General features: G+C 44.0%; 6 protein-coding genes and 1 long non-coding RNA gene across 14 annotated transcripts; 3 read left to right on the forward strand and 4 right to left on the reverse strand.

The window, feature by feature from the left end:
• Positions 1-7,839: 7,839 nt before the first annotated feature.
• On the reverse strand, positions 7,840-18,654 carry gpr63 (G protein-coupled receptor 63). 7 transcript variants are annotated; one of them, XM_048986387.1, is made up of 3 exons: positions 18,244-18,654; positions 10,112-10,266; positions 7,840-9,549 (listed from the first exon to the last, which is right to left on the reverse strand). In XM_048986387.1, the coding sequence occupies exon 3, from the start codon at positions 9,420-9,422 to the stop codon at positions 8,181-8,183; it is 1,242 nt and encodes a 413-aa protein (XP_048842344.1). In that variant the 5' UTR covers positions 9,423-9,549; positions 10,112-10,266; positions 18,244-18,654; the 3' UTR covers positions 7,840-8,180. The 7 variants fall into 7 exon arrangements, with proteins under 7 accessions (XP_048842344.1, XP_048842343.1, XP_048842347.1 ...); XM_048986386.1 differs by having other exon boundaries at positions 18,107-18,654; XM_048986390.1 differs by lacking the exon at positions 10,112-10,266 and having other exon boundaries at positions 7,840-9,385; positions 9,449-9,549; positions 18,244-18,653.
• A 901-nt stretch (positions 18,655-19,555) lies between these two features.
• ndufaf4 (NADH:ubiquinone oxidoreductase complex assembly factor 4) lies at positions 19,556-21,502 on the reverse strand. Its single transcript, XM_048986395.1, has 3 exons — positions 21,293-21,502; positions 20,768-20,862; positions 19,556-20,110 (listed from the first exon to the last, which is right to left on the reverse strand). Exons 1-3 carry the CDS (start codon positions 21,462-21,464, stop codon positions 19,805-19,807), a joined length of 573 nt encoding a protein of 190 aa, XP_048842352.1. The 5' UTR covers positions 21,465-21,502; the 3' UTR covers positions 19,556-19,804.
• Positions 21,503-23,650: 2,148 nt separating this feature from the next.
• dse (dermatan sulfate epimerase) lies at positions 23,651-38,647 on the reverse strand. 2 transcript variants are annotated; one of them, XM_048986377.1, is made up of 6 exons: positions 38,345-38,647; positions 36,050-36,507; positions 32,944-33,197; positions 28,007-28,246; positions 26,399-26,606; positions 23,651-25,740 (listed from the first exon to the last, which is right to left on the reverse strand). In XM_048986377.1, exons 2-6 carry the CDS (start codon positions 36,466-36,468, stop codon positions 24,000-24,002), a joined length of 2,862 nt encoding a protein of 953 aa, XP_048842334.1. In that variant the 5' UTR covers positions 36,469-36,507; positions 38,345-38,647; the 3' UTR covers positions 23,651-23,999. The 2 variants fall into 2 exon arrangements, with proteins under 2 accessions (XP_048842334.1, XP_048842335.1); XM_048986378.1 differs by lacking the exon at positions 38,345-38,647 and having other exon boundaries at positions 36,054-36,188.
• Positions 38,648-40,561: 1,914 nt separating this feature from the next.
• Positions 40,562-81,664, reverse strand: nt5dc1 (5'-nucleotidase domain containing 1). The gene is made up of 12 exons (XM_048986382.1): positions 81,194-81,664; positions 80,306-80,397; positions 79,550-79,621; positions 77,164-77,273; positions 76,353-76,432; positions 76,076-76,157; positions 52,052-52,226; positions 50,129-50,226; positions 47,482-47,603; positions 44,334-44,510; positions 42,258-42,426; positions 40,562-40,698 (listed from the first exon to the last, which is right to left on the reverse strand). Exons 1-12 carry the CDS (start codon positions 81,284-81,286, stop codon positions 40,586-40,588), a joined length of 1,383 nt encoding a protein of 460 aa, XP_048842339.1. The 5' UTR covers positions 81,287-81,664; the 3' UTR covers positions 40,562-40,585.
• Positions 40,612-48,365, forward strand: LOC125715129 (uncharacterized). Its single transcript, XR_007383935.1, has 3 exons — positions 40,612-40,710; positions 40,803-41,620; positions 46,569-48,365. It is a non-coding gene; the product is annotated as an uncharacterized LOC125715129 (long non-coding RNA).
• Positions 68,747-75,739, forward strand: col10a1b (collagen, type X, alpha 1b). The gene is made up of 3 exons (XM_048986380.1): positions 68,747-68,932; positions 69,341-69,470; positions 73,257-75,739. Exons 2-3 carry the CDS (start codon positions 69,356-69,358, stop codon positions 75,104-75,106), a joined length of 1,965 nt encoding a protein of 654 aa, XP_048842337.1. The 5' UTR covers positions 68,747-68,932; positions 69,341-69,355; the 3' UTR covers positions 75,107-75,739.
• Positions 81,665-85,532: 3,868 nt separating the features above from the next.
• frk (fyn-related Src family tyrosine kinase) lies at positions 85,533-97,072 on the forward strand. Its single transcript, XM_048986381.1, has 8 exons — positions 85,533-86,154; positions 87,477-87,598; positions 89,277-89,440; positions 90,714-90,882; positions 91,278-91,436; positions 93,141-93,322; positions 94,582-94,741; positions 95,448-97,072. Exons 1-8 carry the CDS (start codon positions 85,805-85,807, stop codon positions 95,639-95,641), a joined length of 1,500 nt encoding a protein of 499 aa, XP_048842338.1. The 5' UTR covers positions 85,533-85,804; the 3' UTR covers positions 95,642-97,072.
• Positions 97,073-121,959: the final 24,887 nt, after the last annotated feature.

A 121,959-nucleotide genomic window follows, 5' to 3' on the forward strand; every position in this document is an offset into this window, starting at 1 on the left:
ATCATCAAACAGAAGAGAACAAAGTGGCCCTGTCTGGCCGAAGCACGTCTGCACGCCTCCATTTCCAGGGATCCCTTATCCAGTCGGGATCATACTCACAGTTTCACATCCTTTATTTGCACTATTTTCCATTATGCTTGCAGAGTTAGATTTAAGATACTATGATAAATGCAGTATTTTGCATCCTGGCGATTTTCTGTCTGGGCGGAGTTTTGTTATCCGTTATCAATACAAATCCAAAGACCTGCATGGTGTCTTAATGGGATTAAGGGATTAAATGAGCTCTTTACCCTGGTAAAACACAGGGGATAAACATCTTAACCAAGAGCATTCGATGCTCCTCTCCTTGTCATACTACAACTTAATCCACTTTCCCATCCCAAATGCCCCCCCGCACCCTCGAATGTACGTAGTCCCCCCCCCCCCCCCCCCCCCCCCCCGCTGTTATCCTTCATTACAAAACAGCCCCAACGATTCGGCCACGTGGTAATTTCTCCCACCGTCCTCAAGCACCTACATCACTGGCGCTAAAAAGTGCATTTATTACACGGAATAATGTGGGCCTCGCAAAATGACACGGGAATATATTTAGAATTCTCCAGCGTTGGGTTGCCATGCCAACAGAGATAAGCGGCTCAGTTTTCGAGCTGCTCGGAGAAAGTTACATTATGAAATATGTATGCCAGGTGGTATGAGATTTGGCGGTGAATCGCTGAGAGGCTGACGATGATTACAAACAATGCAGCACTTTGCAATCATTTTTTATGCATCAATTGTTGCCCTACCGGCATTTCTTTTGTGAAAAATCTATAACATCATGACTAAACACAGAGAAACGTGCATTTCATCTATTATACATAGGCACTCATGAGTGTGGAGGCTAGATCAGAACCTTGACAGAACGAGGCAGACAACCCCCTGTAAGGCAGGAGCAAAGTGTGGCCTGTGTAGACGCAGGTCGATATTTAATGTTACACAGTTAAAGAATACAAGACCGTCAAAATATGCCGGAACATGTGACCTACTGGGTGGGTTTTCGAATATTTTATTTGGGAAAACAAAAGAATAAATGTCAACCTGTTTGCAGAAGCATGAGATAAGCAGACCTTTGGGTAAAAAGGGTAAAATAGTCCTTTTTGGATATAGAATTAGGGTGATTTGCAATAATGACATCAAGCAAAATAAACTGTTTTTGAAGAATTTGCCACAAAAAAAAACATAAAAACCATTATCTACAGTTTTGAAGTAATCATGTGGTCATTTAAAACGACCAAAACTTCATGTCTGCATGTGAGTCACATTGTGTACTGATTCCATTCGAAGTTGTACCAATGAAAGGTACCAGTCTGTTATTCTGTGAAGCCTAGTAAGTTACATTTTACAATGCAGAGGACTGTCGTATGAACATTACCTTAAGCATATGTGATATAAACAAACGAAAAGGGCTTCTGTGATTCCGGGCAACAGTCTCTGGGAGGGATGTCATGACTTGTAGAAAGTAAGCATGAATGATGTAATTCGGGACTATTATTAGAATCAGCATAATTATTTTGTTGAGACGACGCTTATTGTCCGTTGCTCTTTCATGTGTAAATAGGACAGGGTTAGATAATTACTTTAGATTTTTTTTTACTAATTTATGCATTGAAATAGTGGGGTGTGTGAGAAATTAGGGATGTGAGAAGCCTGGAAGCATCATCAAAGATTAAGTCGAATTCTTATTAATTTCATAGGCAAAAAGGCCTTCCAACCATGATGCTAGATTCCATTAAGACAAGCTATAAAGGGCTGTACCAGCTTTTAAATGTGTATTTTGCATATAGGGTCACATTCTTGGTTCTAAGTCTTAATTTACACAGAATAAACCTGAAATTTTTTATATACATATATATATATATATGCGTGTGTGTGTGTGCGTGTAGGAGGTAATCAGTAAGTGCACTGTTTCCAGTGTCACATCACTGCATGTGGGATTAGCTGCACGCCTATGTTCATAGGGCCCTCAGTGCCATCACACTCCTATTACATCACACACATCAAATGCTCTTAAGTGAAATGAATCTATTTAGCCAATAGCTTGTAAACATTTACGTTATTGTACTTGTTACTCGTTTCTTGACAAAGCAGATTCAGTCAGTCCCTAGAGCAGCTGCTGATTGGGACCCTTGCTCAAGAGCCCAACGGCGAGGTTGCTCTGCCAACTGTAGGACCTGAACCAGCAAACCCCCCTATCGTGTGGACAGCCCCCTACCCCACCGAGCCATGCATGCTCATCTGTACACAACAATCTTAGAATCTTACAGAGCCAGACATCTTTACAACAGACAAGCTTGCTGGAGCTTTCGCTCATATTTATATATATATAAAATTAATTCAAAGTATTCACCGGAAATCCAGATACACTAAATTCAAGACATATTATTATTATTATTATTATTTATTAATAATGTATTACACTGCTTCACCAACCATGCAAATGCAGCACAGTCTTAGCAAGCAGCAGGGACGACAGGCGCTCAGTACATCGACGTCCCTGGATTGAGTTCATGTGCCTCGTGACGGAGCTGTATTTCACCCTGGTTCGTTTCTCTGCCTCGAGACCTGAGCTGACTTTATTGTGCTTTAACTCAGTACTCCATAAGCAGCAGGGAGGTAAAAATGCTTTGCTGTTAACAACAAGGAGTGTCAGCGCTTTTGAAACTATCAGAGTATAAAAGGCAACAGGAGAGCTGTGTGCAGCGCGAAGCCGTGTGAAATATCTCATTATCACCGCGGTTTAAAACGCCCGCAGTCTGGCCTTGGACTGCGAGAATGATGCTTCAGAGCCTTAATGCCGCTGCATAGCCAGTGCCGGCGGACACTCGACACGTTACGGATGTCAGATGTTCCATAAACAATGAATTAGTCACAATCGCATTGAGAGGAAACTGCGTCTCGGATGGGAAACCGAGGGCCGGGCCACAGGTACGATAAAAGGTACGATCTCTCAGCGGAAGATGCATTTCACCTGTTGCCACACTAAACACCCATTACATCACCTTTTTAAAGGAAATCTGTTGCACATTTTTACGGGCGTGAATATAGAACCTTTGAAAATGCATGAATAAAATACAAGTGATGAGCATAATGGCTGTAAGGTTTGATGTACGGGAAAGATGCCACGCAAACGTACTGCCTTTCTCATCTCCGCACCCTGCGCCTGGCTCTGGCTACAGCCCTGTGACTAATCCTTCCAATGCACACGTAACTCAGGGAGCCACCTACAGTCTCTGGGCTGGGGGGGGGGGATCTCGTGCTCCAGTCACAGCAAGGAGAGCTTTCTGTGGCACATGTTGGCATTCACCATGGCAACCGGAAGCCCTGCTCAACGGAATCTCTTTCTGTCCCTATTAGACCCATTCGGATGGTGACCTTTGACCTGGAATGAGTTTTAAGGAGCGAAGCCTAACATTAAGGTCGACCTCAAATTTTCTGCCTCACACAGACTGGAGGAATCTACTGTTTACAATAATAATAATACATTCAAGGGCCCACGGACAGTACTGTTCTGCCAAAGCGAGGCTAAAACCACTGACCACAGGCAGAGGGGTTTAGCCCACTAGCCTCACACTGCCACCACATTTCAGTTTGATTTATTTACATTGCAAGGCAACACTGCTAACCACTGCAATACCATGTCACCCCAATGACAGATATGCTAACTGAATATTAAATGGTAAAGGCTTGAATCGAGTCAAGGGACACATTACAGAAAAGATGTCGCAGGAAATAAATTAGGCAGCCAAACTCTGGCAGGAATCCTGAGAAACACTGAGGAAAAAATATATACACATAGTGTGTCCATCCATCCATCCATCCATCCATCCAACTGCTTATTTCATAGGGTTGGGAGTTTGTAATACTAGGGTTACATAATATCATACGGAAATGGTTGCGTGATTGTCATGGCAGGTGTACGTCATAAAGAATAGACTGAAAACGCATCTGACTAGTTGATTCACAGATAAATCTAAAATATTAATCTAAACAGTTCTGTCTCCACTTTTTTGTTAGTTTATCTTTAGACTCCTCATCTACATCTGTTACATAGATTAACAAAGTCATGCTTAATCCTTGTCTTAAATACTGGCTTTATGGCCATTCATGTAAAGCAGTCTGTTAATAATCACATGGTTTCAGGCACTTTTATTTTCGAATGTGTTTTGTGGTAATATGTTGCTGTTAATATTGGTTATGGACATCTGTTCCTCAGCACGTTCCATAAGCAGACCAACTAAAGAAAGTCGACCTGTATTTGTGGTAGAGAAAGTGCATATTTTACTTTCAGAGGAAGATGTTTTCTTTGTTTATTAGTTTCAAATTCATAAGCTTGTCAAATAAGTATAAAAAAGCGACCTAAAACAGTCGGGAATGCATGAATAAAATACAAGTGATGCTGTACATCCATCAATGCTGAAAGTTTACAGAATGGTACTCCTAAAATTGCCAATTGTGTTTGCACTGCAATGTACTGTGATATCCCCTAGGGGTGTTTACTGGGATAAGCTCATTTTGACCGTGTCCTGGATAGAGATAAGGAAGACTGATGGAAGGATGGATGGATGGATGTGCTGGAACAAATGCAGAAGGGCATGTTTTACCCGTGCAATAGATTAATTTCTGTTTGTGTTTTTTTTTATTCTTAAATGAGTAGGGTGTTGTTGAAATGGATGCTAAGATATATGTAGCTATTTTGTAAAACTAAAAAATTTATTCAGATTAATGACATCAGTTAGGACAGCTGTGCCACATGGGATGCGAGTGCGTGATGCTCATCTAGGACAGGAATGTGTGGGGGAGCTGCCAGGCAGCTCTAATGTTGTAGAAGGTTCATTTGTGCTTAACAGCCCTAAATTGTTTGCCCCGTGATTCATGGATTACACAGATGTCAGGGATCATGATCACGAAGGGACGGCAGGTAAACCGACTGGGGTTTGAGACCACGACATATTTGTCCAGACTCCGGTGCAGATATGTGATTTATTGTGGACCGAAGGTGCCCTGCATCAATGAGAAGGGTTAGCATGGCATAATATGCACCATAAACACGCGCAAACCCCAGAAATCAAGTCTGTATTTGTATTCGTATAAGCAAAGGATGTTTAACTATATTTCTACACATTTGGCAGTAATCAAGGAAACATTAAGTGTGCCTTTTACTCTGCCTATTTTCAGTAGAAATGGTAAACAAAGAACCGCTACAATCTATAACGTGTGTAGTGGCACTCCGTTTAGTTTCTTCTGTACCACCTTTCGAAGCCAGCCCGACAACCAGCATTCGAAACGCGAGTGAGACCAGATAATCTTTTAAACGATGTTTACTCGAAAACACGAAGATTCGGTGAAAAAACTATGTTCCTTCCTACGTTTCTGGCTTCAAAACTAAACTACGTCCAGTCAGCTACCAGTGACATATTATTATTTGCCGGAAGCTCAAATACAAACATAATTTTAGAATTTATACCTCAGTAAAGTATGCAGTTTAACAAAAGTAATATATATATATATATACATTCTGATTAAATTAAATAATTAGTATTTTTAACCCTTTTAATATTTAAATTATTACTCAAAAGAATTGCATTCTGTTTGGGTCACGTACAACTCGGATAATTATCCTCTCTAAGAGCATAGTGCAGAGCTTTTTTTAATTCATTTTTTCCCACGCAGCATGTAAATGATGCTGATTTCAGTACCCATATCACAGAAGCCTTCGGGCTGGGATCTTTGTTTCGTGGAGCGTTTGTGTGTCTATGCCAGTGGCTTCCTACCTTCTGCACATTTAGCTGACTTCCTGGTGCTGAGAGTCCTGTTGGTCCACATTCTCCCTCAGCATAGTGTCTATCCTGGCCAGAGCCTGCTGTATAATGTCCAGCCTATATTAACTGTATTTCTGGGAATCTGTGTGGAAGTGCCCAGAACATACTAGGTAATAAGTCAGATTCCATTTACTCTCAATCACCAACCGTTTAAGCACACCGGTGATTTCACACATTGAATTGAACGTGCAATGACAATGCAAATTCACTCCTTCGCTAGAATTTGAATCTGCAGTCTTTTAATCATAATCACGTTCTTTAACCTATAACTAACTCTAATTAAGCTAGCCCCCGCCTTGTACCTCCCATTACCATTCTGTTATTTTTACATATAATGCGTTTCCATATAAATGCCGGGTTTTTCAGCTAGCTAACGCGCAGTGTTCTCATACTCATACTCCCACAAGTTTCTGTTGCTTGGTGATGGTGCCTTCTCACTTCAAAGCTCGCCGGGCACTCGTTAGTCACGGTGTACAATGGATTCCCGGGAGGCGGCTGATTAGGGAACGCCATCCTGTGTATTTACAAACCTTGGAAGGTTCATCTCTGCTTCACTTGCGCTAATTTTCATCTAAATGGATGGAGGTCAGCTACAAAGGAGTTCTGAAGATGGCTTTGCTTTGAGGCCAAGCGTCAGCATTAGAATGGGGGGGGGGGGGGGGGGGGGGACAGACCACGCTGACCTTTAAAAGTCGTCTCTCGGAGCTGGAGTATACGAGTGCCTCAGTACAGACTGGCTGTGATTCAGGGAACAGCCGCATTATGACGCCTGGAATGTTAACTCCTGTCTCACTAGTTCCAGGAAAAGCGGAAAACTGGTGACAAGTACAGCTGATAGTATTCAAAAGCAAAAAAAAAATATATGGAAAAATAGTTTAATAAAAGGTATCGATTTCATCAGTTTAACGAAAACTTTGACATCCACTGCAGCTGTAATTGGCACAGCACTAAGCAGATTCAGCAGAGTGTGACATGTTAGCTAGTTTAAACTGGAGACTAAATTAAGCTGCTCTCTTGAAACAGGATTATAGCCCTTCCTGCTGAATTCTGCTGGTCATCCCTCATCTCCTGAGCCTCGCGGTCTTCAATGCAAGGGCAAAGCAAAGTGCCATCGACCAGCAGGACCTCAGCACGAGGCCATGATGCGCGAGGTCTGGCCATCCGCCGCCTCTTCGCAGTTTTGGGCATTCTGTGTCACTCATTTTGCATGATTATTTGTGCGGGATTACTGCACACCAGAAATAAGAATGTACATCATGACACATAACTGTGTGTGTCGAGCAGGGGGGAGCTGATGAGTCAGACCACAAAAATGCAACACGTCACACTGAGGATAAATAAAAATACGACGACGCTCATTAACGATCACCTCGACATAGGTGTCAGGTGGACACACAGGCAGTGACAGACACCCAGGCAGCCTGTTGGGTATAGGAGTGATTTATCCTCAAATTCATAGGCAAACTGAATAGTGTACGTGGGGGGGTAAGGGGGGGGCTTGAAATGACAGCTCCTGAAAGGAAACTGCCACAAATGTGAAAAGAAGCAAGCAAACAATGCTCTCTGAAAAGCAGTATTGTTCGTTCCCGAAAGCCTTCAGCTTCTTTGACAACATGGACCAGATCAGTTTTTCCTGCACAATAATAGCAACTTAACTTCACATGTATTAAGCGAACGGCACAAACGGAACAGTCTGTAACGAATGGCCTTCAGCATGTAATGGCCTTCAGCGTCCTTTAACAAACCGAAGAGGGGAGTGGGGGGCGGCAGGAGAGAGCCAGAGGCTGTGTAGGTGGCCCACATCCAGGCAGGTTTTAATGACACCCACCTCTGCCTTCTTTATTGTTATTTAGTGATAATCTAATCTTCAGCATCTCCCCCGCTTCAGAATCCCCATTTGATTTCAACTATATCAAAGAACGTAATCGACAGGAGTTCATGAATTTCTGGATTTCCAACAGGCGAACAAGCGAGGCAGTGATAATGTAACAAACGTGTTTTTATTACATTCAAGTTAAAATACAGTACACTGAAATTGCACATGGTCACTACAGGTAGCAGCATTCAGATTGGCATAGACTAAAGTCGTAGGCACGGACGCTCAAGAGAGAAATAAGCATTGAAACCAGTGACAACTCTGCGAACATCTGAAACGTCCATACAAGTAGTTAATTTACATGTTCTGTAAACCAGACTTATACGATCCAAGGCATCCTTACGCTTGCAAAACAGCAGTTCATCCGATGGCCCCTCAAACGTTTACCAATGGTGGGTGTAACACCTAGATGTACCAGTGCCAGGGACAGCTCTCCCGTTCAGGCATCACACGACAGAGCGATGTTCCCCACACACGTAGATTGCGCTGGGACGAATGCGGCGCTTCCTGTGCCCTGGCAGCTGGGGCAGGAACTTAAAGTACTTGGGCATCAGGTCCAAGCAGGCGTCCCGGAACTTCTTGATGCGCCAGTAGTAAATGAGAGGGTTCAACGCGGACTTGAGGTAACATAACCAGAGGAGCCAGGTGCTGATTTCAAAAAAGTTGGGCCTGTAGTAGAAGGTCTGGCTGAAGGTGGAGACCAGGCTGTACGTGGCGAAGGGCGCCAAGCACACGGTGAAGACGGAGAAGAGGATGAGGATAGTGGCGAAGGCACGCGTCTTGAAGCTCATATCTATGTTCATCTGGAAAGGCCTCTGCAGACTCATGAGGCCGAGTTTGCTGGCCTGGCTGAGACAGATGCTGTCCGGGTGGCTGTGGATACGGATGGCGTTGTGGCGGATGGTATTCAGAATGCCCAAGAAGGAGCACAGCATAACCAAGAAAGGGACGATGAAGAACACCAGCACGATGATGACCACGTAGGCTTGGTAGCCTGGCTCAGTAGTATAGCCAAAAACGCACTGCGGCGCTCGGGATGGGATCTGCAGGAATGGCTCCCCCACGGCTAACGGGAAGGAGAAGCAGAAGGAGACACTCCATGAGATCCCTATCAGTGCTTTAGCCCTGTAAGGACTCAGCTTGTCTTGTTTTTGGACAATGATGAGGAACCGGTCAATGCTTATTATAAGCAGGATAGCCACCCCCTCAATGACGAAGAGCCAGAAGAACATGGCCGACACCCGACAGAAGATGTCCCCGAAGATCCAGCTGGCGGTTACCACGGTGACGAGGGCAAACGGCATGTTGAGGACGGCCAGCATCATGTCCGCAAAAGCCAGGCTGGCTAGCAGGATGTTGATGGCCGAGCGCATGGCCGAGCGCTGGTAGACCATCAGGCAGACCACCGCATTTCCAAGGAAGGCGACCAGCAGTATGGAGATGATGACGATCAAAAAGAACACCTGAAGGGGCAAGCTGAAGCCGCCCACACCGTCTAGGGGACTGAGGGCTGCCTTGCCCGTGGTCGTTATGAAAACAGAGGAAGCGTTCTCCGTCGACATGTCCGCCACGTTTCGTTGCACGCTCAGGAAGAGCCGGGACAGGTTCAGAGGTCCGACTCCCCCAGGGATGGAGGTACCGTTGGCTTCCCCTGCATCCACAGCGGGCTCGTTAGCTGAGTAAACCATCCTTCCCCGAGGCGCCCAGGCACTACCTGCAGCATCCTCACTGAAGTGCTCTCCTCCAGCACGACACCTTCTGCCGGGATCCTCTTCTGTACCCAGGTCTGCTCATCTCCGCAGATCTATGGGGGCCCTTGGAGGGAGAGAGTGAGAACAACAAGTGAAGTAACACAGAGGGGACGACCTCCTGCCGCTGCACAGGGACAGCCCCTCCACGCTGGCTTTCTGCCGACCGGCTCGCATATCCGTACACATCTAACTTCCACCTAAATTCTCCTGCCACTCTGAGCGAGCCGCTTATCGGAGGGCACAGCTAAAGATTCACGAATAAGGAAATGCTGTTATAAATTGCAGCAAACGTTAATTAAGAACATTCTGGTCAGAGGCTACTACTGCATAATTCTGTTATAGTCAGTTTAAGGACGTGATTACTCCAAATCACAAACAGTTGTCCAACATAAATGTTATGTATACTGTACACACCCAGGCATAATACACAATATTAAATAAATGCAATATTTAAAGTACGTGTATGAGATACTGGCTTATCTAATTACGCACCTCGAGTGCCTTAAAATTTCTATTTTAGCCAATAGTAAACCAAATAGCCATCTGCTAGAAGGTATTATCTGAATCTGTGATCTAATTACTCTGGAACTATTGAATTCCACTGAACACGTAGATAATTAGATTACCATCCATTTGCAGAATTCTGTGCCTAGAAAGACGTTAGTGGTTGTTTATTGCATTCACAGACGATGCAGATCGTTCAGGTCTGTGAGCGCCGGACAGCTTCATTTTGGGCACCATTTCAGGCAGAGGCCATGTATCTCACAGGTGACAGTAAAGCCTGGAGTGTAGAAAGGTGGAGCGTGAGGAGAGAGTAGAGTGTGTGTGCGTATGTGTGTGTGCATGCATGTGCGTGGATTAGGTTTATATTGCTTTGTGGGGACCAATGGTCATTCGCAATGTTATAAAAACCTGATTCTTTGACATTGTGGGGACCATTTTTAGGGTCCCCACAAAGATCTGTAAATGCAATCAAAAAATTTTTAATGCTAAAATTCTGAGCTGAACACCAAAGACAAAGTTGACATACCCAACTGATGCAATTATCACAGGAGAGAGTCCAAAAATATATTCCTAAGTTGAAGGACACCGGGCACAATTCATGGAATATGTGGGCACGCTCTTAAAGTGTGTCACAGTTAAGTGCAAGAAACACAAGTCTACAAAGTTATGGTGTGTGATGAGGGGGTGTAGAACAGAAGAGAGGAAAAAAAACATAGATCTACAAAAGGTTGACCAAGATGTCACCTGAAAGTAAAACATGTACAGGTCCCACCTCCCATCGACCATGCAAGTGCGACACAGAAAGTTGGCCTGTCATGGGTGAACCATCTTCAACATCCACCATGAGATGGACAGCAGCAACACCATCACCCCCATGGCATTTAATACGGGACCTTATATCACTTCAGAACTCCACAGACGTCGGCCATTTCAGTCACAGTGCTTCGCCATGTCGTTAAAATATCTGGCAAAGCTAAGCTGACCGTTCCCATCAATAAGGATGATAAGTACTTTTTGTATTTTAAATTCTGTTTTATCGTCTTCCTCCAACACGCACACACAATGGTGCTAAAGATTAAAATATAAGACACTCTGTGCACTAACACTCTCTACAGTGCGGGAGGCCTGGGCCGCAGTGTTAGCCTGCCCTCTCTGCCGTGACAAGCGGACAGGCTGTTTTTGGCGGGGAGCTCTGGACGGATGTACGCCTCACGCTGCGCTGAGGGAGCTTTGGGCAGACGCCAGGCGAATGCTCCTCTGGGGGCGACTTCGAGCTGCAGCAAAAAGCTTATCGCTTCTGTAAACATTAGACACTGTTGTTTTAAACCCCGCTTTCATTTGCAAAGACTGCACGGCAAATGTATACATTTTCACCTCTCACGTGTTAGGAAATAAGAGGAAAGCCACGTTGCTACCTATTTGTGGGGACCATTAATCTCTACTTATTCTAGATACATAAATTAATTACACTCTTGGAGCTCTAACTGTGCTGTTTGTTACCAGGCTGGCCTGGAAAGGAAAAATTCTTCTCTCCCCCACATGAATATCACATAAATTATGCTTTGACTGTAAGGTAGATTTTCCCCCTAATGGTTCTCTCACCATAAGGCCTACAGGCTATTAAAGTTTTATCCTGAGAACTTAGCAGCTGCAGGAGCCCCTTACGCACATGTATGCGGTTCATTCCGGGCCTCGGTGACTCAGGCAGGCGAGTCAAAACAGCGTATTGATTCAATGCATTAATTTCACAGGTGCCTTTATGCAAAGCGAGAGACAGTTGAGGAAGCAGGTCAGCCAATCCCTGGGGTTAAGGGCTTTGCTCAAGGGCCCGATGGTGACATCATCGTACTGCTAAAAGGATACGAACCATCTAGCTTTCTGGTCACAGAGCCCTGGCCCGTGGAGCCACACACTACCGATTGATAAGTAGATGATTTTCAGAGGTTTGAAAACACTAACACTACTAAAAGCCAGTACATGATAGATATAAATGTATCAAGAAAGAATATTTCTTTAGCTAATAAGACCCTTGATATCTCCAAATTAAAAGGAGTAAAGTTCTAAGAAATTCAAACATTAAAATTCGGGGATCAATAAAATATAAACTACTATTAACATACATTTCCAGTTTGAAGAATCCAAGCAGTATTATATTAGTGATTAAAACCCAGAACGGCTAAACTCTGAATAGGAGCAGGATGAGGGGCGACGGCTAAGCTGTGAAGCGTCCTGCTCTGGCACCGTTAGGACACTTGTTTACGCCGCAGGAAGGCTCTGTTTTGGAACAGTACTGAATCTGAACCTACGAAAACGATTAGCTGTCTCACCTGGTAAAATAAGACACTCCAGGTTTTTAGTCATCAATCAAGCAGCTAAATAAACCATCAGCATCCCAGACGCAAACGGTTACCCAGTAAAGCAGGATGGCAAATCTTATGTGCAAAGGGCCAGTGTGTATCTGATCACCGAAGAACTGCAACAGGGTCTTGTGATTCTATTAATCAGTCAAACTATGTATCCATTAATCGTCACACCGTCAGTCCTGTACGACGCCATCAGCGATCGCAGACACAAACAGGCCATGAACGAGACGCTTCGGTGACCGAACGAAAACAAAATGAAGGATATGGTGGAATGTAGGAGAGCACAGCAGACGTTTCAGCCCAGGCATCTTCCTCCGCATCCCACTTTTATTTTCGCAAGTCGTTAAATGCCTACATTCTCTCTCCCACAGCAGTACGGGCGACGCAGACCTTCCCCATCTGACCCTGAGTCCTTCACGAAGATGCTCATACGCTATTCCTGAATGCCGGCTAACTGAACGCCACCAGTTAATTCACCAGTAAAACACACTGGGAAATGACCGATCCTGATCCTAATGTAGCTAATCAGATTCATTCGACATTCTCACAGACAGCCAGATGCTTATTAATGAGCGTGCGTCAAAGGAATGCTGTAAATAAGTGAGCGGCATCGGCAGACACAAAGACCAGCATCGGCCTGAGGGACAACACCTCCCCCAGTGGGAACCTCAATCTGCCAGTTTGCTTCAGTGTCTGTCAAGGCTGGAAATGCAAATAGCTGAAGTATCCAAACAGTTTGAAAATTAAGTCAATATCACTCCTGAAAGTCGGGTTTCATAACGAACCAGGCACTTTGGAAGCAGGCAGTAACATTACCAATGGCGAGCAGGTTTAGAACCCAGTAAGAGGATCAACCCAAACCCAAACCCAAATATCCGGTTGGGCCCTTGAACTGCTCTTCTTGGCCAACACAACCACACGTGACAGAATGTGCTAGAAAATAACTGCATAATAAATCAGGATCCACAGACTAGCTAATCAAGCACGATACATTTCAAATCTCTGAAGTAATTCATAGTTACGAGCTAAATAAGAAAAGCCTGTTAATACTTCCTATTCTGAGACAATGTTTCAAGCTATCCGAAGGATTGTGAGGTTCCGTCAGCAGAGCTGAAACTGACATTCTCATAAAGGCGATAATGAAGACGGCCAGACCAGATAACTGACTGGAAGATGGATGGGCTGAATTAATAAAGCGATAAAACTCGAAAAAAAAAACCTGAAATAGGCTTAAAGTGCAGCACGACCCATTTCTTTGAACCGAAACCTGAAATTAAGAACACACGTGCCTTAAAATAGAACACCTCCGTTCCATTTTTCAAGTGTCAAAATTAGTTAATACCGTGTCCCAGTCTTCAGTTAATAACTAGCGCCTAGTTTATAAAGTAATTACAACTTTTCATTGCCTTATGTTACTCTTGAATACTTAATATTTTGTATTTTAAGTAAGATTCCAGTCTATAATAAGTACAATAATAAGGTTTTGGCAAATTAAAACAAATACGTCCATCCATTTTCTAACCTCTTACCCTGGTCTGGTCACAGACAGGGTACAGGGCAGAGGTACGCGCTGGACTGGGTAACAGTCCATCACAGGGCACCCACACAGTAATACACCACAGGCAGTTTAGGGATCCCAATCAGCCCGTCTCTGGACTGCAGGAGAACCCAGAGGGAACCCGTGAGAGCCCCAGGAGAACATGCCAACTGCACAGACGCAGAACGTAGGTGGTGTTTAGAGACCCAAACCTGGAGACGCTCTGGGCTTTAGAGCCACCATGTTACCTACATCAGGTACCTGCATGCAGGTATTCCGCTGGTCACAATTAGGCCGTACAGAAAAAGGAATGTTCACATTCAGAATGCTTACAACTGAATGATAAACTGCAGTAACCCAGTTCGGTAATTTTACCATCAATTTTAAAAAATAAAAAATACGCCACAGACTGCAAAAGTTCCCCCCCCCACATCTGGGGGAGACTTTGTTCACCTCACGGTTGATTAACTTCCTGATTACTTGATATGAACTATATCCTTCCTGCCTCCAGTCTTCCTGGAACAGAGAGGAAATGACACACACGTCTACAAAGGTTACCCAGGCTTATGAAATACACAACCACAGCACACGCCCTGACAGCAGCCTGTTAGGATGAGAAACGGAGATCTCCGGACAGGCACTTATGAAAACAAATGTTTAAGTTAGTAGTTAGCAGAAATGCAGACTAATACTTCAACGTGCAATATTACTGCCATCCTTTTTAAAATTTCCATGGAAAATGGCACCCTAACCGGTTAGACTTCCCAGTCACTTTTATTTACCAATTTAACACTCTCATTACACACCTGAGAGCTAACTCTTGGTGATACTTCTGTCCTAAAAATTTCTATCGATGGCTTCATTATGTGTCACTTGTAACCTTAATGCCTACATGTATGACACTACGTACAAATTCCACCCAGATAACCCCTGAGTCGAGCAGTTACACACTGCTTTGATTCAGCACGAAGCCACAATGTTGACATTTTTGATATGATCAGATGTGTTCTTACAGTTGCAGCACCAGTCAAAACCTCGTTTTCATCAGGACAACAACAAAAAACACACCATCGGGCTGTATAAATTGTTTACAAATGACACTGTTCCACTGGCATACAGGAACCGAATCGTACCCAAGCCGTACCGCAGAGAGAGACTAGTTACAGCGCAGTTCCAACTCACTTTGATTTTCCACTGCACAAGGGTCACTCCGGTAAAGGCGGCACCGGGATTGAATTGAATTTAGTGATGCTCATTGTTGACACACCACAGCACACAGTGCACAACAACAAAATGTGTTCTCTGCATTTAACTCATATGCGACATAGCAAGGGGCAGCTAATTCAGCGCCCGGGGAGCAGTGCCTTACTCAGTCAGTGCTGGTCGGGGATTTGAACCTGCAATCTTTCAATTACGAGTGCACATCCCTAACCATTAAGCCACCACTGCCTGCTTTGCCATCACTTGCGGAGTGACAGTAACGTAAAACCCGTTAACACGGGGCACACTGTGATTCACCGTGCGCTAATTTCCTAATTTTCTAGCACATCTGTGAGGATCACCATCGTTATGTTAGCCTCAGACGCTAGCGGAATTAGCATTCTCTTGTGTAAATTCACTTTACCAATCTATTTCGTTCAGCTGTTTTATAGTACTTTTTCAGCAGGTGGGTGGACATTTTCAAGTTCCGAGTTATCAGGAATGTATGTGCGATACTACCAGTAGTGAATAATATATAGAATTTGCCCTTTTTCCCTTCAGATAATCCACGTGCAGAAGTGTCCAGTCTCCAGTGTAAGTCTCAACCTTACGTCCAGTGTCTCCCTGCATCATCATCAATCACATGGTGGTGATGCAACCCGCTCGGTTTGGTCCTGCTAGCAAGTAGGGCCATGGGTACAGCTGGGGGATGGCTCACATATTTACAGTCAAATACAACCAGTCTGTGGTACGGCTTCGATCTCGGTGCCGGTGGAAAGGCGGCAAAAGAAGGGGAATGACTGAGCAGACGACACGCCCTCCGCTGCTACTCCGCCTACATCAAACAGAGACGGGCTGGGAGGAGCCGGACCAGAAAGTGAAGGCAAGTCCTCACGTGCTGGAAAAGCATCTCCGGGGTTCACCTGACGACACTGGATGAGGGAATGTCAAGAGTTTGTAAGGCTGTCAGTAAGACCCAGTGCAGAACGGTCCCTTTATGAGCTTACAAGGATGACTGTAAAGGCAGTCTTGTCATCCGGAAATGCACGAGGCATTCACTATCATTCAGGCACTATTACGATCGACTTTGCTACGTATGCAAACCAGTACAGGTGGCTAAGCCATTCTAACAGGGGTCAACGGTTAAGTTAATATGACATTTCTTTAAAACATTAAACCCATGCTGATGTATACAAACAAAAAAAACTCTAAAGTCTAGACCTTTGTCGACACTTCCACCATTTTTAAATCAGTCTGTCTTTTACACTTTGAAGAAAACTGCCATTTAGCTGTCAATTCAGGCCTGCAACCTGTGCACGTATCCTGGGCAATGAGCATGCAGATGCCACAATTACCAGTCATGCCACTGATTCTTAATCACTACATATTTATTTACTTACTGATCTATATTTGCCTTGAGTCTCCAGATCGCCATGGCAACAAGGCAACGGGCAAACATGTGATGAATCAAACAAGGTCTGCTTTAAACATCTTGGCAGACACTGAATCTGCACAGCTACCGAAGTGCGAGTCTTTGGCACGGGGTCCCACACCTGGGGGCCTATCGCCGACTCATCTACACCTCAGTCATCCTTTCTAAATTAGAGCATTTGTATTTTAAACCTGAGATTCAGAGCTGTGATATCTTATCAAGTACTTTAGCAAAGGCAGACTATAATTAGAAATATTTTTTGTAATTGACTTGCAGTTCGTATGAATATTGTTTTTTTCGTGGCTGATTTAGCTCCCTTACACAGAGGGTCTAGCCTGATTGATGTGCGTGGAAGCTGTCCGCATCGCAGCGATTGTCAAACCAGACAACCATATGCAATTTTATGCCATCGAGATACAAAGCAGTGGAATTGTGAGCACAGGAGACACATGAGTCATATGTTTAGACAGCTAAGATCAAATCGCCTCGCGATCAGATCATCTTTAGTCCAGATTTCCCAGGCCTGCTCTTACAGGAAGGGGCTTACAAAAAATATTACCGTTTCTATGTTTAGAGCCTTTTCAGGCAACTAATAATTGAAAACGGCCACCTCATTATTCTCCTCTGATCAAAGGAAATATCTAACATCAGACTCAATGCTGCCACCCATTAGATTACACTTTAAAGTACAGACTGACCGTTTATTAATTGCTATTTCTGTAAGCCCATCCTGTTCTTTGGGACTGGAGAGGGAGGGGGACGCCGTTATTAACCGTCTCTGCAGTGATTTATCTCGTTACAATCTGTGTTACAATTCAGAATGGATGTTGTCACGGTATCCAGCACAGTCTAAATTAATTAAGTCAACAAAAAAAAATTGACAATAACAGGGACATTTCCTTCTTTCTTTTTCCTCACATAATATACGACATGAAAATTAAGCAAATCCTAAATTATCAATGCAAATGCGCCTCAAACCGACGGATGGCCACTGCCTACCTGACCCAACACACCCTGAGAATTGGACTTATGTTTATAAAGTTCCTAAGCGATAAAACACACTTTCTATGTTTTAAATAAAAACTGTTGCTGTCGAAAATATATTTGATATCATTTAAACGAATCCGGGGAAGAATCGAGGTTTGCACATTATATAATTTTGGTGTAAAATATTACATAGGGATGAAAGAAAAATATGGAAGTATTTTAAATGAAAATGTCAGGTCTCAAAAAAATGTACATATAACATTAACGATGAAAGTACGTTGTGCTATCCATTGATTAAAATATTTCTAAATACAACTGTACATAGTGTTCGCTGAGCGCGTAGAGTAACCTCTGATCTACCCCGTCGATGCCTGTATTAATAATCTATACAACACCCCATGCAAATAAATATCCTCCAGTGATTAATAAACTATGTTTCCATTGCATTGCTTTCCGTAAATGACAAAGACAAGCGTGTCACGGTACACTGCTATCAGAGCCGGCGTGCAAAAACTACCTAAAATAATTATAACCTGCAAGAATATTCCAAGTACCATGTGATATCCGGACAACACTGATAAATGTGAAATGGGATTACCTTTATTTTCTTCTGCCTGACCTGGAGGCCGTGGTTAGTAGACAACTGGTCTATTAGCTAAAACACTGGGAACCGGAATCCACACAAGGCATTTCATTTTCCAGTACCGCAGCTCCTGGATACATTATCTAACGTACCTGATGTGCTTTTCCTGGTTTGTGAAGCTTCTGCGGCATCGATTCTCATGTTATTAATGCAGAATGCATTGTGACTGCATTGCATGCATCTACAGAGCTACCGTCCTAAAATATTTAGAGAGTCAATTTCCACACGTTTAAGATCAAACGTGACTGTAATCTCTGGTGCCTCCTTTCCTACTTTTCTCACTAGCATCTTTTTTGATTTGCAATTTAAAAAAGAAAAAAGTTTAATCAAATGCCATGTTTGGGTGAAGAGTAGATATACAGACTGCGATGCATTTGCCTGTATTTTGACTGAAAAGCTCCGCTTCTAAATAGAATATATCTCACAATACTTCGGAAGCGAAAGATGAGATTCGTAGGAAGCAGCGCGATCTCTCCGTGGTGGGGGGTGGGAGGGACAATACAACAATCACGGCCAGGCTCTTCGTTGACAGACAGGCGCGTCATCCAATCATATTCGCCATCGGTCCCGTCGAAACGCTGGATTCGATTGGCACGCCGATTAAAAGCAAACAGATTCGTCCCCCTTTCCATGTTTGGTTGTGGAAGTTGCCGACACACGTGTAATGCTGCTAATCGCAAGGTTTACTGGTTAAAGTGGTATCAAGATGTGCGTCTCTTCAGATAATCCGGGAGATAAAAATAGGCCGATTAAAATCTGAACGTTTCGTTCCCAAACGGAAATTAATTTGCTGGCATTACTGGAGAGGCACGAGAGACGGCTGTATCGTAAGAATTTAGTGCCAGTTTGTCCTGACCCACCTGGGAAGGTTCAGATTTTAATAAAATAATAATAAAAAACGATGAATTTTTTTTTTCCGGGGACTGAATGACCCCGCTTTCATAGTATATACCGTATATGAACATATCTACATACGCAAAGACATCCAGGTCATCAACCTGTCCACACATGGACAAATGTGTCCCTGGCTAAATACTTTGAGGAAAATCTACGAAGGCTGTGTTTGTAAAGACCACGTCCATGGAAGGAACTGCATTTTGATCAAAACGTCCACCAGAATACGTCTTAGTGACTCCTAAACCACACTGGGCGATTTATCGATATGACGGCCCGAACCGCATATTGCTGGATTATAGCAGAAAACCGGAGGACCTGAAGGAAACCCACTCAACATAACGAGAACAAGCACTGGAGGCTACAGAGCAATCCAATGTGCTACCTCAGTTAAAATAACCTTATTTAATTGTTTAGTATTGAACTAAATATATTGCTGCTTGATCTGTATTTTTTATATCAAAATAAGTGACATTACACACAACATTGTGATCATTGAAGTAACCGTGATAAATGTAATTTATAATTTATTCAAATCAAGTCAGACATCACCCAAACACATATCCAAGAGGACAGCATACCTTCAAAGATAGTATTTCAGTCATACTGTAATTTCCACCCAGACACAAATTTCAATATTTTTCCTCACAAATACTATAAAGGAACCAAAGGTGGCAATATACAGCAAAAGTAACAAATTTAAATACAGAAAAAGGTGCAGGATAGTGTGAAGATCGGGAATCTTACAAGGTAATGTCGCTAGCCTTCTTTTATCCGTGTCATGCCCTCTGACTTGGGTGGAATAATTTTAACATCAAATGGAACAAAAAATTCTAGAAGTCCCTTGGTATCCTTTAAGTCTAAAGAGTACTCTTGTGCTAATTTCTCTGGTGTCCAGGTTTTGGGAGAGTTTTTGTGCTGGTTGAGTACATTCAGGGCTTCCACGATGGACAGCTTGCCTTTTGGGACATCTTTGACATCTGTCATGAAGCCATAGGGGTCTCCAGGCAGGCTGAACTTCAGCGGCCTGCGTACCTCTGCGTCCATTCTATTGGGCCGTAAGTCCTGGAGAAATTCATAGCAGAGGCTGGGCAGACATTTTTGCTTCGTTTCACCATATAAGCAACCAGTGCATCATGCTAAATACTTAAATAACTAAATACCAAGTTCATGAATAACTGACTCAACATCTGGGTGAGTTTTTAACATGGCGTACCACCTTCAGGTCTACAAGAAGGAGTAATGGTCTGGAATCCTCAACCTTACGTGGTGGCTAGTTTAATATTTAGCTTACAGCTAAATGACAATGACACCCTGTCTGTATTATCAATAGATGCATGTGTTTTAGTTAAATTATAAAGTATGAATAAGACTATATAAATCTGACAAATACCATTCAAGGCATGATGGAGCAGTGGTGGCCTACTGGTTAGGGAAGTACCTTTGTAATCAAAATATTGCCAGTTCAAATCCCCAATAAGCCAATGTATGTTCTGAGGTACCCTGAGCAAGACACCACCCCCAAGCACTGCTCCCCGGGCGCTGAATTAGCTGCCCCTACAATTTAATATAGATTAAATGCAGAGGACACATTTCATTGTTGTGAGCTGTGGTGTCAACAACAATAACTTTTCACTTCACTTAAATTGCACCAAATACCCCGCACCACTCCACACATACGTATGACTTTGACGTTCTGACTCTTTTTGCGTATCTGATTACCTGTACTGGTGGCTCCCTGGACTCCACATACACAGACTTCAGCAGGTTGAGTAAGGGGTCGTTTTTCTTGTGGATAGAGTCGCTGAACTCTGATGCTGAAATGTGAACGACAATTATGTCAACGGCGAAGGAGGGGAAGTTTACCTATTTCCACTGTGGCCAATTTTGGTATAAACATATAAACAAAAACATATAAACAATGTTGTTGCTAAAATGGTTAAAAGATTAATTCGACTTAATGCCTGTCGCGGTTTACTGCTCAAGGATGGCAGTTGCTTTACGTCTTACCACGAATGTCAAAGCGAACGACACAGAAATACCGCTGCAGCAACCGAGCGCCCTCCAAAAGCTACCAGACGATAGTTATTTTACTAACACTTCTTCGATTAATAATCACCAAGTCTGCCTATTTAAAAAAAAAACTCATTCGAAATCACATGACATTTTTAAAGGCAAAGCCATAAGCTAAATTACAAGGATGTGATATGTATATGAACTTTGAATATGTAAGTAATATGAACTTACTTTCATTGTTTTTGAAGGAAGAATGTCGTGGGGCAGCTAAGGGTTTGACTTTACCAATTTCTCTGTGAACTCGGTTTTCCAAGTTAAAATTTCTAAACACCCGTGTTATTCGTGACCCCATGATTTCCTTCGTTAGATTCAAACCTCCTCCGTGAATCTTTATGGTCACCATTCATACTTGTGTACGGGGTTCCGTAAGGCTCAAACTTCCTAACAGTGATAACGCCTGTTTTAGAGCGGCCCCTAGTGTACAGGAGGACTTTCGAATTCTTACAGAAGTGCGAGCATAAATAGATATTATGTTTAACTACCAAAAATGATACATCTATATATGTATAGAGATATATAATAAATATATAAAGTCTTGAGACAAATTATCGAAAGTGAACGGGTATAGTCTGATGCGATATGAAATAACATTAGCTTTTAATGAGGCATATTCTCACCAGCAGATGGTAGCAAAGTCCCAAAAAATAACGATCCCCGCTAAACACGACTTGCGCGTGATTGAATTTAGGGAAAATCTGCCGGTCGATATGTTATGTTAACGGAATTTAAGACATTAACTTTAGGCACCGTGGTTGAAATCCTTTTCAAATTTCTATTCCCTCAAAAGACCATTGTTTACCATACTGTGTAAATATTGTTATTCATTAATTTACATTTGTTTAAGGGGTTCTTTTGGGTGAGTTTGTACAGAAATGTTCACATGGTCACAGACCTCTCTAGTGGCCTGGCTTGTCTTTGTAAATACTGCTTGATTGGCTGTGATGCAGCGGCAGACATCTGGTAATAATCACCATTTTAGGGAAAACACTATACAGAGTCTGTTAAACTAGATAGAGGACAGGAAAGTCAAACATTCTTCACCTCTTACGTCAGCAGCCTTACAAAGAATCCCTCCTTTTCTGGAAGAAATGTAAGGTTTTGTAATTGTGAATTGTGCAGAGGGGTCAGCCACATCCAGTCTTTCTGTTATAAAGTATACCACCCCTGCAAACCCATTTTACAACACTCTTTCATCTGTGTCAGTGACTTGCTTCTATTTTGCCAACCGTGTTGTTTGCTTTGTTTGACTTCAAAAGGGGTTCAAACGATTGGCGGATCTATAAGCCAAACTCTTTGTAGACATAATGTCTGGTCAGACACATTTATGATGCAGTAATAAGTCGTTCACAACATGAACTTGTATAAAGACCCGATTCAGGCACTGAAGATATAAAGAGAAATAAAAGAGGAATATAATTACTTATTTAATTAATTAAACATAAGTTTTTTTATCCAACACAATTTGCTACTGGTTACACTGTGGACCTGGGGAATGTCATCTTGTGCTGCTTGACCTCCGTCTGGATGGCAAAACGATAAAGACCTTTACCTAACCCAGGAAAAATCTCTGGAAGCACATAGCATTATATGCTGAGGCGTACGCGTTATAAAACCCAAAACGCAGCGCACCTACTCAGTCTTTGGGCCATATTTGAACCTACATTACTGCTTATAGAGCATGATATTAAGCACTAAACACAGGTTTAAGCTGCGACACTGAGTCGAGTACTTGACCTGAATTATTTCCGCAAAATTACCGAGGCGTAAAAAATCACAAACTTGCCGCCGTGCTTCTATGCAAGTTCAGTAACAAGCCTGAAGATCCACTGTTGAGGTCAGTGAACAGAGACGCTTTCAAGGAGACTGAGAGCTCAGAGCAACAGCGAAAAGAATTGCAATGGCATCCGTCAGGATCTGACATTTTGTTATTCATTAGTATGTGACTTAGTAATGATTTCTTCTAGATAAATTCATACTGACAATATTTATTTTATTGACATACTATGAACGGTGTGTATTCATGCAATGCTTTGGAAACAGCTGCTTGGAAAAAAGAATTATTGGGGGAATTTTTCCTCTACGCTGCCCTTCTCTTGCTTTATTCACATGTAAATTTTAAAGAAATGTAACCGACTATATAATGAATGCAAAGACCTCAGGCAGGTGGCTTCAGTTATCACATCTAAATCACAGTGTCAGTGTCAGTGGTTTAAGAGGCTGGGAACTCAACTTTACATGCTGCGTGGAATTTGAAGCCTGAAAACATAACATTCGGTATTATAATGACAGGACATAAATATATCAATATAGGAAGGCACTTTGTCTATAAATTTGTCTATAAATACATGAACACAATTGCATTTCAGTTTAAGGTGGCAGTCGTGATGATTGCTGTAGAACAAAGGCAGTTTGAAGGAGCCAGCTTCTCTGCCTAGATTAACAGAAAGTATTTTAATGTATTCACAAATTTAAAAACAAGATCCATGACTCCGTGAATATTTGCATTCTTCTGCTTGCATTTTCAGTTTTAACAATAAAAAATTCATAAATTTACATTTTATATTTTCTAAACAGACATTGTGCACGATTTCCATGGAAGCTGAATTTTCGTGGCCGGCCGTGAAGAGCGTCACCAGGAGGCAGAATGTCCAGCCATATGGGAAAATTTACACCCACTGCATTCAAGAGCTCCACAGAAGCTTATCATCTCAGAGGTGATCTGGCTGATCATGGTATTCTATCAATTCCTATTTGGAATTAACCACGTTTCCTGGGTCAGGGAGGCTTGGCTCAGGCTGAGGCGTGCAGAATGTTCCACCAAATGTGACCATCTCAGTAGGTCTGCAAACAGACACTGGAAGACCACTCACGAATGACATCAGCACTGTTCCCGTGAACAGGAGGAGTACAAGCAGAGCAGGATGAAGCTGTCGATGAGGAGAATGCCGTAGAAACATTTCTGGGTATGCAGATTTTGGGCCTTCTGAAAACGCGTCAAGAGCACGGCCAAGAATATGAAGAAAGTGCCGATGTTTAAAATAAGGAACAGCCTTATGTATGAGGAGGAGCTTGACAAACCTTCACTCTTTGGTGTAGCTAGCATGTGGACTTCAGAATATCTCCGCCCTTTAATTACGCCCCCTTTCCTGTTTTTGTGGGTGTCTACATAATCCACGAAGGCCCTAATGTCACCATCCAGTTCCTCCGAGTTATCTTCATACACATGTTTTATAGCTTTTTGCCGTTCCTTCTTCTCATTTGCCTCGACCTGTGCAAAGATGTCCGGCAGGCCACCCGGAAGCTTCTCGCTGACACTTCCCTTCTTAGAGTTCTTGGCCTTCCCCCGTTTCTTGTTGGCGAAGATTTTTCTGATCGATTCTGTCTTCTTTCTGCCCGAGGACTGCAAAAGGCGTTCAGCCGTCTTGCGAAAGCTCTCAGTGTTGAGAACTCGGGCAAGTATCTGACTCTCGAGCTGCTGGAACACCGGCTTGGCATGTTGCAGGTGGTCCTCCACCAGACTGGCGTACTCGTCCACCTCGGCGGGGGAGCTCTCCTTTACCGCCGCAGACTTTGCAAAGATGATCTTCTTGTGGTCCTCAAGGACCATGGCAAAGAGAGGCTTGCTGGTCACCTCCCCTGTGAGCAGGTAGATGGTGTATGTGTGTTCATCAGTGGCCAGAAAGATGTCCACACGCTGATCATCACCACGCAGGCTGAAGCTCTGGACATCCACGCCAGGCCCAAAGAAAATAAATGCCCGTCTAGTGTTCGGCTGCCTCAGTGGCATAGTCACATTGACATAGTTAGAACCGTTATATGGGTATCCTCGAGGATAGCTCCGGTAGCCCAGTTCCGCCTTTTCGCTGTAGCCCGTGTCATCCATCCAGAACATTTTGTACAAGTCATCCCCGTTCCGGATGAAAGCCCCATGCACAGTATCTTTTAGTGTGTCTTCAAAAGGCATATCAGTATTGTGAAAGAAGGTGCTCATGGACTTCAGCGGGCTATCACTCTCCAGATAGATCTGATCCACTAAGACCAGCAGCTGAGGCCCGAGAAGAAGCAGGTTCCTCTGGAAGCTCCTTATCTTCAAGTCAGGGTTGTAGGCAGCTTTGCCTTCCCCTCGGATGAACACCATGCCCTGTCTCACCAGGGCTGCCTCCACCCTGCCATGGGAGTCAGCAGCCAATCCATGCTTGTATTTCAGCCATTTCGAGTTGCAGGCTTCAGTCACCTGCCCCCCCCATGGTGGAAAGCAGCTCTCTGAGACAGCTGGGGAAAACATCACCACATTGTTGAGGAAAGTGTATTTCGGTCCATAGAGGGCCTCTGTGATGAAGGGAACGCCATTAGGAGCGAAGGTGAACGAGTTCTGGTCAGGGTGCTCGTGTCCAGCATTGAAGTTCCTCCAGCCTTTGACCCAGTCCTTGTACTTGTTCATGTGAACGATGTCATATATCGCACGGCCTCCCAGTTTCCCTGACTTGAAAGAGAGAAACGTCCGGTTAACCCCGGATGGCAGTGCACTTCCGTAGGTTACAACTCCCCAGTCTTCAAAATAATGCAGCTGTGATGTGCCGAAATCAGGAGGAGGTGTGGAGGTCAGGTTTGGGTTAAACCTGGAAAAAATAAAGAAAAACATTACTGATGTTGCCCAAAGGTAACAGCATAACAGCAGCCACAGAGGATTTGCAGTAAGGCATAGAAGGACCTTGTTTGAATGTTCGAGGTTTAAAGCAAATCTAACCATCTGAGAATTTCTTGTTTAGACGCTTCCGAAACAGCAACAATTATTGCCTGACAAGTGCAGCTGCACCTAGAATGACTGCAAAAAGGGCTGGAGGTAGAGTGACCATCGTTATTTGTGTTGGTCCCTTTCAACCGTTGCTTATTTCCAGTGTCCTGACATATTAGTCTGTATTCTGCAATTCATTTGGATAGACTAGAGTCCCACCCACCAACTTAATTCTGGATCAGAACATCTGAGCCGTGATGTTCTTACTTGTGGAATGTTTCTCTTTACTCTGAAGGCGTTCTGTTGTCCCTGTGATCTCCCTACTCCCACCCATAAGCAAAAAAAGATCCACAAGGACGGTTCTGGTCCGTTCAAAGCTGCCAACATGACGTAGCTTTGCTTGAGCCGACGAAAGCCTTCCATCAATTATTTAGTGTTTGCTCAGTTTCACATTGTTTTTTTGGAGAAACATCACAGATGGCTTCTATTTAGATGTTCTGGTGTGAGCTTTGCAGAGCCTTAACTGTGGCATGAGCTCTTACCAAAGGAACTCCGTGTGCAGTGTGCACCACCTCTGCCCCTTCCCAGGCTGTCCCGGACCCCCCACCACCCGGCTCTGACGGATGATGTCCGCCAGCCAGTTCCCGCTTCCATTGCGCATAACGTAGCGGTCAAGAAACACCAGCTGGCTCTCTGGACCGTAGAACCAGTTGTAGTTGGAGTCGGCAATAGCCACACTTCTCTGGAAGCCTGAAGATAAAAAAACGAGAGGGATTCTAGACCACTTACTATTTCATTCTTAGAGACATTTTGCATACTCCCACGACAAGAATGAACATTTATCATCATCGTTAACAAGAATTTGTTTGCTTAATATGAAGCAATATGCTGAAAAGTGTCCAAAAATTTGAGGTGATTCATTTTTACACTACAAATTAAAATGAGATAAAGTATACAATCTGTGCACTCCAGGTGATGTCTACCCCTTAAATCAAAGAAAATGCTATAACTGATTTCATATCAGTGGCATAATGATTATGTTAGTTAACAACCCTGCCTTTCATGCTCAAAATATTTTAAGACACTTTTTTGTTAATTTCTTTAAACTGAGGGATTGAGAGTTTGGCCTGAAAGCATTGTTTAACCCAGCAACTGCAGTAAATATTTAAGCACACAAATCACCCACAAACCAGATCAAGATGAAGTCTGCACTGCCAGAGACGCTGTTCTCACTACTTTGGTTTCATTCCTACAGCCACACCATTTATCGGTTACTAGTTGCTGTTACGAGTCATGTTATCCCGCACTGCAGTGTCTAAAGGCTTCTTAGAACATAGTCACCAAGTTACCACGACAGGGCTATAGTGGAACAGAGGGAAAATCAGCCAGTTTGATCTGCAACATCTAGCAGACTAGTGTCTTCATCTATACAGACTAGCCAAACAGAGCCATGTGTAAACAGACAGAGAGCACCCAGACTTCTACACATCTATGCACACAAGCTATGATAATGCAGCGACATCGTGGGCGGAGCCTTCACTCCCTGCACAGGCCGGCGTGGAGAACTGACACATTGAAGGACTATGGCTTGACCTTGACCATAGCTTACAGCAAGCAAGCCCTCTCTTCTTTTCAATAACGTTAGCATGCCCAGGGAGGGTTGAGCAGTTGAACTTCGACCCCCAGGAGCTGTTTTTTTTTCCCTACTTGGGAGTTTTTGGTTCCTCTCCTCTGATGTCATCTGGCTCGGTGGGTTTGGAGGCCCTGCCTTTGACCAGAAAGTCACCGGTTTGAATCCCACACTCAGCAGAGTGACGTCACCATCTGTATGACCCTGGTTTTTCAACTGTATGTCACTTTGGATTAAAGCATCTGTGAAATAAATAATTCTTCTACCCCAGGATGACTTCCCCCTCCCCAATGCAAACGGGAAGCAAGACCCAGCTTTCAAAAACTTCCAAGGAAACACAGCGACGGCAACCCAGCACATGGAGAAAGGGGTCATTACTTCTCAGTCTGGGAGCTTAGAGGTTGAAGGGTTTTCATGGATTAAGTGCTTACAGCTGAGAATGAGACACAGGTATACGGCACTATATGACTCGGTGGTGTGAAAGCAGATCAAAGCAGCACACATGGGGCAGAGCACCCACCTGGAAGGACAGTCCGGTACAGGAAGGAGAAATGCCTCTGGAGCCAGGGGTGGCTGAAGTGGCCAATGGCAAAGTGCCTCTGCACCAGGAACATGTACTGGAAGAGGGAGCGCGTGGTGTAGGTCCCGTAGGCGACGCCTTCGTAGAGCGAGCCGTCTGTCACGTCCCGCAGGAGCACCAGCGACTTCTCCATGATGACCAGGGCCTGCTTGGTCCAGAGGTAGGCATCCTGGAGGTAGCCTTGAAGAGATGGGAAACATTTTATGGAAGAATGTACAGCAGGCATACTATACAGCTGTACCTGTACAGGGTCTGGGGGGGGGGGGGGGGGGAGGGGGGCTTCAAGTTGGCATCAGTTTGGCAAAGATTAAGTCAATGTGATTCCTTTCCAGATGAGATATAATTATGAAAATGACAGAACAGTGCTACCCATATATATTCTGTACTGGCCTATGCGATGTAGCAGACTGTGGCATTCCGGGTGTAACACAGTGTTTTAGAATCTTGCCAGCAAAATTAGCTACATTTTATCATGCCCCCCCCCCCCCCCCCGCCATGATTTTATCGTCATGATTTCAAAATACCCAGAACAGGTCCGTTTCAGAAAACAGTCAAAATACTGTAAAGCATATCATCCCTGGACGGTATGGCTGTACGAAAAATCTGATACCGCACAAGTTTATACGTATTCAGTCGACTACGTTCAGCAGTTCACGGTTGCGTGGGATATATGAGTTTATATGTATATGAATCCAGTTTGAGTTTCTCAGTTTAATTAAGCTTCTCAGTGGTAGCCCACATTCTAAACATTCTACAGGCCGTACCGGATGAATGTCCTTCAGTTCCTCAGGTCCCTCCCAGGGTGGGGGCACGTCGCACTCACCCACAACCCAACAAGTGTTTCGTTTGAGGCAGCAAACCTCAGAAGGCGTGCACCAGCCATATCTGATCATCAAAACAGGACCACAGAGAATTGCTCAAACACCATCACACCACACAGGCTCGCCAACTCCACTCCGACAGGCCTAGACGTTTCCAAAAAGGTTTTCGTAAAATATTTCATTTTCCACGAGCTCCCTGTAGCTTTCTGTACTGTCTACTAAGTGGCAGTTGCCATAGCAAGTAGTAGAGCTTCCGTTTCACAGTAGAACCTTCGTTAGATGGTTGGTCTACAGCCATTTGCAAGGCCCCGCCATGCCAGTGCATGGGTAAGCAGAGCGAAACACCCAATCGCCCCTCCCTGGGGAGCCAGCAGGCGATGGGATGGCGGACACATGCAAGCAGAGGCACTCTCGCCCGACTCATATCCCAGTCATAAGGCATTTTATCCTGATCTATCCCAACTAATGAGGCACAAGTGAGCTGTCCTGCTTCACATCGTGGAGGGACCAAGGACGTGATTACTTTAAGGGACCGTGGACCTAACTACCCTCAGGGAGGATTATCCGCTGCTGCCTCACTAAGGGCTTGTGGGGGCCGTTAGGAACTAGAATCAGCAGCACAGCAGTAGTCTGGGGGCCCTGTGTTTCAACAGTCCATATTCATTCCAAGATCAAAATCAGTACCAGACACCGACTGTGGCTGAGAAACCGGCCTCGTTACCAAAATATGAACACGGAATTCTTCTGGAGAAAAAAAAAAGATTCCAGCTGTACTGAACTGTAAGATATTTCAGTTCCTTCAATCCAAGTCTCTCTCCGGCACGAAAAGAAATAATGGAGCTTTCCAGCGTGGGCAGGAGGGTGACAGTTCCTCAGCATCCCTAAGCAATGAATGACCAGTCACACTAGATTAAGTAAAAAGGTACAAACACATGCACATCAAGCCATCTGCGTGGAGCCTCAGTGCCCGTAAGGGGCTGGCGAACTGGCCGCCCCGTCCTACAGCGCAGTGCCTCCAGCTGAAGTCAGCAGTGCGTGTGATGCAGCCAGTAACTCTCTGGGGTTCCCCTTGGCCATCTGGCTCTCGTGTGCTGCCCTATTCTCTCTGACTGGGCAGCCATCTTTGCTACCTTAACGGAAGAGCTACCTGTCACTACAGGATCCGAGTTAACTGTGGATCTGAGTCACACATGCACTACCGATTTGAGTCAACCATGTTAAACTATTAAAGTATTCAAGTAATAAAAGACTTTAGACCGTCTGCCAATCCTGTACTCTTACCAATCATAGAAAGTTAAGATCCATCTCATGAATTTGCTTGGATTTTCAGAAAACAGCTCATTACCTATAATTGTCTTTATTGACGCCGGCAAAACCCCTCACAGGAACTGAACATACATGTTTTTGGTATCTGGCTTGCTTTTACTTAGTTTTTAGTTTTAGTGATTTTCTAGTTAGTTTTAGTTACTTTTGTATCTGGCTTTCAATGCGCGCGCATGCGTGACTCAAATCCAGCAGTAACAGGACCCTGTGGGACACCCCGGTGCAGCAGACAGGCTTACACACGCATGCAGAAAGACATGCGAGGCGAGCAGATGTGCATGGAACTGCTATGAGGGAAAAACGGCATATGATAGTTAATGAAAATACATGAATACGTTTTTCTTTTTTAAAATTAACTTATCTGAATGAGCAAAATGCATAGGCTCTGCAAAACTAGATAAAATATATAAATGTATTATGAATGTAAAAAATATGTACATGCAAATGAAACACAAATGTGTCAAAATCACTCAGACTGTTCTAACCACTCACAGGCTTTCAGTCTCAAAATAACATTTTAAGGCCATGCAAGAAGAATTTAGTTTTTGCATTTTTTTGGGAACAGCATCTTGGGAGTAAGAGGCCAGGCTGCAGCTGGAAGGCAAGTGTGGATTTTTCTTGGCTTACGGAAAACTCACCGAATCGCAAGCGAGAGGGCAGGGATTCCTCTGACTCAGCATTTTACCGCCATTGTTTAATACACCCCCCCCCCCCCATGAAAAGGTACCCTGAGTGTTTTCAGTGATCTGCATTCAACTCGCTGTCACTTCTGCATCTTTTCGGCAGCTGCGCTCTTCGGTCTGAATCTCATATCGCTGCGATGCGAACTAATCAGCACTGAGATGAAAGAAAAAGATTGTGGTTCTTCTGCTTCGCACTGGGCTTGATGCTTCGTCAAAAACGGGTCAGAGAAAGGCATCGCTGTACCTAAGATCCTCACGAACCCACTCAGTCTCTCCAAAATTTCATGACAGCAGGCGCGTGGGTGGGGGAGGAGACTACAATGAGAAACTGTTCCACTAGGAGCATCAAAGCAGGACAACTTTAGACAAACTGAATTGAAATTCCTGTTATATTTCAGTCCTGAAGCAGCTTTATGCACCGGATTTATTCAGATAAATGCATTTGAAATATGAAAATATGTAAAAATGACATTAAGCAACTGAAAGCTTTATTACTTCTGGTTGCGCTGGCAGAAGGCTACACTGAGCAGCAGGTTGCTTCCAGGCTCAAAGTTTCTAAGACAACAAAAGTACACAGCTGCTGGATTTAGGACTGAAGACCCATAAAGCAAGGAAGAAGCCCTTCATTAATGAAGCAGGGAAGAGCCAGGCTGCAGTTTGGAAAAAAAAAAAGAAAAAATTATTTTACTGGCAATTTAATAACTCTAACTAGGCTCAGCATGTGTTTGGACTGTGGGGGGAAACCGGAGTACCTGGAGAAAACTCCATGAGGACATGAGGAGAACATACAAACTCCACACCCATGTAACCCTGCAGAGACTCGAACCCGGGTCCCAGAGGTGTGAGGCAACAGTGCTAACCACTGCACCACCATGCCACCCACACACATATACACATTATATGTACGTTATGTGTAAAAACTAAAAAACGAAAATGAGGAAAGACATGGCCGAAGACCGTAACACCGAAAGAAATTATTTTGCAAATTTTTCGTACCACTGCCGTTATGGCTGGGACTGTGTGTACGTACCTCACTAAAAGTCAAGCCATTGCAATTGCGTAAATCAATATTCATGCTTCAAAGAATAGATCAATTACAAAACTATGAAAATATTTATCTAGCACTGAATGCTGACATTCCAACAATGAACAATATAAAATAAAACAAAATTCTAAATAAAATGTTTTACTTGGCCCTACTCTTGAATAGCATACAGCCCTATAACCGACTGCTGAAAGATTGTAAAATTAATCTTCTCTCGTAAAACACAAAGTTCATTGAAGTCAAGTGCATTTTAACATGCTCTCTAGGACTGCATTCAGAACACGGGCTTTAAAAACTGCAGAAAGATATAACGACTCCTAAGCAAAGAGCTTGAAACAGACCACCGAATGAAATCAATGAAAAGTGCACTGTTAGAGTCTGTCAACACACATTTTACTGAGAACTACTCGGACCCCCTGCACTTCTTCGCGACTATACTTGATCCGCATTATAAAGCTCTTTACTTGGATGGGGGGGTAATGTAGCGTGCACGAGGAATGATCCAGGCTGCGTTCGACGAGATCCTCCAAGAGACCACCCCAAATAACAGGTAGGCTAACTGTGTTCTTACTCACTTCCTTGTCTTTTCAAAAACGTCCACCACTGACGGCGTGGGTCTGCTGGGAGGGACTTTCCTCTTCGGGATGTTTTGATTTCACATAATAAATTAATCCCTTCATTGAGGAAGTCTTTGCAGATACACCCCTTCTGACATTTCAACATTACATGCTTTACAAACTGCTATCTGTGGGTCTCTCTCGACCCACGAGAGACCACACTGCATGTTGGTTCTAATCAAGTCAAGTGCGTGCTGCTTGCGGTTTTATATGTATATATTATCCACAGACCCATATATTGAGAAGAGAAACTGAAAATTTTGCTGTGATCCCTTATACACACACAGACACACACACGTACATATATATGATGTTTTTGTTATATAGTATTTGCACAGTGACAATAAAGGTATATTCTTCTTCTTCTAAAGTTCAGCGTCAGACTCACCCTGGTTCATCATCACCAGGCTGCCCGTCAGCAGAGCTACGCAGTTGGTCGGCTGGTGGTTGTGCAGATACTGGAAGCCCCAGCCGCGGCTGTAGGACTTCTCGTACATGTACCGCGTGGCGTTGCCTATCGCCTGCAGGAAGTGCTCCTGCTGCGACTTGCTCAGGTACTCGTACAGGAAGTCATAGGCTGTGGCGAAGCCGACTAGCGAGTGGGCTAGTGGGACCTCGTCCCAGGGTGCATCCTTCACCAACCTACGGGGAAGAGGAAGCAAGAAAGTCAATATCAATAAACGTCATTTCAAGAAGCCTGATATTTACCAGACATATACAGCTCTGGAAAAAATTAACAGACCACTCTGCTGGCAGAAGGCTACACTGCGAGGCAGACCGCTTCCAGGCTCAAAGTTTCTAAGACAGCAGTAGACAAGAGCAGGGTGAAGCAGGAGACACTGGCAATAACCAAAGACCAGCCAAGCAGAGGGCAGAAGCAACTCTCTACTTCCAGAGATGACCGTCAGCTTAAGCGACAGTGCCTCATAAATCAGAGGATGACCTCAAGTGACCTTCAAAAAGGATGGGAAACCAAAAAAGCGAAGTGCACTGACAGGACGATTCATGACAGGGTCCAAGAAGCAGGACTGAAGACCCATAAAGAAGGAAGAGGCCAGGCTGGAGTCCACGAAATATGTTTACTTTACACAGGTACACAGCCATAAACTGAGAAACGAGTGAAACTAAAAATTTAGCTGCAATCCTGTATATTTTTCCAGAGCTGTATGTTAGGCAATGACTATGACTAACTGATATCTGTGAGTAAAATCCCGTTTCATATTCGTCATACAGCATAAGACATTTCCCGTGCTTGTTGAAACTCTCTATTCCTGGCAACACGCCTACATTTAGACACACCCACTAACCACAAGGGGGGGAGGGCAGTGGTGGTCTAATGGTTAGGGAAGTACGCTTGTAATTGAAAGACTGCTGGTTCGAATCCCCACCCAGCAAGGTACCACAGAGATACCCTGAGCAAGGCACCACCCCCAAGCACTGCTCTGCTCCCTGGGCGCTGAATTAGCTGCCCCCCTGCAACGTTACGATGTCACATATGGGGTAAATGCAGAGGACACATTTCATTGTTTCATTGACCTTTCAACACGCCCCATGATACGCCCACTACTCTCATCTGCAGGAGTAACTCCCACTAAAATCAATTTAGTCTGCATTATTTTGCAGATTGGCGGGTACAGATGAATTAGTTTTGATTTAGTGGAATTAACAAATGTATAGATATTTAAACTAAAAATTCTACTCAGCAGAAGATGCGATAAAAAGAATACTATTGAAAATGGATTCTGTTCATAATAAATATCTTAAGAAGTTACATAAGTTCTTCAGCAGAGCGTCTCTTCCGTCTCAATGCGCACCTCTCTGAAGGGCATTAAGAAAACCTTTTTTTTGCAACACACTTTATAAACGGTTACTTCCTGAAGCAGTCAGAATTCAAACAGTGGTCTTGTTCTTTTTTATAAGCAAACATCAAGTAAACTATATTTTCTAAGATATTAAATCATGTTCAAATAAACAATGATTATACCCATATTTTTATTTATGGGTGTGACATAAATTTACAGCCAAATTTTGACGACATTTTGGCCAAACTGAAAGTCTAGTGTGAATGTAGCTCAATTACATAGTTACCCACCAAGAGTATCGATCCAACTCTGTCTGTCTGTTTCACTAACATTTTACATTCAAGCCATTCTCTCTGTCAAAAGCTCAAGATATGCAAAGGAACATATTTCTCATCACCAGGCGCTGTTTTAATACTTTTGCTCTAAAATAAATACACATGGACGATACTTAAAGCTGCACATAACTCCGTGTTTATGGATCAGTACATGAAACTCAACAGCAAACCACAAGCCTGTGTTCCAGTCTGGGAAGATGGTTACTGTGCACAAACCAATGGCTGTATAATTTAAGGTCAAAGACAACTTAAATGCGGTACTCGAGTCACCTCGTTAAGTGTTACTTGTGAGATTCTTACACCATAATAAACTGTTAGTGAAAAGAAGCCTTACAGTGTCTGTTGTTCAAATTTGATAACATTTGTTTCGGGGAGGGTTAGATTTTCGGGGTAGAAATGTCTCCAAAGTGAAAAACTGATGATTTTGTTCAGAAATTTAGTTAAAAATGATTCTTTTTCTTTTCATATGTGACTTTCTGCTGATATCATACAACTTAAAAGGGCAACTATTTTCAAAATCTTTACTTTCATCTGTTCTTCCGAAGAAGTTAAGGAAGGACTCATGTTATGAATAACTCACCCTTATTTCAAATTGTTTTATAAAATCCTTCTAAGCAGAGGGAAGGAACCCTTTTGTTGAAAGTTAAAAGTGCAACAACCAGCAAAACTCAGCGACGAGGAAACGTAACATAATGAAACTGACCTGAAACAAGTATGACCATTGTTTGCTTTTTTGGAGAAACATAATAAGATAGCTCTGCTGTACGCAAGTGGGCCGACATGAGCAACAGAATCAGTTAAATACGGAGATTGTTTCCTATCATGCGGAGGGTGAACATATTACACTCACTGCCGACGCCTGGCAGCCCGAAATCACACAATGTCCATCCCCACCATCCAGGACATTCAGTTCACATCGCTTCATTTCCCATTCAACGTCAAACTCTGCCTTCAAACTTACGCTATATAGCATATTTCCTGCATCAAACAGTCTGCCTTTCCCTGCCACGGGCACTCAGAAGCAATTCTGCCCTGATTTCCTATCAAAGTGATAAAAATAGCTTCCTTACCAGAAATGCAGTGAATGTCGACAAAGAAACATGCAGAAATGTACATTTTTATTAAATAATAAACCCTCAAATTTAATGTTAATATTAAATATACATCTGATTTAACTGCATATTATTCCAAAATGTTCAAATAGCAAATTTCGATGAATAACACCTTCCAGAAAATATTGTTCACTGGCGAACATTTTTTACGAGCGTTTTCCGTCAGGTGAAACAATTGCCCCTTGGGGTAAAAGGACACAGGGAAAAGCCACAAAGCGGGGAAAGTAGAAGGACAGAAAGTATACCAACTAGGCTGAGCAGCCATCCTCTCCATGTAGTCGCGGGCCAGGTCCAAGGCGCCGACGCGGTGGGGATACAGAAGACAGAACATGGCCAGCAGGCCCAGGTTGTTGCCGTAGACCTCGTTCCAGCGTGCGCTGAACTCCTCGGGACTCCAGGGCGGCAGGTAGTTTTCGGGATGCTCCAGCATGGCTTCAGCCGCCTCGCGGATCCGCCCGGCTAGCAGGCGGTGTGTCCCCGCCGCGTCCTGCTGCAGGCTCTCCACCTCCGCCTGCCCGAAGTACAGCATGGGGTGCCCGTCATAGCTACCCCCCAGGAAAGGGATTCCTCCAGTGGGATCGACGGCCTCCAGGGGGCCGGTGGCTGCGGCCCACAGCAGACTTATGAAGAACTCCGTGGGAGCGCCGCGCATGTACGTCCTCATCCTGTCATCAGAGAGGGCGGCTCTCCATCTCCCAGCAGGCTGGCAGCAAGACAGCGGAGGAACGGCGTTTAAATGTGTTATTCCGGCTTTTCAAGTCAAGTTTTGTCATTTCAGCCATGAACAAATGGAGAGCGAAATTAAATAAGGTTATAGTGCAACATTCATGACGGGACAGACATTATAGTGCTAAAGATGGAATTATACACTCAGAGAACCATGACATGCACCTGAGAGTGAGCAGGCCGCCCCTCTTACAGGGGCTTGGTGGGCTAAGCCTCTGCCTTAGATCAGAAGGTTGTCAGTTCAAACCCTGCCCTTGACAGAACAGTCATATGTCTGTGGGCCCCTGAAAAAGGTCCCCTAACCTATAACTGCTCCAGGGACACCAGACCACGGCTGCCCCAGTGCTGTCACCCCAAATCTGGCATCACTTGTACGTGTCTCATGGGGATGAATTCTAGGCCACTGGATGTTGCCTTTTGGAGATGATATTTTTGCCATGATCTTTGAAGTCGTTTTTGTTATGGATCCAGCGAGTTCACCCTGCATTTAAGAAGCAGGTAACAACGAAAATCCTCCGACTCTGACCTGTAATGTAGAACCTGGATCTTCCAAACCATCCAACACCGCCGAACACATCAGGGCCCATCAGTCTCCAACACTCCGATTCATGCTCATATAAAAGTTGGCCTGGATATCGCTCAGACGTCTCAGCTACCGAATACCTTTGCTTCTGCCGCACCGCTATGGCACCCGGCCCCACCGAGCTGTAGCGCGTCCCAGGACGTGGATCCGAAGCGCACATATGAGAAGTATTGATTCGTTTAAGTTTTAAAGAAAACAGATGGCAAGACCCCGTCGTGCTTCTGCCACGGTCTGGCCTCTCACTCTTTGATATTTATGTATGCGGGGGGAAAAAAATTCCGTTCTTCCTGGAGTTTCAGATATGAAACAGAAGCAACGGTTTTTGTGCTTCTACTGCCTTACAAATAATTAATTGTTATATTATTATACTCCAACAGGGAAAATCTTAGATTATTATTTCCTAAAGACAGACAATTTTTTTTTTGGAGGGGGGGGGGGTCTTTTTTTCAGGATCCAGTTGCCTTTCACATTTTTCAGGCATGTGTGTTCTTGACTGCTGGACACACAGTAAACCTCAATTAAACCAAAACCTTGCTTGGTTTCAGAGTCTCCCAGTAACCGCTATCGAAGACAGCTGGTCATATATTCTTCCATAACTAAGCATCTTACCGACCGCCCAAAGCACCAATCACCCTGGCTCCATGAACGCCCTTAAAGCCAAATAAAGGTGAAATAACTTTATAGGCCTTAGGATTGTACGACCATGATATACGTAACAGTCAAAAATTTACATTAGCTACCTTAATGTTCATTCGTGTGGCATTTGGCAAACTCAGTATCATATTCTCCAACTATAACACCAAATCCATACGCACACAAAGGCTTGTGTCGGAATACGAAAGAATGCAATTTAATTTCAACAAGTGTAATAGGCAGAAAAGTTCCTTCTGAAGTTTTGTCTTTGGAAACTTTGCCGTTTTTAATAGTTTTTCAGTCCTCACAACTCCATATCTTTCAAGCCGAATAGTGTTTCATTCTTAAACAGAGTCGTTTTGTACCACTAAAGTGCTGCAGATATGCGCTGTTTATACAACTGAACCACCGCAACACTAAAGTGGTCCCTTGTTTATTTACTTTCGCCCAAGAAATTAATAACGGCTTTTTAGATAAACCAGCTTCCATCGGCTACATATCTAACAACAATTAACAGTTGAAACATAATCTCCATCCTAAACCTTCAAAGAAGCGCTTGTATCATAATCCTAACTAAAACAAATAGACTTTTCATTACCTTAACCAAGTTGTGCAGTTGAATTAGCCACCGCGATGCAGACGTTCCCTATGCCATTTGTTTTAGGCGTGATCGGCGCTTTTCTTCCCCATTTTTGCCCCACGAATCGATAGATGTTGCGGAGACTGAGGCTGCGGAGGAAGGTCTGCGCTTCGGGCAGCTCACGTCAGCAGCGCTGGGCTTTTAAGGGGGGACATGCGGTAAGTCAGCGCTTCGCAGCATTTACGGCTGATACGGCAGAAAACTTCTCCCCACGCATATCACGTGTAGCAGCCGTTTATCTCACTTCCGAAGTTTTTTCATCACCCTAAAACAGCCTGATTTTCCCCCCTTTGCATGTCACGATGAAACTTGTAATGGCGTAAGCAAATCAGTGAGTATCTACAGAAATGTAAGTCACTAAAAAGACAATGATGGCAATGCACACACAGCCCCTATACCTGTGCAGTCACTCAGCGGACAAAGTGCCATCTCGCTCTTGGCCGCAATTCGCACCCTTAAAATTACACTTTTAAAAATGAGGTTCCACTCCTTGAATGTGAGCTGATTTATACTGTTAATTCCTGCTTTACAGTGTAAGGGAAAAATGCGCTACGAATAACAGCATAAACAAAAACGGATCCAGGGCGGTTTGATTCCTCTCAAATGAGACGGAAAACGAGGCATCGCTGCTCGGCTAAACAGGCCGTCTTGTGTGTTAGTGCATCATTAACGGCACACTGGACGGCCACATAAGTAATTATTCCTAAGTAATTATTCCTTAAGATAATACTTAATATACTTACATACTTAAAACAATTTAAAAGAACACAAGGAACACCAATGACGGCTGTGTATAACAAATTTGGAGAATCAGTTCTTGTTTTATTTCACATAACGGTGCACTTAACAATTTCCCTGCATTTTCTAGGACATATTCAACCAATTAATACAACATAAGGCAAAATGGGTGTAGAAAATGTTTTATAAAAAAAAAAAGTAATAAATAACCAAAGAAAACATTTGTGATACACTCAAGGGACAATGAAAAGAATAACCATTCTGTCTGACAGGGCACATAATGAGTAATAACACGGTATTTCATACTAAGAGATTTCATACAGATTTGATGCAGTACAGGGTCCTTGCTAATAGAACAAATAGTTTTATGCGAACCAACAATGAAAATGCCTCCTTTCAGTAGTCGGTCAAAGCATTGTCCTCGAAATACCGCAGAATGAAGCACAAATATTCGACATTTTTACGCAAGCACTCAACAGCACAACATTTACTGCTGCACCAGAACGGAACACGAAGCAGACTGGACAATGTTACCGGTGATTTTTGGCATACGATGAGAAAATGAACGAGCTCGGGACTTTCAAGCATGGCTCTGACGAAACAACACACTGCTTCCTAAGTCCCTTTTGAGATTTCACACACAACACAGTTAGTTTAAACCGATTACTTAAATTTCGTATTTCTTCACCTTCATACCAAAATAAGGAACACAGTGACTAAAAACTGTGCTTGATTTTATGGAAAATACTGATAGATTTTTTATTTTTTTGCATCTACAACAGGACAGTAACACTGCTATGAGTCTGGATTCAAGTTTTTATCTTGTACAAATATCATTTTAAAAGACAGGGAAATGGAATGCTGATTGCTGCATGATGTAATCACAAGGAATGAAAGAAAAACAGCAATTTACCTTCAAAAACAGAGCAAGCAAAAACGCTTAAACCATGACGTTCAAGCAAATAATTCAAAAATATAAAAGCAAAGAGAACAGCACTTTTACCAGTTATGTACTGGGAGGATTTTTTTTTTTTTCCGACACCCATTAAGAACCTCATGCAAATTCAGATTCCGATGTCAGTAACCAAGCATATGGATTAAGAGCTTAAGCACAATTTCCGGAGCACAACATGTTTGTATTGATGCACACAGTCTTCTATGGCTTCCCTCCCTTCACCCTGGGAAAGCAACTGTAATATTTTTATTTAATGTCGACAAGTACAACTGCAAGTCACATCATGTAACAATTCGTGTAACAATGTTTCGGTTTCAAAAAAAAGACTCCAACTCCACTGAGTGTGGTTATGATGGGTAATACATTCACATGGTTTATATGCCAGTGTCGAGGTTCTCTGTGCTCTACAAGGACGGATGATTCACACGAAAGACGACTGGCTCAGCAGAGCCTCTCCCCCCCCCCCCCCCCCCCCCACGACCCCCAGCCCAGAAGAGGACGGCCCCTCAGGGAACGCTTTCAAACTTCTTCAGCAGTGAATCCGGAGGCCTTGGGTAGTAGCCCGTGGTGCTGGGTTTATCCGGGGAAAATCTCAGGAACTTGTAATCCAGCGGAAGATCTAAGGAAATGGGTAACAGTGACACATTTCCTGTGAAATCTGGAATTCATAATTTAAGATTCTCAGAAAAATAATGTCTATATACTTCCTGTTCTGCTTTAAAGTTCTCCATTGACTAGATTCCAAATGCTTGTGGAATACTACAAAACTACGAGCTTCGTTTCTGAATGGAAGACGACGGGGTCCCAGGTGCTGTGTCTGTGTGCCTGACCAACAAGGCCGATGACCTATACTACAGCGTGGACAGTCTGTGAGAAGATAAATGGTATAAACTAGGACTGGTACTGGTCTGAGACCAGTATTACACTGCGAGACAGGACACTAGGGTAGATTTGCCGCCCATCCCAAATATTATGGCATCATCCTGTATCAGAAAACAAAATTCTGTGATCCAAGAATACATGGGATTTGTCCCATTTTCCCATACACAATTCATACCTCCTGCTCAGCTAATTGTACCATGTCTATTTTTGTGTAATTTTTGTGTGACGTAAACCAATCTAAACATCTGAACCCCAGATTTAAAGGAGACCATGCTGATCAAGTACATTCGTCTTGGTGATACTTCAGCACACAAGTTTCCATAAGAATGAGAGAACATTTTAGTGGAATCTGGTGTTAGTGGCTTAGCCTCACCGCCGTCACAACTATTGGGTACACAGGTCATTTGGCGGCTCATTCCTCTTAGACCTCTCAGGCTGGGGGTTTAAACCCTGTCATCACTCTGGGTATGTATGCGCCTTTCCTGTGGGACTCGTGCTTCTCATGCAATTCCGTGAATTAGTGTCTGCAAACTGCACAAACTGCGTGACTGTGTGCGTCTCTGCCCTGTAGTGCACCGGTTCCCAAACTGTGGTCCGCACACTCATCTGTAACCGATTTTCCAGCAGGCTACAGAGCGCTGAAGGGTTTTGCAGAGAAGGTTGGTATCATTTTCAGAAATTAACTGCATTTAAAAAAAAAAAATTTTCATGACCCCTCACATCTGTATGCTCTGTTCGTATCTAAAATGAAATTGTAACAGTTCAGCTTACAAAATCAGCCGCTGGGATGTGGACAGAATCGGGTGCATTCTGGGATGTGGGCATCGGGGTGTATGTTGGGATGTGGGCATCGGGGTGTACGCTGGGATGTGGGCATCGGGGTGTACGCTGGGATGTGGGCATTGGGGTGTATGCTGGGATGTGGGCATTGGGGTGTATGCTGGGATGTGGGCATCGGGGTATATGCTGGGATGTGGGCATTGGGGTGTATGCTGGGATGTGGGCATCGGGGTGTACGCTGGGATGTGGGCATCGGGGTGTATGCTGGGATGTGGGCATCGGGGTGTACGCTGGGATGTGGGCATCGGGGTGTACGCTGGGATGAGGGCATCGGTGTGTACGCTGGGATGAGGGCATCGGTGTGTACGCTGGGATGTGGGCATCGGGGTGTACGCTTGGATGTGGGCATCGGGGTGTATGCTGGGATGTGGGCATCGGGGTGTATGCTGGGATGTGGGCATTGGGGTGTATGCGGGCATTCGGGTTAAGCCCGGGGCTGGCCGTCACACAGCGTACCTACGATGGCCTCCACGCTGGGGATGGCCAGGCTGCTGTACGTGTGGATGCTGTGGCAGCACCAAGTCAGCCTGGATGGTTCCTCTTCGCCCTCAGTCCCCCTGTGCACATCCACGAAGTAGGAACCCCACTGCTCAGAACTGGCCGACGGCGTCTTCATGCCTTGGTTCTGGAAGCAAGCCAGACGTGTCAGCAAAGAGGGATGCGCTCTCTGAGGCGACCCAAGGCGGGCTTTGGACGACTGGCTAAATCTTATTCACGATTTCACTCTCTAGCCTGTGAGCTGACATGGTAAAAACAGACGGGGCCCAGGAACTGCTCAGCGCCGCCAGCCATCAAACCCCGCCTCCCTGCTCTGATTTTCCTTGCGGGCTGGACGTCTTCATTTTCCCACTCATTACCCAGCAGTGTTTAACCTTGATTTGTACCTCAAGCTGACCTACACAGAAAAATGCTGCGTTAATAGAAATCTCCCGAAAACATAAATGCATTCTTTGTTAATAGTTTTCGTGGAAGAACAGCTCTGTGTCTCTGAGGCTAATCCCTCAACAGTGATTTATAATAGATACTTCAGGCCACCAAGAAAGGACTCAGAGAAACAGATGACTCTTCTGGATCCGGGATTTGGGGAGTTATGAGCATAAATCAGTTGATCAGCTACCTGCATTCCCTGGGACAGTCCAGCGTTTGAACAGAGGTAATTCTACAATTCGTCAGCCAAAGAAATAATAATAAAAAAAAACCCCAGAAATATTCATAAATGTGTATATCACAATATATTTGGATAATATATAGACAAATTATATAACATATATAATATACTTTTTATTTATATAAATGCTTAAAAACTTTACCAAAACAATACACTTCCTGTCAGTAATTACCATTGAAGGTCATGGAAATTTTCATGTATATAAAGGAGAACATTGTGCTTCTAACCAATGCATTTCTCTTTCTGGTTATATAAGAAGCTGTATGTATTTGCAGGCCAACCATAGCCTTCAAAGTATTAAATCCGGTCGAGGTGCTTGTGTCATATCCCACAAAATCAAGCCTTTGTCAGAATCCCTGAGAAATAAGTGAGACAAAAGCGAGGTGTGGGTCACTCAGCATCCCATCTCTGCAAAATAATCAGAGATGAATCTGTGTGTTTCATATTCTGGCAAAAATCTAGTGACATCAAAGCCAGAACTTCCACCAAAACATTGTATAAACGTATGGAAACAGCCACGGGACGGTCAGGCCAGAATGCATGGGGGTTAGATGGAGGTCCTGGGTAGCGCAGCCACAGCCATCCAGATACAAGGACCATTGTCAAGAGCTACAAAAAAGAATGACTCTGAGCAGCGACCGGCGTGTCTAATGGGGGTCTGAGTGAGCCCTCACTCACAGGGACGGAAGCTGTGCTGGGCTCACAGTCGGTGCGGCAGTTTCTGCACAGTGACAGGTTCCACGAAGTGATTCCTCTGCAGTCTTACCACTCCGGGTCCCGCGAGACAGGAAGCCGTATCACAAGAGATATGATGCATTCTGTTCTTTCTTTCTGTCTGTCTGTCTGTCTGTCTGTGTGTGTGTGTGTGTGTGTGTGTGTGTGTGTGTGTGTGTCTGTGTCTGTGTGTATGTGTCTGTGTGTGTGTGTGTGTGTGTGTGTGTGTGTGTGTGTGTGTGTCCTTCTCTCATTCTCCCTCCCTCCTCCACCCATCTTATGAAGCTCCATCCATGACAAACCCCATCATGTTCTCCTTTCCTACACCCCTGCTTCGAGAAAGATGTTCACAGCAGCTGTAATATCATGGTCATCGTCAGATGTCGGGTCTGACGACACACACAAAGTCTCCGGTAGATCAGGGTTCCCCAGTCCAGCCTGCAGGGCCAATCTGCACCACAGTTTGCAGAATTCCCTGCTCAAACAAACCTCATTCAGCTTACCAGCTTATTACCAGGTTTAGAAGGTGTGTTTGAGCAGGGAAATCTGCAAACTGTGGTGCAGACTGGCTCTCCAGGAGAAGCTCTGTGGATAGCAGCTGGGGGGTAGGTGACCCCGTGCAGGGCAGGCGGCCACTGGGGCTCCCTTACATCATACTTCCCCTTCTTTTCCAGCGGTTCCAGCTGCACGTCGCCCGGCTTGATGCCCCCACTGCTGCGTGGGACCCCCTCCCCCTCCATCTCCTCCACGATCATCACCGTCTCCCACTTCCCGTAGCTGCTGGCCGGGAACATGTCTGAGCGCATGCTGTCGCCGAAATACACCACCTGCAGGGACATGAGATGTCGACATTTATCTACGTGACAGACACTTTTCCAAAGCAGGGTCACCCAAGCCCTGGAGCTAAATCACTCTGCCAACGCTAGGATTCGAACCCATGATCTTCAGATCACAGTGTTCTAACCCACTGAGTCACACTCCACCCCCAAAGGAAGGAAATGTCACAGTGTATACACAATTAATCTTTACTTTAGAGTTTAATGGGGACGTTCACAGTCAGTGATGTGAAGAGCAATTAAGAGCAATATCCATGTACCAGGTCCACATTTTTTCTCCTCGCCACGTCTTGCGTTCCTGACCAGACTAATGTGGATAGAAACACTGACAGTGAGAAGAGAGTCATCGACCATGCGTTTATGTTCCTGCGTTCGTAGATGGCAAGAATGAACATGTTCAGACGGGTCATACAAAGAGCGCAAGAGGGGCCGACTAACAGCACAGTTTCTCAATTATAAAAAAGAAAAAAGACAAACATTCAACATGGAAAGTTGATGGGAGTTATTCCTGGCAGGCAGAGAGCAACGGAACATTTTACTTCAAGGAGATTGCATGAGGGGAATTAAAGCTACAGCTCCATGACGGATACCGGGATTTGGGAAAAACCGATGGAGTGTCGCTTGGGCCAGCCAGTCGAGGGTCCGCAAACAGGCAACATGTTAACTCCTCCGGAACAGCACTGGCTGTTAAACCTCTCACCAAGAGTAACTCTTCTCAAGGGGTCGTTTTGAGGTGCCTTTCATGAAAAAGTAAAAGTCTTTACAGGGGCTTGGCCAGACCAGATAATGAGAACATTTCAGGTCTAAAAGCGCTGTTTTAAAGAGTCATTGACTGCACTTTCCTGAGGAATGTAAGGTGGGGCTTGGCAAAGGCAGTAAATTAGCTGCATGGGTTCCTGTGCTCCCATTGGCTGCAGAGCTGCCCTGGAATGTCTCAGGCCTTATCGTGGGGGTGACCAGGCAGTTCCATGTGCAGGGTTAAGGGGAGTGCGAAAATAAACACCAGGAGTGAGTCTCTGCGGAGGGCCTGCTTGAGTCTTCCTTCTGGCAAACTTGGGTGGGGGGTTGTATTTTTTTCCCCCGCTCACAGATATTTTCTGAATACCGCACACATGGGCGGTAAACAGGAGATATAAGCCCAGAGTAATGTGACACCTGTCTGTGTAATATCTGACAGGATGACCCACTAATCCCTCATTCAGACTAGATGAACTTTATTGATCCCAAAGGGAAATACCTGTGTCTACGGCAGCAAGGTAAGCGAAAGTGACAAGGTGCGAGGACACGTACGGTGCTTTCACACCAGAGATCCGGAACCTGGTCCCGGTTTACAAGTTCCTGGGCCGTCTCGACCGGGAACTTTTGTAGCTCCTGGACACTTTCATGTACGCCGCCTCCACAGCACGTGACAGAAACGATGACCTTTTAATTTCATACGAAACTACACTGTCACACCAAAACACCGGAGGATTCTAGAACTGCCTCTGAGGAACCACAATCAGGTCGAGTTCCTGCAGTGTGAACACAACAAAAGTCCCTGGTTCCAAAAAAAAAAGTTCCGGTTCCAGAGAAAAATTCCAGTGAAAGCTCTCATATTGCAAACAAATGTAAAAATACACAGCACTCAAACTGAGCCCTATTCTCACTTCCTTTTTCATTGGAGTACAATAAGGTGTGAAACATATGATGTAATATTATTTCACTGATTAAATCTTAATACAGTAACATATAGCAACAAATTTTATGTAATTTTTCAATTAAACTGACAGGGAAAGAGTAAAGATATGATAAAGGTCACAAAAACAGGTAATAGGCTTCATAAATTATTTTTATTTGGTGCTATTTATAAAACATTATTCATTCAGACGCATTAGATGAATGTTAAAAATGCCACTTTTTCAGCCAAGCAGAGTAAGCTCTGAGAACTACTCCACAGCTCTTTACCAGAGGCCTGCATTCGGGAATGTCAGCCTCATATTTTATGAATAACATCAACGCTTCCAGGTGTAGTTCTGACCCAAAAAAAATGTGGTTTTTTTTCCCCTCCAGAGAGCCGTGTCTAGGGCAGAGCTATAGGCCGAGGTCCAGCACAGGGCCGCCATTCTGCATGCCTGCAGGTTACTGATGGCTATATTGTAAGTGGACAGGGTTGAAAAGGCCACAGCATGAAGAGTCGCCCCTCCCAAGCACCCTTGAACACTGGGGGCATTCAGCAGCCGGCCCTGAGGGACACAGAGGGCAGGGGCGTGTGGTTGTGGACCGACATGGACGGGGGACACGGACGTCCTTCCCTGAGACTCTTGTGGCCCCCACCCCATTTTACGTCCTCCAATTCAGCAGCTGGCCTTCTTCACTCGTGCTGGGTTTAAATATGCTCGTCCTCATTTTAGTGCAAGGGTCTATGTATCTCTATTAATCTGCCAGCACAAACTGAGGTTAAGGGACAATTAGGGGCCATGTTATACTGTCAGTGCTATACTACCTATGCTATACTATCCAAGTTTACTGTCAGTGCTATACTACCTATGCTATACTATCCAAGTTTACTGTCAGTACTATACTACCTACGCTATACTATCCAAGCTTACTGTAAGTGCTACACTACCCATGCTATACTGTACATGTTATACTACCCATGCTATAATCATGGTTTACTGTCCATGCTATACTGTCAGTGCTATACTGTCCATGTTATACTACCCATGATATGCTGTCCATGCTATACTACATATGCTATACTGCCCATGCCCATATACGCGTTTGTCCAGTGGTTACGGTACTGTTTCGTAAAATACCCATTAGATTTTCCAGTCACACTGATCTTTAGAATGATTTTTCCACAAATGTACTTTGTTAAGAGTTTGTTAATGAGTAGCATGATCAGTAATGAGGCCGCTTTCATCACCATTAGTCAGTAAGGGGAGACGACACACTGCCCTTTGGTGACTCGGTCCTGTCCTACCTTCGGGTTGGCTTTCCCAGTCATCGTCTTCAGTAGCTCGTGGAGATGGGGCCAGTTGCCCTGGGAGTACCAGCCCGGCTTGTCCAGTGATGGCAGCCCCTCGCTTTCTTCCACGTCATTCACTGCGAGGAAGAGCGACGTGTCGTGAGGCAAGGCCTGCAGGGAGGAACTCGCTGCAGACCCGCCTGACAGAGGGCGCCTCTGTAGAAGGCCTTGGAGGAGACTGCAGCTGAAATAACATCTCGCGACCTGAGCAGCCGTCCAGCGAAGCAGCACAGACCTGCTCTGCTTCCTGCACCAGATGCCACCATGTAGCTCGAGAGATGAAGCTGCCGACTTTCTCTACTACAGTGGCAAACGCAACTACGCAAGACGGCAAATGGGATTCTACGATTCCGGGATTGGAAAAAGCTAATGAAGTACTGAACAATGAAATAAAAAAAGTCAAAACAGCTTAATGGAGTATTTGGCTACAATGAAAGAGAGAGGACAATGCAACAAACATGAATAAAAACTCAACATACAACATACAACTCAAATGCAACATACGATTTAAAACTATGGCAAGTCTCTTGAACAAATTTACTTTGGATTTACCGAGAAGCGGCTGTCATTAGATTGGGTAGCTGGAAGATGACAATGAGGCCCACTGGCCTCGGAAAAAAGATGCGTATAACGTTGGGAATTCTCCTCGCCCTGCGGATACAGATCCTGTTACGCATGTGGGATACGTCCTACTAACCCTGTCAGTGCATTTGCCGATGCTTCCCCAGTCTCCATTCCCTGTAGCTACTATGGACCCACATCTGCATTCCAGCTCATTCATGAATGCTCCTATCTGTCCCTCACACTGTGTGGTACAAAAATAAAAATAATCTCAAGTGCTTTCATAGTCTCAGGTGACTCAAATGAATCAAATGAAATGAGCACGACAGGATATAAGCGCACTGCAGAGCAAACAAAGAAGTTCAGACACGGAGTCAAGCATCAAATAAAGACGCGTAATAAATTACATATCAGCTTCCTTTCTGGGAAGTTTCCTCTCTTAAAAAACGTCCTTCCTGTGAGCAGCTGACAGCAGTTCCTGCTGACTGTAGGGAGTTTCGTTTCTTTGGAACCAGACCATAATCGAGGGTGAACATCAGCCAGCGTATCAGAACACCGAGGTCTTGGTTCCTGGAGGAAGCGAGGTCAAAATAAGACACGGAGACACTGAAACATCTCCCAGCAGTCATCGTACGCTGAAACGTCTCCCAGCAGTCATCGTACGCTGAAACGTCTCCCAGCAGTCATCGTACACAGTGCTATCAGGGAGGACCCTGACGATTTCATTCCATACACATAATTCCAGGAAATGCCAGAAATCTTTCGTTACAGAGTCTTTATATAAAACAGCCTGTGCTTAATACAGTTTACGTCAGATGAATCAAAGTTTAAGACATCTGGCTCAATTTCCTCATTTTATAACTGGCTATATTGCTTTGGACGTTGCCAGCGCCAGTGGCTATGGAGCATTATCGAAGCAGAGGGAATCAGATAAGTAAACCAAATAAATGCACTGTATACTGAGTACTCAATAATCAATACCAGTTGCCACAACCGCCTTTCAGAGTCATCTATAAATGTGCCTGAAATAGCTCCCAGAATGCACTGCTCTGTCTAGACGTAATCGTCTTGGTCTGGACCTGACATATAGGGGGGGGTAAATACAAACAAAATGGTAACAAGCAAAGGTAAAGAAAACACCATCAGTTTCAGTCTCACTTTAACGGTTCCTTAACGGGATGGACAGACAGGAGTTCATTCCGAGGGCGCTACACTGCCTGGACTGAAACGACACACGTGGCCCAGTCTGCAGGGGCTGCAGGACCTCTGCGGAAAGAGGAATGCTTGGAATGCGGCGCTGAAAGGCCAGACGGACATAAAGTCGAAAGCAGCCCCAGGGATGGGGGGGGGGGGGGGGGTTCACTGGAGGAGTCTGAACTGTGCTCCAGCTGAATTCACAGGGATCGTGTACAAAGGGACAAGGACATTGAACCACTGAGATCACAGCTAAGCTACTGAAATGACAGTAACTGCACATACACTTTGCGAAAAGATTTAACAGCACTGCTCTCTACTGCAAACAATACATCAGTTGAAATGGCCTTTCTCCATGCATCCATACCATAACTGTAAAAATGAATCACACTACCCTAACACTCCCAAATCTGGGTCACTTTTTAATGCCTCTTAATGGATGGATGTTTTTCTTTCTGCTTACCATTTATTTTCTTTTCCAGAATGTATCTGCAGCACAGTATTTCAGTGCTAATCCAACATTGTGGAAGCTGACATTCTATCTGCAATTTTACTATTATAAAATGCATCAAACTAGAGTGCAATTTGCAACCTTTACTTTAGGGTCATCCAATTCCAGTCCTGAAAAGCCAGAATCCAAGAAAGCTTGCAGATTTCCCTGCTCAATGACATCAGCTAAGCAGCTAATTACCAAGTTTAGTACATGTGTCTGAGCAGAGAAATCTACAGACTGTGTTGCAAACTGAACCTCCAGGACCGGAAAAGACGTCTTGATTCACCGTATCATCCTGAGAATGGCTAGAGTCTCCTACACAAGACGCGCTACCCATGCGTGAAAGACACTCACCTAGTGTCCGGAAGGGTCTCTGCTGAGGGACCAGCGAGAAGAAGCCGGGCTTCAGGGCGTTGGTGATGACGACGTCAAAAAGCTCCTCAAAGTCCTTCCTGAAACAGCCACTTCGAATGAGCATGCCAGCACAAACCGAGTGAGAGGTCACAGACTCAAGAGGAACCCAAACGGCCCGGTGATCTGGATGATGCAGGGAGACTAATATTTTAAGTTGGCAAGCTTTGCTCACAGCAGAAATGCAGAAACACTAAACAGTTTAGTTACTCCCAGTTTAGTTTTGGTTAGGGAAGTGCACTTGTAATCGAAAGATTGCAGGTTCGAATCCCTGACCAGCAAGGTACCACTGAACACTGTGTCTGAGCAAGGCACTGGAAGGCACTGCTCCCCGGGCACTGAATTAGCTGCACCCTGCTATGTCACATATGGGTTAAATGCAGAGGACGCATTTCATTGTTGCGTGCTGTGCCTTGTGTCGTCCAGCCCACGACCGAGTCGCAAGAAGCTCGGGCTTTTGTGGGTCTTCGGCAAAACAAGAACTATCCTCCTTCCCAGATGGTCTAGAGCGAAAACCACAGAAGCGTGGTGGACTCTTGGCCCGATGAGTCCCTGGTATTAGGCCGCCACCACACAGGCAACTCGCCTGCCCACACCACTCCAGATGTTTCCTCCAGGGACCGACCTGAGGAGCAGCACTGGGGAGGAAGCATCAGTCTAAGCACTGCAGAGCCTGAGCTCAACTCACAAAACCCTGGCCGCCTACCCAGACCTATGGGACTAGAGGTTCCCGATAACCTTACGCACATCAGAAAGATGCTAATCAAAGGCAGTGGTTCTGAGATGCTAAAGTTTGCAGTGTTTTGGTAGGAGGCAGAAATACAACGGGGGGGGGGGGGGGGGGGGCACAGGAAATGGCCACAGGAAGAGGCTCCACCACAGGACTCCCACAGGACACAGAAGGAATGGCTCTGTGCTGGGGACTGCGCTGGGAGACTGATTAAGAAAGATGGCTGCAATTAATCTTTAAATTCAAAGATTGTCACAATTTTCCTCAATATTTACTGCAGTACCGTTAAACACTGGTAGCAGAGTTATTTTTTTTTTTGCGTCTGCTGATTAAAAATATGCAGTTTTTTTTTTAGCTTTGCTCTCTGCACTGCAATGCGAAAATGCAGAGAAACGTCTCTGAAATTTTAACATACATGTTAACAAATGTTTTCATTCTATTTCCCCCCGTTTTAAAAATAGAAATGTGCACTTTATGCAGGCACAAAGAACGGCAAAGTTTATGCAACAACATTCTTCAAAATACTGACTCATCCTTGGCTGAAAATGGCTGTTAGTGCCCAAATTTTACATTTTAGTACTTCCGTTGTTTCGAAACTGCTGTGTTAATCATCAAAATGCAATGGCAATGTGCTGTTGCATCCAATTGGGACACCGGTGTCATGTTTGCATTGAGTATGTTATCATGTTGGCAATTTCCAGTCCTAATGAACCCATTACTGCAGCTATACATGATGCAGCTAAGACAGGAAGACACCCAGTCAGTGTCCACCTACTCGTGGTTGTTCAAAGACGCAGCAATGCAATGTGTCCCATCTCTGTCACTTCTGGGGTATCAGCTGTGTGGCCCGAAGGACCAGCAATGAGATCAGGCAGAAAAGATCTCCTGCAACCACATCTGCTCACACCGCGGACAGGGAAACCCAGTGAACAGCAGATGTCCAAGGCGTACGCTGGAACCCACACGACTGACGTGACAATCCGGAAGCTGGGTGGGTGATTCAGAGGGTGTAGGTGTGGGTGTGATGCCCAGACCAGAAATGATGCGACGGATCTGGAATGTGACGACATGAATCTCTTGCCCAGAAGTGTGTGGCTAGGCCCCCAGCCCCCTAAGCCCTCGGGCCCCACACTCACCCCAGGATGTGATCACACACCAGCCGGCAGTAGTCGCTGTGGGAGCTGGTGATGAGCAGCAGCACCTTGCCGGAGGTCTTCATGGCATGCAGCCAGGCTTTCAGGGAGTCGGAGCAGGGCTCCAGGTACCGGCCTGGGTCTCTCTTCACGCTGGGGAAATACCAGCCGGAATCCTCTGGGAGGATACCACCACACAAAAGGATCAGCGTCAGCGCTAAATCTCTCCTTCTGTATTTACACTTCACCTGGAAAATATATGTGAACTGAACTGAACTGAAACTGAACTGAAACTGAATTGAAATTTTATTTGCCATTTGCACAGAGGTACATCAGAATTCTTCCACGGTGCCTCGGTCGAGATTTAAAAACTACAAAGATGACTTTGACATACAAAAAGGTGCATTCAGGTTTTTACAATAAAACTAAATAATTAAATAGACAATTAGATGAACCATGTGCTTGAGTGATAGATAAATAAGATTTTCAGTTTGCTGTGGTCAGACACATATATACACCGCTGTAGGAAGCACAGGCCGTCAGTGATGGGTTCAGCCTCCGTTTCTTTGTAAGGACAGCGCTTTGTGTAGTACCAGCTGTGCTGCGTAACCAGCTGTTTGCTGCTGTGGCTAATGGAACGTATGATTTGCAGGAATAAATGCCAAAATTAACCAAATGGATTTTTGTATGCAAATGAATTGCTGAGTACTTCTGTTGCACTCCTAGAGCTGGAGACAGAAGAAGGTCTCTCAGGCTGGTGAGACTTCAGTTTGCATCTGCAAACGAAGAGTTCAGTCTTTAGTACGAAGGTGCATGAACATATACTTTTCAATCTCTAAAGGAGCTCAGAACGTCCTTTCACACACACATAATTCATGACATTTATGGAAAGGCTATTTTGTACAAGAACTATCTGTGTAGTGCATACTTTTTTCATTTAATATGAAATTTGTTCATTACGGATTATATTATCAGCATAATGACCTGAGAGAATGTTTAAAAAAAAAAAAAAATCACACGCAATCCAGAATTTCATAGCATTCGTAACGTCAGAGCCGGAGTGTCCTCAAATTGGCATCGACTCCGCAAGTTTGTCCAAACCCCGATGACCCATGGTGTTCTAGTCCGATGTGAGGATGTTCCAATTGTGACATAACTGAATGCTTGGCTTTCTCAGGCTTCAAGTGCTCCCATAAATGTTCGGCGGGGTTGAGGTCAGGTGACTGCGGAGGAAGGTCGATGACGGTCAGTACTTCTTGGTCTTCTGAGGTCTTGCAGAGCTTTGAGGCATGTTTGGGGTCATTATCCTGCCACAAAACACCCCCAGACTTGAATATTCCCACTGCCATGTTTCACTGGTGTTTTGATACTCTGCGGTACGACGTTTCCTTCCTTTCATCTCCTTACATAAACCCTTCTGTTACTGACATAAATCTGACTTGGATTCTTCAGTAAATAGGCCTTTTTCCCCAGTGATCCACTCTGAAATGCTGGTACGTCTTCCTCCATGCCAAAACTTTGTCTATCTCTAGGATTACATTTTCTAAATTCTCAGATTTTCAAAGTGATTTCAGACGTTTGGACCCCAATATTTATAGCAGTATTGCGATACTATTTCTTCGCGTTTCAAATTACTTTCAAATAATTGGGCAACTGTCCAGATAAGACTGGCATTCAGCCAGGATACAGCGAGTAGGCTTTAGGGGCTTAGCTTCAGACTAGGGGTCAACACAATGGCTATTTATGACACACATTTTGATCAAAAAGTGGTTTGTATGCCATGGGCAGAGTAAAAAAATCCCTGTTTTTTAAACAAGCAATGATTTTAATAGAAATAAACAGCAGAAGCTGGAATACGCGACAAGGGGAAGTAAGTTTCCAACAAGCAGGTATCTTGCTGACCATCAAAAGGGACAAGGACATTGAAGCTCTGAGAGGTGATGCCACCTCAAAGGCCCGTGGGAGAGATGCCACCTCAAAGGAGAGATGCTGCACTGGGGCTCTCCATCATGGTGCACAGGAGGGCAGTTTCTCCCCTGACAGCATCACTATGCAGAAAGCCCCTTGTGTCATTTAGTTTGCTCTCTCCAGGGGCATCTTTGAGATATTTAGATAAACTTTGCGGTATATTTATTTAAAGACAACTAAGAGATGTTTCCCATTTATCTACGTGGAAAATTGATAAAATCAGGCAAAAAAAAACCCCAAAAACAAATGAGTCACACATTAGCAGTAACACTCTGCCAGCGGTTAGCATTACATCTCGAATGCTGGGGCTGCAAACCCCCCCTCTTCTGTGCGTGTGGAGTTTGCATGTTCTCCATGTGGTGTGTGGGTTTTGGCAGTAAACAGCATATAAGTCAGCTAACTGGTGCCTCTAAATTTTCCATAGTGTGCATGCGCCCGTAATGGTCGAGCACCGTCTCCAGTCTTCCCCCTAGTGGTCGCTTACTGAGAACTACAAACGATATGAAGCCATGAACCTTTGAAGATCTTTTAGATTTTACTGCCCCCTCGTGGTTAAAGTTTAGTATCACACTAAATACCTCCATTTAGAAGTCAGGATTTCCTGTATGTGTTTCCATGAAATCTCAAGCTCTTCAAAATTGACTGCAGCATCAAAACATTCATCTTTTTTACTACCAGAGAGCTACCCCATCTTGCAAAACATATTTATTTCCCTAAATATCTATCTGTCCATCTATGTTATATCCATTTTTCCTGGTCAGGGTTGTGGTATTTTCTGAACAATATTTTTTAAAACCCAAATGTCATCATTGGCTGCTGTTTCAAGAGGTGGTCTAGTGACCTTACACTTTCAGGGCTGAGGGTTCGAATCCCACTGGCATTCCATCGAAGGGATTCTCTGCCTTGTGTTCTGTGTTTGAATCAAATAAGGCCTGAGACTCACCACAACCCTATACTGGATCAGTCATAGAAGATGAGTTATATGATGTAATTGCCTGACCCTGATTTTTGATTTAAAAAACAGTAGGTGGCAGTGTTGCGTGCCACGAGTTCACCAAAAAACCCTTGGACAAACACTCAGACCTGCCAAAACACCCTCAGTGACAATCTCCCAGTCCAAACCGATCAGGCGTTTCGCTCACCACAGCTCGGCTTAAAACCTTTCATTTTAAAGTGTGTTGTGTCTCATCTGCCACGTCACAAGTCCTGCAGATAAAAATAGCCAGAGTATGTCCTGCTATCACACACGTTTAGAATGATAAATCTACAAACTAACATATACTATCAATTCCTAACGCCACTTTCAGAGTAGAAGGAATCCCTAGTGAAAAAACCTTGAGATTAAGAGGCAACTCGCTATACATATACATAATCTGCGCTAACCATCCTTCGAAGAGGTTTCCCTTAATAATAACTCATCAATTATCTCTGAATACTGTAACCAGTTTCATCACTCTGACACTTTGTTCTCGGTTGTATATCCGTCATCCATGTTCCCGGGCTCATTGTGGTTCCAGGCAAACGTCACAGGCTTCTGGGGAGAGTCGGACTCCCCAAGTGTGGCTTCTGCTCTACCTGGCTTTCCTGCCCTCCACAGTAATGCTCGGTGGGGGAGGGGGTGCAGCTAGCTGTTGACACCCCTTCCAAGTGTACCAGGGAAACACGGCGATTCGTCATGCATTGAACATGCAGTACAGGCCGCAACGCTATGTCAGAATGACCCTACTGGGTCAACAAGGAATGTTTTAGTCTTATTTTTATCACTTTGACAATTAAACAAGTTCCCCTGTCACAAAAAAAGCAAAGAACCCACAAATAAAAATTTAGCTTATCTAAAAAAAACTGTTTTACTACTTGCAACTATTATAAACTCTGTGCTTTATCGGCAGAAACGGCAGCGATGCAGCCTTTTCAAATATGCAGCACTAGCTGCATTTCTATGGGAGCCGGTGTCCAGGCAGGAGGCCGCGTTGCACCTGTCTGACCGCCGGGGAAAAACGCGAAGCAACAAACACAGCCGACGCCGCAGCCACATTTAGCAGAGCTGCCACAAATTGCTGCGCCGAGTCCCTTATGACGCAGTTTTCAGTCGTTTGCGGCAGAGGAAAGAAAAGGAGAATCATAATTTGCAAACTCAGGGTAATGATAACAGTGAGACGCATGAAGACCTAAAGCTCTTGATATTCCCGACCTTCCTGATATTCCCGACCTTCCAAAAGCCTCTATGTGACCCGGCAGCTGAACATACGCAGGGGACATAAATAAAACTCACTGCCTTAATAATGCGCTCGTTTGCATCCTCCACTGTATGCATGACTGCGGTTTTGCAAAACAGCCACGACGGGGGAATTTCTGCCTGACATCAGGATTGGTGCAGATGGCATCGGGCACCACAAGAAGAGAGACTCGTTCCCCGACTCCTCATCTCGAGGTACGCGTTGAGCCCGCGGGCAGAGAACATGCCCCACTGTCACCTCCTTGAAAACGTGGCAGGTGGCTTTTGTTTGGTTTCATTCACCATTCATCCAAAGAGCCCCGAATGCTGGCAAGTTATTAGTGGAAATCAAAGAAGATACAAAGTGCAGATGTCGGTGTTGACTGGTCGAGTAGCATCGCGCTATGAAGAACATTCAAAGTGAGTAAACCAAAGCATGCATGACACTTCTCAGCACTTCCCACACAAGTCCCACTTAGAGAAGACTAATTCCAATACAAACCCAGCTGCTTGTATCTATCCAGAAACTGGTTAAGAGGACCTTCTACTCTGTCGTAATTTTTCATTACAGAAATAACAGAACACCCATCTTCCAAAACCAGTACAAGGTCATGGTGGTGTAGAAAACCCACACCAGAAGGCACTGGGCACAAGTTTGGGGACACGCTGGACAGGAGGCTACCCTGCTGAAGGCCACCATCAGACACTAGGAGCACGTAGGAGACACCAGCTCACTTAACCGCATGTTTCTGGACTGCAGGAAGAAGAGTAAGCATCTGCAGGAGATGAGTGTGGGAAGAACATGCAAACTACTACAGAAAAAGGTCAGGATTCAACCCCCCCAAAACCGAGGTGTGTGGCTAAAGAGTTACCCCCCCTGCACAATTCAGGTTAAATGGTTGCATGCTGATAGCTCAGACGTTATTATGACAGCCAGACGTGACATTACTCAGGACCCTTAGCACTCACAGGGCTTTTGGCTTAAGCCTTTGAAGTAGGTATGGTGAGGTTAGTAGTCAATCATATCCTGTCACAGTACTAGTAACTTCATATGTATCTTTAAAGTATCAGATCACTGGCAGATATGTATCGCATTTGCATCAATGATGGAGATGCACGTCCCTACTTTAAATGACTTTGTCCGTCCATCCATCCATCCATCCATGAGAGGGTTGGGGGAGCCTAGAGCTTATCTTAGGCAGCTAACCCACCGTGTATAATTCCAGAAACCAGAAAAAAACAGCTTTAAACGAGACCCCCTGACACACAACCCCAGATTGTCCAGGCACCCCTTAGAGATGGCAGGCCTGCAGCTTCTCCTAGTTACCCCCCTGAGATGGCAGGTCTGCACCGTCTCCAGTTACCCCTCTGAGATGGCAGGCCTGTAGCTTCTCCAGTTACCCCTCTGAGATGGCAGGCCTGCACCGTCTCCAGTTACCCCTCTGAGATGGCAGGCCTGCAGCTTCTCCAGTTACCCCCTCAGAGATGGCAGGCCTGTAGCTTCTCCAGTTACCCCTCTGAGATGGCAGGCCTGCACCGTCTCCAGTTACCCCTCTGAGATGGCAGGCCTGTAGCTTCTCCTAGTTACCCCTCTGAGATGGCAGGCCTGTAGCTTCTCCAGTTACCCCTCTGAGATGGCAGGCCTGTAGCTTCTCCAGTTACCCCTCTGAGATGGCAGGCCTGCACCGTCTCCAGTTACCCCCTCAGAGATGGCAGGCCTGTAGCTTCTCCAGTTACCCCTCTGAGATGGCAGGCCTGCAGCTTCTCCAGTTACCCCTCTGAGATGGCAGGCCTGTAGCTTCTCCAGTTACCCCTCTGAGATGGCAGGCCTGCAGCTTCTCCAGTTACCCCCTCAGAGATGGCAGGCCTGCAGCTTCTCCAGTTACCCCCTCAGAGATGGCAGGCCTGCAGCTTCTCCAGTTACCCCTCAGAGATGGCAGCCCTGCAGTTTCTCCAGTTAACCCCCAGAAAGAGCAGACAGCGCTTCTGAGAGACACGCGGATTTTAAAGATCTCCTGTGGGGCCCTACCTCCAAAACTGTATTTAAAATACAAAACAAAGTTGGTGCAAACACATTTCCATTATGAAAAGTAATCAAAGAGCTAAATGAGCAGTTTGTGTCCATACATCAAATCCAGCACAAAAATGTGAAGGCTTTCATATGTCTGGATGCCAAGTGCAGAGTCACTCTTCTCCAAGAGAAAAACTAGAGACTTTCAAATCTGTCATTACAAAAAAACCAAAGTAGGGAAGAGGGGAGGCAGCTTTCGGATCATCGCTGCCCAGTTTCCACTCCTCTAGCCTGCTGGGAGACCCGAAAATGGCCAAAGACTGCAGAATGATTTCCAGTGGGGCAACTCCAGCATTATGAAGGTGACATTTAGACTCGGACTGGCAAACAGAATATCCTCAGAACCTGGACAAGCTTAGTATCAGCGAGTCCGTTTTCATGTGACCTCTTGGGTTGAATATAAGGACAGATCCTGGAAATTCACCGAATGCAATGCAGCAATCCGCCACATTACTCAAGCAAGGACACATGGACATCATACCAATTTAGCTAAAAACCTAAAGAAAATTATCAAACGATCACCTCTCATCGTAAGCTAAAACTATCCAGCAAACATACCCCAGTCCATCCACAGCAACGACCCATAAAAGAATGAATAAGTTATGCACAATATCATTATACCCCTGAAAATAATGAAATGAACACACAACTAAAGTCATGTGTAATGGCAAAAGTAATCTCTACCTCATAGTGTAAAGTACGTGTAAGGTATGGACCTATAATTCGGTGATATACCAGAGGGAGCCTCAGCAGATGGTTATGCATTATATTTCCGTTCAGACTCTGGTGGGGGGCAGAGCGTCCATGGGGGGCAGAGCGTTCTTGGGAGTTCGGCCGCTCGGTATCCCTGGGCGTTTAAAGTTTTGACGGCTTAGAAGCTGCACCCATCTTCTCCTCCGCATGCCTGCTGTTGGCGGGCAGATACAGCTGCTGATTAGAGGAGAGAGAGGCTGACGGCTGAAACTAAAGATTAAATTTGAAATCCTGGCCAAATGGCGGTGACACATGGCTGTCACGCCGACGGAAGGTGCTGTGCTGCAGAGGGGAAATCTCACCGGGCAGAGCAGGGAAATCCCAACCCCAGACACACAGACGTAATTCCAGCAGGGCCCAGAAAGTGTGTTGTTTTAACGACGGTTACATCTATCATGCACAAGGATCACCTTGCCAGACTACTGTAGCAACAGTAATCCTACATGAGCTAAGAATATGCAAAAGAATTTCCACCTGCGCAGTGGCGTGAGGACTCATCTTATCGTATCGTATCTTATCTTACCGTTGTTATACAATTCCTGTAATCCCTATAAGGAATAATAAAAAACCAGAAATCTGGGATTCATTCCGGCACTGATACTCCCGACACTAAGACAGATCTCCCCCCCCCAGCCCAGGGCCACCCAGCCCGACTCTGCCTGACATATTTATTGTAAGATAAAAGCGAAAAAAGAAATTTAAATTCCCCCCTCCTCTATGGCGAGCCTCTAACCAGCAGGGAAAAGGCAGATAATGGCCCCCGTGCCAGAACTAATGCTGTGCTGGTGAGTGCAGTGCAGATTGCTGCCTGTCTGTTAAATAAAAAATAATTTCCACCAGAAAAACTATAAATAAGTTTCAGTATATTGACAAATGCAAGATTTAGAGACAGTTTTCTGTTTGCTTATTTACTTTAAAAAGCAATCGGCCACCAAGCTGATTGATACCGTATTTGCATGGGGGGGGGTGGTTTTGTGGATCGTGCTGTTGCATCATATCTCTAGGGCTGTAGGTCTCAATCTCAGCCCTGTTCCTGCATGTGTTTCCTCCCACAATCCAGGACCATGTGGCTACAGGAAGTGATGTCACTGAACCACCTACCATGTGTGAGTGTGCCATGGTCTCCCGTAACAGACAACAAGCTCACTGTCACTCCGTACCGTAAGCGGTTTCAAAGCTGGATGGGTGTTTTTGCAGGAAAAAAAAATAAACATTTAGATGTATAAAACATTTAGTCTTATTTTAAATGGGAGTTCACAGCAAGCAAATGAAGTTCTGCCGTAAACATGATACACACTGCACAACCACATAAAATGTTGTATTTGACTTGATTTTATGACTTACGTGTTATAATGCTATGTTTAATTATTCTGTCAATACAATTTTGAGGCAGCTACAAGCTAGGCTTTTACTACTCTCCTTCCTTTAATTTCATGAAATTTTATTTCATTTTATTTTATCCATCTTGTTCCTATCTATATTTTCAGATATATTCCTTACTGTAAAAGCACTTTGAGCTGCATTCCTTCAAGGAAAGGTATATAAATAAACATTATTATTATTATTGCCTGCCCTACATTTTAGCTTATGCGAACGGCAATCTCTGCACAGCATGGAGAAGGTCATTAGGAGACAACAGTCATGGCGGCCACCTCCAGCTTTCCACCCCGATAGCTTTTTGGGCCTGAATCCTGTCATCTGTCCTCCAGAGCAGAAGTAGCTGACCTGCCATCCCACTGAGGAGGAGAAGGTCTGACACAGCCAGGCTTTACTGGCTGATTGCTGCCGACGACCCCCAGGAACATGTCGGACTTGGCTGACGGGGGACAGTCGCTTAATCCCCAAAGAGACACCGCACGGATATTTCCTATTTCCTTGACGTGCGTTTGGATTGAAGTTAGAAAAAAAAAACCATAATAAAAACACGTTCTGGACATCGAGGAATTCCAATAATCAAGCGAATAACTGTCAGGTGTACATAAACTGCATATTTTCTGGAATATTATGAAATTTTAAGAGCGTACGTAAAGAATATTCCTTTGCACCACACGATGTGTTCTGCTCTGTCAGAAATCCTCCACGTCCCGCTTGATCTTCAGAAAACAGCCCTTCCCCTCTATCAGAAATCCGCTAGTGACGATTGCATCACATCAGAAAAAAGTTCTCGGAGTAAAACACCACAGTCTTACACATCGCGATAAACTTGGACGAACCTTTAACCATCCTGTGAAACTAAAAATAACATTTCCATGTCAAAAATTAAAAGCCTGCCAGGTCCCTTTTCCAATCGTATATCAAGTCCCAAATTACACACACAAACAAAATTCTTCACTCCATTTAGCTCCGCAAATCACAGAATGAAGTATAACGCAGATGATCAGTATGAGCATCAGCTCCTTGGGCCTGACCATGTGCATGTCCAGGCAAAAAAGAAATTTATACACACACACACACACACACACACACACATATACATATATATATATATATATATATATATTATTTCTGGACTGGGTATATATATATATATATATATATATATTTTTTTTTTTTTTCTGGACTGCTTACTGTGGAAAAAACACTACTTACATGAAAAAAGTATATCTGAAAAAAACTGATTACCCGAGTTTAATACTTAGTAGGAAAGGCAGCTATGGACCTGACGCAGTAAACATGCATCTCCGCAGAAGCATCAAAGCAGTGATACGTTGTAGTATCTAAATACAACAGTGACATTTTCCCTTATTTAAAATTCACAGCCCGCCAAGGAAACCAAAATACAGACTTTGCAGGATTATGAAAAATTTTAAAAACTGAGATGGTAAACTGTCCGGCACCCTCCACCATATTCACTGTGAATCACCACTGTGAATCACCACTGTGAATCACCACTGTGAATCAGGCCTCTGTTCAGGCGTAATCTTCCCTATTCATTGCCACAGACCCCTTGTAAGGAGTAGCTGAATTTGAGGGGTACAAAAGGTAGACTTTACTTTTCCTTTGAATATTTATATTTTCTCGGTTTGCCATATAATCCTGTGTTGGATAAGCTGATGGAAGATGGATGGATAGACCTCGATATTTTTTTATCCTATACCCTACAGTTCTCTGGGATGATGACAGGACACCTTCGGAGAATCCTTGGGTGCCGCCGGTTTGACTTGGTGTCGAATGAGCGGCTGCCAGATGAGTGCCGAATGAGGCACATTACCTGCATTGTGAGGGAGCGTCAGTTACGGCATTACAGCCATGTGGAGCGTTTCCCTGAAGGGTGATCCGGCTCGCAGGATCCTCACTGCTGAGGACTCGAGGGGCTGGACCAGGCTTAGGGGACGCCCACGTAACACCTGGCTGCGGCAGATGGATGGCCACTTCTGGAAGGGGGGACGGTGGGACCGTGTATCTGCCTGGGGGGGGTCACCGGCCATGTGGTGTGTGTGGCAACACGCTGCATCAGCGCACACTCCCCAACCTACACCCAAAATGTTTTCCATTTTGACTAAGCAAAGTACACTAAACTCATACGCCGGTCCAAAAATCCATTTAAACATGATTTTTCTGCATGAATACATTTTTCCCAAAAACCAAGGAAGAATGTGAAGTGAGCTGGTCCATACAGAGCAAAAACCCCATACTCAACCCCATACTTCACATAAACAGAGTGTTTGTATGGTTTACTTACTCATTTAAATGAATAACTTGCACATATAATTTCAAAAAAGAACAATTAAGCCTATAACCAAAAGCAAAGTCTCTCCACGTGTGGCCTGAGTGAATCTTGCTTGGCCACAATGAGCACATCAAAGCTACCATTAAATGGCTTCAGAATAGGACAGCGGACCCTTGACTGGCTACATGGTATGGACTGTTTTGTGTACAGCATAACCCCTAAGCGCCGTGTGTCGCAGTAGCACACAACCGCCGGCGACCATTACTCTTCCAGGCATTCAGAATGACTCAACACTTCCTTGCAAATCCAGAGCAATGTGGCAGAGCCAGGACATCCATCTCCAGATTCATCCCCCCAGTACAGGGGTGCACTGCTCTGCGGGAGGCACAGGTCCGGAAGCACCCTGCAGCTTTCCTCACCGTGGACGCTCACGTGGCCTGGTAATCACACCTCCTACAGCAATATTTAACATTATTCCAGTACATTTTCTCTCAAACATTCCGCTGAGTGCTGAAGTGTTCAAACAAAAAGATTCCAAAACTATCGTTAGCTAGCGTCAAATTAGAAATGTATGAACCGACACTCCTAGAGACATTTTTGTTATATATGTAATTTGCAGTAGGGTTGGGTAATTCAGGTTCAGAGAGAAAAAGTCCAGACCAAGATTTTGTTTCAACAACCACTTGAGCATAAAGAGTCACAGTCACACAGGACTCAACTGGTTGGTTAAAACAAAATCTTGGTCTGCACTTTTACTCTATGGACCTGAATTAGCCAACTCTGGTAATTTGTGTAATGATGTTCTATTATGGACAGTGTCTGTAATAAAAGAGCAAGGGCAGTAGGTATTTACTAAAAAGCACATTTGCATTTGGTGTGTGTGTGTGTGTGGATTATGTTTATGTTACATTGTGGGGACCAAATATCTCCAACAACGTGATTAAAAAAAAGTTAAATGACTAGGTGAACACCGCTTCAGTTCCCAAACCTCTCCTCAGGGGCGCCTCAGCCATTCCATGTATTCATTAAATTTCACCACCAGCTCAATTAATTAATGAATTAGTTTAAAAAGTCAAAGAGGTATTGATTGGCCATGTAAGGTGTGCTAGTGGTCAAGCCAGGAAATCATGGCTGTATTGGATAGCTGCAAATACCGGGGTGACTTTTGGAGAGGTTTTCAACTGGTTAAGCCGACACACTTTGACAAACATAATATCATAGTTGTACACTTAAATGAAGATCATTTAAACGCCATTTTCTTGAACTTATGCACAGTCCTGAAAATGACTTAATGTTACCTATTCACAAGATTCTAGACCAAGAAATCAGTGCATAAAATCATGTATTGACAAGATTTCGACACTGTTGCAATTACTACAGGGTAATGAGCCACGACTCTCTCCTAGCAGAGCGTTTGTTTACTCGTGGTTGTGAATCAGGAGGCTAAAAGCCCTTGATGCGTGTCAAATGAGACTTTCGTGAAGAAGGAACACCTTAATTACAGTAGAAGGAACACCTTATTTTTAGATTTACCTGAAGGACCAGTACAGGTATCTTCTGGAACTGCATGGCCCTGGATCCTCCTCTCAAACATCTGCCCAGTAAAAGAACCAAAAAAAAAAACACTAACACTCTCTACACAAGGCTGAGAGGTGATTCTGAAACCTCAATCGTTCCAGTACAAGGTGTCACTGTTTTTTTGCGCTGGTGGCGGATGTTTACACTTTGAAACTGCAGCTGCACGTGTTGCATTGGTGCATACAAACAAGAGCAAAATTACCCGTTCAGCTGTGAGATGGACGCACAGGTGGGGGACGTAAACAGAGCTCGATTCCTCACATACTTCTCTAATTACTCCTAGACAATAAACATCTGGTCAGCCAACTTCATCTGTGCTGTCCCATAACAGTCTTGCTGGACCCAAGAAATATCCATTTTGGGAAGGACGGAACAGTACTCTATCTTTAAAAGTCTTGGTGTTCTGCTACAACAATCAAGGCTTCCAGGACCCAAAAATCTCATGTCTTCACATTTCCACTGTCAAACACACCCCCACACCATGCGCATTAAACTCAGCAGTAATTCTATTGACACGGAGTGTGACTGAAGACTCACATTTTAAATACACAGGCAACACTGAAAACTGCTGCAACACTACATACAGTACAGAAAAGCAACTACACTACAGCAGCACGAGAAGCTGCTCGTTTTAATGAGCTGACCTCCATGTTGGCACCTGGGTGATGCTGGCCAACAATGTGGGCCTTCCTGCTGTTTCATCACCATATGATAATTTTTAATCTGGGTGTGTGTGTGTTTTCAATCCAACAGGCACATGTTTAAGGTGAAGGTTACCGGAGAATAAGGTGAAGTTAAGGCAACGTTAAGCGTTTCAGTCTTAAAAACATGAATGACAGAAGGCAGCCTTAAGACGAAATCCAGCAGAAAAGGAATTAAAATTATAGACATCTAAACACACAGTGTTTCATGCCATTTCACACACTGTTCATCTCTATCAAAAACAGATCCAAATGGGTCTGTCAACAATTAGAAAACCATAAAAGCAAAATATTCAATGCAGAACTTTCAATCAACCAAAAGGAAACACAACAAAATGAAAGATGTTTTTCCCAACCTGCCATTTTCGCAGCGTCCCCAAGGGACATTTTTTATGAAGCATCACATATTTTGTACAGAGACTAAAAATACCTGATGAAAACATTCACAACTAATGCATGCAAATTACTGTCATTTAGCGCAGGGATTAAGGCTTGGCACACCTATTCAGAAAAATAGCTTTTTAATAAGACAACAGGTTATGTGTGCATTACTGTCAGCATATTTAATGCATGTTTCCACATGTATCATTCTAACCATCAGAGTTTATTGTCCCCAGCCGAGCAGTTTGCCACATGTGCATAGTTTTCTTTTTGCTTGCAATTTTTCCACAATACTTGTTTTTTCTCAATATTGTTTTCCACAGTAATTATTTTGAGATCTTCATAATCTCACAAGCAAGAAATCAGCATGAAAAAAAAACTAAGTCATTGCTAGGTGGTGCCCTTGGGACTCTTCTAACTCTACAGGAAATCTATAGCTGGGCAACATCTCAGAACCGGGGTGATTGCCCATCCAGACTCGTGTGCGCGACACGCGATATGGGCCACAGTGCGTTAATGACACGCGATGTGGGCCACAGTGCGTTAATGACACGCGATGTGGGCCACAGTGCGTTAATGACACGCGATGTGGGCCACAGTGCGTTAATGACACGCGATGTGGGCCACAGTGCGTTAATGACACGCGATGTGGGCCACAGTGCGTTAATGACACGCGATGTGGGCCACAGTGCGTTAATGACACGCGATATGGGCCACAGTGCGTTAATGACACGCGATATGGGCCACAGTACGTTAATGACACGTGATATGGGCCACAGTGCGTTAATGACACGTGATATGGGTCACAGCGCGTTAACAACACGGATGCTGCTGACACCGGACAGAGACTTCAATATATTTTGCAACAAATGAAATAGAAAATGAGAGGAGAGTGACCCCAAAACCACATGCATGAGTACATAAGTCCTTCTCTCTGAGTTACCCTACAGCCAAATTTCACAGCTGGTTAGAAACTGCTATGATATGATGACAATAATTCTATGCACAGTGCAAAACCTACAATTTCACAGGCAGCCAACTTCTAGTTACTGTGTCTATATAAAGTATCTGGTCAGCACTACCAGCCCCCCATGTTATATGGATATGAACAGAATCTTGACTTATTGTCATTAGAATAAATGACACAAGCCCAACTCTCATGAGCAATTCAATCTTTTTTCTTTTTAACAGGTTATTTACAAGTTATGAAATGTCAGAGCCGACCCTATTAAGCTATTACATGGAAGCCTGTCATACGTATCCTACATCATACATATACGGCCAGACAATCTGCAAACAACAGCATTCTGATATTTCACGTTTGTTTGAAAGGACCCATGTGAATAATTACAGGACCTTCAGAAAAGGACGGCAGTAGAGGACAATGATGCCTGAAGGTCTCTCCTTTAGTCTCCTCAGCACCAAGTGCCACAAATCAAAATATCCTCTCGGCGAGGAAACAGGATCTGAAACTGGACCAGTGACCAGAGGCTTGTCTCGTCATCAGCTCAGTTCCAAAGGACTTTACTGAAAGGACTGAGGTAAGTGAACTGAGGCAATTAGGCAAACCTCAAGAATACTAAAGTGAAGACAAACATCCTCCGTGTGAGCTAGAAAGTAAATAAGAGAAAACAACCGTGTCGTAATGTTTAGCTCCATTCAGGATTTATTTCCCAAAGTCTTTTCAGCAAATCGATCTTTCAGCAAGGTGCCCCTGCAGTGAGCACTGCTCCCTCACACCTCTGGGGCCAGGGTCTGGGTCTCCACCATGGGTCCATGTGTGTAGAGTTTGCAAATTGCCCACTGGTATGAAAGGTGCGCGAGTGTACCCTGGGATGGGGGGGGGTGCCCCATTCTAGGTAAATCCCCGCCTGGCACCTGTACGTTCCACACCCCCCCCCAACAGGACCCTGAATAGGATAATTGGTTACAGAAGATGGACGGATAGATTATTCAGGTTCGCTATATTTTCTCATGATGAAAGCAGGACAGTGACTGGTAGCAAAAACCATACCTGTCAACAGAAACAAAAACTCAAGACTTGATTCAGAACTGCTCTATGGAACTGCTCTACACGGCTCTACGGATGGAAACGGTTCCAAGAACCTTCACTGTCCAGGAATATTTAATTATGCTGCCTGAAGACAGTAAATGGAGTGTGTGAAGGCTTGCACCTCTACAATAATGGCAAAGAAAGAAAGAAAGAAAGAAAGAAAGATAGAAAGAAAGAAAGTAAGAAAGATAGAAAGAAAGAAAGAAAGAAAGAAAGAAAGAAAGAAAGAAAGAAAGAAAGAAAAAAGAAAGAAAGTAAGAAAGATAGAAAGAAAGAAAGAAAGAAAGAAAGTAAGAAAGAAAGAAAGAAAGAAAGTAAGAAAGAAAGAAAGAAAGAAAGTAAGAAAGATAGAAAGAAAGAAAGAAAGAAAGAAAGAAAGAAAGAAAGAAAGATAGAAAGAAACAAAGAAAGAATGAAAGATGAACTTCATTCCAAAAATATCTGTATAGTTGGCAGAAAGGGGTGGACACCTGATGTACCATAAATCCAAGAATGTCAGGAAATGTCGAGCTCTGCACACTGATTCCTACCGCTGTCAGCAAGGCGTCACAGTCAGCCTGTCAGCTGCTCTCTCAAAAGCATCACTCACTCAGCGCTTGCATGCGTCACCGCAGGGATCGGAGCGTCTCACCCATGAATAACTCCCAAAAAACGAAGGAACTTGGCGTTATGGAAATGAGACAGTATAAAATAATTAGCCCTATATAATCTAACAAGTGAGGAAATGTGTAGTAAAGCTGCTATTGTGGACATAAATTACTGCAATACTGTGTTTAGTTTACACCTCTGAAAATAACACAATAAACAACAAAATAAAAACAGAGACGTTGCCAGCAAATGGGAGATCAACTCTTTAAAAAAAAAAAAAGACTTTAAACGCTGCCCTCTAGTGTTTCTTATACTACAAGACCTCATGGTCTTTTACTGTGACTAAAATACCATAAAAAATCATAATTAAAACATCATCACAAAGTACTGCAAGACTCAGAAATCTTGCACAGATCTGCGAAAAACACACTGTAAATAATATCAAGGACATGTTTATCGTACGGGATCGATTTGGATGGAGAGCGTGAAACTCGCCTCAACACTAAATGGGTCATTAACTTTTAACTTCGGCAGTAGGGAGATTTGGCTATTCTTTCAAGCTCGATACCGAAAGCCCTCTCGGTCCTCGTGACGCTAAAGGCGAGCTAATCGCAGGTCTCAGTGCTTACAGAACACTGCTCTGCCGATTTCACTGAGCATCGTGACTCAACGCGAACCCCTAATTAAAACCTTTCATGTAGGAGGGAGGTGCTTATATAGAGGGCGGGCTTTCAGCAGTGCCATGGGCAGGCTGGGTATAAAATTCCGAAAAAACGTATCGAACCCCAGCAGATCTTCCAATACATTCCCTTCCTAAGGATATACAGCATCAGCAAGGACAGAATCCTGGATCCCTGATTTTTTTTTTATAATTTTTTTTAATTTGGAGCTGAAGAGCCAGCACTGGTATGTGTCACCTGTAAGGTTCTCCGGACCGAGCCTGCGGGATGCACACAGTGGCCCAGTTCACTAGAACCTGCTTAATGCTAGGCCAAAGTACCACACTGTCCAGTGAGTCAGAGGTACAGACTCAAAGCCCTGGCACTGCATTGGCTAAACAGACTGAGTGGTGGGTTTAAGGTTGTTAAAAGCCAGGTCTGGACAACCATGAGCAAACCCTGAGGTGGCGAGGATGCCCAAGCAAAATAGCATCTCTGAAATGGGGTTTTCACACTGTTCCTGAAGAAATATTGTGGGAAATGTTTGAAGAACAATGAGAATTTTCCAGCGAACGCTCACCAGCAGGGCTGTTCAAATGCGATGAATGTCTAACGGTCTGCTAACGTGTATCTCCTACGCAACTCTCCCTTGCAGGTTTAGCCTGAGAGAATGGACCTTCGGGTGATCAGCGTCGTTCTTCTGTCGCTGACTTTGGTGAAGGCGACGCCGGACAGATACCACGCCAGACAAATCGTCAAGGCGCCCTACCCTAAGAAGAGTCATGGTGAGTTCATGGCACGCCGACTCTTTGGAGACCGCTGACCATAAGGGGCATATACAGCTGTACTCCATCGCAGAGTTTGCAGCAGATTCTCTGTTAGAGCAAAGAATAGAAAAAAAAGTCTCATATATTACATGAAATCCAACTGAAATGATTGGCTGGTACAAATCAAGCGCTCACACAACAATCTCCTGTCGAGCTGCTTTGGTAGTGTGTGCTTGTAGCCTTAACATGTCGGTGGATTTCCTTCCTTTTAATGGCTTTCACTTCAGGTTTTTCTAGTCAAAAAACACCAAGAATATGGAAAAACCAAAAAAAACTGAACGGTAACTGTCTCTATACTGGAGGTATGGAGAAATATAAAAAAAAAAAGAGGTAAATCTGAAAAACTGCACCCTTAATTCTAAGTTGCTCTTAGATTAAATTTTTTCTAAGGCAGGCAAAATAAATCCTAAGTGGAAGGATAAATTGCAGTACTGAATATTTTAATATATTATTTTTGTGGAAAAAATTAATAAAAGGGGAAATCCAAGTCTGAAATACATCTCCATAAAGCTCCGTAAATTTACCACATTCAGCCTGTTCAGTGTCGCATGTAGCCTAGTTTTCTGACCAGCCTTAAGTTCCAGCAAGACCTTCCTGTACTTCAGCATCCTGAAGTACATAATGAAGTATTCTGTTGTTATGTTCAATGACGGTTCAGTCACTGGCTGGATATCCTTACTGGAACAAACAAGAGCAAGAACACAGCGTGCGCACACGTCAAAACAAACATCGCAACTTCAACTAGTCATTAGCCGAGTCCACCAAGTGTAGCGTGGCGAAGAAGGCAAGCCCAGCACGTCTACTGTCGCGGTCTCTCGCAATGTGGGCGTCACCCAGCCGGCTCTCTCGTCCTCTGAAGCCTGCGGACTTTCAGAATGATTAAGGCAGCGCGGCGACCGCTCACGCCGCGTAATGAGCACTTTCGCAGGCGGCCATTACTTCCTCCCCGGCATGCTGCCCCCGTAACCTCGTCCTCACTGCCGAGACACTTCGTCCCGGCCGCAAATCGCCCCGTACTCCCTTATGTATAATGAAAGTGGTGATACAGAGAGGGGGGGGGGAAATGTCAGGGTGTAAACAGGCTTTTTTTTCAATGTTCATCCATATTTCCAGAACAAATGTTAGTAGACTTGGCTAAACTTCGCCAAACAGACTACTTGCCTCATGATTTATATAACGGAAACCATCCTGAATTCTTAAACTTAAATCTAATCCCAAATCGCTAATTTTCTAAAAATGGTTAATATTAGTGATAGTCACATTTAGCTTTTAAAGGCGTTACATGAATTCATATTTGGTCTTGGACAGAGCAGGTAGAGGTGTAGTTTTTAATTAACAAAAAAAAAGACGGATGACACAATTTCAATTTTCCAGATGACTGGTTCTATTACAGGGTAGATGGTGAAACCAAGCAAAGCCGACTCATTGCTGACAATCACAGCAGCCTGACTAACGATCCACAGAGTTTCCCTATAGCTAGTAAGGTAACACTGACGCTTACTCTGCTCTGGGCCACAATGTAAAACCTGACCTGTAGGTTACAAACGGACAGTCGGGCACCTTCTTATTAGCAATTGGGGGTAAAACAATGACTTCCAGTTATGAGGTCTTACGAAATACCGATGCCTGTAAACCGGGAAGCTCAACTCTTGGAAGTATCTCTTCCAAAATATTTAAAGCCCAGCCTAAAGCCATATAATTTATTTAAGAATCACATGTAGATATATATTCTTTTAAATAAAATGTTATACGTATATTCTAGCGATTCCATATTCAGCTAAAATATTGACCCTCATGAGTTTTCGAGGGCTGCTAAATAGATGTCAAGCCCATCAAAGAAGTAAAACTCAAGAAGCCAACTTCGCAATGCATGACCCTCACGCTGCTTTTTGGTCTAAAGTCACCTCATTCTCCCGACAGTATTCATGACGTCTCAGTATTCATGACGTCTCATTCCCTTAGACCAGTGATTCCCAACCCGGTGTTCCGGGATCCGCAGACAGTCCACGTTTTTGCTCTCTCCCAACTCTGGAGTCTCAAAGACAGACTGGGAATCACTGCTTTAGACAACGCGACTGCTCAAGTACTTTTCTTAGATATGAAAGACCTGTTTGAGATGTCTTAGTGCTCTGAGATAAGATCTGTACCGCTGATGTCTATCCTTACAAATTCCCTCATAGCTCCAGATAACCCTTTTAATAGTTCGCTATTTGTATTTGCCTTCCTCTCGAAGGCACACCAACCCCATGACTCACGCACAATATCACCCCATTCCATCGGCATAGCAAACATCAGTCAAGCACTTTGTTAAATTAAGACAGAAGGAATCATTTTCATTATTTAAGATCCTGCAGAGAATTGAAACGAATAGTTTAAGTAACTAAGAACTAAACAATTAAATGTCGTGTAATGAGCTACTTACTTTAAATCAATTTAATTAATAATGTTAAAACACATCCTACCACTTGGGCCATTTGTAGTTTAAACCACTTGTAAATATGTAATTGGGAGAACCAAATAGTAAACAGCCTTCGACGCGGCTGAAAATGTGCTCATCTCCGTATGCATTTTTAAAAGCACCAGCAAATGCTGTCTGCTTGAAACACCTCGAATTATAATTTTACAAAAAAGGAAGTCAATGATTGCATGCCATTATATATTTTACCCAAAAGCAGCTAAGAAAATAATCAGGGTAATAATTAAGGGCTAAGTAATCTGACGAATGGATCTGAAATTCTCCAGCAAAAGTCAATCAAAACTGAAAAAGTGGACAATAGTGAGAAACTATTGAAATATTACAAGACATCGTTCAGCACAATCACAGGTATCTAGATTGTACTGTCATCAGTCGATTGTTTTTTCCCAACAGCGTATCATATAAAATGTTTAACGTGATATTCTAACAGTCTGGGTTTTCCTCTCATTTCTCCCTGCATGCTTTTCTCTGTCTACAGAGTTTCTCTAACCTCTAATTTATTTCTTTCCGTTTTATTTGATTCACACCTTATTCCTGTAGCTGATTTAGAGTCCAGCATCATCAAAATCTAACACAAAGACTAGCTTAACATATATATTCGGCACTCGATTGCAATTGTTTCTTGATAGGAGAAAATAAAATCTTTTCTTCACAGTACGAATAAATATGTGCATGACACCTGCTTACACCCTTTTCTAACACAGAGAATGACAGTAAATCATTCAGTCAAATGATGACATCAAAGCCAAATTATCAGAGGTAACAACATGCAAGGAAATATGCAAATTGGGTTATAATATCTAAACAGTTTATCTGGCTTGTGAAATTTGTGGTGTGTCTGTGTGTTTCTGTTTTAACCACAAATCCGTGCTTTTTTTGAATTTCTAGTCATATAAATATATGTGATGTATTTTCAGTTGGTGATACAAATGAAAGTAGCCAGACATAAATTACATTCGACACTAAAGCTGTAGACCGTCGGAAAGAAGCACCTGCAGTTTCTGCGGCACCTTCTCCACGCTCTTGGCATATTGATGCCTTTGCCTAGACTGCTGCCACTTAGGAATAAGTCAGCCGGCATCGTCATGCCTGTGACACGCCAGCGGCACGGTGATTTCCAACACCCGTATCCATGCCCCTTCGTAATGTGTGACAAATCTAGCCTTAAGCTTTAGTGTTTCACGCATAATAAATATCTTTTGCGGTATTACAGGAAAGGTAATGGCTGTTATGATCTGCATGCTAATAAATGTCCTCTTTTTGTGCAGTGCAGGAACAGGGTGCTCCGGGACCCCCGGGAACACCGGGCGAACCTGGCCCACCTGGGCCAGCTGGGCCTCCAGGCAAGAGCGGATACGGAAAGCCAGGCACTCAGGGGCCCCCTGGACCACCAGGACCTGCAGGATTCTCTGCGGCTGGCAAACCAGGCACACCAGGTGCCCCCGGGAAACCCGGAAGCAACGGCATGCCAGGGGAGAGGGGAACACCAGGCACACCTGGAGCACAGGGTCCTAGAGGCTCACCAGGCCCTCCTGGGAGTCCTGGACCTGCTGGGCTTTCATCTGTCGGCAAACCCGGGCCACAAGGGTTTCCCGGAGCAGTGGGGCTTAAAGGTGAGCCAGGCCTGAAGGGACACCCTGGAACTCCTGGCCCTCCGGGCCCAAAAGGAGAGAAGGGATATGGGATTCCTGGAAGTCCAGGTCAGTCAGGTCCAGTGGGTCCACGGGGTCCTTCTGGTCCACCAGGAATTCCTGGGGTAGGGAAACCAGGTCCGGCTGGAATACCCGGGGAGCCTGGGAAGTCAGGCCTTCCAGGGAGAGATGGGACTCCAGGACATATGGGAAAACCAGGGATAAAGGGTCTTGATGGGGTCCCTGGCATAGGATCTTCAGGAAAGCCAGGTCAGAACGGTGCTCCAGGTATGCCTGGCCCTGGAGGGGTTAAAGGCTCTCAGGGACCCCCCGGAATACCCGGAGCTCCTGGTTTACCAGGAATAGGAAAACCTGGAATTCCTGGACAGCCAGGACAGAGGGGGGTTTCAGGCACCTCTGGTACCACTGGCCAAAAAGGAGAGCCAGGGCCAATGGGACATACTGGTTTACCTGGGGCTACTGGCTCTCTGGGGCCAGCTGGTCCTCAAGGAGCAAGAGGATTACTAGGAGAACCCGGGCTCCCGGGCCTGAAAGGAGACATCGGTCCAATGGGACCAGCCGGACCACAGGGATATATGGGTGAGAAGGGAGTTCGAGGCTTAGACGGAAAATCAGGAATCCCAGGGGCACCAGGCCTAATGGGTCCAAAGGGACCCCCTGGAATACCAGGTTACAAAGGAGAAATAGGCATACCAGGCTCATCTGGAAGCCCGGGTGGACCAGGGCCAGCAGGGGCAAAGGGAATTCCAGGGCGACCAGGAGAACCGGGACCAATAGGGGAAAATGGAATTCCGGGTGCCAGAGGGCCAATCGGACCCGCAGGTCCTCCAGGTGTACCTGGCCTTAAAGGTCACCCAGGTCCCCCTGGGTCTCCTGGTCCTGCAGGAATGACAACTAAGGGAATAGCTGGTCCTCAGGGCCCCCCTGGTTTTCCTGGGGCCAAGGGACATGACGGTCTTCCGGGCCCAGTGGGACCTCCTGGCCCACCTGGTCCCCCTGGTGAGATTGTTTATGACAAAGGCGTACCCATGAAATCGCATGAGATAATGGGGCCATCCCTGGTCAAGATCCCAGTGTCTGCCTTCACTGCAGTGCTGACTAAGGCGTACCCTCCAGCTGGAGAACCTATTCGCTTTGACCAGATCATATATAACGCTGAGCACCACTACGACCCCCACAGTGGAATTTTCACCTGCCGCATCCCCGGCATTTACTACTTCACCTATCACTTGCATGTCAACGGGGCCAATGCATTAGTGGCACTCTACCAAAACAGCCAGCCCGTCACATTCACTTACGATGAATATAACAACGGCTTTCTGGACCAGATGACCGGCAGCGCTGTCCTTCAGTTGCATGAGCACGACACCGTTTTTGTTCAGGCACCTGACGAGGAGGCTAATGGAATCTTTGGTGCCGAAAACGTCCACTGCTCTTTCTCCGGCTTCCTGATAGCTTCCACGTGATTCGGAGCATCGAAACGAGCACACAACGTAAACTCCGGAACGACTGAAAGAAACACCATCCCCCGTTTATCTCTCAGCCTTCTTTCCGAAACAAAACACAAGTAATAATTAAAGCAAGTTTTACTCTCTGAATATTTCAGAAATGGATGGTGATAGAAAGAAAATTCATTCCCTTAGAAATCTGACCTGAGATCAGTTGATAAAGTAGCTAAATGTATAAGGGAAAGGTGACAACTGTTCGGACTGAGAAATTTTCAGATTTTTTACATTGCATTTTATTTTTTATTTTTTACGTATTGTTTCACTTCTTGCTGTACTTGCATTTATATTGAGTTAAGAGTAATTCAAAGAATAAACACAAAGTGCTTGCTTATAAAATAACGGCAGTTGATTCTTGTTCTTCAGTGTCTGTCTGAATAGTGTAATATGTTTGTCATATACATTGAATAATTCTTGAAAAAGAAAACAATATTGTATTGAATTTGTCACATTTATATATGAAATATAGGAATAGATAATCCAGTCAGGAAAAGTCCAATAGATGTTTTGTCAGTAACTTTGTTATATTGCTCAAGATGCATAATGCTATGTACATCTTATTGACCAAAATAATTAAAAAAAATGTACTCCCAACTAATTGTCTGTTTCTCATGATGGCACCAGTGTACGGTATCTTTTTTTATAGCAAAAACAAACACCATTAAATTAAATGATTGGCACAGTAGCTATATTTGAGAAACATATAATGGCAATAGAAAATACAGATGTTTTTCCTACCAATAAAAAACCATATTAGTTAACAATACAGAACATAACTGCAATATATCCATCCATTTTAATGTCCGATACATTGTCCATTTAACGTAATTTTTTATGACAAAATTATTTCATCGGCCAATCAAAACTTGCTGCTATACGTAATGTGTTCATATACAAAAAACACACAAACACACAGGCACTCTGACTTACCTTTAAAAGCTGAAGTATTATAATTATGATCTATGGCAGCGACGATGTCTTTCCAGAAATCTGCTGTGACCTCATTCCCACGCTGTTAACGGTTGAGCAAGAAGCGCAATACGGTATTAACCATAAAACGCCAACTTCAAAGTTATGTTATGTGCTACGTAAATGTACCGCAGAACAGGCATTTATAGCTATGTGGGTATTTGTCTGGTTAGCATAAGCAAAGACAGGGGTTCGATTTGTAACATTTGTAAACTTTCTCAGCATCCAGCAGACTTACCTTGTGTAACATGTCCACCACTCTTGCACAGAGAAGCGCCCCAGGAAGATCAAAGTAGTTGTCATAAAAATAGTATTTTGCTGGGGAATTGCACAAATAATAAGAAAAAACATAAAACAAACAAACAGGACCATAAAACATCGCTGTAGTATACAGTAGTATGTTGTAGAAGTATATTATAGGGTAACTGTATCACGCTTATTTGAATAATAATTCTTCTGCTTCTTGGGGATGATGTTTTATGAATACAAATGTAGTATTACGCTATTACTTGTTAATTAACCACAAACTAAATGTCAGTTACAAAGTGATGTCATGTATATTTGTTAATATACAAGTTAATTCTGCAAATGTTTGTGAACTACTGAAGGAACAAATAATGAAAAACACAAGTAATATACTGATCTGATGTCCGTTCATCATTAATGAATTGTGATGCATCACTTATCACAAGTGGTTAGTATATTTGTTACTATATCTGTTCATTCTGTAAATCTTAGTGAGCTACTGAAGGAACTGCCAAAGCAACAAGTAATGAATAACATAAAGGAAATACTGATGTCATGTTTGTTCATCATAAATGAATCATGACACATTTTTCATTTTAAATGGCGACTATATTTGCTTATGATTTGTACTTGGCACAAATGCACTTGTAGTAGCAGAGTTACTTCTGAGTATTTGTGTCCCCCCAAGTGTTACCAAAATATTAAATCTAGGAAAGAAATCTTCAAAAGCATGAATAACGTATGATGTCATATCTGATGAGGAGCTGTGCACAGGGAGTCCAGTGACGTCATCACACACATACCTGATCTGGTGTACGAGGTATTGAGGCTGTCAAAATGCCTCCACTCTCTCTTGGGACCATAATGCTTTATAATATCTTCAGTGCTTAAGCAAGTTGTCCCATGTGATGCCCTACAAGGGAACAGAAAACACAACTGTACAGGATGTCACTGAAAATAAATCGAGTGATGAATTACTAAATAAAATGGATCATAAACCATTCGTCCATAGCTACACTTTAATACTTGACACACAGGCAAACTAACAATGCAGGCTGTCTACACCAGCATCTGACATTCAGCTGACCACAAAAAGCACATCTTTACATCTCATTTTAATCATTTCTGGTGACTTGACTCCAAAGTCTACAATTTGTGTTCCTTCAAGTAATATATATATATATATATTCATCTTTTTTAATAAATCCTTTATTTGCCATTTGCACAAGTACAGGTACATTGGAATTCTCCTTTCCATTGACCCCATCTTGCTCTGCATAGCTTGGGGAGTCACACGCTCATTCCACATGCAGCCCCCCCGGAGCCTGGAGTTCAGGGCTTTGCTCAGGGGCCCATGGTCACGTCACTATTCCGCTGAGGCCTGGGCTCAAACTGGCGACCTTCTGATTACAGACAGGCAGAGAGACCGAGCCCATTGAGCCACTCAGTGTCTCAGGACAGCCAACAGGACACTTAAAGACAGTCAGCATCTACCTCGCTCTGTTAATTAGGTACTTAAACGTGCAAAGCCAAACCAGCTGCTCTCCTGCCATTATATGGTCCTTATCAGTTCTGATTTCTTGTGAAGTTATGAATAATTGACTTTTTAGGCTCGCAATGGTTTCATGTGGGGATAGTCTAGGCTTGGGTGGTAATATAGTAATATTGGGTATACCGCAATATTTTGGGTAAACCACCGGTGGATCCCCCCCCCCCACTAGGTGCATTTTACTGCTGAGATTTCAAAATACTGTATTACATCAAGTTACGCCTGATTCAGTTACTTCAGACCCTAATTATGTCCGAGGACCACAGTACATCATATTCACCGATCGAGAGACACCGGAAAGCACCTTACTGCAGTGTTTCCTAACCTATTTTCCAGCAGAACACACCTTCCATAAGGCTGGCCTAGTGTAACAGGTGCAGATTGGGCAGAGCTGCCAGCCGGATAATGACCCACTGTCCATATGTAACTCGTAATACAGCATGCATACAGTAATGCAGTGTCTCCCAAACTGGTCCTCGGGGCACACTGGACCGATCCACATTCTTGTTTTATCCCAGTTCCCAGAACACCTGATCCAAGCAATCAGGAGCTCTAAATACCTTACAGGTGTGCAGGGAACTGGAATAAAACAAAAATGTGGATCGGTCCAGTGTGCCCCGACAACTGCAGTTTTAAAGTGGAAACACTACAGTAATGTCTACAAGATGGACAGCTACAACATCAAGATTCGTCCAAACTGACTTGCGTCCAGTGGTCCTGGTCATTGTTCACGAGTCACAACACCCAAGTCCAAGTCAAGTCTCAAGTCGTTGAGGGCAAGTCTAAAGTCAAGTCACAAGTCCTTGTTTGTGCGACTTAAACGTGACTCGAGTCCGAGTCTCAGACTTGAGTCCCCATCTCTGGTAAGGCCTAAGCGAGATATTCATCAGGCAGCGGCAACAGGAGAAGCGGAGGCCTGCTGGCATGCCGTTCCAGAGAATGAGGTATTAAAGGGTTCCTCTCCAACCTTCAACAGTATCGTCAGCCTTTGGTCTATCGCTACATCAAAAACAGGTCTGGCTGGTTTGACTGTAACCTGTAAGGCAGCATCTTTGTTACAGTAATTAGCACGCGGACTGCATGGAATTCCCTACTGCTACCCATGACGCTGATGAGCAAAGTAGCTGATTTTCCCCAGCGATAATAAGCCAGCGCCGCTTTGAAACCAATCAAGAACTGCAGAGAACATGTTTACCAGGGTGTAATAAAGAGAGGGCACTCGTTCATCATACTTCAGCTTTCCTACTATATAAGATTCTTATTTAGCACCGATGAGGGGCCTGTACCACAAAGCCGGATTTCTATCTTAAACGGATATGTGGATTTAAGGTACCACATTTTAAATGGACTTTACCTTCGTTCACGCACACTAAGCCCCGACTACCTTAAATCCAACAAGTTATCCAGCTAAGCAAGAAATCCTACTCACTGATTCAGGAGCCCCGTATGAAATAACTATACATTCCTCAGAAGCAGCAAACATGCAGATAAGCACTGAATCCCTCTCCAAACCGCCAGAGCGGTGATATGACTCACTTTCATTACTATATACATCTGGCTTAGTTCCTGAAAGCAAAATGTTTGTTAGTTCAAACAAGACACTGTAAAATATATATATTTTTATTGTTTTCTGGAAATACCTTAAAACGGTTCCATCTTCGGCCAACTTAATCAGATTTCCATCTTCCAGGTCCACTACCAAACCCTTGAAACTGAGCAAAGTAAAAACATTTTTTTAACAACTAACAATTATGCTGATACCGGCAAGACTAGTCTTAAATCCATTTAATCAACACAAATTCCTTCACCTCAGGGCAAAATGTGACATGCTACCTTCCCACTCAGGCAGTTACAAGAGCACACATGCTCATCAGACACAGGGTGGCCTACATTTTATACTTTCTGCAGTTTTAAAATATATAAAATATATAAAATATTTCACTTGACTCATTTAATACACTAACAGCTTTATTTTTAATTACCAGCAATGCTACTTGCTGCTACGCAAATATTACGCTTTGTCACCAAGCAGATGCTTCTGTGGAGTGTTACTCATTTGGAGCTCCGCTCCTTACACTGGTACAATCTGGTAAACAGTTTACTTAAGGATACTGCAGCATTAGAGTTATAATCTGCTGCTTCATGACAAGTGTGCAAGCATGTGTCAGAGAAAACCGAAATACCAAATTAATTACTTTCCACCGAAGTTTTGTTCTACCTAATAATTCCTAATATTTTTTGATTACTCCCTAAGTTAGGGCTTGGGATGCTGTATTACATCATGTAGCATCTGTATTAATGAAAGCCATCCAAAACACAGGCTTGTGCTGTTTTGAGAACTATCCCAGTTCAAATAAGCCAAGATCCATTTCTCCCAGTATTCCAGACAAACTCACCAGAAATCCCATGTTGCAGAGGTCACGGTCAGCAGGTCCCTGTCGTAGCCCTTATGCTCCACCAGGTACCTGGCGAAACTGTCGTAGATGAGCTGCGGTTGACCAGGTCATCGTGTCAAGACCGGGATCAATGCAGAGTTGAGTTTTTGTTAAAAACTGCCGTTTTGCACGGGAACCACATTACAAAAGAGCTGGTCATCGGAGTCCAGGTGATTCAGCATGAATAGACGGCTAGTGAAATTGTGCTTTGGACTCCAAATAACTTGTGAGCAGTCCTCTCAGTCAAGAAGCATTTTGCACATTGTATCTCGCGAATGCCTTTTCCCTACCATTCGTTATAGGTATTATGCAACATACGTTTTTAGGTGTTCAGCAATGACACAATATTATAACATTAAGGTCCTTTTTAAGAAAATGAGGTAAACGTATTTTCCACTGTGGAGATGCTAAATATCAGATAAGAGCGAAAGCATCACATCGGCCGATCACTTCGCTTCCTGCGTCTTCGGAGCTCGGTGCGTATAAATCAGCACGTTAAGTCGCGCACTGTATACTCCAGCGGTTTATGTAACTACTTGCCCAGAATAACACATGCAAGCACGTTATCATTATATCGGGAAGACGGCACTGTAATCGCTCGATCGTCGACTCTTCAACAAAATACCGTTAGGAGATGAAGGTCTTATTAATGAATGGAGTGCCTAGGACACCTATCTGTATGTACTGCCGGTAACGCGTACAGTACAAGCGCAGAATGACCCTGGATGATGGACTGCAGGTATCTTGTTTACTAGAATAACGTCTACACATGTTGAACCAGTCTTCTGTTTTTCAGTATCGATTTAATGCATTAAAAATGAATGAACTGCATGTATTAATAAAACTCACCTTAGAGGTTTCCTTTAGATGGTAGCGGCAGAGCGTGTGGTCCAAATCAAACCCAATAACATCACACTCTGACAGGCAGAAATATTCGCTCATTGTGTAGGGTATGAAGCCAAAATATCAGTGAAAACAGCTTATTATGCGTTTCAACTTGAGCGACAGGAAGGCTTGAATCTGGCAATGTCACTGAGACGGTAATATTCAGTATCTGTCCAAAACCTCCAATACATTCGTCCCGATAGCAACACGTGGGGTGGCTCTACACAAAACCTGCCAGCCAGTGTTACATGCAATGGGCGTCCTTAAGCTTGGCCCCAAATTAACAAACCGACAGCTCTCAAGCACACTGGCAGACCGAGCATTGCAGTAATACCAATATGATTAATACCTTTCGATTAATACCGTTGATGGTTTTCGGGACAATAGCCAAAATGACGACAGAATGGTAGAAGCTAATGTATGGGGAACTTCCGGGTGATGGTACCGTAATATATAACTCAAACGCGCACGTAAAACTCGTAAACGAGATGACATGCACGTTATACAGCATATGCATAAAAAATGTGTTTTGAAGGCGGAACGTTTCCTTGTCCCGTACATTATGATTTTAATTAATTACATAGGCGCCATTGCGTTAAAGGTGTTTAATTACACAGCTGTATTTGTAAATCTGTCCATCATCTAGCATTTTAATCTGCCTTATACGTAACATTTTTTTCCATTATTATTTATATATCGGAACTAGTTTGATCATTTGAATAATTAATTTATTTTTGAATACTTCATATAGATTATACCAATAATCTACTTAGCAGGGGAAAGAAGTCATGTTCGATGGCCCGTCTTTAAACCTTAAGACGTAGAGTAGCATATGTATGGTGCATATCATTAGGCAAGGGGGGGGGTTGTTATTTCTGGGCCCACTCAAAACGTTACTCCCCCGCCCCCCCCCCCCCCCCCCCCAATGTAGTGACCATATGTGGCCAACAGGGGGACCCTTGCAAATGTGTAAACACTGCCACTGTCAATAGGGGATTGTAGCAAAGACTTCTGGCCCCTTTGTTACAGTATAACTACATTTATCTCATAGTGAAGCATTTCAAGGTTGACGAGATGACATTGATTCCATTTAACAAGACACAAACGGTCACCGAATGATTTTATGTACGTGGAAAATATAAGCCAATCGACTGGACCAGACACCAGATTTCAACACAAATAAGGCTTTATGACAGTTTCTGGGGCGTCAGTTTCGGGACACGGTACACAAAAGGCAGACAGAAGAGCAGGCTGGAATGCCTGCAACAGGAACCAAGAGCCAGAAAATGGGAAGCAGGGCTGAAACACAAACCAGATTAATCACGACACACTTAGGATGAAAACAGCAATTGCCCAGCACACCAGCTGCAGAACACTGTTTAATCAGGACCATAAACTCGGAAACAAAACACCAGCGGAAAAACTAAACCAAAGTCCAACAAACTAGATACTAGACTATAATAGAGCTCTGAGCTTTACACTTAACAATGATTACACAGTGAGCAATTCTCACTACTCAGTTTGGATAAGACACAGCTAATTACAACTGGCTTAGATCACACGTATCAGGATTAATCACCTGATTATCAATGTAGGAAGGTGTCACAATACATTTTACGGGAAGGAAAGAATGTATCATATTTATAGCTTCAGCATTTTATTATATATCCACTTATCTAGTACATGCTGAAGTCTATTAATGATACACCCTGAACTGCATACCCGGGTACGCTGTTATTAAATCAATCAAATCGATATGTCTATCATCCATCCAAATGTCCCCACAATGTTATACAAAAACCTGCTGTTTTGATGTCATGGGAACCATTTTTATAAAAGTCTATGAATGCAATCAAAAAACTTAAAAATGCCAAAAGTCTTGTATTTTGTTTTGCTAGTTATAGCTAAGGTTAGTTCTGGGATTGGGTTAAGGTTACCATATTTTGGATTAGTGTTATACCACTAGAAATGAATGGACAGTCCCCACAAAGATATAGATACCTAATCTGTGTGTGTGTGTGTGTGTGTGTGTGTGTGTGTGTGAGCAGGTAGACTTTACCTTATGAGGACACAATGTCCCCACAAACATAATAAATACTCGTTTTCTTTCCTGGTTCCCATAAGGGAAATCTCGATTTAATAAAAAATCTGTGACTGCAATGAAAAAACTAAAAAAACTCCTGTGTTTTACTTCGTCACTTATGGTAATGGTGGAGCCTGGTGGGGGTTAAGGTTGTCATACTTAGCGTTAGCATTTTTCCCATAGAAATGAATGAGCGGTCCCCATAACGATATGTTTACCCGACTGCGCGCGTGTGTGTGCGTGTGCAAGTGGGTGTGTGAACGTGCGTGTGTGTCTGTGTGCATGTGCGCACACATGTGTACCAAGTGGGTGGGATCTTTTGCTGGTGCTGCATTGAAGACGAAGCTAAAGACTGAGGGACCCTGGTGGTATGTAATGGATTGCAGTTACTGGGTGCATAGCCTGAAGTTCTGTGCCTTCCCCCCCCCGACAGAATATCACCTTCAGCCATATGAATCACTGGCCCCCTGAACCTGCCAGGGTGTCCGTGCCACTCTGACACCCCCCGTGTCCCCAGGTTACAGGCAACTGCAGGTTGAATGCATTCATACACCCTTAGGGTTATTAAGAGGTGATCTTCAGTGTATGTTTTACCTCGGTAAACTGTACTAAAATACTTTTTGATGTGAATTACTTTGTGCTGTTTACAGTATGTTACATTTCAAAGGTAATTTCTGTATCTATCTCTGGTGTTGGGAGTATGCTACTGGGCACAGAACCAGGAGGAAACTCTCGTTTATTTATTTTTCTTCAGGAATACGGGACATTTGGTCAGGTGTAGAATAATCACCATACAACAAAAATGGGAGCTAGAAAAGGCAGAAAATATAACAGTGATGTATTTACACAGGGAGCAGGAACAGGACGCCTGGTCTCTAGATAGATGAAGAAACTACAGGTGGAGCAATTTTATCAGCATCACATGGCCTCAGAGACGGGCTGTGTCCTTCCCTCCCATTGGTGAATTAGTTCGGGGAACATAAAAATGGAATTTAATGGTTTGCTTAATGATTCACTGTACCTGAAATTTGGACAGGGACACCCTGGATGGGACACACAGAGGACAGGGACACCCTGGATGGGACAGACAGGGGACAGGGACACCCTGGATGGGACACACAGGGGACAGGGAGACCCTGGATGGGACACACAGGGGACAGGGAGACCCTGGATGGGACAGACAGGGGACAGGGACACCCTGGATGGGACACACAGGGGACAGGGACACCCTGGATGGGACGGACAGGGGACAAGGACACCCTGGATGGGACGGACAGGGGACAAGGACACCCTGGATGGGACACACAGGGGACAGGGACACCCTGGATGAGACGCACAGGGGACAGGGACACCCTGGATGGGACAGACAGGGGACAGGGACACCCTGGATGGGACACACAGGGGACAGGGAGACCCTGGATGGGACACACAGGGGACAGGGACACCCTGGATGGGACACACAGGGGACAGGGAGACCCTGGATGGGACAGACAGGGGACAGGGACACCCTGGATGGGACACACAGGGGACAGGGACACCCTGGATGGGACGGACAGGGGACAAGGACACCCTGGATGGGACACACAGGGGACAGGGACACCCTGGATGAGACGCACAGGGGACAGGGACACCCTGGATGGGACAGACAGGGGACAGGGACACCCTGGATGGGACACACAGAGTACACACTCACATAACAGTAAACCTACCAGAAGTTTTAGACTGTGAGAGAAAACCATGGTGGTTTGAGGAGGAGGAAACCCAATTTCACTTGCAAGGCTTACTGATAAAAAAAAAATAAAACTAAGAAAATCATTTTTTTAATAAACTACCAGCAACAATGTATGTGTTTTGCTTACCAGCACACAGCATTTGCTTTCGAAATCTTATTTATCTAATGCGTAAGATATCTCCAACGGAACGTGGTAATACAAACACATCCCAGTAGTTTTAAAGGCGAATGATCAATCTGCCGTCGCCGATTTACTGGTTCAATAAATCAGATTTACCGTAAATGTCAATCTAGGTACGGGATGTGTCTAATGATTCTGCTTCATAAAATACAATAATCAGCGCATAGGAAGGGAAAAAGCCATACAACCCCGTCACTAAATGGAATGGGACCTTTTAAAAAGAAACTGGACAGACTGGTATTCCGCAGGAGGTATGGTAACAGTTAACAGGCAGTCGCTCGGCTGGTTGTACTTGCAACGGGTTGTTCTACAGGTGAATGAATTCAGGAAAACCAGGAAACAGTCAAAGTTAAATGCTAGGCATATATACGGGCAATCAGCTCACTGAGCTCAGGGCAGGGTTAAGGTGCTAAGTTTCTTTCGAAAGACTAGTATCACATATTCACTACAGCTGGTAGAGAATGGATGAAAACTGAAGCTTTAGTGAGATTTAGGGCAGTCGGCGCGCACCTTCGGGGTCACATTATGTGACCCGAATTAACGTGTTCAGATGAGAAATTCCAGCTTTATTAGTTAGTGATGGATATCCCTCAATACTGCTTGATCTGCATCCGCAGACTCTGCCCGTGTCTGATCAAACCTTCGGCGGACGCAGAACCTCCTGCGCAGAAGATCGAGCCGTCTGCGCCGAACTTCACCCGGCCGCTGCCCCCCTTGCCGGAGGAACACCGCTTCTATGTCGCCCTGTACGACTATACAGCCCGCACGGACGACGACCTGAGCGTCAGGGCCGGCGACAACCTGGAAGTGCTGCATAAACACACGGAGGAGTGGTGGATCGTCAGGGCGCTGACCGGCATATCGGCCAGTAAGGAGGGATACGTGCCGTCAAATTACTTGGCGGCCCAGGAAAGTGTATATGCGGAGCCGTAAGTGCAGCGCTGTCCCATCTTTCATACCTGTTATCCACCTATTTATCTTTTACTGATAAATCCAGGAATGCTATGTGCAACGCAATTACATGTAATGCAACGACGTTTAAATCACATACGATCCTTTATTTATACGCATATATGAAATATAATTATATTTATTAATTTCTGTGAGTGTGGGAAAACCATTTGGTCTTTTAGTTTCATATGCAGTTAATACGTGTAATACATTTAGCAAAACACTGGCATATGGGACATGTACGAACATTTTATAGTATATTTTGTAGTATGAAGTATATAACAGTGGGAAACTAATTATTAGGTAAAACATTATAAACGTCGCTAGAAACATGCAACTGCTGTACATCTTTTATCGAAGACTTATTCTATAATTAACATACCGTACTAAAATTTTAAAATGAAATATAATCTCTCTTGTAGCAGAAAACGGCCTGTTTACCTCCATTTAGTGAATGCAGTTGCACACAGTTGTAACATTGACTCCAGCTAAACTGGTGTAACCACAAGCACTATAGAACAGTAATTGGGATTTTTTTTATAAAGATAAACTGGCACGTACTGTAGTATCTGTGATGTCCGTAAAAGTGTTTCTAAATCTTTCTGCTAAAGTGCACACTGTACCTTGAAATGCTCTGTCTGAGGTGTTTATTATTGATACACATATAAAGAGCACTAACACATAATTACAATCATATTCTGAGTGTTTTTTGGCTCAGATCTGGTTATTGGTTATCAGTTTTAGGCAATCGCTTTGCTTTGGTTTGAAGGTCGTTTCTGAAGGAAATTGCTTTACGATGGGTGCAGTCAGTGGTTAGAGGTAAAATCAAAGCAAAGCCTCGCGTTCCACTGACATTTGAGAGTATTTAAATGATCACGATCAAAAATACAAGCAAAGTACACCACTGTAAAAAGGAATACAGCCGTATACATTTAGCAGGGAGCTTGTCAAATTGGCTGTTTTGTGGTTCTGTGATGCGAATGGTACATTCAATGTAAACGCATAAAGTATACAGTAAAATGTAACATTTTAAATGTTGTCATTAAGCTTTTGTGCTATGTCATCAGTCGAACACCCCAAGTCTTTCAGCATAAATATTCAACACTTTTTAGGAGATTTTTTTAAAAACTCCAATTTCTGTTACAAGCCATTTTAGAAACCGTTTTACCCATCAGAATAACTTCAGTTATTTGGTCTATTGCAGGACAATGCCAAAGTAAAACAAGAATGCCCTGAATCCTGAGCAGGATTGCCTTGTCATGCCCAGCACAGCTCATGCTAAACCTGCCTCTGATTCTAGGTGGTATTTTCCGGATACCAAGAGGGCAGATGCAGAGAAGTTGCTATTGTGTGACAGAAATGTTCATGGCGCCTTCCTTATCAGAGAACGTGAAAGTCAGAGAGGAGAGCTGTCACTGTCAGGTAAGTGGGAGGGAGCGGGGTAGGGGAGTGAGGAAGGGCTGTGGCTAACCCACTCCAACACAGCACTTACATCATTAGTCATTAATCTGTCCTTAGCCTCCAGGCCACTGCACCAGTGGCCTGATGACTAGCACTCTTGTCGCACACCTCAAGGACCAGGGTTCGAGTCTCCGCCCAGGCTCCGCGTGTGGCGTTTACAGGCTCTCCCCGTGTCGTTGTGGGGTTTCCTCCAAGTTCTTTGGATCTCCCACTGCCACAGTCCAAAACCACTCTAAGGTGAAATGCAGTTGTTTGGTTTTCCGCAGGGGCGGCATGGTGGTGCAGTGTTTAGCACTGTTGCCTCACACCTCTGGGACCCGGGTTCGAGTCTCCGCCTAGGTCACATGTGTGTGGAGTTTGCATGTTCTCCCCATGTCATCGTGGGGTTTCCTCCGGGTACTCCGGTTTCCCCCCACAGTTGAGGCTAATTGGACTTGCTAAATTGCCCGTAGGTGTGCATGTGTGAGTGAATGGTGTGTGAATGTGCCCTGTGATGGGCTGGCCCCCCATCCTGGGTTGTTCCCTGTCTCGTGCCCATTGCTTCCGGGATAGGCTCCGGACCCCCCGCGACCCAGTAGGATAAGCGGTTTGGAAAATGGATGGTTTTCCGTAGGTGTGTGCTTTGTGATGGCTTGGAGCCCCATCCTAGGTTATTCCCTGCCTTGAGCCCATAGCTTCCAGGATAGACTTCAGAGTCCTGAGATCCTGCATTGAACAAGCCAACACAGAAGATGGATGGATGTTAATACTGCACTCATCTGATTGCTCTACATACCACTAAAACATTGTTAATTTAATATTGTTATTGTCACATTTGTTATGTTCATTTTCATTTCCATATAAATGGAAAACCCAATCATAGCCCCTGTTCGCAGGCACCTGGAGCTCTGTCCATTAGGGTTTCTCATTCTTAGGATAACCCAATCTTAGGATATCTCAATCTTAAGATGACCCAATCTTAAGATAAGCCATTGAGGACAGTGAGTAAATAGCCCTTTGTGGCGTCAGTGAATGTCTGCGTGTGGCTGAGGTGGATGGGGCCCGACACAGACAGTGAGAATGGATTTATGAGTCACAATATTTTTTTAAACAGCCATAGACTCAGAAGTCATAAAAGCCCAGCGGGTGAAACTGACCCTTGTCTTTATAAAGAACAGCTCGGGGCTTGTTGCATGTGGCTTCCTGAACTTCCTCCTCTCAGCCAAAAACTCCTCTGTTGATAGTATCTGGGTCAGAACATAATGGGTTTTCCCTTTTTCTGCTGAGGAGAACGTGGGAGAGAGAAGAGATGCATGTTGTAATTTCAGCTGCAGTCGAAATGTCTGGATTGCTCACCCTATACCTCTTTATCCATCTTCAGTATCCTCTTGTCTAGTACAAGGTTTCATTGGCCTGTTCCAGGAAGCACAGGGCAGGGAAACACCACACAGGAGACACACAAGCAGAATATCCTTTGTGCACCTTAGGAGAGAATCCCCTACAGCGACGGTGCTACTGACTGAGCCACTGTTATTCCTCTCCGTACGCTTTCTTTTTCTGTATGTTTTACGCCCCGTTAACTCTGTGGGCATCACCTCATCGGCAGCAAGCAAAAGGCAGAGCTGAATAGAAGCCAGTGCTTATTTTTTTTCTGTTGCAGTGCTGGACGATGGGAAGGTGAAACACTACAAAGTGCTAAGAAGCACCGACGGAGAATACTACATATCGAAGAGCCACACATTTAGGACTCTTAAGGATCTCGTGAGGCACTACTCCATAGATGCTGGCGGCCTTTGCGTGCGTCTCACCGTGCCATGCAAGAAGGTATGGAGGCAGCTGCTGCTAGCTTTCTCGGCCCCAGGCCATGAGGGCATGAGAAATTAGTCTTGTGATTTTCCCTGAATGATTCTGATTGTTCTCTTGTCTGCCAAATATACATGTCATCATGTGGTTCCAGGGCAGTAAATGGGAGTCCTTTTAGTGGGGTGACAGGAAACTGTGAATGATAACAGTGCAGGGTTTCCAACTTCGGGCAGCTGTTTGGCATGAGATTTTCAATGCGAGACGAGTCTGCACACGCATTTACATGTATGTAAGAGTTTTATTACCTTGTAAATAGTCCGAGGGGTTTGCAAACTACCTCAACACTTTTGATGTCGCTAATTTTATGTTTATAATGAAATAATATAGATTTTCCATAAGAGCGTGAGAGTCTGAAAGCATCACGCCAGATGCATGTGACAGTCAGGCACAGAGTGGGACTGATTTTTCAGGCTGGGATTTTTAGGGTCAAGACCAGCCCATTTTGTCTGACGTTTTAAGTCTGGCCTGGTCTCTTTCTAACATCCATTGTTTAAAGAACTTCCAGTTGCTGTCAATAGCCGGCGATTAACTCTGGCTCCTCCACAGCCACGTACTGCTCTCACCCAGCTCTAAATGGCATGCAGTCACACTGAGACATGTGCTGCGTATTTGTGTGTTTCTCTGTGGAGAGCAATCATGGTCTGTTGTGTGTGTGTGTGGATTTGCATAGATCACATTTGAGGACCAAACTGTCCCCAAAGTGCAGTAAAACCTGGAATTCCCCTACTTTTGGGGACATCTTTTGAGGTCCCCGTTTGGATAACCCCAGTTTTATAAAAAAAATTAATAAATAAAAAATCTGCAAACAAAAAAGTAAAAATGCCGAAAGTCTCGTATTTGGGCTGGTTACTTATCGTTAAGGTTATGGCTGGGTAGAGGTTAAGGGTGTCATGATTGGGATTAGGGATTTTCCCATAGAAATGAATGGACAGTCCCCCATTTAGATTGGTAAACCAACATGTGTTGTGTTTGTGTGTGTGTGTGTGTGTGTGGAGAGAGAGAGAGAGAGAGAGAGAGAGAGAGAGAGAGAAAACTTCAAAAAATTTCAAACTTGTAAAACTGCTTTGTTTCTGACTGCCTCAGTTTTAAACTTGTCAAATTATTTTGTTGACCAGCACTATAGCTACACAGCCCACGGGAATTCTCCTGAGTCTCCCCATTGGCCACTCTGAGCCTGGTCCCGCCCCCAGAGCATCTGCTTGTTATGTGAGATGCTACGTGTGTGTCCTTGCAGCTGCAAGCCCCGCAGACCCACGGGCTCTCCTACAACACAGTGGATAAGTGGGAGATCGACCGCAAATTGATCAAGCTCATAAGGAAGCTGGGGAATGGTCAGTATGGTGAGGTCCACGAAGGTCTTTGGAACAACACCACCCCAGTGGCAGTCAAAACTCCCAAACCAGGTAAATGTCATACTGGAAATCTGTGGCTCTGTACCAGTTTGGTTTATTGACTGCCTTTGATTTAACTCCAATGCTAGAAATATAAAGTGATATGGTGCCTCACAGTGTCAGGAAAAAAAAAGTACCAATTTGTACCTTTAAGCGAATAATTACTTGTCGCTGGGGCTGCACCCTCGAGGGTCAACCAATTGTACCCTAGCTGTCAGTAAATGTACCTTTTAAAGGTACAGAAATGGTCTCAGGTACATTATTGCTGTTGGTACCTTGGGGTACAAAACTGTACCAGGATGGTACCATTTTTTTTGAAGTGTGAAGAGGTATCTTCATAAGGCCGTTACACGTTTGTGTTAGACATGGGTGGGTGCATTGAGCAGCCATTCCTGCCGTTGATGTAGGTACCATGGACCCCAAGGACTTCCTCCAAGAGGCCGCCATAATGAAGAAGCTGCGACATCCCAAACTGATCCAGCTCTATGCCGTCTGCACGCTGGAGGAGCCCATTTACATCATCACTGAGCTGATGAAGAACGGGAGCCTGCTGGAATATTTACGGGGTAAGAGGCCACTGAGCCCCCAGCGCGGCGCCAAGCCACAGCAGCTCCCCACACCCTCTTTTGAATTGTCGTCATTTCCTCTTGACTGTATAAGCAATATGTCTGGTTGTGAGATGGGAGGCACCCGGAATGGAATGTCAGTGTATTGCAAAACCCCGGACTACACAGTGCAGGCAGTTTTCTTTTCATTGTGGGAGGAGCATGCAACAAAGCCATGTGCAAACAGGGATGACGTGAGAATTCAGTGCACAGGTGGATCTGTAAGTTAAGCACATAAGCTTGGTAACCAGGGTGTCAGAGATGGGACCCTTTGAAAGTGCATCGTGTATCAACCCTGACCAATCTAATTGTATTCTAAATTTTTTAGGGCCCTCGTCTTAACTGCCCCCCCCCCCCCCATGGTGCCCCTGCTGATAACTACATCCAGTTCTGACCTAGTTACCCATACCCCTCACCCACAGAGCCACCCTCACCTACATACCTTTTTAAAATTGTTTTATTATCCAAAGTCAAAGTAAACTTTATTGTCATCTCTGCTATATACTGTACAGGTACATAGAGAGACGAGATGACGTGGCTCCAGTTTTTTTCAGTTTTATTCTTAAATTCCTGATGGCATAAATGTGATTTTTTTTTTTAGTCTATTGGGTAGATTCGTACGTCAGAGAAACAGACCGGTCCAGCTTGTGTCGAGGGTCCAGGTCTGAAAGCTGATGTTCCAGTGTGAGAAAGACAGGTTGGCATTCCTGCCATTCCTGTCATACTGGAAGGCTGTACTGGAGAAGCTGAGTCACGCTTTCCTACATGTTTATGTGGGCTGGGGCTAAGCGGGCAGGACATTAGCATTGCGGCTAAAGCAAACATATTTATTAAGCAGTCATAGTATGATCCCTTAACTCTCTCCATCTTAATTTGTCATTCCACATGCTATTAGCCGGGATTTCCGGCAAGTCTTTTGTTTTGTATAAGGCAAATATCTCAGCCTCCCACGGTTTTTGAACGTAGGCTCCTTTTATGACGCGGAACATCAGATGTGGAACACTCAGGTTCAGAAAGCACGAACGCAGACCAAGACCGGTCAGTTGAGTACAGAGCCACACTTACAGAGTACTTATCTGGTTGGTTGAAACAAAATCTTGGATTTTTTTGTATTTCTACTTTCTGAAACTTTCCACCTCTGTTTAACATCTGTTATGACTTTCTGTTCTGATGTGTACTCTCTAGAACGGTCTCTCTGAATGATTCAGGTTATGGAAGAAAGACTAGTGCATTAGAATAATAATTTCGTATAAACATGTGGGTCAGATTTTACTGTTCTGCGCTTACAACTGTCATGGTGGCACAGAATTGAAAACGGAACTGGATATCACAATGGAGACATTAATCATGAAACATGACTTCAGATATGAAATTATGATGCCTCAAATGTGAAGTGATAACTTATTGTAATTTACAACAAATCAGAAAGCCTTTCTTTGAAATGTTGTGCATAATAGGAGACCATAAAACCTTCAGAACTTAAAAAAAAAAGTGCCATTCGATCATCATTTAATGAGAAAAGTAGGACAGGAAACAGGACAATTTCACACTGATGTACTATAATAACCCATTTATTATATAAAATGTCAGTCGTTTCATGAGTCTGTCTTGAGCTGATTTGTGTAGTTTTGGTGTAATATGTGTATTTTTATTTTGCTTCTGTAGATGACGAAAGGGATAAAATTACCCTTTCAGAGCAGATTGAAATGGCTGCCCAGGTCGCTTCTGGGATGGCCTATCTCGAGCAACAGAACTACATTCATAGAGATTTGGCAGCCAGGAATGTACTGGTGGGAGAGAATAACATCTGCAAGGTGGCTGACTTCGGCCTGACTAGAGTCTTCCTGGTGAGTTTTGCAATGATTTTGATAGCTAACTTGCAAATTCTAAACAAGTTCCTACATAGACATTTGAACAGGGGCTGCACAATATATGATTTCAGCATCGTCATCTCGCCGTGGGCATGCACAATAATCACATTGTAGGAGGTTCGATGTCAAACATGAAATCAAACATGCCATGCTATAACTTTTTTGCTGCTCAATGCAAAAATTTTCAATGACTAATCTACAGGAGAAGTCTGGTGTAATTTACTCAGTTTTAAGGTTTTTTGGGTACATGGGGTTTGTTATTAGTGAGTGACATGCAGGCTCTGCATTAGGGCTAAGCAATGTGTGATATTAATATCAACATTGTATGTCGTGCACGTGTAATCCTCACATGGCGAGGACTGTGATAGTCCGCTGGCTTGAGATTGGGGTTTTTTCATACCTTCATACTGTCTGGTTAAATTTCACTAAAACATTTTTATTCCGTCATAGGAAACAAAACTTAACAAGCTTCGCAATTTTTGTGATTGTTCCTTTTCAAGATTATCTAGTATATGTAAAAAAGTAAAGTTTATCACTGCTGCTTTTGCGTGAGCACTGTTTAAATCACTCAGTGGGAGGAGAAATGCAAATAAGGAGTGTTTGACTCCAAAACCATTCAGCTTCTGCTGGAAATATTCTGTATGGAAATATTTTAGATTCTATAGAGATGATATTGAGCGAAAACAAGTGATTTGTCAGCCAATTTTTGGCGACTCTACCACCTTATTTGACGGATTCTGTTGGCTATAGTTTAGTTTGGGTAAATTTTTAACTGCTTTTCTGCTTTATAAATATTGCAGTAATTATTGGAAAAAAAGTCACATTGCAGTTCTTTTTTCCAGTGCCAAATAGCCTTAATTTGAACCCCATAGCTCAGTAATGGTGGTCAAAGTCACACTGCTGCTTTTTGTTGTCCAGTCTATGTCTCTGTTCAGTACCAGGGTTCAGTTATTACCTTGTCTTAGTGGCAAGAATCCATTCATTAGCAATGTAGCTACTAGTTTCAATGCCTGATTTAGTTAGCGGGTCTTCTGTAAGAGGAACAGTGAGTCATGTAGGATTATGAGGTATTAAAATCAGGATCTTTCTGTAAATTGCATGTCCCTCGTTAGACTTGCGCTAAGCACGGGCTACAAAGATTGCAGGGTGAGCGGTAGCAATTAATTGAGGTGCTTTTTAAAAGCTCTTCAGGCAGCAGCTTAATAATATGTGTGTCTGTTTTTCTGGGTGCGCAGGATGAGAATTATTACGAAGCAAATGAGAATTGCAAGTTCCCGGTCAAATGGACGGCGCCTGAAGCGATCCATTTCAAAAAGTTCAGCATTAAATCTGATGTATGGTCCTTTGGAGTCCTTCTGCATGAAATCATGACCTTTGGGCAGATTCCCTATCCAGGTAAGAGCACTTGCAGTATTGCCCCGCGATTCTTTATTCTGACCACATCATTGCTATTTTGAGAGATTCGAATGATACATTTCCCCAAGATGGGCTGCCGGCCATGAGACTGCTGTGTGCTTCGCAGCTCAGGTGGTGAATGAGCATACTGATGCGAGTCTGAGGAGGGATGACTGCGGAAATCACGAGTGCTAGAGCTTGAATAATAATCAGAGGTTCAATGAGTCTCATTTTCAAAGTGGAAATTGCAGGGAAAGAGGTTACAGTTTATGCAACTTGCTGCCGCTGTACATGTTAGAACCAGAGTGCGATACAGGCTTGAATTAAAGCCGAGACTGAACCCAAAACCTGAGCCAAACCCCAAATAGTGGAAATATTAGTCACATGCATATGGAGACATTTGTGAGATTTTGCTGTATTTCTTCCATTGCTAGTCGATTGCTCACTTGGCGGCTGGTAGATGGGAGGGACCGGGGGGGTGGGGGGGATATGGGATGCGCAAACCAGTAAAGGACCCAGCGACCGCAAAAATCACGCATGAAAAGATAACCCAAATCCGACCCGGGTGCAAAATTGAACATAAAAATCTGATTTGTGCCCGGCCCGAAATCTGATACTTTATCGGGGCCCGTCGGGCTCGGACAGGTCGCAGATCTCTAGTTAGTACCTTTGGAACTAATGTTATGCTCTTATGATCCCAAATCAGAAATGAGCAACATGGAGGTGGTGCAGCAGCTCTCCAAAGGTTACAGAATGTTCTGCCCGGCCTCGTGTCCGAAAGGCCTGTATGATATCATGAGGGACTGCTGGAAGGACGAGGCGTGCGACAGGCCCACCTTCGAGACACTGCTGTGGGAGCTAGAGGGCTTTTTTGATATGGACCCAACATCTTATTCCTAAATCTGTGGAAGAAGCAAGTCGGTAATGGAAACGAATGCATCTTTATTTTTACTACGGGTCTCAACCAATAACGATAATTACACAGGTTGACCTTAGATTTCAAATTTTTAACAGGATGAAATATCACAATATGTGAAGTGCAATATTCTGGTTATTCCCCTGCATTTGTTTCCCAGAGAATTTATTATGTAAACCTATTTTTTCAAGAATATATATTTTTTCCCTCCAAATGTTCTGTTTATTAAAAGGAAAATATTCAAAATCTCATTTATTTAACAACATTTGAACAGTGGTGCATGTTGATTGTAGAATGATGTATAGTGGATTTGTTACTAACATTGTACTGTGAATTCATTTTTTGTTTCTTTTTCACTTTCTTTAAAATTAATTTTATAATGCTTATACCTGTAATTGTAATCTTGCGGGTTTCTTTTTTTAATATGTAAAATTACGATATCTACTAAGAATTTGTTGTGTTTTTGTTTGTGTACTACATTCCTGTAAAGGCATTGCCTTCGCGCTCAGAAAATGCTGAAAAAAAGTGCATGCAGTTTGCCGCATTAACCACCTGATGGAGCCACAGCACGTTCCCTGACGGCAATTGGCTGAAGAACCGGCTGCTGACAAAACATGAAGCGGAGACCGCATGTTTCACACGCGCTCTTCCGCATGTTTCACACGCGCTCTTACGCATGTTGTCACCGCTGCAGCTTCTGCCAACATACAGCTAATTGAAAGCACACAGCTCCAATTTAACTGTTGTAAAACTTGCAGTAGATTTATTTTCTTCATGCGGATTTTTAAAACTCATTGGCATGGGACGTACATAACGTATTACATTTTGTGCTGTACAGACATGGGAGAGGAAGGGAATTTTCCTTTTCCATAATATTCCAGCAAGGGCACTTACTAAATCTCCCGTGTAACAGCTAAACTCTGGGCTTGTCCCGCTTATTCCTGGAGCCGCAGCCTGCGCTGTATATCAGTCTGGCTTAATGAACTCTACCAATCAAAGGCTTACTGAAAATCCCCAACATTCCCTTGGCTTTTATATCGGCTTCAAAATAATATCCATTGCGTATTTCCTACGTGGCATTTATGCACTGCATCATAAAAACTGACTACTACACTATCTGCTCTCCTAGGCAAGTGGATTACGCTTTATTTACTTTGTGTTACAAAGCAACAGGAATATGATTCTCCATCCATCCATCTATGCTCACTTGTCCTGAGCATCGTTGGAGACTCTCATACTCTGGGCCAGTAATGCGGAGGAAAGAGCGAATCCATATATATACCGTTAACTTAATGATTATTAAGTCCAAAGTAATAAGTCTTTATCAAGACAAAAGGGAAAATATCTAAATGCGTCATTTTGCTAATGTCCTGTATCTGTTTAATATGTATTAAATGGACAGAAATGGCATATTAAACGTTCATTGGCATATTGACATAGAGTTTTGTGTGCATGTAAGCACAGGCTGTGGGGCGTGATTATTGGGTGGGGGGGGGGGGGGGGGGTAGGGGGCTGTAGCAGTTTCTGGAGGGTAATTTGAGGTGCATGTGTATATGAGATATGCGGTATATTCTACCGAAGATTTTAGCGACAGCGGCAGGGAGCTGAACGTTCTGCGGACGTTTGTGTGCTGATGTTCATGTGCCAAAGGGGTAGATCCAGTTAAACCAGATCAGACGGATGTTGTTAGTGCGTGAGCGGCACCAGTGGGACGCCGGCCAGCTCAGTCCCACTCGCCATATGATTTATGTTCATCCGTTTGTGCTTTGAATAGCATGAGGATAACCCTCCACCACTGAGAGTAGCTGTCCGCTCCAATTAAAATGTGTATTTTTCCCCATTTACAAGACTAGTTTACATTGACCAAAAATATGTGCTTTTGTGTGTTTCTACAGGAAAACTGGGAATATGAACACGGTCGTATTATAGCCTGACAGGAGCTGATAGATCTTGTGAAAGGCACCAAGTGGATGAGAAAACTTTAGGGGTGATTATTAACACCAACCGCCCTAGCTGGCAGAGAGGCAAGGATCCACAAAGAAGGGGGGTAGTCAGGAGAGCTCAGCTTATTATTTATTTTTTACAAGATATTTACATGTAGCAGCTAATTTTTTTATTTGTAAAAATGATTTTATTTGTTGAGTTTATTCTGTCCCAGGACTTTGGTGACGGGGGCAAAATTACATCCGGTGTCGCAAATAAGAATTTCCTGTCTTGCCGTTCATCAGAAATATGTAAACTTCATATTGTCCACCCAGATTCATAGGTAAATAATATATTAAAAGAGGTTTAATTGGATAAACAATTAATTATTCAATATTACATCATGTGCCCTGCGATGAGTTGGCGCCCCATCCTGAGTTCCTGCCTTGAGCCTGTGGCCTCTAAGATGGGCTCCAGGCCCCCGCTTAGGACAAGCGGATATAGAAGATAGATAAGTGGGTTCAATATTGCATCATGCAAAAATTGCTAGTAAAACTTGCAATTCTATTGTTTGTTCTAAATTGAGAATTATTACATTTATTACTTTTGTCTTCATAAAGTCATTATAAAGGCTTGTCTCCATTATTCCTCTGTCTGACATCAAAGCTTTATAAAATTCCTTAATTACTTCCTGCATTAAAGTACTGTATAATTCACCCAAACCCTAAATGTACCCTGTTCAGCATCTGGAAGGCAGACCAGCCAGATTGTCTGTTGCAGATCATTAATTCACAGACTGATTCTCTTTCAGCAAACAACATCTTAGCAATCACGTTTCAGCCATTTCCCTGCATTCCCTAAGTAACTCGGAGTCCTACCTCTGCATGAGCACTGTGTATCACAGGCACAGGCTGCGTAGATGCGATTATACATACTCTGTGATATTTAGTACTAAGTATGTTCCAATACCTAGACTAGTGTAATTATATCATACATACTAAGTATGTTCCAATACCAAGACTAGTGTAATTATATCATACATACTAAGTATGTTCCAATACCTAGACTAGTGTAATTATATCATACATACTAAGTATGTTCCAATACCTAGACTAGTGTAATTATATCATAAATATTAATTACACAGTGTATTGCTTTTGGTTCTTTACATTTTTTAAACAATAAACAAGCAACAACAACAAAAAAACCCCACGACGGAATTATTATTATTGTTGTTGTTGTCGATGTTGTTGTTGATGTTGTTAGAGTAGAAAAATGAGGACGTCTCCATACTGTATGTCAAACAGCCAGTTATTAATGCCTTCCAAAGAATCAATGCCGAAAAAGCATTAAGCGCAACTGTCTAATTGCCTATAAAGAAATACATTTTAAAATATGTGGCAAAACTGTAGGCGAATGGTTTTACGCCGCTGGTGTGAACCAGGGGAGATAAACATGGTACGTGACCAATCATGCAACGCGCTTTTTTGCCCAGCGGTAAATGTGATCTCAGAATAACATCGGCGGTCAGTATCTAATCTGATACACGGTCTTGCAGATGTGCATCGTTTAGGAACCTCAAACTTCTTGGGCCCCAGTATTTTTCACGAGGAATTTAACAGCGAACATCAAATACAGCATTGCTCTGATAACTGGAAGTGGCACGTGGCATTTCAGATTTATTGGACATGAATGTCCATTTAAGAAATAAGGATGATTTCATATATGAGTCGAGGGCCAGGCTCAGTGCCTGTTCCATTGATGTCTAACTATGCAATAGAACTGAAATATCACACCCCCAGCTAGCGATACAGGCAGAATTCTTCTCCAGGACTTAATTTGAGTGTTTTTTTACTGTATGGACAATGAATGCGGTATAATACACTATAGCCTAGTTCATGACTTTTAAATATCACTCTTTGAGTGAATGTGTTTGCCTTGGAGCACAGTTGGATTGCAATTATATTATTGGTAAGGCAGCCGGTGCAGGTCAAGTAAGGGATTGGAAGGACAGAGAAGATAATAGATGTATTGCACCGTGACTGGTCACATCAACTCCACGATCACTAATGGAAGCACGTAGTATGAGACCGACAGGCCAGGAGAGCATCAGGACTGAGTGTCTCCAGCTCAGATCAGACAGCGAAATGGGCATTAAATGTTTGGTCACTGTGGCCATTTCTTAACAGCCTTGGGCAAGTGTCTCTCTGTGATGAGGTCATTCTGGGGTGGCGTCCATCCGTCCAGGGGTGTCAGAAGCATTTTGAATGTGGGGGGGGGGGGGGGGGGACACACTGCCATAAAACATGAGCGGCTAAACCAAAACCTGAGCCAGCGCTGATCTCTGGTCCATCTTGTACCCGAGGGCTGAAGCACCTGGAAGGACCTCTGGACTGATGAGAGAACGAAGGCGAATCTCTGTTCTGTATCTTTCTGAGGACTGCAGGTGTCTCAGCAGCCGTCCTTAAAACCCAGATGCATATGTGACACATTTCCAGAAATCTTTCACTCAGTGTCCATATTACATCACCAGTCTTCTGTGTCGTGTGGATTAGATTTTTTTTTCAAATACCCAACAAAGTGATACATAATTTTTCGCTTATACTGGTACCTAATGTACTTTTCAGCAGTATTGCAGCTTATTTTTATATTAAAAAGTAACATCATGTAGCTCATCCAGCAACAAATTCAAATATAAATATATCCGATGATGTAGGAGAGGGTGGCTCTTTGTCAGTTTTTCAAACATCCATCAGTCAAACTTTTTTACAGTACATAAGAAGAGGACAATCGCCCGGAGCGCTTAGAGTACAAGCAAAGCTGCATTTGTGTAACTTTATCATTTCTAAACCCATCTTTCAACTAAACAATGTTATTATATGCCAACTATAGAACACACACCTCCTGTGGTTTCACAGTATTATAAGCATCTTAAATATGAGCAATCAGATTAGCGGATAGCAGTGTTCACATGCGGAATAAAAGAGACGAGATGCATAATGGTCGCCTGCAGGCGCTGTCAGCAGCATGGATGTTGTTAGGTCCAGTCACCCTGAGTATTTTAAGTGGAGCCCTGAGTATTTTAAGTGGAGCCCTGAGTATTTTAAGTGGAGCCCTGAGTATTTTAAGTGGAGCCCTGAGTATTTTAAGTGGAGCCCTGAGTATTTTAAGTGGAGCCCTGAGTATTTTAAGTGGAGCCCTGAGTATTTTAAGTGGAGCCCTGAGTATTTTAAGTGGAGCCCTGAGTATTTTAAGTGGAGCCCTGAGTATTTTAAGTGGAGCCCTGAGTATTTTAAGTGGAGCCCTGAGTATTTTAGCCCCGATGCCAATTTTCCTTCAGAAAAAAAAGCCAATCCTCAGGTGAACTTGACTCATCCCCTGATCTTGAGAATCGAAGTAGCGGAAGTGCCCGTTTCCTTTTAAAATCCATCTTAGGATCAGTATAAAGTCCGAGTAAAGAGGCTGTTCTCAGTTGGCAGGATCCCACTGCTGATGGCGGCCCATTGTCACAGATCTGTCATGCGAATGGCTGGAGAATATTCCAGAGCGGCCGCTGAAGTGGACCAAGCCGCATAAATGAGCAGATGTCACGAGCAGCCGTCAGGCAGAGGTGCGGAGAGTGCGCCACCCAGGCAGCGAGCGGGCCGACCACCAGGGCGGGGTGAGGGGAACGAGCCCCCACTCGCTTACCCGGGACTTCAGAACCGGGCTCTTTGCACGGCTTCGTCTTGCAGCCTGAGCAGCAACAAGGGGCTAAATTACGCAGATTCCCATCGATGCACCATATGGTTTAGCCGCGCTAGTAAACCTGCTTATTAAATATGCAAACTGCTGCTAACTGGACAGGAGTTAAGGCTGTAGAATGATGGCAAACCGAAATTCATTTAGCCCTTGGCAACGTTAAGCTTCTCCGATAAAAAACGTTGGCCGCTAAGGCTATGCACTTTCGCAGCTGACTGCACGACGACTGCCAGCAGTTTAGTGCTAGCCGTTACTATAAACGTGCAATCACATCGATCGGCATTGCTGCAAAAACAGATATTATAAAGACAATGCTTAAATGAACTGCTTGAATTATCCATAAAAAAAATAAACAAATAATGACGAATGCATAATAAAACAGAAAAATATATATGTTTTTAAGTCTTGTTCTGGTTCTAGTTGACTAGTTTAAGCTGCATAATGCTGAAATTGATTTGTAATTAAATTGCAGTGAAGCACCGATTACCGCTACTGTAAATGCGGATACATGGGAAGGACCCCATATTAAAATGATTGCCGTAGCACACACATCTAATGAGGACATGTTAGTCGAGCACTGTATGTGCAGGCATCATGATGATTTTTACATGTACTTGCATTTTTTTTCAGCTGCATTCTGACATAACAGTTGGAACATTCAATGTATAAATGTATAATTTCATACTATGGTTAAAATGTAGAATTTCAAACAGTGTCTTTATGATCACTGTTCTTATCAGCTTAATCGTTTTACATTACTGCCGATATTCTTAAAAATAAAACCTCGACTGTAATGTAGCACTTCTACTAGACAGATGGCTGTGAACTAGTTATGGTGCCATTTGAAACATGCTTTTTTTTCTTTTAGACCAGTATACATTACAGTTTCCAGTAAGCGGCGCAACACAATGCTTCCCATAATACTCACGGTCGCAATATGACCTCAGAGTAATCTGTAGTATCTGGTGGGACTGTTTAAATGTCTTTGCATCTCACATAAGTGAAACTGGATGAAAAGTTAGTGTGTTGGTTTTATTTTCATGTTTTCCAACCCAGTCCTCACGGACCTGCAGACGGTCCACATTTTTGCTCCCTCCATGATCCCGATAGGAGCAAAAATATGGACTGTCTGCAGGTCCCCAAGGAGCGAATTAGAAAACACGGCTTTAAAGCATTTTCCGAAGAGACAGAGCACTCCACCAGTATTAGCAGAGACTGGCCCTACGTAATCAGCTTTTGACCATTTGGGAAATTAATGCAAATACGAATGTTAATCAACGGTAAGTGTTTCCACCACCGATGAGCATCTTGAACGAAAGCCAGAAATAATGCGCTCCGCCGCTGGACAATAAGCCCCGCCTCCCTGCCAGGTGCTTTCTGATAGAGCTGCAGATGTTTGAGAACATCAAATGGTGCTTGGCGCCCACCAGTGAAGCTCGCCAAGAAAGCACTTGGCCATTTGAAGCAAGCTAAGACTGTTCTCAGGCTGAATTAAAGCGTAGTGCCCTTTGTCTTGGAACCCCATCTCAGCTTTGATTGAACAGAGTAGGAGCCCAGGAAGAATGTGCTATTTCATTAAACACCAGCTCCATAAACAGAAATTTTACCACACTGAAAAAATGGACCACTTTTCTGTGTGGAAGGATATTGTAAAATTATACCTTGCTGAGAGCAGCAACTACAGAATTAATACTCGGTCATGACATTCTTGTTGAACAATCTCCCTTCTTTTGTTGAAAACTAGAATGTTCAAGAACCTTATAAGCCCTTTTCCCTCCTTTCTCAACTATCGTGATGGCGACCTGTGTACTGCACATACCAAACTGTCAGCTCAGAAAATGTGCCGATGAGTTACATCCATCACTTGCAGGCTGTTCATAAACTCGCTGATAAACAAAAAACCTGAGAGACGCCCTTTATGACATCAGTAAACGCTGAGGATTCTCTGCAACTTGTTAAACGCTAATCTTCTCATTTTCAGTGTTTCCAACACTTTTCTCAATGTTCCACAAAGGTGTCGGAAGTGTCATCGTGCGTCTGGTCCTGGTGACAACACACGTCTATCTTCCCGGAAGGATAGATATAAAAGCCAAACAAAAAATTCATCCGAAAGTATGCAGTGATTATTTTTGATAATACCAAGGGATCTGCTGAAAGTCACAAGTTAACATCTTGCTGATATATTTTATTCGTCGTACGAACAGTCGCTCATGAAATTGTTCACAACCTGTCCCAAGTCCCCCTAACCCTATCAATCCTGCTTCTCCTCATTCCACTTCATTGTCTCTTTATTCCTGCACTTTCCTGCATCGGCAACTTTGATTGATTTGGTTTTAAAAGCTGGGAGACAGGAAAGTTAGAGGGCGAGTCCCACCGTTTGGGTGCATCGCGTAACAGCGACGCAGACAAATGGCTCTGCAGGAAGGGGATGAATCATTTAAATTTCTCAAAATCGTATCCGTTTCCTCACAGTCGAGTGGCCTCTCGCTCCTGAGATAAACCGGTGACACGCGGTCTGTTTTCTTTTGGCGCGCATTAGTAAGCAAGGCCGGCATGCAGCATGGCAGATAAGTTGCTGGAACTGTGACCAAAGGGTGACCAGATAATGTCCCTCAGGAAGAGCTCAGAATAAATCGCTTTGGTGCAAAGCTATGTCTGTACACAGTGCGAGGAGTGTGCAAACAGGCAGTGCTAACAACAACCGCAGAGCGTGGTGATTCTGGTTCTGTGTAACCAGGAAGCACAATGAGCAGGAAACCGGCACCAAAATGGCTACCCACACCTTGTCGCCCAGTTAAAATTGCGTGTCTGTTAAATTTTTATGTGTTTTATGTACGCACAGCAAATTTATGATGATTCATAGTTGTATTTAAGTGCCAAACGATATCATATATTTATTGATATTACTGAACTACAGTCGAAGAATATTTTGAGACACGCCAGGCAGATTATAGAGATTTTATGACATTTTGTAATCTATCTGACTATTATCTTCAGTACCAAATCACCAGACCATTTTAACTCAAACCTGATGGCGCCTTTAACTTGAGAGTATTCTCTGTAGTCCTGTTTTGGTTGTAGTGATCTGACCTTTCGTGAGGGTACATGACCCATCCAATCAACCTATCCAGGGTCAAGTACAGTCAACATCACTGTAGAGGTGTCTGCCCTTCTGTCTATACATGCTGTTCCTGAGTGACAATATCTGTAAAATCTGGATTCATTAGTATTTCTATGCAGCTAGAGGGAATAAATCTCTAAACAAGAATCATCTTGAAGACATGAGGTACATCTGAAGCGGGGGGGGGGGGGGGGGGGGGGGTCATACGGGCAAAGCAGGAACAAAATATGTCTCAGGAGTGACAACAGAAACCGCAATGCTCAGGGGAGTGAAGTAAACCTATAAACACCATCTCAGGCAAAGCTCAGGGATTCTTTGAGGAGTCACACGAAGGAGATACATCCTCAGATGTGTTTCATCCATGACTGTTCTACGTTAATACGAGTCCAAGCATTCTGCAAGCCTCCTTCCAAGCCTTAACCCACGGGCAGCACAGGTGCATCGTAGAGCTGCGGTCCTCATCACAGCCTGTGCAAATCTTCAAAATAAGTTATAGACTTGGCACACCGACTCCCATACTCACACAGCGACCACGCTCTCCTAAATGCGAGAATACACTGGGAAACGCTTTGATTGCATTTCAGAGGATGTACTACGCACGAACACACAGGCAGGCGCGACGTGAACTCTGTCAGTGCCTCCTCACTGGGCCTGTTCCCTCTTCAGTCCACACAAGTCACCCTGTGTGACAAGGAATGTGGTTCACTGGCTGCTGACCACCAGCAACCTGCAGGGCCTATAGCCAGACAGCCGGGCAGCACTCTGTGATCGCGGAGTTCAGGCATCGCTCTGGGATGTGTTACCACATCATACCATGCAGATGTTTCCTGTATAATAAGATGATATTTGGATGTAGAATAAATGTGGACTAAGTGATGTATCACTCCCAGTGTGCTATAAAATAGGATATGGCTGAGGTATCTGCAATGTTCTGCTTGGAAGATGCAGGTGGTTTTGAAATGATCATTTTATAGAAATGTGTGCAAAAGCTTATTTTGACAGCTGTCACTGACATCAGTGCACATCAGGCACTTCCTGTTATGCCAGTGACATTGAATGTATTTTGAATTCTTCAGCAATTATAATTATACAATTATTTGTCTCTCCATCCATCCATCCCTCCATCCATCCACATTCCAGCTGCTTATTTTGATCGGGGACACAATTGAACAATCATATTAATATCGATGAGTCAGTTCTTAAAAGCATTGACTTTGTACCAGCCGGTCTTTTCATCTCAGTATCTGATGTCTATTCCATGAGAATCAGCTCTGGATTCAGTTCAGATTTAGCACTTACAGCTCTCTCCTGTGTATATGAGTGTCAGTAAACCCATTTATTAAGGAGAACAGGCAGCAGCCCAATAGCACAGTCAATAAAGAAATTCGAAGGATTCCCTCACACGGAAACACGGTACACGCTGCAAGTTAAATGCATTTAAACACAATATATCAATTACTGCACTTTTGTTTGGAGAAGCAGGTTGACATTTCCGCTCCAGTCTGCTCGTGCTGATCCTGCTTCAAGAAACGCAATTTTCCAGAAACATAATTGCCTTTTGTCTTACGCTTTTCCCCATGAATCTGAGCAGCCGCAGCCCGCGAGAAGAGCAAAGCTGCCGTGTTTGCTGAGCAGACGATGTGTTTCGTCTCCCTGCAGCGGGCCGAGTGAGTGAAAGTGAATTTCCACACACAAGCACATCTTCGACCAAGCCCCCAAAATGCCAGACTGCGTCTTTCCAAATTTCTAAACCATCCCTCCATCATCCAGCCATTACCCACAACAGGGACTCAACAGGGACTGGACCCCATACTGGACAGCAGAGAAGGCAGAAGAACAGCCTGGATGAGATTCCAATAAGTCTTTAAAAAAACCTAAAGTCACTTTGGTTAAATAGAGAAGGCAAGGCTGCTTACGGCATTCTGCTATAACTGCTGGAGTTGGGGGCTGGGGGAGGGAGGGGCTCTGCTAACAGGCTGGTGGCCGTCCTGCGGAGTACGGTGGCCACCGCCCGTGGATCATCGTGCATGACGACAGCCGGGGGAAGCCACCCTCATCGGGGCACCATCTGTGGCGTGGGAGAACCCCTGCATGCACAGGGCAGTGGAAATGTTTTTCATTTACTTCCCGGCACGCCCGCGGAGCACCAGCTCAGACTGCTACAGACGGCTGAACTGAAAAATACAGACGGGCTTAGTGGTGCCAGAGTGTGGCAGAAAGTAAATACATAGCTCTGGATGCTGGAATAGTGTTCGCAAGCTTTTATAGAGATATTCATAGTATTTCTGTAGGGAGACACATTTGCTCTGGCGTGAGACATTACTTTCTCTACGGCATTCCAGGGCAACACTAGGGTAACAAGCCTTTATCGGTGTTGATGCCTATGAGGATTTTCTACATGATGCTACCAGGCCTGATTTCTATCTGTGTTGATTTGATTGTTGTAGTGAAGCACAGTCTGATGTATCATTTAATTTTCTGCAATCTGTGCATCGTTGACAGAGCCGAAACAAAATGTAAGTCTTGTCCTCGTGCGTATATCCCAAGCAGTCAACAGAATTCTTACACATTGAGGCAGAAACATTGTCAGTAGTCATACATGAAAACACTACACCATCATCTTTACAACTTTAGCGTTGGCGCACAGTTTCCCATAGTTCTGACACTATATTGGTGTCAGACATGTGACATGACCTTGTCCAATCAGAGGAATAGCTGTTATGTTGTCAGTCACTAATGAGACTGAAAGTAATTGAGTCTGATTGGGCTGGCCTTTTGCCACATCATTAGAGTGATAGATAGAACTGGCAGCCCAAACGAGTGAAGGAGGAAGCACTTAAGCTGTAAAGCAAGGACATTCCAGCCATGCAAGTGACTCATTTGCAATGTTTATTTCCAGTTGCCTTGGTGTGGTGCGCAGTATGTCAGTTTTTAAAAGATTACACTTGGAGAGGTGACCATCTTGGAGGGGTGGAGAGGTGACCATCAACTGTCCTAGAGTGTGCTGAAGAAGATCAAATGAAGAAGATCAATTTTTACATGGAAATCATTCATCTGCAAGTATTGCTCAAATTTTTCCTGCAAAGCCTATGTAATTTGTTTCTATGTATATCATGTCAGTGATGGTAGTTGAATGGCGTACATTTTTCCACAAGCACTTATACAAGGTCACCCTGAGCCTGGAGCCGATCTCAAGAAGCATGTGACACAAGGAAGGGGAACCATTCTAGGTAAGATGCACACAATCAGGCCCCTCAAACAATCACTCACTAAGAGCAAGTTAGAGATACCAGTTCAACAAACCATATGCATTTGTACCAACCTGAAGAACATGGGGAGAACATGCAAACTCATCACACAGAGAGCAAGGTTTGGGAAGCAAAGCTACAGTCAGATTCATCATTGGCATGGGCTCCCCCATTATCCTATCCTTGGAGTGGAGGGTGATGGTGAATAACAGTAAATGCAGTAATAGGTGCTTCCTTGAGAAAACAAACATCAACACTGTAAGTGTGACTTTAAGGAAGTCACCTGTGCAAGAATCAGAAGGCAAGTGGAAAGTGTATTAGGTCAATAATATCTGTGATGTAACTCCCTAGTGTGACCTTTGACAGCTTCAAGTGACACGTGATGTGAAGGTATGGAGTTATTGAGCACGACATGACACCACTGTCTGAGTACCAGTGTCTGATAAGACTCCTCATTAAAGTCTATCTGCTTTGCTGTGGAGGGCATTGAAACGGCTTCTAAGTTCAGAAACTTTGCGAGTGGCTAGGAGAGGAGCGAGTACGGTTTCTCGCTCGCTTGGGGGGCATTTAGAAATGCAGCACTGGAGGGGACCGTCACTGGCACGGCGACGTGAGCTGGGCCTACGTGGGAGGGCTCGGAAGCGAATGACGACACCGATTCAATTAATCGCCATAATTTAGAACATGAAACGCCATTAAACTATAATTCCATTAGTGCTCTCCGTTTCATAACATGTTAATTAACCTGCTAGAGTAGAAAATGAGGAATACCAAAGAACCCAGCAGCATTGCTCCCCTGTCCACCCACATACACATTAATTTCACAACATACAGTAAGAGAATGACTGGGAGTCTCCTGTTGATGTGCCATTATCTAGCTATTACACAGCCCAACAGACCGCCTCCCATACTATATCTCAGATATGTGGCTCACGGCGCCTCTCTGAAAGGCTTCATATTGGTGTGACAAGGGCCTGGCTTTTCAGAACATCAGGCTGATGGTCAACGGCAGGATGACTTGGTCGCGAAACGTGGCCGCAAGCTGCTGCTGCTCCCCGGAACCGGCATCCGGGCAACTGCCAGGCAAATGAGGCGGTTCTCGTGCACGTAACCGAGCCGAGGCGAGACAAGCAGCCTCACCCCGTCAATGATTCAGGCCAAGAAGACGATAAGAAGCAGCAATAGCCGTCCAGAGTCTGAGGATTACACCAACGCAGAGACAAATCAACACGGGATTATGTACTGAAGCCGCAAGCCATCTTAGGTTGAAGTAAACGCTAAAGTCCACAGCATGTTGTCCTGCTAGACATGAGATGCCAGTGCTTTAGGTTTTAATGTAACAAATGAGTTTTTATAGCAATGAATCAGTAATGAAGGAGTTTCTATAGCTCATGCTGTAGCACATTCACATTAAACAGGAAGCACTCAGAGCATCACATCCCTGTACAAAGAACCCGAGCCTTGGCACCTAAACTGATAAAATATTAAAATATATCAATATAAATATCAAATTTCTTATTGAAACATGATGTGTTCCATGATTTTCCACTTGGCCACATACATGCTTTAACACACATATCACTGAGCAGAGACATGTGACACATGGAAATTCTAGCCCAATTACCTGACTAATCCCTTAAGTAATCACTGCATAACAACATTTCCAACTTTCCCAACAACAATTAAATCTTCAAGCCATGTTTTGCTGAAAGAATCAAGTTCAAACAGCAGCTGCCCCTTAATTAACTAAGGAATATTCTTTACTAACTACAGCTTTGGCAGACAGTGATAGACACTCGTACAGAACTGTATTACTTCTGATCCCTTTCAGTGTGTCCCTGTGGCGTAACACACCAAACTCTCCCTTTCATTGTAAATTCAAGCTCCATTTAAGCGCAGATGTAGTTAATTAATTTATTCAGAGTCTCTGTGATCGTCGGTCAGGCATGACTATGTACCAGACAAGTAAGCTACCAAGCTATTTAGACCTTGCTTAACATTAACAGAAAACAGAAAGACCACTTGTAATGGTTTGTAGCATTTCTGACTGTAAATGTGCGGTTTTACACTGTGTTTGTATAGCTCTGTTTCCCATAACCATCTTGCACGCACTGGTAGCTTCGGTGAGCAGCTCCGATACCTAAGTTGGCCACGTTACATGCCGCCTGCTTATCATGTATGATCCAGCTCACCTGTACGTCAAGCATCGGCCGTACAAACAAATTACACAACCATTTATATTTAAGGCTACTGAACAATAAAATACAGTTTTGTGTTTGTATATTTCATTTTCCCACCATGGAAAATTAACATAAACAGTTGGCAGATGAATGGATGGATGGGTGGATGGATGGATGGATTTCTCACAGTCAAATCCTTCCCAAGAGTCCTTTTTAAACATACTTCCCACATATGGATGAGCTTAAGTGCACATATATTTCACCGCAATTTGTCAGAAAAGGTGAAAAGTAATATGCTTCATTAGTCATACAGATGTCTAAATTGAAGTTGTCTGAACCACTCAAACATTAAGGTTTTCACTTAAACTCACGACAGCCTTAACTGCCAGATCTGAGACGCTCATCAAGGACTTTTGCTTAAAGAGCCCTTGACAGCGAATGTGTCAGTGAAGGCCCTTCACAGGGAAATGCAGAATGACCCTGGGAGATCGCTTTGTAAGAGAAGTCTGCTCTCAATACGAAGAAAGGAAAAGCTATTAATCACCAGGAAAATTAGCCTCGAGAGCTTTTAATCACCGCAGTTTCATACTGTATGTCCCACTTTCTCCTGTGCAGCTCCAGTGCATTTCAAACTGGGCTGCGTTTCCCAAATGCTCCCGGTGGCAGCTTACATGGTTGACATGGGCCCCAACTATTTAAGTTGCTAACATAGTTAGCAACTATTCTTTGGGGAAACATCCCCCTGTGCTGGTGTTTCTGTGATCCTGATATCATCTGCTGCTTCTTCACATACATGTAAAAGTCACACCGGTATATATCATCGGCAGATGGGGGATACCATACTGTACCGGCGACCTTTTCTCGGTCGTGATAGACCAGGCTTACGTAGACGACCGCATTCTGCAGATCAGCGGACAGCGGCCTTTGCTACATTCCACATACATTCCATGACAAAAAAAAATATATATATCAAAAAGGTCAGAGAAATGCAGACTTTATAATGCTTTGTCTCATACTCTTTTATTGTGTCAGCCTGCCTTTTTCCATCTGATTGACCTTTTGGAAGAGTTTCTGAAACATTTCTTAAACAGATTTCTCATAGCTCAAGCCGAGTCCCCAATGAGGGAATTCAGAATGATTAATGCAAGTCTTTGTTCTGCCCAAGAAAGCCATTCTTACAAGCCGTATTCAACTACAAATCAGGAGACAAGTAAACACTGAGAATACTTAATGCATAAATAAGAGCCACATATCCCATAGTAATATTTACTAAACAATAAAGAGACATTTTTTGGGGATGGGTTGTCATTCATCCAGATATTTTATTTTCTTCTATTTTTATTATAAGAGGAAAGTCAGTTTTATAAAAATGTCTACAATCAAAAACTAAAAACATTGAAAGTCTTGTATTTTAATTACTCACTTATGGTTACATTTCGGGCTGGGATTGTTGAGATTAGGGATTTTCCCATAGAAATTAATGGATGGTCCCCATAAAGATATGAGTACAGGTTTGTTTGTGTGTGTGTGTGTGTGTGTGTGTGTGTGTGTGTGTGTGTGATGCCTTGTTTTAATACAAAAAAAGGTGCTTCCTTGTACAACTTCAAGTAGTTTATGACATACATTTAAAAAGGTGAAAATGTATGTACTGTAATACCTAAAGGATCTATGTACTGTAACAGACCCCGCAATATAAGATTTACAAATGAGTAATTGGATGAAATGTCATTTCAAGGTGAATGCGTTAATTGGACCAACTTAGCTATGGATGATTATGCACTGAATTTGAGGGCTGAAATGAAGCTTGTGCTGTTCATAGCCATCTGCTTTGAAGTTTATTGTCTGAAGGATGTGATTGCTTGGGCTCGGAGTCACATGGCATCGGCGCTGAGCGTAACTAAGCCGGCTACAGTAGCATTTTGGCACTGACTGTGGGGACAGACAGCCGTTATTACGCTGTAGTTCTGCTACCAGGCCAAACTTTTCCCCGGAGAGAGCGCCGGATGGAGAGCCAAATCACTTATTGTTTGCTTTGGATGGGAGGTCACTGTGAAAAGGCCTTTGTTGGCGAGGTTAATGTTAGCACCTTAAAATAGCCTTAAACACTGGACTGGAGCCGTCGCACGGAAAGTGAAAGTGCTTCCTCAAGCAAAGGGAAGATGATGTGGGCAATATTTATGACAGAAGCCGTATAGGAGTACCAGAAGGCAGTATATTTAAGAGGGCTGCCATTACTGATGATGTTCTATTTGGCACTGAGCAGCACGGTCCGCTGCGCATGCTGACTTCAGTATTTCATAACCTAATGCTAAAAGCCAGGACCTCGTTTTAGGTGGCACCCAAAATGCCAGTACGGCAGGCGAATTAATTGGGTCTGATTTTCTGATCATTAGAAAAACTCCTTTTCCTTGACATAGAAAAAATATGAGAAAACATAGTAGCTGAAATAGCAGAAATGTAATGTAATGTAAATGGATATTCAGCTCTGGACCCCTGGAAACCCTGAATAGGACAAGCAGTTACAGAAAATGGATGGATGGATGGATGGATGGTCTTATCTCGTGACAAAATATCTTAGTTGAACTATGCTGGGTTTTGAAGAAAACACTATTATTTACTTAATACACATGCAGGCGGACAGTCAAAAAACTTTTTTCTCCGTTTTTCTCAGTTTCAGTGTCAGCGTAGCCATCACGCTTAGCCATCGTGCTTAGCCATCGCGCTTAGCCTTTTTCTGGCAGAATACCACTGTGTATGTCATGTGACAGAAGTGCTAATCAATATTTATGAAAAAAAATGTGTTTTAAGCGAGGGTTTGGGAAATCCATGAGACAAAGCGGACCATATGTAGTATGTTCACGGTGAGCGGACTCCCCCTCAAGAAGGGGGTTGCCCTGCCTGCCCAGTACACACTGCCGGTGCAGCTGCACACCGTGGTAAAGATGCCAGTCGTGCCTGGCACTGTCTCACTGATATGCCCTGAGACCAGCCTTCCGCCGGGAACCAGCACCTCTGATGTCTGCTGGAGGCACTAGGGGGTTGACACGACTGATTTGAGTAACACATCTGATGAGCCAGCCCTCATTTATCTGAGGGCAATACTGATGAAGACACTGGACCATCAACAGGCTCTCATATGCATATCCAGAATAGTTCCAGTTAGCAAGCAGAAGAACTTACACTGAAAAGTTATACTAAGAACTTCTATGGACTGAGGACATAGTTCTCCTTTTGCATGTGTACGTTGTGCCTGTACTGTAAGTGGATTTACATGCCACTGAGTGGTGGACATACACAAACGTATTTACACTTGCCAAGTACATTAGAATAATCCAAGCTTCGGATTTGCATACATTTCTGCAGACTGAGATGTGTGTGGATTACTTATGTCAAGCATTCTTGGGGAAAACGAACGCCGGTTTACATCTGCATTCGTTTTTGGTCTCACAGCCACAGAGAAACGGCACTGATGTATCTGTTACATCCTATCAGACCTAAAACGGCCGCATGTCATTCAAACCTTCATCCAAAGTGGTAGAAAACAAGGCAGTTTTTCTCTTTCCTTGGACATGACGTGCACAGAAGCATCTCCAAATTCTTACGTATGTATGTATGTAAAATGAACGGTTTGATTTATGAATGGTGTAGGAAAAGAACCAAATTATCAGAAAATTACCTGAAACTTTCAGTATCTCTTTTCTCTTGGACTCATTGGTTCTTTCACAGCCTACATCTTATAGGATATATTATACATATATACCAGGATATATTAGCATAGTTTAAATACACAGCACCGAGACCCTGGAGGCAGCCCTCCAGCACTAAGGATGTGTCCAGCCCTAGTAGACATTGACTGTTCTCCAGGCTTTTGTATTGGTGGCTTTGGGACACACTCTGTCTGTCGGCGAAGCCCAGTGACATGTACAGCAGGAGATAACACCCTTCATGCACAATACATCATAAAGAAAAATCAGGAGATGTTACACCAACAACTGTCAACTACGACACCCAATTATAGAGAACGACACACAAAAATGCTGCTAATCTTATGAATTCAGTCGACTGGAGAGCTCTGTAGTACTAACCGACTAAAACGATGATGACTACACTTACATTCACACAGAGGAATGACACTGACAAGATGGTCAACGTTTATACAGTCAATGCCAAAAGGTAAACACAAAGAAATGTCTTGCTCTAAACAATTTCAAAACCAAAATGATTTTCCAAATTCCAGAGGAGTTCTCTTAGAAACATAAAAGTGCTGTCATTAAGAGGTCAACATTAAGACGGCAAACCAGACTGAAGTGGTATGGCTAGTGCCTGGTCATTTTTCCAGTTTAAGATGAAATGGATAAGGTGTGACACAGCATTCTGCTTTCTTTATGACTCTGGGATTTGTCCTGTCTGCCATCCATGCTGATGAGGTGGAATATAATTAGTTATGCAAACGTAATGATGGAAAATTTCTATACGCAATTAAAGGCCTCTTTTGCAGCTTCATTTCGTGTTTATGTCAAGATGAGAATGCAGCTGAGCCGAGAGAATCAAGAGGGTCAGAACAGCCACTCAGGCACTGTGAGTTTCCACACAGGAATTTGGACATGATACCCCCCCCCCCCACCCAACCCCCGAATCAGGCTCCTCTGCGGGCAGACATGTGGGCAGGGGGCAGACCTACAGCGGATCGGAGCTCTGTGCTGACGGAGCCCTGGTTATCAGCCGACGGTGACATCCTTCAATCCGGCACACTCCAGGGATGCATCAAGAGCGTTCCGTACTTCCACAGGCAGTTTCCATTTTCCACACTCCTGGGAACGAGACCCTTTCAGTTGTTAACAGAAATGCACTCCCTGTATCCCTGAAGAAAAAGACAACTTAAAAAGGCAAAAGAAAATTGGAGCAAACAGCTCTGCTCAGAGCCTCATGGTTTCAGTTGCTTAAAAAATGTAAAAAAATAATAAGAAACCCAGTTTTCAAAATAGTAACAATATATTTAATGTCTGGATCCATCTTCATCCTTGTTAACTGCAGAATTGCTTTATTGTAGCTCTGAACTCATTGTGGGCCACATTACCGAACCTAAACTGGAATAAAGTGACTGTATTGCACAATCAATGTAATATTCAGCTTATCTAGTGCAATAGAACACTGTGCAAGTAAAAACAAATCGTTCCGCAAACCTCAGGAGTCTTTCGGCCAATAATTCATTCTGACTTTAAGCATCAATTAAAGCCGTTTAAGGGAGTGTGTTTCGCGATCTGCCGTTATGAAAAGATACATTGACAGGCCAAGTTAAAATTCAGCAGATGAATCGACACAATAAAAGACCAAAGCATCCATCATCACCTCAATTACCTTTCCGGCAAAATTAGAGCATGTCATCGGAAAAGGTCAAGGTCCCCATAGAGACCGTGTCCATCAGCACTAAGTGGTCCAGAAGGTCCTGGAGAATTTTAAGCGATGCTTCGTTTCATTTTTCTTCTCCGTTGGCGCTGACGTGTTCACAGCACTCCGAGGAGATCGAAACTGCCATGCAGTCGCTGATGTGCAGCTCGGAACAGCAGGTGGCTCGGTCCGATCTGCACAAAGCAGGAAGACTGACAAAGAATGAAAGCCTTGTTTTACTTGCTCGTAACATGCATAGTTATTTTTTTCCACCAACATCATTTTATAAACGCCAAGTTGAACATATTGATAACATCGGATATGACATCCTTTGTTAGGACTCATCATGGGGCAGCTGCTTGCCTGTTGCAATTGATTGACCAAGAATATTCTGGAAGCTAGAAGTCTTTGTGACACTTACAAATGGCTTCGTTCAGGAATCAGTTTTTCCTGCATCCCGACACCTGCTCGAGCGAATGATACGTCACTCCAGAAGGCAGGAGATTCCAGGTGTGTGTCCTTGGAAAGTCTGCACTCCATTGCAATGCAGTTTGCGCTGCTCACATTGCTTTGGAAGGCAGCCAAAGCTGCAAGCACACACCGACACATCATTCTTGCGCGTTAAGGCGGCTAGGGCATCGGGGGTGAGTGGCAAGACCCCAGCCATGATACGGCCTGCAGAGAAGTCTGGCTCACTGATGGATTACTGGGAGACACAGAGGCCACAGTGATTTGCCTGTTTGAATAAGCAACTAATAAAATATCCAACTTTATCAACACCATCAGCCACACCGCCATTCCCACTCCCCTCCAACCCCCCGCGCCCCCCGCACCAACTTGAATTATCAGTCGTTTAATGGAACAGTAATTGTGGGATATAACTCTTTGGTCACCTTCCTCTGTGCAGCTGGTGTTTGCTACAAGATCCCATGACCCATGTGCTACTTCTCTCTGTATGAAAGGGATGGGGGGGGCGTGGCTGCTGGAAGACCAGTCATGTGACCACGATTATTTCCATTGATTGGTCCTTTTGTTCTCTTGTTGCTTCATGATTTTAATATCTCGCTGTGTTCTTATTTTGTTTTACCACAAAGCCCAGACCAAAGCCCATATAGGGAGGTAATTAGACGTACGGGGGCCCTTTCTTTCTTGCTCTCACCATCCCAAGCAGACATTATACTTGTGTGCTTGGGAATGTCTCTTGTACATTTTGCCCTAATGCTAAATGCTAACTTCCAGGCTACCCTGCTTCCACAGCCATGCAGGCTTTCGCGCCCTCACACCGCATTTGAGGACTTGCCGGTCAGCAACATGCCCGCGGTAGATGCTACGCCATCAGCACAGGTAAACAGGTGTGCTCCACTAGCCTCTCATCCTAACCTAATCTAGCGAGTGAAGCTAGTTGCTTCTGACAAAGTTCCTGGCCTTTACATCACTGTCAGCTCCTGAAGTAGCCATTCGACGGAAAGAGAGTCACTCCGCTGCCCCCCCGGTCCCCCAGGACCCTCGCGGGGACAGCAGCCACCGCCAGGAGATAAATTTTCCCACTGTGTAATTACAGCTCTTGCCAGCTCTGTCTCCCCACTGAAGTTAAATCATTACCCCCCCCCCCCCCAAGCCCTCCCCTCTTAACCCATCTCTGGGTAAATAACATGCATACTTGTCTCAGGTGGCCTGAAGTATTTTGGAAACCAGAAACTATCCAAAAAATGTAACAAAAAAAAACACATTTTTCACAAATTCAGATGGTGGCTGTGCTTATTTAAGGCAAACATACAGCTGCAAGTACAGGTGTCTTTCCTGTCTGGTCGGCAGTTAATAAAAATTAGGAATTTTTGCAATTAACGTTATAACAAAACACAAATACATTTACTGGCACACCTATTTCAATGATGACATCATACTAAAAATCAGGTCAAAAATGTCAAAAAATTACACAAATCGCTCCCTCCAAGGGTCCCTCCAGATGCTTCTGGATTTGGTGTAGCTCCTGCTCGAATTCTGCTTACACTCGTACCTGGTCATTCGCCGGAAGCTCAGCCTAGCTGCACTTGCGCCGAGTCGCCTCCTCAGCAGCCATACGTTCAGAATGGGCTGCTTGCGTCATAAAACTGGCATAAAATGCAAAATGCAATGTAAACATCCTCACCTCACTTGACAACATCCAAGCCAATGTGGATTGCATTGTGTTCACGTTACACGTTAATGTACACAAAGATACCGGCATTTATGCATAACCAGATTCTGTTAGACAAAAATTAGACTAATATTAGTGTATTCCGTCGAATTGATTCACACATCAATAAAATTCTGACCAGAGAACAATACATTCCTTAACTCTGCACTGCAGTCCGCAGAGAGAAATATTAAGAGCGCCATTAACTTTAGGCACTGAAAGACAGTGTTTATTACCCTTTGACAACAGTCTAATGGTTCTTTCAGACCAGAGTCATGCCTCAGAACAAGAGACCCTTATTCCCAGTAACCTCCATGACCGATTAGCAGTTTTTAATCCTCTGGACGCCATCCCGCCATTCCGGAATGTGTGTCGACTTTTGGGAAACTCACATTCCCCCTTAGGGAGACTCGAGAAGTAGCTGCTGACGTGGCCAGACTAGACGTGGCTCGAGGTTCTGCACGACGGCGCGTGTCGACTGGGAGAAAACTCCTTGCACTAGCTCGACCGCCGCTAGCGGCATGGCTCTGCTTCTGCCAGCCCCCCCCGTGGATCTGCCCGTCGCTGCCTCGAGCGTGTGAGTCTCAGACGTACGCATTCCCCGGCCTGCAGGAGGCACTGCTGACATCGAGAAGTTCATGAAAGGTGGCTGTAAGGCAGTGTTTCCCCAGGGAGCTGGGAGGGAGCAAAAATGTTATATCCTCTCAGATGTAAGTCTGCCTGTAGTGTTTGCATCATCATCATCATCATCATCACTTGAACCAGCCACTTCATCTTTGCCAGAATTACTCTGTACAACCAGCTATTCTGCTGGAAGCAGCTTAAATTTAAAATATCGTTCCTGTTGGTCTACCTTGTACGCTTCCCCGGGGTTGAGAATTCCCGATATGCAGTAGACGTCGTAGTCATTGGTTTGTTATCATGCCATTTTTAATAGCCAGTTTTGGCAACTGTCTTATCAGCATCTCTGATGAGCCTCTTCCTTTTTGATTCTAAACATTGTCTCCACTAAGCATCCTTGCATTCTTTGCATTATTTTTACAATCTTGATTTTATTATTGGTCCAGATTCTGGAAGGCTCCTCTTAGACAACATATTAAGGAGCCTGACAGATGTGAAGTAGCGGGTAAAAAAGAGGTTTCTCGCTGCTGGAACAGATTCTGCCGAGTGAACACCTGCTGATGCACTGATACCTGATTCTTTTTTAGGTTCTCTTTCCTGGGTACACCTCAATATCAAGCATGAGGCCATTGTGAGCGATAGAGGCAGATACATTCAGCCCTGTTGGCTTCCCAGGCCTTGTAAAATCTGTTCACACTAGCCGACGGATGCCATCGTCTGCTCATCAATGCAAAGCTTATTTGCTCTTGGCAGATTTGGGTTGCTTTGTATTACTCTTTCAGTGAGCGGTCTAACCTTACAAAGCCGATCCGCCATCATTTGGTACCTCAGAAACAATGCAATCATCGATTTTTTTTCAGTTCGTCTAGCCACCGACTCATATTCTAAGACTTGGGTATCCAAAGCAGGCTTCATACGCTTTGATGCCAAAAAAAATCTTTATCTCTGCGGTTGTAGTATTCAGGTCATTCCCCGAAATATGCATCGTGACTTGTCCTCACAAACTCTGCCCTTACTGTACAACTGAAAATACAGACCACACTGGGCAATCAATGCAGGGTCAGCATCAGCATCAACAGGCACCAGAAGATCAGGTTTGAATCTTATTATTAAGAAGCCCTGAATGTTCTCTTCAACTCACACCCCAAATTTAAAAAGGGCCAAAAACTGTCTGCTGCTAAGGTGCAGAGATACGTCCAATAAGGAGGACAGAACTGAAGGGAGCGATCCCCGGAGGGAAATCTGCAATTCCCCAATTCTCTCGGCTGATAGTGAATTTCAAGCTTAAAATTCTTTCATGGTACCACCGGCATTTTGGCTGCCTCTCAGGTGTCCTGCGGATTCTCTTCACAAGTGTTTTTGTTTATTACTTTGACAAAAAAATAAAAATAATAACGTTTTGATAGCATCCCCTAAAATTTGTTTTTCTGTCTTGGCTATACTCTACTGGGGATCGCCATCTGCGGGCTGTCGGTTTGTTTGTCTTCCAAAGGTTTCCTTTCGTAATTTCCAAACCAATATCTTTCCCTTCTTGTGCCACTCACAATAAAAGATGGAGAGCGTTCACTAAGCTGCCACAGCTAAGCCCTCTGGGTTCATTCTGAATGACACCCAGCCAGCCGTTCTTTGACACATCATGTACTATTTATTAAAATATACATCTATTATTATACTATAGCTACCTCGTCCCCAAAACGCACCAACAGTAGTGTCCAGAGAAAGGAACACTCGTCAGATGGTGTCTACTGATCCAGTCGCTTGAATCAGCTTCTCTCTCACTGCTGTACTTCCATTAGCCAGATCATTCGAGCAAGACTCAGACTCCCCAGCCATTACCATCTGTGATCAGGTTCTCAGTCGTACGTGCGATATGTGATCATTTTCCCGGAGTATTACTGGTCTGGGAGTAACTGTTATGTTGCTGCTCTGTTCTGCTATACTGGAAAGTCATTTGTGAGAACTTGCTCACAATAAACAAAGTCAGCTAGCAAGGGAATATATAAACATCACTGGCGTAGACCGGGGGTTCTCGAAATTTTTATTAAAGGTCTGCATCGGATTTTTGTCAGAGGTCTGGAACAATCTTCAAAAACAAAACAGCATTTCATGATCTTGAATTAACAAAAACTTTCCATCCATCCATCCATCCATTAATCCATCTTCTGTAAACACTTATTTTTGTCAGGGTCACTGGGGGTCCGGAGTCTAACCCAGAGGTTACAGGCAAAAGGCAGGGAACAACCCAGGATGGGTCACCAAACCATCGCGCCGATACCTTTCCTCAGAGACATTAATATATAACAATAATGGGAACCTGATCGTTTTTGTACGTCAAACCACATTAAGCCTTCTTTCATTAACCATATAGGTTGCTATGGCGCCTTATCGGCTGGGTCCAGATCAGCTCGCCATTCGGTCCGCGTCCGGACTGTGATCCAGACATTGAGAATCCCTGCCATTGACAGAGACACTCCTTTTTTTTTAAGTCTGACCTGTGTCGCATTGCTATCTAATCATTGTTTTTTAAACGTATTCAACACATTTTCTTAACATTATTGTACATTTCGGAGAAAGATGTTACACACCTGCGGGTCGTGCTTGCGGGGTAGCTGGCAGCTTTAATTACCCTCGGAAGAGAAAAAGCATGGGATGCCTGAGTGCCACAGGCTCTCGGTGCTGCCCTGCATGCAGCGTGCTGCGAGGGAGGGCTGCAGGGACTTTGGCGCATTGGCTAGCGAGCACTTGAAGATAATTAGCTTCAGCATGCTGCGAATTACGCTAAGACCCCGCGGGCAGGAGCAGGAGAGATTGGGCCTGGGAAATACGGGGGGATCAACATCCAGGAGGCCTGGAAGCAAGGCGGGGTGGGGGGGGTAGGTACAGGGAGGGGGGAGGGAGTGTTCCGGCTAAGAGGAGCAGATGAGATTGGGCTACAGCTAAGGTAAGCGCAAGATTACTATTTATTATGGCAGAAGCTTCCACCCAAAGAATTATATAAGGCTTTCGACCCGCACTGCAAGTTATTTGCCAGCGCTGTTCGGGTTGAGGATATTTCTCCAGGGTATCACCTGCCATTATTCACCAAGAAGCACAGATTCTACCCTGAAGGAGCGGCTCCTCCACAAGTCAAAAACACCCTCCTTCGCCGCAGCGACGCAGCCAGCCGGGCGCCTCCACGAGCCGCCCTATAGCCTGGCGACGGACCCGCGCCAAACTGCATCTGACCCATTTTCATCCCAGAACCTTAACCAGCACATCCCTGCCGGCTCCTACAAAAGACACAATTACAGCGAGGCACGAGATGGACTTTTTAAGGGGGCTGGAGAGACAGTGGCCTCTGTGAGAACATTTAAGTGAGTTTAAGGATGAAAAGTAACCCCCACCCTTTCGGGGGGGGGGGGGGGGGGCAGACAATTTGTGCTGAAGCCAGTATCAAGGTCTTCTTTTCAGTTTAGTATTTTCTGAACTGGAAGCTACATTAATTTCCTCACAAACCACAGCTGCCGATAAAGAGAAAGTTGAACACTGTGAATGCAAAACAAGTGCACTGCATGAAGATAAGGCCCGGAGTGTAGGGCACCCGCCATCTTCCTGACACAGGGCATTCACTGGACGCTCACACAGGAACACACACATGGAGGACACCAGAGGCATTTGGGGTGGGGGGGGGGGGCTCCTTGGCTGGAATGCTAACTGCACTCGCCAGGAGACAGCTTTCCAATACCTGCCTCATCCGACACGCTGTATCATAACAGCACATGGGGGGAATCTAAGCCCCGAGTCTAATAGAAGGCCCAGCAATGAAGAAAAATCAATACACCCCGTCCCCCTTCTCATTAAAATTGGCACCGGGGGGGGGGGCGTCTTATAATTCAGCCAGGCTGGTTACCCAGGTTACGACCAG

Source organism: Brienomyrus brachyistius, chromosome 19 (assembly GCF_023856365.1).
Source record: "Brienomyrus brachyistius isolate T26 chromosome 19, BBRACH_0.4, whole genome shotgun sequence".
In the NCBI taxonomy this organism is placed as follows: Eukaryota; Metazoa; Chordata; class Actinopteri; order Osteoglossiformes; family Mormyridae; genus Brienomyrus; species Brienomyrus brachyistius.

Excerpts from the sequence above, each read along its gene's own strand:
- gpr63 (XM_048986384.1), bottom strand. The coding sequence starts at position 9,422 with ATGGTTTACTCAGCTAACGAGCCCGCTGTGGATGCAGGGGAAGCCAAC.
- ndufaf4 (XM_048986395.1), bottom strand. The coding sequence starts at position 21,464 with ATGGTGACCATAAAGATTCACGGAGGAGGTTTGAATCTAACGAAGGAA. Across the intron at positions 20,863-21,292 it reads TTCCTTCAAAAACAATGAAA|CATCAGAGTTCAGCGACTCT; the intron begins GTAAGTTCATAT and ends TTCACATTTCAG. Across the intron at positions 20,111-20,767 it reads CCAGGGAGCCACCAGTACAG|GACTTACGGCCCAATAGAAT; the intron begins GTAATCAGATAC and ends GAATTTCTCCAG.
- dse (XM_048986377.1), bottom strand. The coding sequence starts at position 36,468 with ATGAGGACGTACATGCGCGGCGCTCCCACGGAGTTCTTCATAAGTCTG. Across the intron at positions 28,247-32,943 it reads CCTGGTGATGATGAACCAGG|GCTACCTCCAGGATGCCTAC; the intron begins GTGAGTCTGACG and ends CATCTCTTCAAG. Across the intron at positions 26,607-28,006 it reads GTACCGGACTGTCCTTCCAG|GCTTCCAGAGAAGTGTGGCT; the intron begins GTGGGTGCTCTG and ends TTTTATCTTCAG.
- col10a1b (XM_048986380.1), top strand. The coding sequence starts at position 69,356 with ATGGACCTTCGGGTGATCAGCGTCGTTCTTCTGTCGCTGACTTTGGTG. Across the intron at positions 69,471-73,256 it reads CTACCCTAAGAAGAGTCATG|TGCAGGAACAGGGTGCTCCG; the intron begins GTGAGTTCATGG and ends CTTTTTGTGCAG.
- nt5dc1 (XM_048986382.1), bottom strand. The coding sequence starts at position 81,286 with ATGAGCGAATATTTCTGCCTGTCAGAGTGTGATGTTATTGGGTTTGAT. Across the intron at positions 52,227-76,075 it reads TAATACTTCAGCTTTTAAAG|AGGATTCCGGCTGGTATTTC; the intron begins GTAAGTCAGAGT and ends GTATCCTCCCAG. Across the intron at positions 40,699-42,257 it reads CAGCGTGGAGGCCATCGTAG|ATCTTCCGCTGGATTACAAG; the intron begins GTACGCTGTGTG and ends CCATTTCCTTAG.
- frk (XM_048986381.1), top strand. The coding sequence starts at position 85,805 with ATGGATATCCCTCAATACTGCTTGATCTGCATCCGCAGACTCTGCCCG. Across the intron at positions 90,883-91,277 it reads AGTCAAAACTCCCAAACCAG|GTACCATGGACCCCAAGGAC; the intron begins GTAAATGTCATA and ends CCGTTGATGTAG. Across the intron at positions 93,323-94,581 it reads GCCTGACTAGAGTCTTCCTG|GATGAGAATTATTACGAAGC; the intron begins GTGAGTTTTGCA and ends CTGGGTGCGCAG.